Source organism: Acomys minous (genome assembly GCF_964271855.1).
Source record: "Acomys minous genome assembly, chromosome: 6".
In the NCBI taxonomy this organism is placed as follows: domain Eukaryota; kingdom Metazoa; phylum Chordata; class Mammalia; order Rodentia; family Muridae; genus Acomys; species Acomys minous.
Window position 1 is genome coordinate 13,806,283 of NC_140487.1, and position 144,179 is coordinate 13,950,461.

The 144,179-nt window shown below is 39.3% G+C and overlaps 2 protein-coding genes and 1 long non-coding RNA gene across 5 annotated transcripts; 2 read left to right on the forward strand and 1 right to left on the reverse strand.

Annotated features, from left to right (window-relative positions):
• Positions 1-4,750: 4,750 nt before the first annotated feature.
• Positions 4,751-56,446, reverse strand: LOC311600059. Of its 2 annotated transcripts, XR_014780122.1 has the most exons (5): positions 56,289-56,446; positions 44,106-44,173; positions 43,636-43,686; positions 25,600-25,760; positions 18,188-20,277 (listed from the first exon to the last, which is right to left on the reverse strand). It is a non-coding gene; the product is annotated as an uncharacterized lncRNA (long non-coding RNA). The 2 variants fall into 2 exon arrangements; XR_014780121.1 differs by lacking the exons at positions 18,188-20,277; positions 25,600-25,760 and adding an exon at positions 4,751-5,814.
• A 2-nt stretch (positions 56,447-56,448) lies between these two features.
• SMIM30 (small integral membrane protein 30) lies at positions 56,449-60,348 on the forward strand. The gene is made up of 3 exons (XM_084786315.1): positions 56,449-56,533; positions 56,865-56,958; positions 57,396-60,348. Exon 3 carries the CDS (start codon positions 57,425-57,427, stop codon positions 57,602-57,604), a length of 180 nt encoding a protein of 59 aa, XP_084642441.1. The 5' UTR covers positions 56,449-56,533; positions 56,865-56,958; positions 57,396-57,424; the 3' UTR covers positions 57,605-60,348.
• A 25,867-nt stretch (positions 60,349-86,215) lies between these two features.
• Positions 86,216-92,475, forward strand: GPR85 (G protein-coupled receptor 85). 2 transcript variants are annotated; one of them, XM_084785770.1, is made up of 4 exons: positions 86,216-86,499; positions 86,961-87,570; positions 87,969-88,092; positions 89,038-92,475. In XM_084785770.1, exon 4 carries the CDS (start codon positions 89,208-89,210, stop codon positions 90,318-90,320), a length of 1,113 nt encoding a protein of 370 aa, XP_084641896.1. In that variant the 5' UTR covers positions 86,216-86,499; positions 86,961-87,570; positions 87,969-88,092; positions 89,038-89,207; the 3' UTR covers positions 90,321-92,475. The 2 variants fall into 2 exon arrangements, with proteins under 2 accessions (XP_084641896.1, XP_084641897.1); XM_084785771.1 differs by lacking the exon at positions 87,969-88,092.
• Positions 92,476-144,179: the final 51,704 nt, after the last annotated feature.

The following is a 144,179-nucleotide window of genomic DNA, read 5'->3' on the forward strand; positions in this document are numbered from 1 at the left end:
GGCTAGAAGGCCAAAGATGAGACTCCAACAATATAGAGAGTGTTCAGTGACTGTTCAGGCAGTAAACTGTCTCAGTCATTTTTTCATTTTGGAAGCTCCTAACCTACACTACCGGTTCACTCAGGCATTTAAATTTTATTCCTTCTCAAGTCTCTGAGAAAGGTTGAAGACCAGATAGTTTAGTTTTCAAACAAGTTTAGTTTGTTAGGGGATAAGATCTTTTTAGAACAAGATAAAGGATCTAAGTTAATAGAGATCAGATATGATAGATATTGAATTTCATTCAGAAATTTGTACCCAATAAGATATGAAAGATGTTTATGTCAAATTTGACAAATACAAATATCCAAATCACTATGAATGTAACATTTATATAACTCATGATTGTCTCATGGTTCTCCCTTCTGTACGTAATTTGTTTATTCATGTGTAATAAAATAAATATATATGTTTAAAAATAATAAATAAATAAATAAATAAGAAAACTTGGATATATCTGAAACACTTGTGACTTAAAAGTCAGATAAAGAAAAAAACTATAATGAATACTCCCAAGAAAAGGTTATCAAGGAAGATGGGAAAAATACAATGTCAGAAAAATTAAGAACAATGAGTACTGTAAGGACATGGTAAATTATTTGATATTAACGAACAAAGCAAAAAGTAGAAAAATTAAACAATGTGGAAATTGGTACTGAGCTGGAATAATAGTTGCACTGATCTCATAAAATGGACTTTGTTATGTAGCAAAATAAAGCCAAAGTGCTACTTTACCTTTCTCAGTAGTATGTACCTTTGATGGCTCCTTGACTTAAACTATTTTTGTCAGTTTTTGTCAGCTTGAAACTATAAAACTCATTTCATAGGTTTATAATTTGTTTCATAAGGTGTACAAAGCATCAACCTTGTCTTAGTTAGGAAGAGGTGAACTAGCTGGTCTTGGAGGATTTTATTTTTAAGGATATAAAATGGGGTGGGGAGGGAAAGGTGAAGGAGGGATGTCAGTCAAAGCACATTGTATGAACTCTCAGAGAACTAATAAAAACTCGCATATGCACAGAATCTTTTTTTTTTTTTTAGAAAAATAAGCTAGCCAGCTGATTGTGTGTCCTCATTTATACTTGGAAAACCTGAGGATATGAATGAGTTGGCAGACACTCCATTAGAGTAGGAGACTGAGAGTGAGGACAGAGGCATGCACAGTCTCCACAAATGCATGTTACTTTGAATTTTCAAAATGTTTTAGTCATCCTCTGCTGTGTAATTAGCTCTAAAAAGCGCTTTCTCCAAGTTTGTGTTTTGCAGGTCAAATTGACAAGATGGAAAGTCTGAAGCTCAAGTCAGAACTAGCCGTGCTCCAGACTGAACATCCCAAGACCGATCCAACACATGCATGTAAACCCTCAGTCCTAAGCTTTGTGCTTTGGGACCTCTAGCTCCGTGAGCTCCTGTCACTCGGGCACATGAAAATCTGTTGCTCTCTTCCTGTGTGGTCATAAGGCTTCTTTCAACATGGTCCGCACAGACTGACACCATTTCCACATATCTCCTTAGTGTACCACAAAATAGATTGCTCCAGTAAACTTGTAGAAAAAAAGTGAAATTATCTTGAAGGCTGTCATCTCCCTGAGTGAAAAGATGAACTTCCAAACACCAGGTGAAGGTCAATCACAAAAGGCAATAAATGAGTAATGAACGTCCCATTAATTTAGCACTGTGGCCAGAGCCTATTTCTAGGAATAAATATATACACATAGTGAACATGCTTTCTGAAATCCTCATTATGTTTCCTTGCATCAGCTATAGGTGCTTTCCTATATGCACTGAACAATACTCATTGTTCTCGACAAATCTCTATATAGAAATCTAACTGAAATGTAGTTGTCCTTTGAACCTGAACATTTAGATCTTAAATTTTTTTCTGTTACTTACATTGTAGATTTACACTTTTCAGTCCTAGCAAATGTATTTCATACTTGGTTCTCTTTAAGCTATATTTCATTTCTAACAAAATGCATGAATAAGAAAGCAAGCCGTAGAAATTAGAAGATTGACATCAGCATCTTCTGATTGTGTGTTTTGAACTACACTTACAAGCTTATTTATTTATTTGTTTGTTTATTTATTTATTTATTTATTCAGTTTACATCCCAACTGTGACTCCTTCCCTCCACTCCTCCTGGCACTACCCTCCCTACCTCTTCCCCCATCTCCCCTCCCCTACTCCTCCAGAAAGGGGAGGCACCTGCCCCCCACCAACCCACCCCATCACATCAAGCTGAATCAAAGCTGAGCATATCCTCTTCTGTGGTGACCTGGTAAGGCAGTCACACCAGGGGCAAGTGATCAAAAAGCATGCAAGAAAGTTCTTGTCAGAGACAGCCCCTGTTCCACTTACTAGGTCTCATCTGGACAGCCTGCATCCTCCTTCCTCTGTGTTTCCACAGGGCATCTCTGCCAACACGCAGTGATGAAATGGTAGGCACCAGAGTTTGTGTCAGAGGCAGTCCCCCGCTTTCTCCTACCCCTTCCCCATATGAGAATGAGCTGTCCATTGGCTACATCTGAACAGGGGGTCTAGGTCCTCTGCTTGCAATGTCCTTGGTTGGTGTATCAGCTTATGCAGGGCCCCTGGATCCAGGTCCACGAGCTTTGATAGGCTCCTTGTGGAGCTCCTGTCAACACCACCCCCCCCCTGGCCTTCCATCCCCCAACTCTTCCATACAACTGGCTTCGCCTAGAGTCCAGCTTCAAAGCCCAGTATCTGTCCCAATCCCACGCCAGGTGGAGTCTCTCAGAGGACATTCTTCAGATGATGGACATCTAAGTTTTTTCCAGATTCTGGCTTTTAAGAATAAAGCTGCTATGAATATAGTTGAGCAAATGTCCTTTTGGTATGGTTGAACATCTTTTGAGTATTTTCCCAGATGTGGTATAGCTGGCCTTGAGGTAGAACTATTTCCAGTTTTCTGAGAAAGAACCAGATTGATTTTCAAAGTGGTTGTACAAGTTTACATTCCCACCAGTGTTCCGCTTTTTCCACATTCTCACCAGCATGTGCTGTCACTTGAATTTTTGATCTTAGCCACTCTGATTGGTATAAGGTGGACTCTCAGAATCCCTTTGATTTGCATTTGCAAATGATTTTGATTTGCATTTCTCTGATGGCTAATGAGTTTGAGCATGTTTTATGTGCTTCATTTTTTGAGAATTCTCAGTTTAACCTTGTAACCTGTTTTTTTAATTGGATATTTGGTTTGCTAGTGTTTAATTCCTTGAGTTCTTTATGTATGTTGGATATTAGCCCTCGGTCAGATATAGGGTTGGTGAAGATCTTTTCCCAGTTTGTAGGCTGCTGTTTTGTTCTGTTGTTCTTTGCCTTACAGAAACCTTTCAGTTTCTTGAGGTCCTATTTATTAATGGTTAATCTTAGAGCCTGAGCTGTTAGTATTGTGTTCAAGAAGTTAGCTCCTGTAACAATGAGTTCAAGGCTGATTCCCAATTTCTCTTCTAATAAATTTAGTGTTTCCAGTTTTATGTTGAGGTCCTTGATTCACTTGGACTTGAGTTTTGTTCAGAGGGATAAATATGGATCTATTTGCATTTTTTCTATATGTAGATATTCAGTTAGACCACCACCATTTGTTGAAGATGCTATCCTTTTTCCATTGTATGGTTTTGGCTTCTGTGTCAGAATTAAGTGTCCATAGATGTGTGGGTTTATTTCTGGGTTTTTTATTCAATTCCATTGATCAACAAGTCTGTTTCTATTCCAGTGCCATGCAGTTTTTATTGTTTTTGCTCTATAGTACAGCCTGAAGTCATGGATGGAGATACCTCCAGAAGTCTTTTCATTGTACAGGATTGTTTTAGCTATTCTGTTTTTCTTTTCTTTTTTTTTTTTTTCTTTTTCCATATCAAGTTGAGAATCATTCTTTCAAGGTCTATAAAGAATTGTTTTGGTATTTTGATGGGGATTTCATTGAGTCTATAGATTGCTTTTGGTAAGAAGGCCACTTTTACCATGTTATTCCTACTGATCCATGAGCATAAGAGATTTTCCCATCTTCTGATCTCTTCTTCAATTTCATTCTTCAAAGACTTGAAGTGTTTGTCATACATGTCTTGCACTTCCTTGGTTATACTTGTTTAGAGTTACACCAAGATACTTTATATGATTTGTGGCTATTGTGTTGTTCCCCTAATTTCTTTCTCAGCCCATTTGTCATTTGTATATAGGAAGGCTTTTTAGTTTTTGAGTTAATTTTGTATCCAGCCATTTTGCTGAAGGTGTTTATCAGCTGCAGGAGTTCTATGGTAGAATTTTTGGTGTCATTTATTTATGCTATTATGTCATCTGCAAATAGGGGTATTTTGAATTCCTCCTTTCCAATTTGCATCCCCTTGGTCTCCTTTAGTTAAATTATCACTGTAGCTAGAACTTCAAGTACTATATTGAAGCGCTATGGAGAGAGTAGGCAGCCTTGTCTAGTCCTTGACTTTAGTGAAATTTTTTTAGTTTCTCTTCATTTAACTGGATTTTGGCTATTGGCTTACTGTACATTGCCTTTATTATTATATCCCTGGCCTCTCTAAGACTTTTATCATGAAAAAGTGTTGGATTTTGTCAAAGTTTTTCTGCATCTAATAAGATGATCATATGATTTGTTTTCTTTCAGTTTGTTTCTATAATGTATTACATTGCTAGATTTTTATGTGTTGAACTATCCCTACATCTCTGGGATAAAGCCTACTTGATCATGGTGGATGATGTATTTGGTGTGTTTGGGAATTGTGTTTGTAAGAAACATACTAACATAATAGATTTGAAAGTAGGATCTATCCTTCTGTTACATACAAGAAACACACATTAACATCAAGGGTAGACAGTGCTTCAGAGTAAAAGGATGGAGAAAGATATCTCAAGCAAATAAACCTGAGAATCAAGCTGACTGAGATAGTTTAATATCTGACAAAACTTCAATCCAAAACCAATCAGAACAGATAAGAGAGAACACTACATACTCATCAAAGAAAAATACACCAAATGGAGATTGAAATTCTAAATACCTATGCACCAAACATTCAAGTCAATAAAAAGAAACATTATTACAGCTAAAATCACATATTGAACTCCTCCACAGTGACTGTGTGTGACTTCAAAAGCCCATTCTCACCAATAGACAGGTCATCCAGACAAAAACTAAACCATCCAGAAATGCTGAAGTAAACTGATGTTATAAACCAAAGAATCCTAACAGATATTTACAGAATATCCACCCAAACCCAAAAGAATAAACCTTCTTCTCAGAACTTTGTGGAATTTTCTTTAAAACTGATCATGTACTTCTAAGCAAAGTTAGTCTCAAAAGATACATGAACAATGAAATAACACCCCACATCCTATCTGACTACCATGGATTTATGTTGGATATCAATAATGACCAAAAGAACAGAAGGTTTTCAAAATCATGGAAAATGAACAACTTTTTTCTGAATGAAAAAACAGTAATAAATCAAGACAGAAATTAGAAAAAAACTTCCTAGTATTGAATGAAAATGAAAACACGAGTTACACAAATGTATGAGATCAAATAAAGATGGTTCTAAAAGACAAGCCCATAGCATGAAGTGCTGACATTAAAAAAAAGCTGGAGAGATATCATAATTAGCAACTTAATAACATGCTTGAAAGCTTTAGAATAAAAAGAAGAAATAACACTCAAAAACAGTAGATAGCTCTTTGATGCTCATCATCTTCTTTGTGGTATGCTGGGTGTTGCCAGGAGTTACCCAATCTCATTGTCAATGAATCTTTAAAGAAATAAAAACTTTTTAAAATGCCATATTCTGCATTTCTCTGGGGTATCTGAAGACATTGTCTTTCTATAGAGTCATATGTATCTAAGATGTATATTCTTGTGATAAAAGTAGGCTAGCAATTGACATGACCATGATTTAATCTACTAACATTTAATTTGTATAACTTATTTCTCTTAAACAGCTTGCTATAGCACTTTCAAAGAATTGGAAGTAAACCTTGTATAATTGAGTTACAATAATACACACACACACACACACACAATGGGCACAATAACTCATATTAGAATATACATATATATTATATATAATGTGTGTGAAGAATAATCTTACATTTGAATTCTATGCCACTGTATCTAGAACTTATTTTTCATCTATATACAAAATTCTATGGAGATGGTTTCAAATGTGGCAAACTATCCACTGGGCAAAAGGTCCTCATTTCTACCACAGACAGAATTCTGCCTTTAAAAAGGGCAAGCTGGATGCAGGCAGAGTCGACAGGCAAACTCTGCCAAGACAAGGTAAGCTAGTCCTCAATAATTCCTGTCTCACAAATATGTCTGTCAGATATATTGGACCAGAAGGCTGAAGAAGATGCTCCAACATTATAGAGAGTTTCGGGTGACTATTCAGGCAGAAAACTGTCTCTGTCATGTTTTCATTTGGAAAGCTACTAACCTGTACTCCCAGCACATTCAGATAATCAAGTTTACTCTTTCTCACGTCTCTGAGGGAGTTGAAGACCAGGTAGCTTAGTTTTACAATGAAGCTTAATTGTTTAGGGGTTAAGATGCTTTTAGTTCTAGATAGGTGTTCTAAGTTGATAATGACAGTTTGTGATGGAGATTGATTTACATTTAGAAATTTAGATGCACCAAGATAGGAAAGATGTCTTCTTCGAAGCTGTCAAATACAAATAGCAAAAACGCTAAAAATGTAACATTTATATAATTCCTGATTGTGTCATAGTTCTTCTTGCCAGAGGTAATCTATTGTATATATGTGTAATAATATAAATTAATATATACAAAAATAAAATAATTTTTAAAAAGAAAAGAAAAATAAGAGTAGATAGCAAGAAATAATCACGAGGACTAAAATCAATATAATAGAAATACATAACAATAAAAATACAAAGAATCAATGAAATGACAAATTAGCTCTTTCAGAAAACCAGTAAGATTGAAAAGCCCTCATCCAAATTAAATAAAAAGTAGAGAGAGATAATCCAAATTAACACAGAAACAAAAAGGAGAAGAGAACAACAAATACAGAGGAATTCCAGAGACATACATTAGAAACATGTGTTCAAATTATAAAATGTACACAAAACAGATAAAGTTCTCAATATATACCACTATCAAAGTTAAATCAAGACTGTACAAGCAATTTCAGAAACAGAGGAAAACTGCCCAGTTCTTTTTATGGGGCCACAGTTACCAAGATATCCCAACCACATAAAGACCCAACAAAGAAAGAGAATTAAAAGCCTATTTCTCTTTGAAGCACAGATGCAAAAATTCTATTTACAAACCAACTTGTAAACTGAATCCAAAAACACATCAAAAACATTATTCACCATTATCCAGTAAGTTTCATCCCAGAGAAGCAGAAGTGGTTCAACATCCGTAACTCAATAAATGTAATCTACCATATAAGTATACTGAATGACAAAACCACATGATCATCTCATTAGATAAATAAGATGCTTGTAACAATATCCCAAACCTCTTCATGTTAAAAGTCCTGAAAAGACGACAGATACACAGGGGATACCTTGACATATTAAAGGCAGTTTACATCAAGTCCATTGCAACATCAACTCAAAGCATTTCCATTAAAATTGGGAACAAGACAAGGTTGTCTTCTCTCCCCATACATATCTATTTCATTATTTCTTAGCTAGAGCAGTAAGACAATAGATGGAGATCAAGGAGACACACATTGAAAGATGCAGATATTATGATAGTATACATAAGTGACCTTAGAATTCCACTGGTAAACTCCTATGGTAATAAATATCTTCAGTAAAGTAGCAGGATACAAAATTAACTCAAAAGAAAAAAATCAGTAACTCTCCTACATACAGAAGACAAGTAGATTGAGAAAGCAATTGGGGAAACAACATCTTTCACAACAGCCTCAAAAATATAATCTATCTTGTGGGTAACCCTAAACAAGAAAGTGAAGGGCTTGTATTATAAAAATAAGACATTAAAGAATTTTTTTTCTTGCTCAGGACTCTTGGAGATCATCTTTATTTTATTTTTTAATATATTTTATTAATTTATTCATATTACATCTCAATTGTCATCCCATCCCTAAAGAAAGAATTTTAAAGATATATTGAAAAATGGAAGGCTCTCTCATGTCCATGGATGTATAGGATTAATATAGTAAAATTGGCTATCCTGCTTAAAGCAATGCCAATCAAATTTCAACACAATTCTTCAGAGACCTTGAAAGGGCAGTTTTCAGCTTCATATTGAACAAACAAAAAACAGGATAGCTAAAACATTCTTGAATGTTAAGGAATTCAAATTGTATTTATGAGCTATAGAAATAAAAACACATGGTAAAGTAGAGAGTAGAGGACTGGGGTTGGAGGGAGGAATCTCTCTAGGATGGGGAAATAGAAATGAAAGGTATAGGTAGATGTGCAGGGGACTTGAACAGTAGTATCATTAAGAGTTGGAAAGAGAAGAGGGGATGAGGGAGGGAATAATAGGAGGGACAAATAAAATTAAGGGCCATTTGAGAGATTGTATAGAAACCTAATACAACAGAAGCTTCCTATAATATGACATATATGAAGGTGACCTAAATAAAATACTCAAAGAATGGGGCAGGCAGAGATGCAATTGGACATCTCTCATGACCAAAGGAAGTATCTAGTCCTAGGAATAGGTTATTTAGAATAGAGTTATTGGCCAAATGGGTCTCATGGGTACCCCCAAAACAATTCAAGCTATTGCCAAGGCTTGTGGTGACTCTCTACAAATTGTAGAGAAGTCCCTATGACTGAAGACAACAGTCATTCAACTTATTGAACATGGGCAAGTCAAGCTGGTGCCTACCTGGGCCCTTCACACTGAGAACTAATATTCATGGAACAACACTGTATTCTGCACGATACCAAAGGAGACAAGTAAATACCATCTGTGCTACAAACCCTTCATTCCACAATGGTGACTTGTCTGTATAATATGCTGGGGCAATAGTAGCTCGAAGCTCGTGGAAGTAACCAACAAATATCTGAATTGAATTAAGGTCAATGGGCCAGGGGCCTAGGGTAAAACCAAATACTGCTGTTCCACTAAAAGAACTAGCAATAAAATGACTCCTAATGATGTTCTTCTATATTCATAGATCAATGAGCTCAGCCATCGTCACAGAAGCATGAGGACAAATACAGAAGCATACAGCCAGACGAGATGCAGAGGCTTAGAACATCCGGCCCTAAATGACATTTCTCTGACAAATCCCTTCCCTCGGGACTCAAGGAACACTGCAGAACAGAAGGTAAGATGGGTGTCAGAGCCAGAGGAGATGGAGGACAGCAAGGAGCCAAGCTCTTCTAGACACAGCAGGGCAGGCACACCTAAACCCGCGTATTGTGGCAGCATGCACAGGCCTGCATAAGCCTGGGCCTGATGGGGTCTCAGAGCTGACCATGAAAGTAGAAATAGGTCCACATCCCTAACCCAGAAGGTATATCCAACTGACAAACTGCTCACAAAGGCAAAATTAGTTTTCTCCAAGGTTCTTTCACTATGTAAATGAACCACTCATAAGGCCAGGCACCATGCCCAGTAGTCGCTAGCCAACACAAAACAAGCCCAGCGGCATCTTTGGAGGTTCTTTGTCTCATCATGTTAATTCAGAGCATTTGTTATGATCCAGCTTTTTTGGTGTTATTTTGTTTTGTTTTCTGACATAACAGGTCTGCATATATTTTGGCTTCTGGATTTGGGGTTTTTATGGGGGTCCTGAGTATGTAAATGTATATCTGCCTCTGCATCTATATGTGGTTTTTGTGCTTTTTCTTTGGTTCTTTTCCTTGACTGGTTGTTTTTCATATAATAATTTGTTTGTTTTCAATTTATTTTATTTTATCGTTATTATTTTGATGCCTGTTTAGTTTCTCCTGAGAGACAGAAAGGGCCCGGATCCAGACAGAAAGGAAGCGAGGAGAAAGTGAAAAGAGTAGGAAGGAAAACCATAATTAGAATATATTGTATGAAAAATGTATTTTAAATAAAAGAAAATTTCATTTAATATAATCTTCCATTTAAATTGTGTTTAAAATTTTTTCAGTAAGTATCAGCTTTTTGAGAATAAAGGGAGAATATTGTCTGTGTCTTTCATCCTTATAGTAGTGATGTCACTAAAAAGACAAATATGATTCATATATATAAATGGGAATATGGGGGGGGAAAGTGGGGGGAGAATGACTTATGTGGCGTTATAAGAAATAAAATAGCTAAGGCAGAGTACATATAGGATTTCTGTGGGGATAAAAGTTACTATTTTACATAGGATGGTAGTAAGAGGGCTCTTTGAAGCCGACAGAAGAACAAAGACATAAAAGAAACAGAGAGTGATCCATGTGTAGATTAGGGGAGAGCTTCGCAGGCAAAGGCAACACAGAATCCATGACATCTTAGCAGAAGGGGCTTTGCTTAATTGAGGAACAGCGATAAGCATCGGTGTTTGGATGTGCTCAATACACCCTTGATAAATGAAGTAATTAATGTGTTCTCACAGGCAGAGCTCTTGAGAAGCAAAATAAAATCATTTTAATTTACCTCCTCTTCCTTATGTTAAAAATGCCAATGAAGAGGAAAAGATGGAAAATAGGAGAAGGAGACGGGGGGGGGGGGGTCTAGAGAATAGATAATTAAGTAAGGACTGATTGCATGATTAGCTCTTTTGCGTTTTCACAGTTGCTTATAAGCCGTAAGTTTGAGGTAGTCAGACGCTATGCAGAATAGCATGCAGATCTATTTAAAATTAGTGTATGCACCATTTGCCAAAGCCCAACCATATTGTTAGGCTGTCATGTTCACTTCTGAAAGATTCACTTCACTGTATGAAAATCTAAATTTTATTTAATTGGAGTTATGTATTACTAATTGATCCTTCCCACTCTTCACATTTCTTATCATTTAAAACACACTAGTTACCATGGAAACAAAGTCATTGAGTGAGGGCAAATCTTAGTGACATCCACAAGTGAAATATTAAATCACTTACTATAATGGCTGTGCAATTTATAGTAGTTACTTAGAAAAGGTTTCACGGATAGAGTGAAGGGGAAGGGGAAAGTATGTTCAGCCATCAAGTGTTTCCTGCCCCCCCCCCATCAGTGATGATTTCCATCAGCCAATACCTTCATAAATCTTCTCCCATTTTAGACACATTTTGCCATAGAAATGATCTTAGAAATTATAGTTTCAGTTGCCCTGAGGCAAAATGACAGATACAGACCTACAGCCTATACCCTACATACTGCCTTCTATTCAAAACCCTTGCTTCTTTCTAGCTGCCTCTTCACATATAGGCATTGCTTTCTCAGCCCAGATACTCCTTTGTATCAGAGGAGCCTGTCTTGGTTCAAGAAAATCCCCAGACAGACAGCTGCTCAAGCCGTGAGGTTTCAGGCAATGAAGCAATTGTGCATATGAAGCCATGACTTTTCACCCGTCGTGGCTCATGCATGAATTCTACCACTTATTTCTGTTTGTTGAGCATTGTCTTCTCTAGACTCTCTCTCCTAAACTCATTACACAACTTGCAGAATTTAAAGTATGAACACTATTCAGAAGTTTCATCATGAGAAGATGAAACCTCTCCATGAGGAAGCTGCTTTCAGTGGTCAAGTATAAAGAAATCAGAGAAGTCCTACCATTAAGCTCACAGCAATAGCATTGGAGCGTTGAGATCCTGAAACAGACATAGGAAGCCAAGTAAGAAGTGGATGCAGGTAATAAGTTTTGGATGTCAGGAAAGGATAAAAAGCCAGGGGTAGTGAAAGACAAAACCAGGAAGTCCAATATGAGAATACTTTGTGAATGACTGAAGAGAAGACTACACATAGGGAAAAAAAGAAGCCACCATTAATATTTGCAACAATCTATGTAAGCTCTCCATTGCAATGCTGAGTGGAAGAAATTAAGCCTCAAGTGACATGTGTAGTATAAAGCTATTTATGCTAAGTCTAAGAGCAGACTGAGTACAAATGGATGTTCTGAGGTGCTCAAAATCTCCTATATTTTGATCTTGGTGGTCGCCACATAGGTATAAGCATATACAAATTTATATATATATATAATTGGTGAACTTTTTGCAATGTATGTTTCAATTTTCTAAAATTTTTTTAAAGAATGCTTTAGGAAGATGAGAAGCACAACAGACAACAGATGCTAGATTCTGTCAGGATCTTCAAGGAATTATTTAGAATGAATCTCAACACTGCTTATCTGGAACATTAGCTCTCTTCCTGGCATGGAAATGACAAGGGCATCCCCAGGGATCCACGCCATGAATCCAGAGATGCTCTGAGTCAGAGAGCAAACGATGCCCAGTTCACACTGAAGGCACAGGCTGTGTCAGCACAGCGATGGCCAGTTCAGAACTAACATCTTGGACTGTGGCTGGAATCAGAAGCAGGGGAGAAAATGAGAAGCAAAATTCGCATGTCTAACTCATATGGACCCTCCTTCCAGTCCAAGACCACTGTACATTACATGACATGGATGTCCACCTCAAGTCCTAGTTGCTATGACCAGGGTAACCTTAGTGAGCAACGGGGAAAATAAAATAAAGGCAATAAGTATGCCTCAGATAAAATAGGAAGCATTTGTGATCGCCATTGACTCTGGAAGAAGAAAGCTGTTAGGTTATGGGAAATGGCTATGGAGGTGTATACTGGTGGTTCTCATTGTCAACCTGACCACATATAGAATTACCCAGACACACCCCTGTGTGTATGTGACGTCATTTCTGGTGAGGTTTGTCTAAGGAGGGAAGACGGATCCTGAATGTAGGTTGCACTAGTCCACAGTCTCACTAGCAGAGCACGAGCAATCAGCTCTCTGCTTCCTGATGGATACAATGTGGACACATGCCTCATGCTCCCATCGTATGCAAGATGCCTTCCCTACTTTGACAAACTATGTCGTGAAGTATAATGCATTCCTGCATTCCTGGGTGCCCTCCTGCTTCTACTGAGACACTGGCGGGGTTATAAGCAGAGGATCAAGATCCTTATTCATGGACACAAGCTGACCAGTACCAAGATGCCTTCGGTGACAGAGTTAGAAAGCTAGGAAAGTTGGGGAATATTTAACTTTCTGTGCATGCTCTGCACAGAATCCACTTCAGTGCAGGCTGGGAAGACTCACTGACTACTTAAGAAACTTCTTTCCTACAAATAACTTTGAGCACTTTGTAACCATTTTTAGAGAAGGGGCGGGGCTGAGAATGGTTCTCCTTAGATTCAAATTAAGCACATTCATATACATTAGTGTCTCTATGTGACCCCAGTTATATCACAGACTTGACTCTGTCAGGGTACAGCTGCTGTAACAGCACTTAACATTCTTTATGGAGAACTTCCAATAGGCAGAGAGAGTTAATAAAACCTATTAATCATACAAATCCCTGTTACAGGTATGGTTGTTGCCTGGATACAACCTACCTACTTTCACTCTCTGTTTTCTGTAGCCTTTACAGAAAACACCAGAGCCCAAGATGTCACTCTGTGGATTTAAACCAAACAGGACATTCTGCTTGTTAGCTTCTATTATTTCATATCCTAATACCAAGGTGAACATACATCTTTTCTTATTTCTTGGGAAGTGTAAAACTAGGAATTGTGGGTCCCCTTGCACTCATAGTCTGAAACGGAGCCAAACTCATAGAAGAAAGCAGAATGAGGCCAGTGTGTGTTGAAGCATTCTCAAGTGCACAGCACGCTGGGGCTTCCAAATGAGAGCCCAAACTTTCCGTATTATTTAAGACACATTGAGCTGACTTATTAGTCAACTGCTAATTATTTTATTGTGATTTATCCTGCCTTATGCTTACTTTTCACTTAAGTCTGTGGAGCATACCCTGGGGTCTATGCTTTCCATTGAGGACATTTTCCACAGTCACTTTCCACAATCATTATATAACGTATTTCAAATTAGTTAGAATAAAATATATTTCTTCACCTCATCAAAGCCAAAGTATCAAGTGTAAATTAAAACATACTTGTTAATCTCTTCATATTCTTTGTGACTATTGTGAGGAAATCCAGATTTAATCAGAAACTCCAGAGCTACCCAAATTAATCTGAGACAGCTGAGAGGTTCTAGAGTGCAGAAGTATCTTTGCAAGAATTTAATCTACGGTGAGAGTAGAAAAGCAAGGTGACTTGCATTCTGTCTCTGCAAGAAAAAAAAAATCTGAAGCCAGAGAACTGGCTTGGCTGGTAAAGTGCTGGCTGCGCAAACATAAGGACCTGAGTTCAGATTCCTATAAAAAGCCAGGCATGGTTCACACTTGTAACTCCTGTGCTGCATGGGTACAAGGAGCGGGCACAGCAGGGCTAGGTAGATGATTGAAATTCACTGGCCAGCCATCCTAGATCTATCATAGAGCTGTGAGCTCAGTACATGATCCTATCGAAAAGAAGAAGAAGAAGAAGAAGAAGAAGAAGAAGAAGAAGAAGAAGAAGAAGAAGAAGAAGAAGAAGAAGAAGAAGAAGAAAGAAGAAGAAGAAAGAAAGAAGAAAAGAAAAAGAGAAAATGGACAGAAGGACACCCAGACTCTGCCTATGACTTGCAGTTGCACGTGCTCGCACTTGCTCATCCACCTTCACACACTGTGGTGATTTAAATAGCAATTTTCCCTCATAGGTTCTTACACTTGAATGTTGTCATTAGGATGTGGCCCTACTTGAGACGGAATAGAAGGTGTGGCTTATTGGAGCACATGTGGCCTTTTTGGGGAAAAAAAATGTGTCGCTGTCGGGTAGGCTTTGGAGTTTGAGAAGCCTAAGCCACGCCCAGTGACTCTCTTTCTCCTCCTGTTGCCTGTAGATCATCCAGTCATCCCAGCATCCAGGATCTCGGCTCTTTCTCCAGCGCCATGTCTGCCCGTGTGGTGCCATGCCTCCTCCCATGCTGAGAATGGACTAAACCTCTGAACCTACAAGCCAGCCCCAATTAAGTGCTTCCCTTTATAAGAGCTGCCACGGTCATGATGTCTCTTCACAGCAATCAAACACCGACTCAGATACACACAAGCACACAGCAAATAATCAGAGCAACTGAACACACAAAAATATCACTTAGATGCTGAGGTTTAACGTAAAAGATAACACTTCCTTTACAATCCTTCTACTCATTAACTTTAAAATAAAGTGGGGATGGAGAGATGGCTCAGCCATTAAAGGCTAGGCTCACAACCGAAAATATAAAGTAAAGTGAAGGAGTAAAATAAAAAGCCTCTGATTAGTAAATTGTGTTACAACATTTATATTTAGCCTTTTATATTTTTGGTTGTGAGCCTAGCCTTTAATGGCTGAGCCATCTCTCCAGCCCTATGTTTAGCCTTTTATGTATCAATACCACTATATACTAAATTGGTATTAGTGTCATTAATTATCATTATTTAATTATACTTAAATATTATTAATTATCCTTAAAGTTATGAAGCCAACAGACTTCACAGATGTTTATCATGAATCTAAATCTGTTCTTCTGCCTTTTTCCACCATGTGCTCAGATGTCTGGCCATGGCCTCATGTTTGAGTCGAAAGTAATTCTACTTAATGTCTCTGGGAGGCCACAAGTCTACCTTTCATATCTCTGAATTATGACTTTATTTGGCTCCATTTTAAATTAGGAGGGGAATATTCTGAATTATGTTGTTAGCAATAAAGATTCTCTTTGCTGATGGAATGTTTTTACTTTGCTTTAAAAATAAATACCCAACCAAACGTATCTAGTATTCATATTTCAAGAAAATTACTTTGTACTGTTAATATTGTGAGTTGTTTAGGCTTGTATGAGGTGGGTGGGGGGAGTTAGGATTGACATTTTGCTCATTTCTTGTTTTCAACCAATTATATAGAACTGGTGAATGTTATTGGTAAGCTAGATTACTTCAAAATAAATAATAATTTCACTTGGTCACTCAGAAAACAATCAAGGCTGACTTTTCCTTCATTCTTCAAATCATCTGGTTCTGATCTGGCCATAGACTGGTCCTTTTCCACAATACTGTTCAGACTGTTACTAATCACTCTGGGAAATGGAAAACTAGCATGTCAAATCATCTATTGGCTTTATACATTTGGATTTTGTTCACACTTACACACTGAAGCAAATCTCATGGCCATGCCTGAAGGCAAAGAAATGTAACCCAATGTGCCCTAAAGGAACAAACAAAAATAAGTAATAAACAGAGCTAATGAATACTAAGCCATCAGCCAATAAATTGTGCTCTGTTCTAGTCCTCCAACTTCCTACCTTGTCATCCCCATCTACAGCAGTGGGAGAAGAGATATCTTAGGAACAGCCCTTCCCTCTGCTCCGGCCATCCAGGGATGCAGCTACGTGTTTTCTTGGCTGTTCTCGTCATCTACTCCTAGTGTTCTCCTGCCCTTGTTTGTCACAATCATGTTAGCTTCTCCCACTCCGGACGTGTCTCACTTTGTCCTTACCATTGCTATTTCTTCTTAGATGTTCCCTCTTGCTGCTCTTCCTCACAGCTGTATGTTTGAGAATGAATTTACATGGCCCCAGAACTGCCTCCTTCACTCCCATCCATGGCTCAACTCACTGACCTGGTGATACCTTAACTGCTTTCACTGAAGTCACCAATGACTACGCTGTCAAGTCCAGAGCACACAGGTGTAAACTCACGCACTTAACTCTGGGAGGATTTGGCTACTTATTCCTCTTTGAACTCTTCACTCTGGTTGTTTCTCCAGCAACGTTTTCTGGGTTATCTTTCTACTTCTTCAAAAGCTTCTGCCCCCACTGTATGAATGGATCTAACTTGATACTTGCTCTTTAATAATCTTATTCTCATGTTCCTCCTTAAGTGTCAAGTTACCAATGTGCTGATGATACTCAAATCTATCTGCAAAGAGCCGGTGCAATTTCAGGTATACTACACAGGGCACTATCCTCTACTCCCTTGTGTGTCTTCATGTAGAAACAATAACTTAAATTCAAGATACTTGACTTCATAGCAGAAGAAAGCTTTCTTTAACTAAAACTAAAAGGAAAAAATAAAACATCATTTTACTAGCACTTCGCTAAACTTCAACAAGCCAAACTCTAATATGTCTATTTATTTGCTTAATATCTCTTATTTCTGTAATTGCACAGTGGATTTTTAATGAACAGTTATAAACTATCATTGCAGTATTACTAAGTAGCTTTTATCTGAATATCTTCGCTTTCAGGCACTGGTTCTTGGCAGTTCTGGTTTACCCAGTTAAATGGAATTGCCAAGGCGTGCAGAATCTTCTAGTGATATCCTGACTTTTGAAGCAGTTAAAGACTGGACAGTTGCACTAACAAGCAGTCCGGAAACATCAGTACTTCATAAAATAAATAAATATTAAATAAACAACGAGCAAATAGACAAACAAATAAACAGAAACAGGCTCACTTTTCACGCACCATGCATGGCTTAGGCTTACTGGAAACTAGTGGGCAGCAAGAATTTTAATCACTCTATGAAGTCTCTTGATATGAGCTTTGCCACTAGGTAGGTGGCTAGCATGGCAGTCCTACAACCATCAAGAACAGGGGTACCATCATGTTAAAAATGCATAGCACATTCAAAACACAGAAATTAGCTTTCAGTTGGGGGTGACGTTCAAGGAGACAATAGTATATGACAGGAAGTTGCTCATGAGACTGAGGGGAGGTAAACTTGTCCACTTGCAGAGGTGGGACAGTCAGGAGACTAACTACACTTTCATGGGAGCTAAGTGTCTGGTAATTCATTGTGATGATCACCCATGGCTGTGGTGAGCAACTGAATTTACAAAAAGGGGGTGTGTCCAGGCCGCACCATCTGATTGGTTCTCTGCCAGGTGACTACCCCTTTATGCAGGACTATGCTACCTCCACCACACACTCTGGCATTTTGCATAAATACTTTGGTAAGATTTTTTTTTCTGGAGCCAAGCAGAACCAGACTGGATCCAGTTTCTATTGTGTATGCAGTTTTTTTTTTAATGTATTCAAAAGTACTCTGAGGTCAATAAAGCACAGCCAAGGGGGAAAGACAAAACACAAATAAAACAAAAACCCACTGTTGGAGGCCATGCTTGCATCATGTGTTTATTTAGACAGAGTTTTTGTTGTTTTGATATTTTATTTCATTCATTTTATTTTGTTTTTGAGACAGAGCTTTAATAAAGCACTAAATGTTAAATGAGTTCTTAAGGAGAGGCTCTTAGTCCAAGAGTACCAGTGTGCTTATTAAAAAGTGTAAAGACACAAGAGTGCTTGCAGATAGAGAATACCATAAGACAAACTAGAAGATAGCCATTAGCAAATCAGGAACTAAAACTACGGAAAAGTTAGTTGACAGTGGATAGTTGCTTGGGCAGGAAAGTAACTCTGTTTGTAGGTATGTGGCCACAGGTAGATTTCCCATGTGCCAATGGGATGGCCCCACACTCATGCATATTTGGGCAGTAGGTTTTCAATAACAACAACAAAGGGATAAGCATCACGTTGGGAGGGATAAATATGATCATATTTCATTGTATAGATTTATGAGTTCTCAAAGGTTTTTTATTGTTGTTGTTTTGTTTTGTTTGTTTGTTTGTTTGTTTGTTTCTGAGATAGGGTTTGTCTGTATAATAGCCCTTGATGTCTTGGACTTGCTTTGTAGACCAAACTGGCCTTGAACTCACAGAGATCCACCTGCCTCTGCTACCCGAGTGCTGGGATTAAAAGCGTGAGCCACCACACCAGTATACACACACACACACACACACACACACACACACACACACACATGTCAATTCATTTAATTTGTTTTCTCTTTCTACTTCTCCTTTCCACTCTGTACATCAGGCTGGCCTTGAACACAGAGATCCTCCTGCCTCTGCCTCCTGAGTGCTGGGATTAAAGTCTTGAGCCACCATGCCTAGCCCAATTCTCAGAAATTTTAAAGCTGGAGGTATCTTGATTTGAGACTTCCCATTTATTGCAATAGGAGAAAATAAATTTCTGCATTGTGAACCATGAAATCAAGGAGTAAGACAAAACAAAGAACTCACTAGGCCCAATAATCTTATTCATCTGGACACTGTCTCCTGGGACATTCAAAGGATCCTATTCAAGTATCTACCACAACCACTGGAAATATATTCAAAGCATAAAAGATACCTCATTGTCCAGAACAGACCCAACAACACCTTTGAAAAGCCACCCCATTAAAACTATTCTTTTCCAGGGTGGAGTTCACACATTCTGAATGAGCAACTCAACAGGAGAAGAATGGGCTGGTGACAGGATGTGGGTGGAGCTTAAGGGAGATGCTAGCAACCATGGAGAAGCCTGCCACTCTGCCACTGTTAGTCCTGAAACACAGCATTTCCTCAGCAATACATAACAGAAGGCTTTGTTTGGTCTTTGTGGCAGCCTATATGCTTTTTTTTTTTTTCAAGGAGTGGTCACCTAGGAAAATGTCCTCAGATGCATCACTGATCTTTTCCAGATCTATATTAATGTGGTATGTTTTCTATGCTAGATTTCACAGGACCAAAAATTTTTTTTAAGTTTTGCATCATTTAAAAGACAATACTGCAAAGTTCTATAGATTTAGTTATTGCATCTATACCAAATCACAACAACAACTTGGTATTTTTTGTGTTTAATACAAGGCAGACATGGTTCTAATTAAGATACAAAACAAGCAACACTCTGGGCACACTGGCCTCAGTAAGGGTCTCTACAGTGAGGCATAAGGATGAACGTTAGGTGCCAACGACTTTATTAGCATTAACAATAACCAAATTGAAACCTGCAACTAACATTCTGTCCTTGGCATTCTTCTTTACCACAGATCAGTGTCTCCCTTGGCCATCAACAGAACAGTTCCCTGCTGGGGTGGCTGTAAACTAATACAGAGATCCATGACTGGACAATGTGCAGAGACTGAGAGACAGTGGAGCACTCCATCCTAATGGAGTGTCTTCATCAGACCCTTCCCCTAAGGGCTCAGGGAACTAGGTGGAACACAAAAAGGAAGGATTTTAGGAGACAAAGACGGTAAAAGATACCAAGGAAGCAGTGTCTTCCAGACACAGCAGGACCAATGCTTATACAAACTCACTCACGCTCTAGCAGCATGCACAGAGCCTGTGCTGAATCAAGCAGGATGAGGTTCCAGTGCTGGGGAGGAAACTGGATACAAGCTCTCATCCTGAATCCGGAAGCTATCTCCAATTGACAACTGCCCCCAAAGGAAAAATGAGTTTTCTCCAATGGAGTCTCAATGGGTATACAACCCACACATGAGGGAGGCCCCATGCCCAGTAGCAGATGGCCAACACACAATAACTCAATGGGTTTTTAGGAGACGCTTTGTCCCATAATGTTTTGTTTGGGCATGCTTTACCTTACTTTTCTTTTGCACATCTATTATGGGGACTGATTTTCTGTTTTTATGGTGTGTGTGTGTGTGTGTGTGTGTGTGTGTGTGTGTGTGTGTGTATGTGTGTGTTTCTATTTATATTGCCTTTGTGTTTCTTTTTATCCTCTATTTGTTTTGTTTTATATTGGTTTGTTAATTTTATTATTGGCTTGTTTGTTTTCTAAAGAGAGAAAGAAGTCATAGAATTGGACGGATAAGGAGGTAGGGAGGATCTGGGACGTGAGGGAAGGGAAACACTGGTCATACATATGGTATTTAAAAATATTTTCAATAAAAAATTCTGTCCTTTGGGTAGATAGAAAGAGATCCACGCTAAATTCTGCTTACATGGAACTGAAACATAAGAAATGTGGCCTACAGACGTTATCATGGAATACTTTTTTGAAACAGTTCCCACACTGTCCTGGTGAAGTGAGTTGTTACAGAGAAAGTGCTCTCTGCCTCCCAGAACAGTCTCCGGAATCTTCCGAACCAAAGAAGTCACGATGTTAGCTAGAACAATGGCTAGGAGGCAGCTTACCAGGGGGAAGCACCAAGCTGCCCCAGAGCAATAGAGAAGTTATCATCAGACTGTTGTTGGCACATCTCTGGCCTCTGGGAAGCCATCCCAGAATGGCATCCTGGACCAGCAGCTGCTGCCTCTCCCATTCTTCTGGCTTTGTATTTGCCTTTCCATTTGGGCCACACTACTGGGCATTCCATGCTTCATCTCATTTCCTAGCCTTTTTATGGACTTTCTTTTCCAGAGGACATAACAGTGTCTTCTGCATCTCACAAATACTCAGCACCCAACCCTTCACGGTGACTCTAGCTGCCGAGAAGTCGTGGTCAATGCCATTATCTAGCCACCCCATCATGGTGCCTCAGGTGGCAGTTGTTCACCCCCAAGGCCTATCCCTCCTACTGGGCAATTTTTAAGAGTGAGATTTGGATTATGATTTGAACATTAAAGATGCTCAACAGCTCATTCCTTGTCTTCAGAGAATGAGCCTCTTAGGACAGAGGCTCTCCATTTTCTTAATGCTGTCATCCTCTAATAATATTAAATAACAGCATTCCTCATGTTGTGCTGACCTACCCCAACCATAAAATTATTTTTATTGTTTTGTAATTTTGCTACTGTCATATCTTAATGTCAATACCTTATATGCAAGATACCTGATATGAGACCCCTGTGAAAATGTCATTCAACCCCCAAAGGGGTCCTCTGGCACTGCTCTTAGGAAGTGCAAAAACCTAAGTGCCTAGAATCAGTTTGCAGGAAGTATTTCCTTGGGAGGACTCCTCAAAGCATCACCACCCTGACTCTTTTCTTCTCTTCTTTTGCTTCCTGGCTGCCGTGAAGTGTGCACGGTGAACAGGTCCAGGGGCAACCAGACCAAGCAATGACTAAGGCCCACAATAAACCTTTCGTCTCTCAAGTCGATTTCACTCGGGCACTTTGTTTCTGTGACACAAAGCTAACTGAAACCATCTACATATTTTAGTTTCTATCCATTGCTCTGTCCAATTAAAGAGTGGTGTAAGATATTTTTATCATAAGCAGCGAAACATGAGACACCACTCCCACCAGCAGAGCTAATACCAGACAACATCTTCCAGAAATCTACTAGCCTTCTGCCAAAATGCTCAGCCACTTCTGACCAGGGCTAAAAGGATCACATTTTCTTTTGAACACTGCTGACCACTACACATCAGCCAGGGGCTGCACTGCCACCCTGGGCAACTGTGCCAAGGCCATATTTGATGTCATCTCCAAGACTTACAGCCACTTAACATCGACCTCTGGAAAGAGGCTGTGTTCACCTAGTCTCCTTATCAAGAATTCACTGATCATCTTGTGAAAAACCACACCAGAGTCCCTGCTCAGAGGACCCAGGCTTCAGCTGTGGCTACCACATAGGGGTTTCTATACAAGAAAGGTAAAGTGAATTAAATCTGGAAGAAGGAGGAGGAGGAGGAGGAGGAAGAGGAGGAGAAGGAGGAGAAGGAGGAGGAGGAGGAGGAGGAGGAGGAGAAGAAGAAGAAGAAGAAGAAGAAGAAGAAGAAGAAGAAGAAGAAGAAGAAGAAGAAGAAGAAGAAGAAGAGAGTGATTTAATGGTGGCTGACATGTCACGTTCAGGTGTTCTGTGCATCCACCTCATGAATTCAGGAATGGTAGTGAAATTGAGGGTTTTTTTTTAAAATAAATAATGAAGAATTTACTGGATTTTAACTTTGCTATGTGGAAATAAGCTTTCCAAACACTTCCTGCTGCATCTATAAAGCTTTTCCTCTCAGACATGTATAATAACTGTGCTTATTAATCACTCTTGGTGAAAATAGAATGTTTTGAAAAAGTTTCTGATCTCTCTCTCTCTCTCTCTCTCTCTCTCTCTCTCTCTCTCTCTCTCTCTCTCTCTCTCTCCCCTTCTCCCACCCCCCACGCCCCCCACCCCGCCTTCTTCCCACTTATGATCCTCGTCCTTTGTCTCTGGGATTCCCACCCCCCTTTCCTTATCTCCCCATGCTCACATACTAAACCTCTCCATATCATTAAAAAAAAGTTTCTCTGATCAAAAATATGGGAAAAAAAGTAGTACGTAAGATTTCTGCACATGTGTTATCATTTTTGCAGCAACAAGAACAACAACAAATGAGATGCGATTTCCACACTGTGGTTCTTCCAATAAATCATGCTGACATGCAACAAACAGACAGTGTAATTTTGATAAAGAATAAAAGGAGAAGGTAAGGGTTAATTGGCTGTTAGGCTGACTAAAAATTGTCTGTAGAGTTCATTATGAACACTAAAATCTCTATCTGACTTTCACTTCTCATCTCGCATATCCATTTGTCTTTTAATGAAATAGTGTCATCTGACGGACCAAAAAGTCTCTCAGTCTTTAACAACATTTGAAACTTTACATGCCACACCTCTACCCTATAGGATGAAGGATTTGCAATCCTCAAAATTTCTTATTAAAATTAAATTGCCACATGATACCTAGATATACTTGTGGATAGCAAGACAAAACAGATGACTTAACTGAACCCTTATTTCATTTGCTACTTGACAGAAGAAGCCTTGGTAAAGCACAATTGAATTTCCTTTGATGAAGAAAAATTTTTAAGTCTAAAGCACAAGAAACTACCAAAGGATAGCCAAGAACGATGAGCAGTCAGGAGAAAGACAACACAGCTGCAAAGTGCAGGAGCAGATGTCTGATGCCTGAAACACAAGAAAATGATGTAGGAAGAAGTAAATAGAAGAAAGCCTGCCTCATTCTTGCTGAACAGCTTCACCTAATCCAACTGAAAGGAAACATCTAGAATGGATAATAAAAACTGTAACTGATATAAAGGATAAAAATGCCCATCACAACATGCTGAGCATACTTCTGTTATAGAACACAGGTCTTTTTCTGTTGAGACATCTTGGGAGTTGTCTCAGCCTTTGTTTCGATGACGAGTCTCATAGGCCAAATGACTCTGTTTTTATTTCATTTCTGCAAGACCAGAGCCCAATGCCTATCTTGAACTGAAGTTCAGGTCATGCTTTGATGTTAGCGTTGTTGTTGTTTTAAAGTTTTGAATGTGTTGATTAAACAAAACATCTAATGGATGCTGGGCAACGACCCTGTCACTGAAGAGTAACCCCAGTTTTCTATTTATTTTGACAGTTAAATAAGCAAAATCAATTTCTTTCCTTTTCTATATTCTCTGCTTGAAATCTTACTGTAGAAAACTGAACATATGTCATACACCATGGGAATTTGTTTGTGGTAAAGATTTTTGAAACGTGCAAGACTTGCGAAGTTTAGTATGTCATTTCTAGGGCATGGGCTCCCAAATCCAACCAAGAAGCTGTAAGCAATTGGTAGCAGCTGGCGAAAAGAAACTAACTTTCCTCCACTGAGGTCTCACTGGGTATATTAACCACACTCCAGAGCAAGCTCTGTGTCTGGGAGTAGCTGGCCCACACAAAAAGAGCTTAATTATATTTTTGTAGACTTATTGCCTCATTTTGTTTTGTTTGGGTACTTTCTGTCTTATTGATCGTTTGCTTGTTTATTCCTATCTCACTTTTTTGTGCATTTTATGGTGTGATTCTGTGTATGTCTCTGTTTCTTGTGGGTTTTGTTTTGTTTTGTTTTGTTTGCTTTATTCTTGTTTTTGTTTTTGTTTGTCTTAAAAAGACAAAACATAAAGCTGAATCAGTAGGGAGGCTGGGGAAGATCTGAGGGATCTGGAGGAGGGTAAAACACCATCGAAGTTTATTTTATAAAAATTATTTTCAATAAAAATAAACAAGCAAAACAATCAAAAAGAAATGCCAATACTTTCACTCAGAACTGTGGCAAACATGTCCAACATCACAACGCTATTGAAGTAGGTGCCTTACTTATTGTCAGGACAACACACATGCTTAGGAATGCTTAGTCATACCTACTATTTTGTTACATCTATCTATTAAGTATATGTATGTTTTATGCAGGAAGGTGAATGCTGTATGGAGGTCAGAGAATAATTGCAGGAGTTGCCTCTCTCCTGCTACCATGCGAGTCTCAGGGATCACGCTGAGATCAGCTGGCTCAGCACCAAGCAGCATCACGGGCTGAGCCATCTCACTGGCCTCTGCGCACTGTATTTTATAGAAATCATTTGAATCAACCTCAAGCTAGATTTCCACCACATTATACTTCAATATATGCAGGAAGGATATCGGTGAGATACACTTAATGACTCAAAAACAGTTCCTCTAGGTATCTTATATAGCTTAAGCTTAATTTAATTTCCTGATTATGTAATGTATAAATGTATGAAATTTTCCCCCAAACATCTCTCTTTGCACATTATCAAAGTATTCATACTGAATTATTTTTAAAAGATGGCATTTAGTATTCAATCAAATAATGAGAATGTGTTCCTTCCCAGTGGTTTAATAATAATTCTTGCATCACTAACTCTGAATATTCATGTTATGGAAATGTGCCCTACTTCTATAGATTTCATCAGTGTCAGCAGGTGCCATAGCAGAACATGGGACAGTTAGTCAGTCTTCACACCTTCAGGATTCCAGCAATTACCAAGATGTCTTCCTTGACATACCATCCATAATTCCAACTTCTGAGTAATGCTGAGACACAGGAGACTAGTCAGTAAACATTCTGTTATCCTTTGGAAAACAGCCACCGAACTGCATAGGTTGTGATGTCACTGACAGAAGTCTTGTTTCAGGTCTATCTCTGTGACATGAAGACTGATTTATTCTGTGGGAGAAACAAATCAGTCAAACCAGGTTTTATTTCTGTGCTAAATCCACTCATGAAATATTTATTCTGCCCTCCCTTTGCTATTACAACACACTTGTCAGTGGTCTAATCATCACTTTTCTTCTTGAAGCACATACTAGTCTTTAACTTCTGTTCAATCAGTGGTGTGACCTTTGCACAGGCCCTTAATTGATCTAGGATTCATTTTATTCATTTGCAACATGAGTTAGTGGATGAGATACGGGAAATAAACTTTTCCTGTAAGATGGTGAGCATTGGGATTTGTGGGATATTTGCTCTCTGTGATGCCTGTGTAGGCCTTCATTGTAGTGGAAAGCAGCCATAGAGGATGTGAGACATGTGAGTGTCTCTGTGGTTCAACAGCGTGCTGTTCTCTAAACAGCCAGACGGTGAGATGGATCTGTCTGTGTGCAGTAGCTCACTGACTTCTCTCGAGTCTTTGTGTGAACAGGCACCTAACACCACAAGAGGTAAAATGAGCCTGTCAAGTCCCTGTTGCTTGTAGCTGAAGTTCACAGAAGTCCCTCATTACAGAATGACTCCTTTAGAACATCTCTGATGAATTCTAAGGAACCCAGCTCATCTCAGAATTATGAGGGTCACTCTAGCTCGGCACGTGGTATACATTTTACTGGTGGTCCCAGCATCACTAGATGCCTCAAGACCCAGGCCGAGTTTCTTGTTTCTGCATGAGGGATGAATATGCATATTTGCTTACAAGAACGATGGGTTTCAATCTGGGTTTTGTGGCTTGTAAGTGGCTTAAAAAACTAATCTGCATTTTAAAATGATGAATGGGAGAAGCATTCTTTGTCTTTATATGCAGCACCTAGTGCATGGAGGAGATCAGATGGTAAAAGACCCAAAAGTAAAAGTTGTGGGTTAAGCCTTGTGAAGGCCTACAGAGTCCGATGGTCTTGTCCTGCTTTTGCAATGCTGAACTGCATATCCACAGACACATACAGGGGACCACAGATAGAACAGATACTCTCTGGAGACTGCATGCAGGCTTAAAGATGACCCTGTTACAATCAAAGCAAGTATCAGGGTGGCACACAACCATCTATGACTCCACATCCAAAAGATGCTATGTCCATCTCTAGCCTCTGAGGACATCTCCACACTTGGCATATACACAGAGAGAGACATCTACACATAAATTTTAAAAAATTTTTAAATTAAAATAAATCTTTACAAGAAAGTGAGAACATTGATAGGACTCTTAAAACTCCCCCACAACTTGGCCACTGTAGTGGAGGATGCCTGAGAGTATGATGAAGGACTATCTGATTTCACTTGGCTTCCTTTGGCCAGATAATTACTTGCTAAGAGGGCCTCCCACGCACCACAGAATATTTACTAGCATCCTGAACTCCACCCACTCGATGAAGCAACCTAATCACAGCTCCCTCATTCCTTATTTATGGCAAGCAAAGGTGTCTCTGGACATTGCCACTGGTCTTTAGAAGAGGGAAAGGTCCAAGCATACCACACCTAGCAAAGGACATCAAAAGTATAAAAATGGAAGATATTTAATTGGCCATGAATCGTGATCAATGCCTCAGAATCAGGGGATATTCCATATATAATCAAATTCTTACAAATATTTCACTACAGTGTCTTCCCAGGTCTATCACAATTAATTCCAACTCATGATTCAAATGGTGAGAAGTAAAGAAGAGCAATTTCTAACTCATGCCCAACAATAATAAAATGACTTCTGAATTTTACATACACGAAAGTCAGGCTTAACTCGCTGTGTGTCCCAATGAACTCACAAGTTACTGTACATTATTGTTCATCCCAGCTACTGATGACCCATACAGCCTTACCCCAAGAACTGAGTTACTTGTCCTGAACTTTTAGGTACCTAATCTCAAGTTATTGTGCCAGGACCACATCTGTTTTCATTCTAACTTTACACACAGGAATTATCTTGACAGTTGCTATAATCTTTTCCAAATCCCCCTATATGTTCCCACTGAATGCTACACAACTCCCAAAGGACCAAGTCTAGCTGGTGAGATTTCACTGGGCTATACCCTGCCATTACCTTTTGGCTCCTTACGTGCAGAATATCTTGCGTACTAATTATGTCTATTCTCTGGGGTATTGCTGTTGAATTTTTGTTCTAAAATTTGTTGTAAAATCAATCATTTACCTATTCATTAAAAAATGAGAGTGAGCATATGCTGCTATAGGGTGATGTCAAAGGCATCCCTCCTTGAGAGCATCATAGTCTAACATGACAACTACAATGGACAGCTCATTCTCCACGGTTGTGGGGAGAGTGGGGACTGCCTCTGACATGAACTCTGGTGCTCGAATTCGATCACTTCCTCTTGGTGGGGAGGCCTGGAAGCATACAGAAGAAAGGGACGCCAGCTATCAGGATGAGACCTGGTAAGCTGTGGTCATATGATGGGGGAGAGGGACCTCTTCTGTCAGAGGCCTAGGGGAGGGTCAAAGAGGGAGGGAGAGTGGGAATGGGAAGATACAAGTGAAGGGATAACAATCAGGAAGTAATCTGAATAAATTACAATTTAATAAAAGAAAAAAGAAATAGCATCCCTCTTAAATATATTGTTATGTCATATGTCATACTGCTGTGCATTTTCTCTAAATTGTCACATACTTAGGGAAATTTGGTTTATGTATGAGAGTAACTAGGAACTTTTCTCTGAAATTCAATAGTGAGGTGAAGTTTGAAAGAAAGTCTGTTTGCCTTGTACTCCACTCAGTGAGCACCAGTGAAAACTACATGAACATATACACCTCAAGTCTTGCTGCTTTAGCTCTGCGCCATGTGGGAACTGCAGAGGGAAGAGCATAAGTCTTCCAGGCGTGACCTGGAGAGCCTGTGTTGTGGAGAAAGAGAAGAATCTCTCCTGGACAAAGAAGAGTCCACGAGAAGTTGGCTGGCCTGCAAATCACAAAATAAAGTTACCGATGCCCACTCTCGAGGTGAGGCTGCTTCTACTAGGATGCATATGGGAGGAAACAGCCAGCATCAGGAAGGAGCAGCGACAATGCCATGGTTCCAACACGGTCGCTCTGTTTAGAAGCACATCCCTAACCAACAGCTCAAAGAGTAAAGGAAGAAACAGGGGTGAGGTTGGAAAATTCTAGAATCATTGTCTGGTGCCAGTCATATATTTTAGATCATGTCTAATCTAAATGAGAATATAATGAAAAAAATCAAGAAAGAGAATCACTGTAGGTTGTCAGTTTCTGAAATCTACTCACTAGAAATAAGTTTGAAAATTCCCAAGCCTCACTTATCAATTCATTCATTTACTTATCCAAGCCTTTTTGCAATAAATGAACACTACTCACTCATTAGCACAATGAAATTTGCTCCTGGCCTCATAGATTTGATGAAAACAATGAACATGCTCTCCCAGCTCCTATGAAGTGCTCTGTTGGAACTACTTTATGATGAAATAGTATTTAAGTGTTTAGGTCAAAAGGCTTGGTCAGAATAAAGTTTAAAAACACTGCCAGCACTACAAGGCTCAGCAGTCTGCTCCTCTGAAAAGTGCTAAGACTCACAGGCATCCACACTGATATCAAGGAAAGCCAATGAATGTAGATTCTATCCACATGCATAATGAGAAATATGGTTCTACACACTACATGTAATTACTAAATACACAGAGACCATCCAATAATGATGACGACTGCAAGTGGGAAAGTTTCTATAATTGTCTCAGAATCCAGAAAAAAATGACAAAATAAGAATGAATAAATACAAATACATTAATGTAAAAGTTTTTAATTTGAAAAAAATTTTTTAATTTGGTAAAATTCATTAATTAGGAATTGAAAAGACAAATGAGAACACTAAAGCATCTCAGAGATAATAAGAAGGCAATGATAACATGGCTAGGGTTGAGGGAGTAGAGAGTTTATTAACGGTAGCCTAGAGCAAAACCCCGTACAGACCAACTGGCTTCGGAGGGGAGCTGATAAGCGGCTGGGGCTGGGTTCCTGGGCTATCGGAGGGGCTAGAGTCTGTGTCTGCAGCCTCTACAGAAGAGACGCCAGCGCGCGTGCTGACTCTGCCCATGTTAGGGAAGTGATCAAACTGGACTGCAAAGTAAGTATTAAAATAAATTACCACAGGGAAAGAAAAGGGGGGTGGGGGCTTCATTACAGCCAGCCTCATCAGAAACAACAGTGGGACAGACAAAAGCCAAGTAGTATCAAAGGCAGAAGCAACACCAAAACATAAGGAGCCTGTTCAGTTCCCTTCACCATACTCTCTGTCCCCCTGGCTCCTGTGACTGAATAACCTACTTTTAACCTACTGACTAAGCAGAAGCCTACTTTGCAGATGTCCAACTTCAGTATCAAAAAAAAACAAAACAAAATACAGCCAACTCGACTGCTGCAGAAAGATCATAGTTTAATGTTCAGTACGGTAACCTATGGCAACACCTTCATTTCTGAAACAATAAAATAAAGACAACAGTGCCTACCACAATGAAGTGTTTTGAGAATCAGACAAAATTTGCATAAAGCACCTTCTTTATTGCTTGAAGAATAAAACACAATTATTTAACAACATTTAGTGATTTCTCCTGATTCATCCTTTTGAGTACATCTGCCACACCTACTGCCTTCCTTAAACAACTGTATTAAAGATCTCTGAGTGCACCCTAACCTACAAGACTCTGTCTTAATAGGAAAAGGTCATTTATAAAGCTTCAGATAACACAGAGTTCTTCGAGGTTGGGGGCCATATTTGAAACTTATATTTCATTTGTATATGTCATAATAACATATGGAAAAAATATTACCTAGATCTCTTTGCACTTGAAATTTCACCTCAATATGTAGGGTCTCCCGGTTCATGAAGACATTCAAGGGCCTGCATAATTGCTCCGGGAGGAAAGGTATTTTCTTCCAAGCCTGACAAGCTGGGTTTGATCCCCACAACCCACATGATTAAAGAAGAGAACTGCCACCCACATTTGTCCTCTGACCTCCACATACATGTGATAACATACTAATCCCATAGGCAGTGGAGATCCAAGATGGCGGCGAGCAGTGTGGACCGTGTTTGAAAGCTCCAGTGAACAATTCAGGGAATTGCACAGATTTCTGAGCCAGGAACACCAAGGTCCCCACACCAAGGCAGCAGAAGTGCTCCACGGTTCGGAGGGACCAGGGTGCGGAGGACCTGCTTGGCCCTGCACACGGGAGGAGTGTGGACTTTCTTGGATCAGAGCAGCATCGGCAGAGACAGCAGTGCCACCAGCAGCACCAGCAGCACCAGCGGCTCCAGCGGCACCAGCGGTGGTGGCTGAGGTTTGCAGCTCAGAGCCTTCCAGTGGAGGTGATTGGTGTGGTGGACTGTGGGAGAGGGGACTCTGGACAGGATTTGGGTCACGTGGTGCCTTGAGACCCAAACTGGACTCAGCAGACAGTTCAGCCCCAGAGTCCTATGTTTGCTCAGTGAGCTGTGCCATGGAGAAGCTGGCTCAGCTCAGCAAGCAATTTTGCCCGAGGCACAGCTCCCCTGCTGTGACACGGAGCACTCACTTCCACCATAGGTGCTTGCTCAGCGCAGTTGCAGTTCTCTTGCTGTGACGCAAGCTGGGCGGAGCGCTCACTTCCACCAGGTGCTTGCTCAGCGCAGTCGCAGTTTCCCTGCTGTGACACAAGCTGGGCAGAGCGCTCACTTCCACCCTAGGTGCTTGGTCAGCGCAGACGCAGTTCTCCTGCTGTGACGCAAGCTGGGCGGAGCGTTCAGTTCCACCCTAGGCGCTTGCTAAGCACAGTCGCAGTTTCCCTGCTGTGACGCAGGCTGGGTGGAGCACTCACTTCGACCCTAGGCGCTTGCTCAGTGCAGTAGCACTTCTGCTGTGACGCAGGCTGAGTGGAACGCTCACTTCCACCCTAGGCGCTTGCTCAGTGCAGTCGCAGTTCTCCTGCTGTGGCAGACAGTTCAGGCCCTGAGAAACTAGCTGAGCTCGACGCGTGGTTCGGGCCCAGTATCCCTGGCTGGACTTGGCAGGGAACCCAAAAGGCTGTGGATACCTTGGCCTGATCCAACGCTCATTCAGAGACCCAGAACAATTGCAGGACCCACAGCAAAGGGGAGCTGAGGATCACTGGCTGTGACAGCACAAAAAGACAGGGCTAACCTGACATCCACACCAGTGAAGTATCAGGGCTTCCAGCCTATGGAAATCGTGAGAAAACAAGTGAATCTATCATCAGACTCCCTCCACCCAACTCTGGAAGTTACCCAACAAAAACAGAGACGGCAAGATGTCTAAAGGACAGTATAAAAGCATACGCAAAAAAAAAAACCAAAACAACATGGCGTCTCCAGTTCCCAGCTATCCCAAAGAAAACAACCCAGAGAACTCAAATACAATGGAAACACAAGAAAATGACCTCAAATCCTTGGTAATGAGGATGATAACGGAGGAAACAAATAAAATTCGAAATCAGATGCAGGAAGACGCAGCCAAGCAGGTGCGAGACATAAAAGAAGCACATAGAGTGGAACTGGAAAATTTTCAGGAAAATGTAAACAACCAGATGAAAGAAATAAAAAAAATCTGTTCAAGATATGAAGATGAAAATGGATTCAATGATAAACACACAGACAGAAGAAAAACGAGAACGTGAGGCCTCAGAGAAGAAGGCGAATGACACAGTGCTGAGCTTTTCTAACAGAATCCAAGAGATGGAAGAATGAATCTCAAGTCTAGAAGATACAATCACAGATCTTGAAGCAACCATTAAAGAAAATGCCAAATCTGGAAAACTCCTGACACAAAACATCCAAGAAATTAAGGACACCATGAAAAGAAGAAATCTGAGGATAATAGGCATTGAAGAAAGAGAAGATATCAGACTCCAAGGCCCAGAAACTCTTCTCAACAAAATCATAGAAGAAAATTTCCCCAATCTAAAGAAAGAGATGCCTATAAACATACAAGAGGCATACAGAACACCAAATAGAATTGACCAGAAAAGAAAAACTGCCCGTCACATAATAATCAAAACACAAAACATATAGAACAAAGAAAAAATATTAAAAGCTGCAAGGGAAAAGGGCCAAATAACATTTAATGGCAAACCTATCAGAATTACACCCGACTTCTCAGCAGAGACCATCAAAGCCAGAAGGGCCTGGACAGAGATCCTGCAAACCCTAAGAGACCACAGATGCCAGGCCAGACTACTTTACCCAGCAAAACTATCAATAACCATTGATGGAGAAAACAAAATATTCCATGACAAAACCAAATTCAAACAGTACCTAGCCACAAATCCAGCTTTACAGAAGGTACTAGAAGGAAAACTCCATCCCAAAGGGTCAAGCTACAACCAAAACTACTCAGGAAATAGATAACTATACCATGGCAAAAACACAACTACACAAATGCTCGACTGGAACCAACATCAAAATTAAGACTCTCAACAGTCACTGGTCATTAATATCTCTCAACATCAATGGTCTCAATTCTCCAATAAAAAGACACAGACTAACTGAATGGGTGCATAAACAGGATCCAACATTCTTCTGCATTCAAGAAACACATCTCACCCATAATGATAGGCATTACCTCAGGATAAAAGGTTGGAAAAAAATATTCCAAGCAAATGGTCACAAGAAGCAAGCAGGCGTAGCCATTTTAATATCGAACAAGATAGACTTTCAACCAAGATTAATCAAAAGGGATGAGGATGGACACTTCATACTCATCAAAGGTAAAGTCAACCAAGATGACATCACAATTCTGAACATCTATGCTCCCAATACAAGGCCACCCACATTTGTAAAAGATCTGCTAAAAAGGCTTAAACCACACATCGATCCCCACACAATAATAGTGGGAGACTTCAACACCCCACTCTCTCTGAAGGACAAGTCATTGAAACAGAAACTAAGCCGAGAAATAACTAACCCCATAGACCCATGCATTTGTGCATATGAAAACACACACACACACACACTTTAAAAATATGGTTTTCTAAATACATAAGTTATTCTGGCAATATTTAAAACTTGGTCCAATATCCTTCAACCTAAAATACAGTGGAATATGAAACTGCATGCTGTGTCTAAAAATCTGAGCACAGAAGCTCAGCACCACTTTTTTCATGCCTGCAATCCCACAGCTATGGTGGCTGAACGCTGCGCTAAATAGCATGGATCTTACTACTAGGAAGAGTGATTAAAAGTAGAGGCATATCAAGCTCCACAGAGAGCATCTTAGAGACAAGAGCTGTTCTGCACAGTCTAGTTGCTACTCAGATGCTATGATAAAACACTGGCCAGAACCAACCTGTGGGCAGTAGTTTATTTCTTCTTACAGGATAAATAAGGTTCATCATCAACAGAAGCCAAGAACTCAAGGCAGCAACCTGAAGGTAGAAACTGAAACAGAGGCCACAGCGGAACGCTGCTTAGTGGCTTCTTCTGCGAACCTGCTTCCTTCCTTCCTTCCTTCCTTTCTTATATCTGTGTTGAAAATACTTATACAAGATATTTTGGTATGGCTTCCTCTCCTTGATCTCCTCTGAGACCCTTCCTATCTCCCCACCCATCAAACTCTTCCACATCTTTTATTTCTCTTTAGGAACACACAGGCAATTTTTTAAAAGACAGGAAGGAAGGAGGGAAGGAAGGAAAGAAGGAAGGAAGTGAGTGAGTGAGTGGGGGAAAGTGCAAGAAGCACTCCCACAAACACAAAACCCATAAAAACACAAAATCAGAAATATAACATACAGGCAAAAGACCAGTAAGGTTAAAAAATAAAATAAAATAATGAGGAATTATAAGACAAAAAAGCTCAAAAATATTACTAAGTTTGCTTTGTGTTATCTATTTACCACTGGGCATGGGGTCTGCCAATAAATGCAGCTTATATACCAGTGAAACTCCACTGAAAACTAAGTTTTCCTTTACATGCAATTGCTACTTGGAGATAACACTGGGTTAGGGATGGGAGCTCATCTCCACTTCCCCTCTCAGTCCTTGGACACTATCTGGCTTGGACCAGTGCAGTCCCTGTGCATCCGACCTTCTCCCTTGTACAACCTAATAAATTTATTCTATCAGTCTGTTCCTTTGAGAACGCTGATTAATACAGACCATTTAAAAAACAGCTCTTATAAAAAATGGAAATCTTAATCTTGCTCGATGCTATGATTTCCTATTATTCTACTCCTTTCTTAACCCAGTCCAGCCCTTATTGTACACTGATTATAAGACTTTGTGACATTGGAGAGATGATTTGGTAATTAAGAGCGCTTGCTGCGCTTCTGGATGATGTTGGTTCTTGGAACCCAGATCAAATGGTTCGTAACCACTGTAACTCCAGTTCTGGGGAATCGAACGCCCTCTTCCTCTAGTTTCCACATGTGCTCACACACACCTGTGGGCATATGTACACAGAGGCACATGCATACACATAAACAAAGTAAATCTTTTTTAAAGGCCTTGAGAAAATTTAACTTCTACACCTCTGAAGCCCTTGGTCAATGACCTACTAACATTATCCTCTAAGTTTGCTATAGAGTGTAAACTCAGAATTGGTTTCATGGGGATTTTGCTGTTTAAAGTGGATAGTTTCAGTTTCACAGGATGAGAAAGTGCCAAGACTCTGCAACAATGTGAACGTCGAAAGGACTCATGACTACTGAACTGAGTCAAAGCCGTTAGGATAAATCTTTTGTTTTTTGTGTTTCTGTCTAAATAAAAAACAATATTTTGTTTCAAGAGTGAAAGTCACCACGGACATGCATATGCATAAACTTACAAAACATATGCATTGCTTATCACAACGGCTGACACATCATAAGCCTGCAAACATCTATGGAGTTCTGTCTTTGCCACATCTGAGTTTTGCAACAATTTTCTCACTTCAGCTTCACCTATGAGAATTTCTAGTTTCTCTTCCTCAGAACACAGTGGGGACTTAATCACATTCTGTCCAGTTCTGCTCCTTAATGGTTTCATGTGGGGTTGCTTTATTTTGCCAAGTAGATTGTCAGTTCCTGTTGAGAAGGAGCCAAATATTATATTCCTTTTATGTTCCCCTTCATGCTCAGTGCAATTTTGTCATTATCTGTTGGCCTGGCCAAGATTCTACAACAAATGAGATGGATCCACCCAAAGCCAGGGCATTCCTGTTACCACTGCACTGCCCACTACCAACCAACATTTGTATATTCATCTGTTGCTTTATATACAAGTCTCTATTTGGAAAGTAAGCAATGATGGGAAAGATAAAATGAAATAAAAAAGATAAATAATACATGATTATTCTCAAAATGCATATGATTGTACATACAAGGCAGGCATTTGATGTATAAGGAACTATAAGGAAAAATGGCATTACATCCCATGTGTCTTACAGGCAAAATAGGATTTTAGAAATCCATAGGTAATATAGCAAAACTTCAACAAGAGATTAGCTTTGGAAAAACAGAAGCACTATCAAATATTTTCTTTAGAGTGACATGTTTTTTCACAGGAAAAACTGTACTTGTTTATTAACATTTAAGTTTGATATAATATTATTATATAGTTGTCAAGATAATAATAACCATATTTCAGGCACTGCAATCAATGGTAGATCCTAGGTGAAAGGGAAATTATTTCTATTTATTGGTACATAAACAGCCTCAGAGAAATTACTCACCTGTGAATAAGAAATTAGCAAACACTCAATCTGAACATACTGTGTGGTCATAGATCCTTCCCACTGTACAAGTCACTGATTCATCAGACATGTGCTGAATATCTACTATGAGCAAGGATGGTAGAGGAGATATAAAACATCCGTCTTCTGCCTAGGGTTCTTATTCCCATGAGGGGGCAGCTCCACACAAAGACGAAGTCTACAAAAGCCAGTCCAGGATAGCCAAGGCTACACAGACAAACCCTGTCTCAAGTACCCCACCATCAAAACACAATAACAACAACAACAACAACAACAAAATACAGTAAATCTAAGAATCAAGTCTGCAATACATATAATGGATCATACAATAAAGAAACTTTACTTACCTGAAAATTTGTGGCATCGTAAAGAACGAAATAATTGATAGCATCTTCCACATGCATACTTTCTAGGCATCTCTGCTGTCCCTACTCCTGCTTTACAGATGAGAACACAGAGGGCACACTTAAAGTTTGTAAGTGGGAGAGCTCAGCTATGAGCACGTTCTCCCTCCCTGGTATGTTGCATATGTGTAAAAGTTCATCATATAAAAATAGACTAAAAAAAAGACAATTTTGCCATTGGAAACTTTATAACAGAGTACAGGATGAAAAATTACAGTGACTCTGTATAAGTGCAAGTGTAATGTGCAAGCCAAGCATTTCTGGAGCTGGAAATGATGGATAATAAAATGGGACAATTGGGAACCATATTATTAAAAATCCATGTCATGCTAAGGACCTTGAAATTTTCCCTTCATAGATGAGGGAGGAGCATTTTTTTATTCACATGCTGACAGATTTATGCCAGCTATCTGGAGGGAAAGGGACGTCATCAGAAGAACTGTGGCGAACTTCACAGAGAGCTATGGGAAGGTTGGAAATAGCACGTGTCTAGATGAAAAAGCAGCAGAACTTGGTGATAAATTGGATGTGACTACCTCTGCCCATCAAGATTTCCCATTTCAAATAACTTGTTCAGGAAAAGCAAAAGCATAAATATGATAAATATGTGAACTTGTCATTTTGGAAGTGACTAGGCATAGTGCCAGGCAGAGGAGCATTAGCGATAAATAAATCAGGGGCGGGAAAGATGGCTGAGCGGTTAAAAGCACTTGTCGATCTTTCAGAGGATGGAAGTTCATTTCCCAGTACCCACGCTGAGTGGCTCACTAACACCTGCTACTCCATCTTCAAGAGACCCACTGCCCTCTTCTGTTCTCAGACACCCACACATGCATTTCCATGAATACACAGACCCATGCATAAATGATAAAATTAAAAAGTGAAGTTAAAACCTTTTTAGAAAATAAATTTTAAAAGGTAAGGGGGTGTGGTTCAGTTAATAGAGTGCCTGCCTGAGCATGCACAAAGACCTGAGTTTAATACCTAACACCATAGAAACCAGGCATGGTAGCACCTACCTGTAACCTCCAGCACTAGGAAGGTGAAAGCATGAGGATCAGAAATTCAAGCCCCGCCTGGAATACATAAGACCCTGTGCTGGCTGCCTTACACTGTAAACTTGACACAGCCTGGTCCTCTGAAAGGGAAATCTCAATTAAGGGACTGTACAAATTATAACGGCCCTATGGGCATGTGTGTTGAGAGTGTCTTCATCCTTCATTGGTGTGGCAGGGGCCACGCCCACTGTGGGTTGTGTCATTCCCTGGGAAGATAATGATGGGCTACATAAGCAAGCAAGCCAGAGTCTGCAAGCAGCAGTCCTCTGTAGTTCCTGCTTGAGCCCCTGCCCTGCCCCTCCTCAGTCCTGAACTCTAACCTGTAAGACAAAATAAACCGTTATCTTCCTCTTACGTTGTTTCTGGTCATGGGGTCTGTCACAGCCACAGAGAATGACATGAAGACAGCCCATCTCCAAAATGCAAAACAAAACCTCAGCTCCTCTCCTAGGAGCTTCTGCTGTATGAAGTGACCTGGGCAAATCTAACAAGGGATTGTGTGACTACAAAAGATGCAGATACACAGGCACCAGAAACGAAAGCAAGGACAGTTTTCCCTAACTGGGGGGGCCAGACATGAGTTTAGAAAGAAGATTTTCTGGACTGAATGTGAAGAAAAGAAGCAGGCCATCTCCCGTGGATCCCACACGACTTGGTCTGAGTGCTTCGCCAGCGCGGACTGGCAGGAGTAGAGCGGAACAGATAGCTTTGATGTGTTATGCAGAGGAGGAGGATCAAAAAGTATACAGCGAATCTGTTAGATGCTAGCTTCCCTACGAAAGTCCCTAGTAAATGAGGAAAATTTAGGTCACAGAAAATGAGAGGCAAGATAGTGATCTGCAGTCAAACGGCCAACAAAGCTGCAGCTTGACAGGGCTGCCTGGCCCTGCCATCACACGCCACCTACCCCAACTCAGGGTGCAGAGGTGGTGGTCAGGATGCCTGCAGAAGTGCACAAGTCTGTTTGCTCTCTACCCTAGGTTCCAGATTATATATGAAAATTGTAGGATGTCATCTTAAGACTCACAGTGAGGGGTCTGGGCATTTAGCAGTTTCTACTGCCTTGCTAGGAAATTGTAAATGACCTTACAATACTTTAGGCTTAAAGGAGGCCTCCCTGCATCAGTCACAAATATTGATCTTTGGGAATAAAAGTGCCCTTTACAACAAATATGTTTATGCAGATATTTTTTCTAAATGCAAAACCAATGCCAAAAGGGCAATATTGTTTAAGTATGAAGCCTCCTTCCTAATAAAAAGAACCCCTTTGTTTAGCCATTTTTTTTAATTTCTTGAGAATTTACTACATGAACATCAACTATATTTACATAATTTTCATGCTTGCCTTTCTTCCCCCAGCTTTCCCTGTGCCCTTCCCATTCCCTTTCAGAGTTATGACTATTTCTCCAGCTCACAATTGGCTGTAGTCTTGGTGGAAGATCAAGGCCTGGTGGGCTTGTCCCACAGCCAGATGGGCTTCTCTGCTAGGTCACGCTGTGCAGGTCATGTTTAGGCAGTGAGCATGATAGAGACTTTATTAACGTAAGCTTATAAAACAATGTCACTCTATAACTTTATGAGCATTCTTAGTGTTATTTATCCCCCATTTTTCACTCTCTCTGTATTAACCTCCCTCATTCTCTCCCAGATAAAGCCCCACCCTTTTTTTCCTATTTCCCCCTTCATAGCACCTGTGTCCAACTATTCTGCTCTCCAGAGCGCCTTCACCACACCATAGGTCCTTTGTACTTTTCTGACCTCTGCAATTTCTTCACATTCTATACTCAAACCCAAGAATTTAGAATTCGGGTCTACAAATAAGAGGAACATGCAGAACTTGTCTTTCTGGTCTGGGCTACCTCAGACATACAAAAATTTCCAGTTCCATTCGTTCATCTGTGAAAAACATGATTTCACTTTCTCTTTATAGCTAAACAGAATGCCACTGTGTAAATGTACCACCTTTGTATTATCTGTTCATTAGTTGAAGGTTATCTGGGTTGTTTCCACTTCTTACTATAAAAATATCTGCAATGAATATGGCTGAACAAATGTTGAAAGAAAGAGATAAAGTCCTTACAATATACCCAGGAATGGTATACCTGGTCAAATGGGAGACCTACTTACAATTTCCAAACCTCTGGCATCAACCTATAAATGGTTCTTTTGTCTTTAAACTCAAAATCATACCATTTTCTCAAACAATCAAATAAGAAAAAGGGAAAATCTGTCATAGAAATAGATAACAAACCTACTAGACTGTTGGGTGATTGATTGTATCATCCATAACACACCAATACAAAGCATGCCACCAGGTATTTTATTTTGGATAATTTCAATATTGTTTGTGAAATGACTTAAAAGTATTTTCTACTATGTATTCAAATTCCCAAATAAAGTAAGATTAAGTAATGCTTCAGAAAAGAATAAAATAATTTATTTCGAGGGAAAATATTTAATGAAATAATTTTCCCAAGTCGTACTGTTTTAATGTGCTGAGAAGGAACTGCCTACTAATAGACACCCTGAAGTCTGATCTGGGTTGACAAAGTCAATCTGAACCACGTTTTCATTCTCATCATGGATCACTGCCTGGACACCTGCAGGGACCCCTTCAACACCCATGACACATGCCTGGCCTCAGCAGCTTTCCTTAGCATTGGATGCTTGACTCTAAAGCCAGAACCACCTGGCTGAAGCTGCCAAAATTCTGCTGCTTGCTAGCCTGGGATTTGGTCCCCTCCTTTATTTGCATTTTCATCAGCTTTCTATTGCTGATGGTTTCCTTCACTGCTAAACTTCTAATTCCTTTTCACAAGTTGGAACCTTAACTGGGTGGGGTCTTTCCCTGAGGTGAACTTTTTATCTCCTTGAGCACTGGATTTAGCCCCATTACACTTTCTGGTGCTCCTTTTCTCCTCAAACTATACATTTTGGTTTGTTTGTTTGTTTGTTGTGTTTTTTTTGTCCAGCTTTCTCCTTTCCATTACAGATCTTTAAAAAAAAGAGTGGTACAAATAACCACATGACAGAGTCAATACTAGGCTGTCTTGAAATCTCCTCTGTCATCATCATTAATCAAGAACTCTTCAATTTAGCCTCAGATAGGTTTTCAGGATAACAGCAAAAAGAAGCCATGTTCTCTGCCAAAATATATCAAGAATGGTCTCTAGATCACTTATCTAGATCCCTCTGAAAGGTCTTATCCTGGTCTCCCATTTGTCCATATCACCCTCGGTACCACTGCCCTTGCTCCTACTAGCATAGCCCATTAAACCCCACTTAGGGCAATTCTATCACTTTTCTAGTTTAAAGTCTACTTTCTACCAATAATCAGTATGGTCAGGCCTGGTACAGCAATAACCCAGTCCTGGTACCTATTTTTGTCATGGTCACTATTTTATTACTGTGAAGGGACACCATGGCCAAGACCATTCTTTTTCTTTTTTTTAATTAATTAATTTATTTATTGACTTTACATCCTGATCGTAGCCCCTTCCCTCCTCTCCTCCCAATCCTACCTTCCCTCTTTTGCCTATCCTCCCTCCCCTCTTACTCAGAAAAGGAGAGCCTCCTCCCACCAACCCACCCCAGCACCGGATAGAAACAGATGCTGAGACTCACATCCGAATATTGGGTGAAGCACAGGGAGTCTTGTGGTAAAGTTGGGGGAAGAGCAGAAGGACCAGGAGGGGACAGGAGCTCCACAAAGAGATCAACAGAGCCAACTATCCAGGGCCCAGAGGAGTGGAGCTCTCAGAGATGGAAGCACCAGCCAAAGGCCATGCATGGACTAGACCTGGGCCCCCTACACAGATGTAGCAGATAGGAAGCTCAGGCATCATGTGGATTCCCTGGCAAGGGGATCTAGGACGCGGGGGGAGGGGCTGTCTCTAGCAAGACAATTCTTATTTTTAAAAAAGCATATAATTGGGGCTTCTTTACAGATCCAGAAGCAAGTCCAGTTTCATCATGGTGGGAAGCATGGTACCAAGCAGGTAGGCTTGGGGTGTAGCCTTGGTGCTGGAGAAGTAGCTGAAAGCTACATCCTGATCCACAGGAATCAGGAAGGGAGAAACACTAAGCTTAGTGTTATCTTTTTGAGACCTCTAAGCCCATCTCTGTACTAGGCACAAATTTCTTTGTGCTATCAGATAACATTAGGGGAACCAGGAATGCTAAACACAACACATCCAAGGAAGGGATGCCTAACCTGTTATACACCCAGATGTCTGGGAGGGGAGGTGACCTTTTTGCTATCAGTGTGTCCAAGAACATACCAGATCCTCCCCCAGGCACACATCATAAGTCTGTTTTCTGGTCAGTCTATCTTTATGGAAGGTAGTCACTGCCAATCTTTGTTTAGTTTATTGTGTGCTTTATTGTGCACAGAGCATTGAGTTAATTATCACCAGAAAAGTGATCACCAAATTGTGGTGTGATTACATAAGACAAAAATAAATCACTTGGCATCAGATTCCCAAAGCTACAAAGATATATTGAACAGAATCATTACTCTGCTGGCTGTGGTGGTCACAAATACCTACTCACCCCCTACTCTGCACACACTTCTGCCAGCAAGGTCACACCTTCCAATCCTAATCCTTCTCAAGCAGAGCCACTCTCTGCTGACTACGCATTCAAGTAAGTGACAGCATGGAGTCCGTTCTTATTCCAACAAGCCCAGCCTCACACTGTGAATCTTCTTTTTCTTCTAGACAAACTACTTTTGTTCATTTCCTCAAATATCAACGATAGAGAGCTCTTCTCAAAAAGAAAAAAAAAATTCTTCTTACAAAACTCTTCATCTCAGAGTTTTATTTCTAATCTAAAGCCCAGCTCAATAACTGTGGGAATTATTATAGTGGTTTTGCTGACTTCCTCAGTTCTAATCCGGTATAGCTTTCAGTCTTCCATCAGAGACATGAAGCTATTTAGTGAGGATGACAAAGCATAATCCATCTCTAACTGGCTCCCGTGCCACTTAATTGTAGGAAACTTTAGGAAATAATACATTAGAATTAAGTTGTATTTAATTTCTACAATTTATTCTGATCAACTCTGAGTGCTTAGCCAAAAGAAAAAAAAATTGTTAGATGATTTTAATCACCCATTATGAGAGAAGTAATTAGAATTTCTAGATGAAATTCTATTTCAAAGAGCATAAAAGTAAAAGGATAATAAAAGCAATTTGTCTACAATAGATCACCATGACTCAGAGATATGGAAAATGTATTTTGTTTAACTGGTAAAGATCTAGTATGTCCTTTTCTGGTCAAAGAATAAAGCATGATTACACTAGCATTTCTGTTTCATGTTCTTAATCTCTTCAAAGCTCCTCTGAAGGTTACAGAAAGGTTACCATGGAATCAATCACTTATCCAGTCTCCTCAGTGCAGAGTGTGAACTGATCCCAACTTGGTTAATTTTTTTTTCTTTTTGTGGTTATGTGTTTGTTTTGCCTAATGTTTTTATATTTTGCCTATTCTATTTATATTATAAAATTTTGAGTAGATTTACCCACCTGACTGAGGCTCAACCTATCTTAGTTGATACATTCCTAAGTTTTCTTTCTAGAACAGATAAAGAAAACACAAATAAAATTCACAAATAAATCAACACAAAACAGGAAAAATATAGATATGAGAATATAACTTCTATATAGAGTTAAAAATAGAAAATAAAAGATGTTTACCAGTAAAAATGAGTCTTCTTTCCTTTAAGTCAAAATTTCTCTTAAGTACCCCTGTGGAGGAAACGGAAATATTCAAATGCATTGCTGACTCTTGTTTGTTTGTTTCCAGACTGTAGTGCTTAGTCAAAACTTATCTCTCCAAGAGATGAATCTGAACTGTGGCTTCATCTGGGTTTGCTGCTTTAGGTCAACCAGAGATGGTGCAGCTATGAAAAGACCATCTGTCTCCATACCACCGTAATTATACTCTACTGATTTTTAAATTTTCTGTACATGTCAATCTTCCCTATCTACTGTTAATAGATGTTTCTATTACAAAATGCCAAGTATTTTATAAAATTCAATATCTATCACATAACATTTCAGCTTTGTGCTCCTTCAGATTTTGACTCCTTAAGTATCTAAGCAAGCACTGGAAAGCAGGAAAAGCACTACAAATATTTCTGATACTCATATATTCAAAAACCTACCATGTTTTGGAGTACAAGGAATTTCAATCATTCAGAAGCTAAATCAAAGCACCGACTTCCTAGAGAAACTTAGAAAACAGAAAAATATAAAAATCTACAATCTACAATGGTTTAAAATATTCACAAGTCTGACCTAATCATTTTTCTTTTTTTTTATTTGTTGCATACAACGTTTTGTGGGTACTCATAAGAAATCCAACTTTAAGGCCTGGAGATATGGCTCAACACTTAAAAAGAATTTGTTACTCTTGTAGAAACCTTGGGTTAGATCCTCAGCACCCACGACAGCTCACAACCATTTGTAACTCCAGTTCCAGGGGATGAGAAGCCCTATTCTGCATTCTGAGAGCTCATATAGGCAAGTGGTACATATATATGCACTCAGGAACATATACACATAAAATGAATAAATATTTACCAAAGTCAAATTTTAGGACTTTCTATATTCCAGAGTATAATCAAGCTTATGTTTTGTTCCTAAAATTATAAAATTTTCAGCAGTCTAAACGTAATACACAGGATTTATTTATTCATCTATTCACCTTAGTCTCCATGGTAATATATGGAAGAAACATAATGATACAGGCTTCAAATGAAACATGAACAGTATTAACAATATACATTTTCATACATAAAAATTAACAAGAATTCTTCTTCAAAGGTAGAAGAAAAAATCCAATTTTCCTCATATTTTGAAATAAAGAAAGATCAGGCTAAAGGTAGTTCAGTGGTATAGCTAAAGGGTAGAGCGAGGAGGGTAAAACTGTGTGTTCAAGGCCTTGGGTTCCATCTCAACATTAGAGAAAAAAATTCTCCTGTATTAGCCTCTACAGTTTAGGAATTATAAACATGTGCCACCTCACCAAATGGAAATAAATCTTTGTAATAAGCATCACACAACCAGCTCGGGACTTGAGGATGGTTGAGAGGAAGTGACAAGACAATCAGGGAGCATCACAGTCAAAGGAATCAACAAGAACATCTGCTTCAAAAATCTTTCTAACGTCTGAATCTTTCACATCTTAGCCACATCAATCAAACTTCTGACTGATCAATTCATTGTGGCCCAATGAGACAGCCAATTCTGTCTTAGACTGTTAGAATTATATCTTGCGTGGAATTAAAACACAAATACTATATATGCCAGTGAGTAAATGTCATCTAGAACAAATCCAGTTCTTCTCCCTCGAGGCCACTATTCCTATGGATGGAGATGCAGATGACATCAGAGTTTTCTTATTTCTTCCTGGTAGTATTTACAATTATGCCTGAACTAAGGCTTTGAGTTTCATCACATTCCTATTTCTTATCTAGTTTTCAATGTTTGTCTGAACATGGGGACACTTAAAAGCACCATGCTGTTGAGTATCGTCCAATCTGTGAAGAACAACCCAAACATTCTTGCCCTGTTCTAGGAACACACATCTATTTCTAAATCCACACATACACTCCCTGCTTTTAAGGCTAGCTCATCCATGTTGATTCAAATTGAGCTTCATAGTGATTAAAACATTAATGTCTTAGAAGTTAAAATTATTCAGCAACTATTTAGTAAGCATGTATGGGACCAGCCATTACCTTATGTGCCACTAGCTGTGTGACAAGAGCACTTGTTAGAGCTACTTGATTTTCATAATAGGATAACTATCTTGCTACTTGCTGATCTCAGTTCCAAAGCATATGGATGGGCCCTCAGCCAGTAGTTTAGGATGCCAACACTCCAGGTGATCCAGCTCCTTCCAAAATCCTACTGAGAGGGAAGTATTTCCTGAAGCTAGGCCCAAAGCCTCCTATATTCAGGCTTCGGTTAACACTCTCACAAGAAAGGTATCTATTTGGATACCACAACATGACACCTCTCCATTACCTTTACTGGGTTGCACTCAACATACGTTAATCTGCTAAGAGGTTGTTATAAGAAATAATCACACATATTTTAAAACAGTATTGTTACTTCATTTTTATCTTTTATTTCTGTAAGGCAAGGTCTTGCTATGTTGCCCAGACTGATCTCAGTTTCCTGAGTGCTAGGGTTATAGGCATGAGCTGCCACACCCAGGCGACCACTGTTACTTCTGACAGATGAAGATGTTGCCCATTTGCTTAGAGTCTACTTCAGTGCTAAGGTTAGGGGTTTCCTGAAGAGTCAAGTGTTTCTACATCTTTAATAATGGACAACATAAGAATGGCTTCAGACATAGAAAGCAAGCATTACAGAGAAAGATGTAAGAATGAAAATAACATGAAAATGCCATTTGAAAGCTTTATAAGTAGTATGAAACCCTTGTATTTGCTACTTCATCAACTGGTAAGGTGCTCCTCAAAGTAAGATGGTTAAAATCCACCTGGACCTTAACAAAAACTTATAGTTAACTAAGCTAATCAACATCATTCAGTTGTTCCTAGATACCCACTTCCTAAATAATCTCCCTGGTACGTTGATTTCCCTCAATGACAAAAGTTCAAATAGCAAATGAATGTAAAATTCCTTGGAGAATTCATTATTAAATTCTACATCTAAATAATTTTTTTAATCTTCCTTTATAAGTAGGATGCAAATGAACTGATAACATAGCAACTGTGGATACCTTGGATAGAGTCTGTCATCCTTCTCTGCGGCCCATGCTGTCTTTATACATTTATTTAATTCCTGGTGAAGAAGGAGAGATATACTATTCTACCAAGGGTTTTAGTGAGCAAAAGAAAAAAACTTTGTCCCTGTTCTTACCTAACACGCGCTCGGAGAATATTTTTGTAAGATGTTTCTGTGTCCTTCCTTACCTGTCTAAGGCATTTTCTGATTTGTTAAATAGGAGCTGAACAGCCAATAGCTAGGCAGCAGGAGATAAGGGGACTTCCTGGAAGAGAGAGAAATTCTGGGAAGGAGAGAAGCAGAGATTTTGCCAGGGAGGCAGAGAGGAGGTAGAGCTTCCAGGGACTGAGGAGAGGAAATGAGCCATGCAGGAGAAGGCAGATGGGGGTAAACAGGTTAATTTGAGTTGTAGAAGATAGTTGAGCATCAGAATAAAGGAAGGCTTTGAACATTGATAATTAATAAGAGGTCTCAGGGTCGTTATTGGGAGTTGATGCTTCAGTGTCAATACAGCAATAGGCATGCACATTCTCTTTACACACCCTAGTGTCAATGGGTAGCATCACAAAGGAAGACTGTCAGATGAAAGGCACCTACTTATTGTGACTCTCCTGAGAAGTAAGAGATTAACATGCATTCAAACTAGTCCAAACCACAAAAGACACCAAACAGTGACACAGGACTGCCTTCTCATGGGGATCAGCTGCCAAAATTTTTATAGACATCACCTAGTCCACCTTTAAAATACAGAAATTTATTTCAACAGAAAATCTGACAACTTCCTTGAGTAAAAAGTCGTACTTCCTGTTTTCTCGGAAAGTAACACTTTTTACTCGTAACTGGTACTACTCATGAACATGTTAAATTTACATAACATGGCCTGAGCACATCTACAGTTTAAGTACATTATTATAATGCATTCCATCACATCTAAACTGGGTCCAAGTAAACACCTAATAAGTAAGTAACATGAGATAACCAAAGTGAAGATAAACAATGCGGTGTCTCAAAACGGAGTAATTTTATCCACAAAATGGCCAGTCATAAATTTCACAAGTCTTTAGAGTTAAGGAAGCCAAGCTAAGATGATTTGCTCTCCTATGTATTTTCTATCTTGTATATTTTTAATTTTATAAATTTCATGCTGTCTGTCTCCATGGTAACCAGCTTTTAACCATGATGATCACCTGGCCTATACTGAAGAATTAATATTTCCTTATGAACTACATACACTCAATTACTCACAACCTCCCTGGTTTTGCAGCCATTATAGCTCCAGCCCTCCAGCAAAGCTTTCCAAAGAGTCTACATGATTTTATGAATTCTGTATAACACATAATGTGCCAATTTTTATGATAGTTAAGAATTAGAAACATCACAATTTTTAACAATTTTAAAATGATACATTTTTTATATACCAATGTCCAATTGAGACATACTTAGTTTTTCAAGCATTTTATACATATGCATTAAATTTTACTTAAAATAAATTAATAAATTAGGTGAATACTAACATTGACTCACTCACCAAACTAGATGATACTTCAGTGAGTCATTCCCTATAACTTAGCTTCCTAGGAAAACTTAAAGCATTTTATTTCCAAGAAAATTAAAATTTTGTTTGATTCTACGAACATTTTTCAAGTAGTAGCATGTAGACAGTGTATAAAGAAGGGAACATGAGGAAAGGCAAGTAAAATTAAGGGCCACTTGAGCTGTTGTATGGAAATCTGCTAAAGTAGAAGTTTCTTTTAAAATTATATATACATATAGATGATAGATAGATAGATAGATAGATAGATAGATAGATAGATATGAAAATATACCTAAATGAATCACCAAATAGTGGGAGAAGAAAAACCTAACTAGTCATCTCTTGCCACCAAATGAAACCTCCAGGATAAATTATATTTATCTAATTGAGTTTTTAGCCAATGAGACCCCACATTAGCCCCCAAACAACCAGGCTATTGTTAAGATTAGTGGTAGTTTCCCATAAACTGACAGTAAGGCTTTATTGCTGAAGAAAACCTACATAGCTCATCGGACATAGAGAGGTTGAGCTGGTACCTTCCTAGAGCCTTCACCACTACTGACTAGTAATCATGGTACTCTGCACATTCCCAGAAGAGAAAGTTACAAACCCTTCAGTCTACAATGATGACCTGTCTATATAATACATTAGTGCAATAATGGTACAAACACTGGGGTAGTAGCCAATTACTACCTGATTGGGTTTAAAGCCCACTCCATGATATGGAACCCATGCCTGACACTGCTCAGTGATGATCAGAATCTAATAATAGATAGGCCAGGGAAACCAAATACTACTGTTATGCTAAAGGATCATAGCAATAAAATGACTCCTAATGGTATTTTGCTATACTCATAGATCAGTGTCTTGCTCACCTATCACCACACATGCTTCCTCTGATAGTAGACGGGAACAAACACAGAGACCCACGATTGGACAATGTGCAGAGACTGAGAGACTTCAAAAAACTCAGTCCTAAGTAGTATGTCTCTATCAAATCTCTCCCCCTCAGTGTTCAGGGAACTTTGTGGAAGACAAGGCAGAAAAATTTAAGAGCCAGTGAGGATGGATGACTCCAGGGAAACAGGGATTATCTAGACACAACAGGGCTGACAAACATATCAACTCACAGAGACTGTGGCAGCATACACAGGGCCTGCACAGGTCTAAGTCAGACAGGGCCCCAGTGTTGGTGGGAGAAGTGAGTGCATGCCCCCATTCTTAACTCAGAAGCTATTTCCAGTTAACAGCTGCTCACAAAGGAGAAATTAGTTATCCTCAATAGTCTCTTTGGGTACACAAACCACTCTTAAGGATAGGCCTCATATCCAGCAGTACATGGCCAACACAAAATGAACTGAATAGTAATCTTGGAGGGGTTGATGTCTCAAAATATCTTGTCTAGGAATTTGTCTACTTTACAGGTCTTTTACTTATATATTATAGTTTCCAATTTGTTTTTATTGAATTTCTGTCTATGTAAATGTGTTTCTGTGTGTGTGTGTGTGTGTGTGTGTGTGTGTGTGTGTGTGTGTGTTTTATCTTTGTCTTTTTTTTTCCTGTTAAGTTTTTTGTTTTGTCCTATTCTAGTTTGTTTCTATTTTATATGCTATTGTTGTTGTTATTGTTGTTGCCTGTTTGTTTTCTAATGAAAGAGAGTAAGATAGGGTGTGAATTTGCATGAGTGAGAAGGTAAGGAGGGTCTGGGAGGAATCAAGAAAAAGGAAATTATGATCGAAATATGGTCTATGAAAAATATCTATTTCCAATTTTAAAAAGAAAAAATAAAATAAAATAAAATATGTATAGATCAGGCCATCTAGCTCAGTTGGTTGAGTTCTTGCTCATCATTTGCCAAGCCCAGAGTTTAATAGAAAAGAAATTAAAGCTTTCCTGGAATTCAATGAAAATGAAGGGACAGCATACCCAAGCATAAAGATAACAATGAAAGTGGCGCAAAGAAGAACTGTCAACTACATCTGAGCAGAGGGTCTAGGTCCTCACCATGCATGGTCCTTAGTTAGTGCAGCAGTCTCTAAGTGCATCAGTCTCATAGCACTAAGCGCCTTCATAAAGAAATTGGAGAGATCCCATACTAGAAACTTAACAGCACACCAAAAGCTCTAGAACAAAAAGAACAAACACACCAAAAAGGAGTAGACAACAGGAAATCATCAAACTCAGGACTAAAATCAATAAATTAAAAACAAAGAAAACAATTCAAAGAATCAACAAAACTAAGAGCTGGTTCTTTGTGAAATCAGCAAGAAAGACAAAGCTGTAGCCAAACTAAATAAAAAGCAGAAGAAATCAACAAAATCAGAAATAAAAAGGGAGACATAATGACAAACACTGAGGAAATCCAAAGAATCAATTGGTCTTACTTCAAAAGCCTATATGCCACAAAATTTGAAAAGCTAAATGAAATGGACAATTCTCTTGAGAGATAACACTTACCACCAAAACTGAAACAAACTAAATAGTCCTATATCTCGTAAGGAAATAGAAGCAGTCATCAAAAGTCCCCCAAACAAAAAAAGTTCACGGCCAGATGGATTCAGCCCAGAATTCTACGAGACCTTCAAAGAGCTAATACCAATTCTCTTCAAACTATTCCACAAAATAGAAACAGAAAGAAAACTATCAAATTCATTCTATGAGGCCACACTCACCTTGATAACTAAACCACACAAAGACATAACAAAGAAAGAGAACTTCAGACCAACTTTCCTTATGAACATTGATGCAAAAATACTCAATAAGATACTTAAAATCGAATCCAAGAACACATCAAAAATATCATCCAGCATGACCAAGAAGGCTTCATCCAAGACATTTATGGGGAGTTCAATATATGGAAATCCATCAATATAATCCACCATATAAACAAACTGAAAGGAAAAAACACATGATTGTGTCTTAGATGCTGAAAAATCATTTGCCAAAATCCAACACCCATTCGTGTTAAAAGTCTTGGAGAGATTGGGGATACAAGGTGGGAGTGAAAACTTGTACAAAACTCTGGAAATCAATCTTGTGCTTTCTCATAAAATTGGGAACATTTTTACCTCAAGACCCAGCTATACCACTCCTAGGCATAATCCCTAAAGATGCTCCACCATACAACATGTACCTTTGCTCAGATTTATTCATAAGAGCCTTAATCTAGAAACAACCTAGATGTCCCACAACCAAAGAATGGATAAAGAAACTGTGGTACAGTTAGACAATGAAATATCACTCAGCTAATAAAAACAGGAAATCTTGAAATTTTCAGGCAAATGGATGGAACTAAAAATGATCATCCTGAATGAGGTAACCCAGACACAGAAAGACATGCATGGTATATACTCATTTATAAATGGATATTAGCCACATAATACAGGATAGACATACTACAATAAACAGACTTAAAGAAGCTAAATAACAAGGAGGACCCTAGGGAAAATGCTTAATTCTCATTCCGAAGGACAAATACAATAGACTCCAGAAGCAGTTGAAGAGAAGGAACAGGAAGGGAGCTTACCATAAAGGTCCTCTGAAGGACTCCACCCAGCAGGGGGATCAAAGCAGATGCTGAGACTCAAACTTTGGGTGGGGGCGGGGGGGGGGGGGACACGGGGAACACAGGGAGTCTTAAGGTAGACTTAGGCGATAGAAGGACCTGGATGCAACAGGAGTTCACAAAGAGACCAATGGAGCCAACAGATCTGGGGGAGGGGGCAGTTACTTCAGGGACTTATGTACCAACCGTGCACGGTGAGGACCTAGACCCTCTGTTCAGATGTAGTAGATAGGCAGTACAGTTTCCTTGTGGGTCCTACAATATGGCAAAGACAGGCTACCTCTGACATGGACTCTGGCCGCCACACATTGACCACTTCCCTCTGATGGGGCAGCCTTGCCAGGCAACAGAAGAAAAGGATGCAGGCAGTCCAGAAGAGATTTGATAGGCTGAAGTCAGATGATAATGGAGGAGAGTCCCTCTTTCTGAGGACTAGAGGAGGAAAGAGGGAGAATGAGGGTAGAAGGGGGAGGCCAGGAGGAGATGAGGGAGGGGGCTACAATCAGAATGTAAAGTAAACAAATTAAAACTTTAAAAACATAAAAATTTTTTAAAGTTTAAAAGATGCATCTGAACCAAAAAATGTGTTACTGTTTAAATTAATTAAATTATAATTCAATTTTCACATATTAGAGGTTTATATTTTTACTTTTAATAATTACTATAATTATCTAATTAATATATAGGAATATTATGTATCAATTACATTATTTAAACCATTTAAAACTATAATAAGAAGCTGTATAATTTGTATTTCTAGATAAGGGACAAAGGTGAATTTTGTGACAAGTGGCTATGATCTCCAAAATCTATCAGTCCATTATTGTAGATAAAATACTATATAATATCTCACCTCAAGAAACTATCACTTTGTCTCATATAGGTGTTCTCAATTAGGAGCACATGAAATTGAATAAAACTTAAGTCTGCCGTACTTACTAGTAGAGATGCCCTCTCTTCCTTGACAACACTCCTGGCTTCACTTCCTGTTGCTGCAATTTGGGATCAAAGGGGTTTATTTCAGCTACAGTTCCAGGTAACAGTCCATCATTACAGGGAAATCAAGCTGATAAGTACTTAAAGCAGCTAATCAAATTCACAGTGAAGAACAGAGAGTGAATGAACTAATGAATGCTTGCCAGTTACCGGGTTGTGTTTTTATTCGGTCCAGGCCCCAGATCCTGAATGGTGCTGCATACAGTTAGAGTGAGTATCCATATCTCTAATCCAGAGCCATGTCCACAGACGACCTAATCTGGACCATTCCTCATTGAGAACCCCTTCCCAGGTGAACGTTTATTGCATGATGCTGACAACTTGATTCCCACATTACTATAGTTCACTGATGAGACAGGTCCACATCTGCCATGAATCTAGATGATTCCTGGTTCTACACACAAAATAACTCTTTAGCCTACACATCCTCTGTAAACTAATACTACAATAGGAATTTAGAGTCAGCAGGTACTGGAATTTGTTCCTTGTATTTGGTTTGGTTTGTTTGTTTTGTTCTGTTTTGTTTTAACCAGCTACATAACTCTAGAAAATGTATATCCTATCTGGTTACTGTAATGATTGGCTATCCTAAGACAATGTTTTCAGTGACAAATATCCATTACTGATGGGAAATACTGACTAACTCTGAGTTAGTCCTTTTTAATTGTGAAATCTCACTAGCACGCTTCTACTCAGTTGGTTTGGCTCAATTACTAATGAGAAAGTCTGGACTTTATGAATTCCCTGACACCCACGATTCACTGCAAGATCCTCATGTAGGCATATTCTGCCTCCTCTGCTGAATTCCCAGAGCAGCCTTCCCTGCAGGGCCTATCAGTGTGACTCATTTCTAATGGTTATAAAACAGGCAAAAACCACCTCTCGTTTCTTCTTCAATATTGTTTCTTAGTACTGACTGATTGGGAAATTTATTTTCCACTGCTGAGATAAGTGGCTTCTGCAGTGGTCTTTGTCCGTATCACTGCCTACCATTGATCTCTATTTTAGTGGAAATGGCATTGGCTTAGATTTCTTGAATTGCAAGACTAAATTCTGGATTCTGTCACTCTAAATATTTAATGAGGCAATTTAGGTTGCCTCAATGAATATATTTTAGGAATCTGAGCAGAGAAAACAAGTATAGAATATTATATACAGAATCTTGTTTCGGATTTTATTGCTTCTCATACCCTCAAATACATCTTGTTATTAATAAAGCTACATAGAAAATATATATGATAACTAACTCTGGATAAAGATTCAAAATAACATCAGGCTAGGCACTTTCATAGATTAGTCCCAAAGCAAACTTCTTACTTGTAAGATACTTTCTACTATGACCAGAAAAGGTGACTATATAGCAATAGTGCTTTGGTATTGTACTATCCTTATTCATTCACTCACAAGATTCCCACTAAGTGTCTACCACACAGGTTACTATCCTAATAGCAGAAAACTCACTCCTGGACAAAATGAAAACACTTCTACCTTTCATAGAATTTTCACGTGCGTGTATTTTTGTTTACCTACATAATATAATGGTGGAGTTTGTTTGGTTTCGTGATTTGTTTTAAGTAAGATAATCAGAGATGAATGCGAAGCTTGAACAAAGCTCTGAGCCCTGACTGATGTTAAGAATAACTGTGACCGGGCGTGGTGGCGCACGCCTTTAGTCCCAGCCCTCGGGAGGCAGAGGCGGACGGATCGCTGTGAGTTCGAGGCCAGCCTGGTCTACAAAGTGAGTCCAGGACAGCCAAGGCTATACAGAGAAACTCTGTCTCGAAAAACCAAAAAAAAAAAAAAAAAAAAAAAAAAAAGAATAACTGTGACAAATGTGTTGGGAAGTATTGCTGGCAGAGAAAAGAGCACGGGCAAAGTGTTGATAGGAAAGAGCAAATCTGTCTGTTTACAAACCAGTGGGACATTAAATGTGAACAAAATGGAAAGAGCACATGAGGGGTGGAACCGCATCGAAGGCAAATGCAGTAGGACTGAGATTTGTAACTTGAGCTTTTGTCTGATATGGTGGAACTGGAGTTTCTAAGCAAAAGAGTAAATTGACATTAAGAGAAAAACAGACTGGTTAGAGCGGAAAGAAGAAAAAACAGAATTAGAATGGTATCTAACCTGAAAGCATGGCTGTAACTAGCAGATATGGGTGGCATGGAATTAGCAAAATTTAAGCTGCTTCAGCTTACAACTATATTTGAGCTCAAAACATCCCTACACAAATTTGCGCTATTCTTTTAGAGACAGCCCAAGTCATTTGTTAAGTTGTGTCTACAATAACTTAAAAGCTGGGCATCTTCACCATGCATGGATTCTTCAAACTTCAAACTCAATCATGAAATATTGGCTAACCCAGAAACAAAACAAGTGGTACCAGCACTAACTAACTTCAGTCTGCAGATTTCCTCTAGATGAAATAAACACATAAGGAAAAATAAAATTTCTCAAATGGAAACGTTGAATGTTGGAGGGTATTTTGGAGGCAATAAAAAAAAAAATAGGTTCTACTTCAAAACTAATTGGTAGGAAAGATACAGAGCCAAAGGCAACACAAGACAACAGCAATTAGAATGAATTTGTTAAAATAATCAACTTTAGAGAAACAGCACTGTCAACCTGTCAGACACCTTGCTTTAGGGTGTTTGCCACCTTTGTGTCTCCTGTAAAATCTTGACACATTCATTTAATTAAATGATTGTTATTAACAAATGTTACTAAAGTACCTTCTAGATGTGTTTTAGGAACCAGAAGCTTTGAGTCTATAGAGAGCTATGATCGCGTTTGAACGGGGAACCAACAACACAAGAATACTTGCTGATTATCAACACTGAATTGAATGTACCCACATTATCCACATGGTTTTATCAGGACAAGCTCAGTTACCTCTACCTCTGCATTGTGAGTAACCTACAACAGGAGGATGACCAATTGCCAGAACCTATGAAGCACTCACGCCAGAGGACTAGGACCATTTAGTATGGATCACGCGTAACAGCCTTCAAGAACCTTTCAGTGTTAATACTTACAGACGCAAATGAATAATTCTTGTGATGGTTTAAAGCACTAATTCGACATCTTATAATATTGGGATGCTGTGGAGAATGCGCATTCTGAGGAAGACAAGAACTTGAATCGGAAAAGATCTGGCTCTAGCGCTGAAACCATATTTTCTAAACTTGTTTTGCACCACAAGTGATTCAATATTTTACAAACTCTCTGACTAAATGTGCTTATTTCCCCATTGCTTTCAAAAAAATTTTAGCAAATATCATTAGGCACATTTGGAATATGCTGTCAGGGATTTGTTTTTTTGTTTTCCTGCTGCAAAAATGTTGGAAGGCCGCTGGTTTGAAAGCATCCCAGAGGGCTCTAGACAGCTACCCTCTTCCACAGTAACCTCTCCATTTCAGAGTGCTATAAGGACATATTTATGAGTCTAGAAATCCTGTAAAAGGCAGAAAACACGTGTTGTTTCGTTAGTCTTACCACGAACTCCTTAAACCTTTCCTTGGAAAACACTTAACCTCTCATTAACAGTGAAACAGGACGGCAATGTAGGGCAGCTCGCACGTGGCGCAACCTTTCCACTCCTGCAGCTTGTAGATCTTGTTCCTCAGCCAGCATTCGCAGAGCGCGCCGTGCATGACGGGAATAAGAAGCGGGGATTGTGGGAAATGTAGTCTGGCGACTCCGCCCTGCTCGCCATTCCTATAATGGCTGCTTTCCGTCAGGTAAGGTACAAACTCCGCTCCCCGGGATTCTCTGATTAATTACCCGAATGTAGATAGTTGTAAAACGCCAAATTTGCACCCTCCAAGGGCAAGGGAACAATTCTTTTCCAGATCTTTATGTCAGATCTTGGGACGAATTTGCTTCTCGGTTTGGTTTCGTTTAGCTGTCTGTGTGTGAGAACTAACTTTAGATCTACTAGTCTCTGTTTGAACGAACTGTTAGGGAGTGTTTTCTGTACTCATTTCCCATTTCTTTCCTTGCACGTCGTTTCTCACTGACTTTAGCTTCCTCTCTAAAATAATGATTAAATTCTTTTCCCCACCCTAATAGGCTGTGTCACGGGTAACCTCTTAGCCTCAGCATCCGGAGCTCGGGAGAGGGAATATCTCATTTTGGATAGAACTTTGCATATACCATTGTTTTGGTAAGTCTTTTTAATTCCTTGCAACTTCACAGAGTTACATAGTGTGTTGTTTGACATTTGCCAGATTTGCCTACATTTTCTCGATAGGAAACATGCTAAGAAAATGTGATTTTTACTTATTAAGGTATTTTAAGTTTTCAAATGCCTTGTGCATTTTTTTTTCCTCTTGCCTTAATGATGTACAGCCGTCCAGTTTCGGTTTGGTGGCTGCATATCCTGTTGGAATTACTGTTGGAACTTCCCTGGCTAGGGTGTTGTCACGAGGTTAACCTCGAATGACTGTCTTTAAGTACACTTCCTTAGTTTTGTCATGTGTGAAATGACAAAGCTGAAATGATTCTCAAACTCCAGTTTAAAAGACTGTTGCGTATTTATATTGTCGTTCAAGAAAGTAAGCCTTTTTAACAGTTTCTTTTGTTTTCACGTTTAATTTCTAGAAAAGTTCAGCCCTCAAGATTGAAACATCATGAATTCAGTGTCAACACAGTTGATCTTAGTCCTGACTTCCCTGCTTTTGGTTCTGCCTGCTGTTGAAGCAGTGGAAGCTGGGGATGCAATTGCTCTGTTACTCGGTGTGGTTCTCAGCATTACGGGCATCTGTGCATGCCTGGGGATCTATGCAAGGAAGCGAAATGGACAGATATGACTCTGAAGGGCTCTTCTGAATTAGACTTCACCCTGACCGCACTGAAAACCATTGTGCTCTTGAGGCCAAACCCAATGTTTCGTTTGGTCTCTTCTGTTCCCAGCAAGAGAATTACCATTCAGAGAGTGGTTTCTTGTTCTTAGTTGTTTTCTATAAGATGGGAGCAGATGGAGGTGAAGAGGGGCTCTTAACAACAGAACGCACAAACAATGTGGTCTATAATTTGTATTTGCTGCTTGGGAAGGGGACAAAATAAGAGGGCTTAAGTTTGCATAAGTATTATTTCATGCTTTCAGATTGTCAAAGCACATGAAATTGGAAGAAGGAAGTGTTTGCTAGTGAATCAATACTGCTATTACAATCACTGCCTCTTGAATTCTGGGAATCTTTTCTCCATTTCTCTCTTGTTTATTTTGTTTTGACTTTTTTTTTTTAATGTTTCTGCTTTATCTCTCCCTAAGTGATATTGTACTTAGATATTAAATAGCCAAAAATTGAAATTTTTATGTCTGAGAAAAAATTTAATAAAAATTTACTGAACATATCTAATACTAAAATGGAAAAAATGTTTGTTAAAAGAAATAGCTTTATATTAATTGAGCAACATCTCCTTTGTGAGAAGTACTGTATCAAATACATATCCATTATATCATCAATTGGTCTATTTTTTTCTGTCTGCTTGTATCTATCATGGACTAATTATTTGTAAGCTATGTGAAGAGGAACTAATTACCTTACCTAAAGGATCACGATAGGTGAGAAATGGGCATCTTTGAAATAGAAGAGGCCTCTGGTAGGAAATCACAAATACAAAAGCAAACGTATTGGCCTGCATTGATCTGAACACCAACTAAATGGATGTACCTTCTTTGCCCTAGTAATTCAAAGAGCCTAAAAACCAACAGATTACAGGGGTTTCAAATTAACATTGTTCGGTCTGGACAAATATTTGTGTTAGAATCTGTGTTTTGAATGTCATAGATTCAAGAAAAACTACTCAAACCTGTTGGTACTCAGTCACTTCAAGTCCTTATGTAAGACCCAACTTTAATTCCTAAGTCTCAGTTTGTATTACATAGCAATAGGGAGAGTGGAGCATGAAGCACTACGCTTGGCAATAGTCTTCAGCCCTTTATTTGATTAAGAGCCTTTGGCCAGAAGGAAATAGTCTCGTAAATCAAACTAATCTATGTTTTCAATGAAGGTAGATAATCAAGTTGTTCCCAAAATGCATTGTCCAATCTCTTGCTCTCCAGATAACCTTAAGAGCCTTAACTTCTGCAGGAAAGAGGCTGCAGCAAGTAAAATCTTGTACATAGAACCTTTCCTCAAATGAATTGATGTGGCTTGCCAGGCGTTTTGGTTAATATAAAAAGTAGTGCGGAATGTTTACATTACAAAGACATGGAAACAAACTACGTTGACTGCTTTGGAAGGTATTTTATCTTTTCACCAGAAAAGATACCAATAAACTTTATTTGGATAAACTGGCATTTAATAAAACTTGTTTGTGCATGCTTAGGAAAAAGGGAACATCTTTTGTATACCAGCTTATTAAAGCTGACTTAGCTTTCTTGCAAGTCTCAACTTTTGCAGGATGGGAAAAATCAAATGTAAAGCATATTTAAGTCACAGTCATTTAGTCAACTCCAGAAACTATTTTTAGAATATTGAAAATAAGAATACAGGAAAGCAGTGTTTACCAGCAGTGTATTTCCAAAAATACTCAAAAGAAAAAAAAGTTTTCAAAAACTGCCATTTCCTATTTTATTCTTAAAAGCAGAGGTAGGGAGATATGCTTTCTAAAAATAGCCTCACTAGGCCAAGGAGGTGACTCAGTGGGTAAAGATGCTTACATTCACTGATGGCCTGAGCTTGATCCTCGGTGTCTACAGAGTGGAAAAGAGAATCAATTCCCACAACGCTATGACATCCACACCTTTCCATGATACCTGGGCATGCTCCCAGCCTCTGACATACACTAAGTTATTAACTGTTTAATATAATTTTAAAGTGGAGGTGGTGGTCATTTTTTAGTTAAACTATATGATTTTTCCTAAAAACAGAAACCTGGGCTGAAAAGTGGCTCAGTTGATAATAGTGCCTTCCATTCCAAGTATAATAAACTATCAACCAACCTGGTAAAGCAGCACATGCCTAAAATCCCCACCCTAGGGCTACAGAGGCAGGTGTAACCCTAGGGCTTGCTGCCTAGCCACTAGCCAATTCATTATTGAGTTCCAGGTTCAGTGAGAGGCCCTGCTCCCAAAAATAAACTAAAGTGAAGAAAGCCTCAGTGTTCTGCCCTCCATGTGTACACACTCATGCATACCACACACAAAATAACAAAAAAAGGAAAGTCTTATAGCTGATCTTAATCATCAGCATCTCTGAGAACCTGATAAATACTTTTGATTTTTTTCTTCCAACTAAATAACTATACACATTAATGTTTTCAGATATGTTTCACAAAAATTTGCAGAGCTAAAGCCAATCTTGGAATCAACAGTTACAATTTTCTGCTTGGTTTGTTCATTTGCTCTCAAGCTCAGATATTTTCCAATTGTGCAATTCATTACATTGCTTACAGAGAGAATGCTGCGGTTAGTGAAGCAGGATTGACAGGTGTCCCTTGAGTGCCTGGCACAACGTCTGATGTCTGATAAATGTTCTGTTAGTTAGAAAGGCTGTGTTCAGTTAAAAAGCAGAAACAATAAATAAAGAATGTAAAGTCCTTGCCAGTGCTTTTGATTTCTGTCTCACTGCTTTCAGGACCTTAGTTTTACTCTGCAGAAGGTGGGATATAATGTATCTTGGTGTGGGGGTCTTAGTTTATTATAGATGGGGATTTCTGAGTTATGAAATTTAGAAATTTCTGGGGAGGTTTCTCCAAAACTTAGGAAAAATTTCTCAACTATTTCTTCTGATATTTCTCAGCCTGACCACTTCTTTCATTTTTGGACTCCATTGACCCAATAGTAAAAGATTTTCTGTAGACATAACAAGTTTTTAGCCTGTTTTCTGTATTCATATTGGGTAATTTCTAGTACTCTGGCCTCAAATTCACTAACTCTACAATTGTATTCATCTCAATTAAAAATTTGTCATTTACTTTTTCTTTGTATCTTTTGTTCAATTGCTAAGAATTTTTACTTTTTCCTTTGTTTCAGCATTGTAAAAATACCTTTTATTCACCAGCAAATGCAGAGTGTATAAAAGTTCTTAGACCTTTAACAGCTTGATCAGTACCCATGGATTCAAACTACTGCTGATATTGATCCTATTGACTATGTAAAATTGGGCATCAATGGCCAATAATCCTAGATATCAAAATGTCCATTGTTTTGGCTGTGTGAGACAAGGTCATTTGAAAAAGGATTGTAGACAAGGCATTCCTAGAGACTGCTCTAGAAGACCTCAGCCTTCGAGGATTTCTAGAAGGTGTGGTGAAGGGTAGACATTGGATTGCACTAATGAATGCAGATCATCAAGAGATATTTCAGGTAAAGTCTTATCAACCGGAAACTCCTTAAGGGGGTTACCTTGTACCCCATACCCTAACAACAAGAAACATGAGTCAGGCATTTCCTGTCAGTAACTTCCAAAACAACTAGAGAAAACTAAGCTAAATATTGAGGACACTGTTTACTGATATCTTCTGTAAAACAGCTTGTTCTTTTTATGCTTATATGTGTGAGAAGGCCAGCTTGCTGGATTGGAGCTAGATATGGAATTGGAATACCTAAGTGACTAGTTTATGTGTGGATTCATAAAGATCTAATTCTATGTTCATAAACAGAAATGGAGAATAAAATTAGCCAAAAGACACTGGATTGTAGAAAGGAAACAAAAAACAAAACTGCTGAATTATATCAATGTGTATACTCTAAAGATGTTTTAACATCAAAATGTAAGTCAGGAAATGTGTGACCTTGGGGAAGAGGTTTTGCCTGTATTTCCACAGGTGATGAAAGACTATGGGGTTCCATCAAAATTGATAAAGATCAGATCTGAATAAGAGAAGCTTCCACATGAAAGGCATGACTCAAGGATGGAAGAGACACAGAAAGACAACAACACAGATGATACAAAAAGCTGGTGCCTCCTTCATAGGGACAGTCAACAAACTGGCTGAGAAGGACAAATCAGACTGGCAGATTGGACAACTGCTGAAAATAGGCATTTGCTGAAGGACAGATGATCAGGACTGCAGTTATAAATAAGCATTGTATCAATGGATCTTCATAAGGACATTTGGACTCCTAAGTTTATGGGATTGATAATTGTTTCTATTGTAATAGATAAACTGTACAAGTTCTAGCTTAAACAGAAAGGAGGAAGATGTAGAGAAAATTTAATCCAGCAACATGGCTATCTAGGTTCCATTCCCGGCACCCATCTGAAACTCTGGCAAGGGATCACATTCAAAGACAACCTCGGCCTATGTGATCTGGCTGAAATGACATACCTTTACTTCCTCTGCCTGGAATACAGACACACCCTTAATGAACCTTTAATCCCAGATGGAAGCAGCCATGTTCAAAAGTGACATCTAATTGAGGGACAAAGTGATAAATCAGAGAAAGATTTGACAGAATGAGTCAGAGACAGGAAATGCCCAACTCTCATAAGAACAGGCAGGAAAGAAAGGTAATAAGAGAGCAGCACAGAGAGAGGTAGAGTTGAATCAATTCATTCAGTTCCAGCAGTTGACTTGATCTCAGTAAGTTGGGAGTCAGTCAGTTCACAGTGGAGTTTAGTGAATTTGAGTCCAGTCAGTCTAGAGTCCAGCCAGTGGGGAGTCACTTGAGAGGCAGTGCAGTGTGTAAGACAGTTCAGTTCATTAAGCTTAGAAACAATTTTATCGACAGTTGTACATAGACCAGTTGCAGAGAGAGAACAAACTAGATGCAGGTAAACAGAATGAACCAGAGAATAAGAAGGAGCTGGGAAATTAGCACATACTGTCAAAAGTTTGTATGAGGCCAGTCAGAAGCTGAGAGAAGCCAGATTGAATCAGGCAGCTTGAAGAGGAGTGTGAGCCACAACAATTGAATTGAACCAGCCGGAGTTCAGAAAGAACAAGAAAGCGTGAGATTATTCAGCAGTAAGCCTCTAAGATGACAATTACACCCTATGAATACAAGATACTTTTTACAAAGCATGTCTTTGAGTACATACTGAAGTACCTTCTTAGTGATGGCGTCACTATCCATGTCACATGATGCTAACATTTGTGTGCTAACATTGAAGTGCCAAGTATTTAATGTGCTCAACAGTAGCATAATGAATGCTTTGCAGTAACTGCTTGGACCATTTAAGAAGAGACATGAAATTTTGTTTTGCCTGTTCACCTGAAAAGATACTTCATTCTTAACTCACTGAAAGCCATAAAGATATAAGCAAACTGGGGCTAAAGAAAGAGTTCACCAGTTAAGAGCACTTGCTTTTCTTCAGAGAATCTAGGTTCAATTCCTGGCACCCATATTATGAGTCACAGCCATGTATAACTCCAGTTCCAGGGGATCGGTGCCCTCTTTCAGCCTCTAAGATATTGTGTATTCATGAGGTTTACAGGCAAAATACTTCATGTGCAGGCAAAACACCTGTTCACATAAAATAAAATATTTTTAAAGAAATATATAAGCAAATTAAAAGTTAATGTATGATTCCCATGATTATAGAAAAGGAGCTCTTAGTTTGATTGACTAGCCTTAACATGATTTTCTAATTGTATGAAAACAGAATCAAGCCTACAAACATTTGCAGAACAGCACATTTAGGTTTTCTAAATTTTAGTAACATCAGTTATCTAAATATTTTCTGCAAAAAATATGATTGCTATTAAATGTGCTACAAAAATGTTGCTTCATTTCTCACTGGCAAAGTATAAGGTACAATGCTCATTTCTGGTGAATATTATTTATGAATGATTAAAAATTGAAAATATTAGTTGATGTTTTTTTATAATCTGGAATGATATTGTGAAATGGTATAGACAGGAAGGTTAAGTATTTGTAAAGAACAAATCATGAAGCACTTTGTTAAATACTAGAATTATAAATACCCTATTTCACAATATTAGTCAAGATAATTATGCTCTAGTTAAATGTGCATAAATCACTGTGCAAAAGAATATAGAAGGCAAGTTCACCAAGAATGGAAACTATGTCACGTTTTATCTTACACGATTTGTAAGAATAACTTTCTCTCAGAGCATTGGACATCACTGTAAAACAATTTTATTAGTCTTAGTATGTTATGTGCTAGCTTGCACTTCTTTGTGTAAGGCTTTGTCAGACAACTGTTGGCTCTGTTTCTTAACAATTAAACTTTATTACACAACCCAACTATCTTACTCAAGAGGGAAAAAAGGTTAAAGGGAAACAAGAGTGAACCTTCCGCTATCTGTTCCACAGAAAGGGTCCCTAGGTGTCTCTGGCCTGTGGGCTGGTCAGGCCTGTTCACTGATCCTTTTCCTGATCCACGTGCGCTGGAGCTCAGTCCGAACCTGCTGCCCCTCTCGTCTTCTCCACCTGTCTGTCTCTCACGTGTAAAGGCCAGTCTCCTCCTCCCATCGAGGGTCAAATAGAAACACAATAATCCAGGTGGAGTCGCCCGGTCCACTTCCTGAATTCCAGGTCCAGGATGGCTCCTCCCAGTCTATCTCAAGGTTAATCTCAGGGAGTATCCATGGTGTGTCCAAGGGCAGAGCCCACCAAGACTGCTTTCACCTGTGACAAAGCTTGCAATCCTTCCCACAGACAACACCTTCCAAGTCTCTACAGTTGGGGTGTTTGTGTGCTTGTTTGTTGCCTAAATTATGTCAGAAGTCTCTACAAGGCTTCCTTGTAATAGGATTTTGTGGCCTCATGAAGTTGTGTTCCTTATTCCCAAAAGTAGTAAGGATTACTAATGGGTTGATAGTATTCCAATTACCCATTTTTAGTCAGAAGCAATGAGAAGCTGTTTCTGTCTTCCAACTCCTCATTGGCAGTTTAGTACTTTGGTTGATTTTTTTTTATTCAGTTCAGTTGTGTGGAGGCAGCTCATTTTCTGATCTGAATGGAAATGATTAGGGATTATCTCAAGAAGCAAGAATGAAAGGAAGCCATTGCTCTGCCACTCCAACTGAAAGCCAACAGCCCACAAGGTGACTAATATAGGTCTAACAACATTCACGAATGAGGAGCCTTGCAGTTTTCAGTCTCATGGAACTGCAAGTGAGACTTGACTAACACAGCTTCCCAGTGACTAGGGCAGACAGTTTTTTCTCCCTCGATCCAAACTCGACCCATTGCTAAATCCTATGTGTTCACTTTCATATTTTCCCTAGTATCCACCCATTTCCATCCTCATGGTTTTATCCAGTTCAGTTCAGAGTGTGGTAATGATGGAGATAAGATCAGCCATACCTCCTAGCTGGTCTTCTGACTTCCCATCTTATTCCTCTGCAATGTTTTCCAAGCCCAACTGTAATGGCCCCATAAGAAATGGAATTTCTGGTTTGGAAAGAGGACAGGGATCACTGAAAATGAAGAGAGAATAATGGGGGTGTGTTTGCCACTCTCGTTGGCACTGTGAACCTGGGAGAATGGAGCCTAAAAAGTCTCATAAAATAGCAAACTTCATTCAGAGCATCAGACCATTTATACTCTGAGGGTTAAGAAGTCTTTCATAAGTAAAGTATACAATCACAAGGGAAAGCTGCATGTGGCAAAACCATGTTTTTCCATAGAGATATTAATTAATACTATTAGCCAGTTGTAATGAGTAAAGCAAACTCATTCTTATCTATTACACTGATGAGAGGCACAAAAGCACGTTCCAAGAATAATTCTCTGTTTTTGAAAAAACTGAGGTCACCAGACTCTTGTTTTCTCACAAGTATTCAGAATTCCTCTCTCACAACTCCATTCTTGGACCATCTTTTAACAGAGGTATGTGAAAATGATCAAAATACATTGTGTGTGTGTGTGTGTGTGTGTGTGTGTGTGTGCGTGTGCGTGTGCGTGTGTGTGTGTGTGTGTGTGTGTGTGTGAAATATATTTGCATGAAAATACCAATAAGAAATCCCATTATGTAGAATATAAACATTTTTTAAAAAGAAAGAATTTTACTCCGTTGCCTAGACTAGCTTTGAACTCTTGGCCTCAAGTCTTCCTCCTACTTAGGCTTTTTGGACAGCAAAGTCTACAGGAACATTCCACCACTGGTTGTCGTGAACAACCACAAACACAAATCTGATCCTATTGTTAGACATGCCAGTACCAAATCCTTTATCGGCTTTCTTGTTTTTATGAGTTCCTTAGAATCCTAAATCTTAGAAGAAAGCACTTTCTCACCACTCTTTATTTTTCCAGTCTCACTAACATTCACAGCCTCTAGCCTTACTTCCTAGAAACATCCACATGCATTCTCTTCTGTTTCCTCCTTGTCTCATACTTGGCATCCACATGTGTTGCTGTTTTTTTTAATCTGTTTTATTGGGGTTTCTTGTATGTCTATCTCCATTTACCCCAATCCCTTCCAACACCTCAACACCAGGTCAGAAAGAAAGGAAGCTAGTTGTGAGATCTTTTTAGACTACTTCCTCCTGTTTAGGTTCATCAGTTTCCTTGGGATGAGTCCAATCTTTGTCGTCAGAATACCTCCATTTCTTTATCTTATCAAACAGCAATAACAGCAAACACAACCCCGGCCAAACCCGCAGAGGTGGTACACAATAGCAGGGAGAACAGCAACCACCCTCTTCCTCCAGCACCTCTCTTTTTCTCTGGGCTCTGCCATTTATTCCCTCTCTGAGTCCCCACAAATAAACTATCTGCAGCTGCCAAAGATCACATCCTTTTCAGAGCCCACATGAGGCAGCCCCATATCCCACACCTCAGATTGAAACAAAAACATATTTACATAATATAACTGAGTTTTAAAAGAAACCAAAACTCCTACTACACATATGTTCACCTGCTTCTTGCTCTGCCTAGGGTAGTTTACTCCAGTGTACCTGGCTTATTCTCATAGATTCAGGCTTGAACTGCATGTATTTAGGACTCTTACCCCATCTCTTTTTTTGCTTACAGGGTTTTTTTGTTTTGTTTTGTTTTGTTTTGTTTTTTATCTACCAGGAACAGACCACACTGAGCTGGAATCTATGTCTACTTGTCTTCATTCCAAATACCCTCACCCCCATTTCAGGATGATATGTCTTCTGTCTGTGGCAGAAAGAACTATATCTCAAATGTACACACTTACGTTTTTTCAGCATAAAATCTAGTGCATCCTTACTGATCTGTTCTCTCTTACTATCTCAGTGTAGTTCTGCTACCCATTGAGGTATTGGGTAGGACAGTCTAAGATTCATTTATTTTTTTTATTACATTCTTTATCATTTATATTTTACTAGCATGCCTTTAACAAATTTCTATACATGGTCTACTGGACTTGACTAATTATGTTAGTTATTAAAATTTTTGTTATATTTTCTGAATTATTTAATGCTCTGAGTACTGTTTTACTACATTTTAAAAGGTAAACCATTGGTCAATCTCTTCTGCACTGCTCCTGTTTCCCTACTCATACTGTTCATCAGCAAAAACAACTTGCCAGACATACCAAAGGCACATGCTTTCTCAGGCCTCCAAACTCAACTTTAGTATACTTTGTCAGTTCTCTTTCCCTCCCAAAACTTTTCCTAAAGGGCGTCAATGATAGCTGCCCTTTGGAATCCATAATGCATTGGTTTGTCTGGTATATTGCATCAAACCCTTACAGTTATTTATCAACATTTTTTTTACTACCAGTTTATTTTTTTTTTAATTACAAATATTATTTGTAGGCCCGGCTAGTCATCAATCAAGACACAGACACTTGTTATATTTTAAGATAGCCTTAGTTAACCTCTAACTTGCCTCCCATAGTGGGGCAGGCATGGGATCCCTGTCTCACTCAACCCATGCCTTCTACTTCTAATAACTTCTATCAAGTTACCTCCCATCCATAATCCCAAATACTTGCTCATGTTCTTCATGTGGGCTGGATTCTCCATCCATGCTGAGGGCCATGTGCTTCTCCTCCAGCTAACCCATGGCAGCCTGCCTCTCTTCCCTTCAGATCTCCTTCTCCTGGTGGTGGTCCTTCTTCTTCCCAGAATTCGTTTGTCTCTCTTAGTCCCACCTGTCTCCTTTGTCCTGCCCAGGTGGGATGGCTTTTTATTAAGCAAAAGGTGGGTCACAGACAGAAAGCAGGATTAACATCAAAATACATCAGACCATCCCCCAACACCAGTCCCGCTGCGCCCATTCCTTCCAATCTACCATCAAATCTATCACTTACACTCTAAACATCTTGAAATGAAGATTGTCTTTTTCTCACTGCAAGCACTTACAAACCTAACTTGCCCTTAAGAAAGTTCAGTCTGTATTTCCTTCTGTTTTTAATTTAGTTCCTCAAAAATCATAAAGAAACATAGCGGCCTTGGCTAATGGGTCTTTAGGGTTAACAGAGTATAAAATTAAGGATGACGTCACTACTGTTGTGTAGCATTCCTCATTGGGAGCTTTCTCTTTCCAGACAGATGTGTGACCTCCTTTCCTGAGACCAATTGTGAATTGGTATTTTCTCTTTCTCTGTTAGGTAATCACAAGGCAATGGACAACACATAGTAGCATTTAAATGACATTACCACAAGGGAAGCCACATTTCACACCATGCAAGTGACAAGGCTGTGTCAAACAAAAGCAAAGAGATGCTACCATGGGCCAAAGTCCTATATTTCTAAAAGTGTCTCAGATAAATGTAGATAGTATTCCACTGCTTACCTGCAGTCACGATGAATGCATTACCAAAGAGTTACTTGTTTGGCCCATCTTACTCTTGTACTGGGCTTTTACCCAGGTACTATGACTTCCTGAACCAATGTCTGGGCATAATTAAGATACTTTATAAAAAAAACACCAAAAGCCACCTTCAAAACATCATCTCGTTTATGAACATATGTGGGCCACTCCCTAACAGTCCCCATAAGGAAATAAGAATTTTCTTGATACTGCCAGCATCCAAATCATGCTTAGTATTTATATGCAAGCCATGGTGTGCTCCTTCAAGCAACGTCCAATGAAGGGAAGATGTGTTTGAGGATTTAGCTTTAAGAAGGAGCCAGAAATAATTCAAAGCTGAGTCCTGTGAGGCAGGTGATCAGAAACAGAAGCAACATCACCCGTGAGTTATTTGCAAATTGAGTAAGAGCACAAAGCTCACTCCTTATCAACAGATGAAGATACTTAGCATTGGATACATTAAGCTTCTTAGGGCAGCACACTTACACAGAATGGTAAAACAAATGGCAGTCGCAGTAATGCAATCAGCATTTTTCTCTAATTTATGAATCATTCTAGCTGATTAGTACATATATTTGTTATGGTATGACACACACACATATATATGTCATTGCTGTGACAACACACCTTAACAATGGCAACTTCCAGGAGGAAAGGTCTGGTTTGAGTTCATGGTTGAGGACACAAGCTGTCATGGCTAGGGCAACACTTAGAGGAGTGTGAGGTGCATCGTCATGGTTAGTCTCTAGTCAAGAAACATAAAGATGAATGCTGGTGCCCAGGTGCTGTCTCCTTTTTTCCTTTTCTTTCAGTCCAAGATGGCAGACCATGAGACATGAGCGAACACAATCAGAGTGTGTCTTTCTTCCACAATGAAACCTCTCTATAAACATGCCTCACAAACCTGCCTATTTGTGTGTCCCCTAAATTCCATCTCTGATCAACAATGAAGATTAGTCACAACACTATACTGTGTAATGCACTATTTTACAACTAATAAAATTATGCCAACAATAATTTTTTAAATATTTATTTATTTATTGTGTATACAGTGTTCTGACAGCATGTAATGCCTGCATGCCAGAAGAGAGCACCAGCTTTTCATTACAGATACTTGTAAGCCACTATGTGGGTGCTGGGAATTGAACTCAGGACCTTTGTAAGAGCAAACAATGCTCTTAACCTCTCTGAGCCATCTCTCCAGCCCCATATACCAGCAATATTACACAATGATGTGGTACAACAAAATGATCGAGGCATGGAGATGCACACACACTATCTCAGAACTTAGGAGACCTAGGCAGAAGGACCACAAATTCAAACTCAAGCTGGCTACTAGGTTACAAAGTAAATCCCAAGTCATAATAGGCTAACAAGGTGACTTGTCTTTTAAAAACAAACAAAAGAAACCTGTATCCTATCTGAATCCCCCAAGAAACAATCATTTTGAACACCACATTTTATATGCATAAAGTTAATTAAACCACATTAGAACATACACATTAGCTTATCTGGTTTGTTTGTTTGTTTGTTTACATGTGTCAGGGTAGTTTAACTGAAGCACTATTTCAGGCTGTACATTTCCATTTCCTGTTGCTTCTTCAAAAGCTATTTCTTTAACATGTTAGTGATGTCTACCATCCTGCCATTATTGACAACACTTTAATAAGAAAAACAGACAATTCTCACTAAATGTCAAAAGGGGGGGCAAGAATATGCCTTGAGCCTTTAGTTCTAACCTGGAAATTGTCTTTTAAATGTTACTTTTTAGGTTATATTTCAATAGATGCAAATGTGTGCATAAGTGTATGTATAAACTGTCAGTCCTCATTTTTGCCCAACAGGGAAGGCAACTGGAGGTACTACACAACACTGAATCAGAAATGTTAGCAGTTTGGATTTACAAGAGTGCAGTATAAATTCTAGATGTAGAAAGAGAGGTTTTTATCCACACAGGGATAAAGATAAATCTCTTATTCGAAGAAAAGACCAAAATCACTGTGTGCTTTTATAATAGGCAGTTAATAAGAGGGGTCAAAAAAAAAAAAATACCCAACACAGAAGTGAAGTAGGAATCAGCACATACTCTTGAGATGTCACTCTTAAGATTGATCTTATTGTTTTCATAATTGAAATAAGCATTGGTTGTCCAGTGATCTCTAATCTTTTCTTGTGAGAGGTCAACAGTAATGACAGCTGTCAGGAAATACTATTAATATGGTTATTGTTACAGTAATATACCCCGTGCCACAGAGTGAGGAGTTTCTTTCCCAGGTGCTGTTGCTAAGGCACAGGAGTTCATGGTTAAGGAAGGAAGGGTGTATCATGTGTTGAAAAGAGCACTAGAGGAGAGGAGTCAAGGAGTTAACATTTTAAAAAATTACAACATACGTTTCTATGTCTTTGTGTTGGTGTTTACTTTTCTGATTCTGACTACACTGCATATAGGCTGTAAGCCAATGGGCAACCTACAAGTTACCATAAACCTCATTTTACTCAAGGAAACTATAAATAAATAAAATGCTCTAGCCAAAAATATTCTTCTATCAGACTCAGAGCACAAAAGATCACTCTTTAAAAGAGCAAGTACAAAGTGAAGAAAGCCTCAGCAAACAGCTGACTTTGAAATGAAGAGGAAAATAAATCCTACAGAAGTAGTTACTTGAGAGATGGTGCGATTTAAAAAGAACTATTAGGAATCACCACAAGTCAAGTATCTCCATGTTGTCTACCCATTAGTGTGGTTCCCACAGTTCCACCATTAATTGTGCCCCTTCTGGGACTAGCATACTTCAGATTGTCTTGGCTTCTACATTGTGAATGCTATTTTGACTTTGGGGACTATGCCCATAAACTAAAAACAATAACTTCAAGTGGAACCCCCAATTGGGATTATGTTGCTAAGGTTGGAACTACAGAGGAGGAGGAAGCATAATAATTGGGATAAAAGAATTGTGTGTGGTTATTGCACTAGAATCACAAACTTGTATTATGAAGGATGGCTCTGCTTAAAAGAAGTGTAGGGATAAAGATGGTGCAGAGATTGAGGGAATGGCCAACTGATATCTTGCCCAGCTTGAGACCCACCCCATGGGAGAGAGCCAACTCCTGACACTATTAATAATACTCTGCTCAGCTTGTAGATAAGAGCCTAGCATAACTGTCTTCTGAGAGGTTTCACTCAGCAGAACACAGAAACAGATGCAGAGATCCAGAGTCAACAATAGGCCAAGTTCGGCAAGTTTGTGGAAGAAGAGTGAGAAGGGCAGAGGGAGTCAGAGGGGTCAAGGACACCACAGGAAGACCAACAGAGTAAGCTAATCTAGGCCCTTAGAGGCTCTGGGAGATTAAGCCACCAAGCAAAGCACATGCATGGGGTGAACCTAGACTCCCTACACATATGTAGCAGATGTGCAGCTGGTTCTTCACTTGGGTCCCCTAATAATTGAAGCAGCAACTGTCTTGGACTCTGGTGCCTGCCTTTGGATCCCTTTCCCATAGCAGGGCTGCCTTGTCTGGCCACAGTGGGAGATGATGTGCTTAGTGTAGCTGTGACTTGAAGTGCCAGACCCATGGCACAGAAGAGAAAAGAAGGGGAGAAGGCAGGAGGGGGTGTGAGGGTAGGATTGGAAGGAGAGAAGAGAGGAGGCTTTGGTCAGGTTGTAGAGTGAATAAATAAATCAATGAAAAAAGGTTAAATTTTTATTTTATTGTCCATCAAATCAATTGTGTCAGCCTGGGAGCAACGAACAGGGTTCTCATGCTGCTGATCTGTGGACAGTCTTATGAAGCCCAGACTGCTCCCTAATTTCCTCTGAGCCTAGCCTTGAACTCTGTTGCTCTCTGCATCCACCTTGGGTTAGCAATAGCTTTGAAGGCAGAGCTGTCTACTTTCCTTTTTTGCAGAAAAAAAATTGAGAAAACTTTATTCTCTTTACTGCCCACATTGGAAGTACTTATTGATTATTTGATAACTAAATTTGCTACCTTGTTAATCACATTTTTTAATTCCACTTAATATTTTTCTATTTTATTTTTAATGTTTTCATTAGAATAGACTTCCATCCCTTTCCTCCTCCCTTTCTTTCCTTCAGAACTTCATAGCTACTCTCCCTCAAGCCCTGCCATTACTCCATTTCTTCCTCTATTATTATTGCATATGAGTATGTGTATGTGTTTGTGTGTGCACATATATATGTATATATGTACAATATGTTGAATATATTTTTGTTGGTGATATGTACGTGACTTCAAGGCTGACATATTTACATAGGACAACCAATAAAGGGGCCATCCTATCCATATCTTGCCAAGCATCCTTGTGGTCCCACCCACCACAGCAGTCTGAGCACTTTTCATATCTTTGGTGCTTGCCCTGGACAGTTTTCTCCTGAAGTGATAAATTTCAGGATGTGATGAGGCCATGAAGGTTTAGCTCTCATGAATTTAATTAGTGACCTTATGAGAAAAGGAAATATAGTGTTGCTTTCACATCTATCCACTTCCTCTCTATTATATTTTCTTCTCTCCTTCACCTACCTCACCACTACTTTTCTCTCTGCCATATAAGAATACACACAAGAAGGCCTCTCCACACCAGGAAGCAGGCTCTCAGCAGACAATAGACTGCCCGCATTTGGTTGGTTTCTACACTAGAGAACTATAAGAAATGTACTTCAGTTGTTTAAGCCATCCGGTCCGTACTACTCCGTTATAGCAACTCAAACTGAATAATACATCCTTATCTTATAGCACTCAGGAGTCTGACCCATCCAGCTGCTTTTGCTGCACTCTACCAACACACATATTCCCACATGAACACATGCATACTTTTTCTACTTCTGTGATAACTACACCTAACATTGATTGAGCACTTAACATGTGCAATATTGTGTTGAATGTTTTATAAATATAATTATCTCTTGCAATTTCAACACAAGATCATCAGTTAGTTAAGAACTTACCTCCATGATAACTACACAAAACTCAAAAAGAAGATCTAATTTTCCCAATATTACATAGCTAGTAAGCACCAGAGAAAGATTCAAAGCCAGACTGCTTCCACACCCCATGACTATTTCTCACAGGATTCATCCTAGAGAGGGGGAAGCGAATCTGTACTGCTCCTACCATCTAATTGAACCATTTTCCAAAATTCTTTGTTGGTCTGGTCTAGACCCTCTGTTAGTGCACTTAGTGCTCAGTTCTCTCTTCTAGCATTCATCCATTCCGGTTTATTAATTCAGCTGGTAAAGAACTAATGACAGAGATACTGTGATTTGAACCCAAGATTTCCAGGTACTTACTGCGTGGAGGTTGGCAATGACAGCCATATCTTGTACAAAGCATGATACATTTAATGCTACAAAAAGTACATAAACTCATCTGGGGAAGTACTGATAAACAGGTGGTTAACAATGAATAAAGTCAGTTTCACCATTACTCTGTCACAAGGAACAAGTAGCCTAAGTGTCATTCCGACTGCTTTTCATAATTTATTTCTTTATAAACTTTCTCATGTAGTTTACTCTGTTGATAACCTTCCTGGAACATTATATTCTTTTTTCTTTTTGAAAACTACATTCTCTTCTTTATTTATATAGTGAGTATCTACTAAGAAACTATGTAATTCCAGAAAGCCACACACCTGAGCAAGACTGATGTTATTAAGTAAGCACACATTAATTGATAGTACTGATGTGTTAATAAAACATCCTAACTAACAGAAAGGGATTGGTGACCAGTGATGATGTTTTACAGGGAGAGGTCAGGGAGGGTATCTAATTAGGGGATACATAAGACATCTAAAGAAAGAAAATATCTGAGTTATGTGGTCTACTGAAAGATGGCCACACACAAGAACCTTAATCTCCTCTTCTTGCATTGTCTTCCTTGTGGATTCCTCAATATTGCCTCTCTGTTATCACGGTCCTAGGGATCCACTCTAAGGAGATAATATGTAGCCAACTCTGGCTCTCCAAGTTCAAGTTTTATACAAGCTGCTGCTATAGATGGCTCCACGTAATGGGATGATTGTTAATTCACGCTCAATTGCTAAAATTAAACTCATCTGTCAACACTGATGTGTTGTCTGATTTCCCTGTGTGGGTGTGTGTTCTCATCAATCTCCTAGCTAACCAAGCTTGAACTCATTCTAATCCCACACCTAGGCTGCTGAGCCTGACCTGTGTTAGTCCTTTCTTCTTTCCATTGGTTGTTTGTCCTAGCATTGTGGTGGTGCTCACGTCTGGACAGTTGTTCCTAAGTACAAACATTTTAAATCTACAAAAGGCTCTGGCACTCATCTAGCGGGGGTGGGGGATGGAGGAGGTGAAGGGGCTGGGAGGAGGGGAAAGGGGGGCGACGTTGGGCCACGGATACTGTCAGTGCATCACAACTGTATTGATCAACACCTAGGTTCTACCGGATGCCTTGTGAGCATCTAGATCAAACAGAAGAAGAAGAGCAACAGAGAGCGCTGTCAACCCCCAGCTCCAACCCCACTTCCCTAACAGCAGCTCTACTCCCACTTGTTTTATATTGGATTTCTAAATATACTCAGTGCAAGTAACAAACGTGCCACCACCTAAAAACAACAATTCAAAAACATGACAGTGAAGCGGCTGCTCAGGTCTTTCTACCGTTAAAACCCTGCAGACTAGAGAAATATAATTAGGAAAATAGTACTAGAGAAAATTACTAGTTTAGGCTTCTACTTATATACACCTTTGGTAGATCCTGGCTCTAGCTACCTGAAGGTTTGGAGTGAATTTGCATAATAATGCAAGAGCTCTTTCTGGTTTCCCAGAAGGCAATAGAATTCTGTAGGGGCCCAGGGCATCTGGAAGGAAGTTAAAAACTGTCTCTAAAACAACACTTCCTGAAGTTATAGGACCTCAGCATTTCCCCCAAGCGAAGCTTTCCACAGCCCTTCTATATTTAAACAGAGAATCTATGAAAAGTGGGAGTCTCTGGGCTCATGCATCCCATGAGATTTGATTTTTTTTTTAACTTTATGTTTTATCCTACTTTTGAAAAGTAAATAAGTAAATAGTGTTTAACATGCATTTCTGTGGAGTGTGAAGGCAGCCAGGGTGGGGTTGGTGGTAGAAAAGGCACACTACAGCAGGACAAGCTGTGGTCACTAAGGTCTATAGATGAGCTGCTGAGAGTGTGACATTGAAGTTCTGGGAGCCAACAGGCTGCCTGGAACCTCACCTATGGCTCAGGTCTTGACAACTGTTTTTTTCTTAAACTTTGTTCACCTGCTTGACTTTGATGCACCTAATTAACTGTGAAACAATAGAAATTTGCTTCTAGAAGCCCCATAATTCTCATACATGCACTTGATGGTGTAGAGCTGGCTCCAACACTGGGAATATTGAAATGATCCTCACGACGTAACTACTGACAACAGGTAGCAAGGCAACGAACAGTTTTTAAGTTTTCTAATTAATGGCCAGACCAATAGCAGCCTCTGAAAACTCTCCTGGTGTCCAAGATCAGAGGTATTGAGTTTTAAAAGGCAAAAATCACAAAGGCCATCATTTATATCAAAGTTTAATGAGCTCAGAGTAACCTTAGAATGTTCTCTCTTGGTAGATTATAGTGGTTATTTTAGGCATTGCATGTCAATAATTTTTTACTTGTATCTTTTCTAGTTACTTTAATTATTTTAGTTAATAAATCTGTATCATAGTCAAGGGCATGAAAACCTCAAATGTGCTTCCAAGGTAGACGTGGCCACCATTGCAGGGAGAGAGATGGAAGACTAAGAACAGTCTAAGCAACATAAAATGGGACCACACAGAATTGAGATGAATATAAAATGTTGTAAAAATCCATGCTAAATTTTGAATACTGAATGAGAAAAATAACTCCGTTTGCATTAATTATATGTTGACATAACACTTTGAATATACTTGTTTAAATAAAGTATATTCCTAAAATTGGTTTTACCTGTTTCTTTTAACATTTTTTTTTTTACTTCAGCTGTTAGATGAGTTTAAATTAGACATATGCTTCATGTTGTGTGTCTGTGGACATTACTGGTTCACTTTAGATTCATTTTTCTCTACTTAAAGTATATAAATTTTAGTGAAGAAAAAAACTTGAATCAAGTTTCTAGTTCTTATGACTTCTTTAGGGAAGTAATTTAGCACAATGGAAAATGTCTACTGTCCTCAGCAACTTCTGTGTACATCTGTTAAAGTAGAGTTCCTCATAATAAAATGGGACTATGGAATCAACTTTACAAGGTGTGTGGAAATCAAGTACTTAATAGCTGAGAAGAACAGAACCTGTTACGTTATAAGCAGTGTATAACTGTGGATGCTCCTGAATGCTAATACGCCAGTGTAATGTGAAATATTGGAAGTACAAATTTGCATACAGCTGACATAGCAGTAGCAGCACAGTACATTGTTGACTGTTGGTTCTTTCCTCCTATGCTCCAACAACAGTCTGAAACTGCATCTCACTGGTGCTGGCCAGTGTGTCAAGAGAAATACCCAGGAAAAAAGAGCCAATTCAAAGGATAATTTCTAGTGAATACACAGCACTGTCACACCATGGGCAAAAGAATTACCAGCCAAACATTTTAAGTCAGAGGTTCTTACGTGCTAACTACTTACCTTTCTCAACCTGCTCTTTATTCTAATGAATGGAGAAAGAGAGTTGTAAGATAAAGCTAGAACACGATGGAATAATGCATTTAAAATTAATTTATGTCACAAAGGTAGGCAAATATTAGCAAATGTCAATAACAATGCTCACGACCTGCCAGAATAAACCTGAGTTCAATTTTCCCACCTCTTAATCTTGAACATGATTGGGCATGTCTGTTCATACATGTTTCTTCTCCTTCCATTATATACTCTGCTCAAAGTGGAAGTTTAAAAAAAAAATGCCAAAGCACCTTATGCCACCTCAGCCTCCAACCCATATCTGTTAATATTTTTATTATGTTTCTTTTTTAACATACGCATCTGTATAATTACACATAAATAAAATGACCTACATACAGCAGGAAGAACCACAAAACAATCAGGAATTATATAAATATAAATTCATAGTGATTTGGCTATATGTATCTGGGAAACTTGAAGTAAACATCTTTCCTTATCTTTTTGAGTCTAAAATTCTGAATGAAAATTAATATCTATCATATCTCATTTCTGTTAACATCAAACATCTATCTAGATCCAAAATCATCTTAACCCCTAACCAACTAAGCTTAATTGTAAGACTAAACTATCTGGTCTTCAACCTCATCAGAGACTTGAAAAGGAATAAAATTTAATTACCTGAGTGGGGATTCTTAACAAGTTGGACACTGCATAGTTCTCAGGTCAACTTAGTACATTCTACAATGCACTTTAGAAATATTTGGACATACTACAAGAAAAAGAACTGAGCCATAATATCTGGTGCAAGTAGTGAGGAAAGATAGGCCATTTTTTTTTATTTAAAGGTTGATTTTATTTTAAAATGGCCTAAGATTGACAATGGGAAATGGAAGGAAAAGAATGTCATTTAATTCTTAAGTTTACTGAATTTTTAAAAGTGGAAGCTGTGATTCATTTGTGGCACTAATTGGTTTTTAATCCATATCTCCCATATGGCAGGCACTATTCTAGGCACCAAGGAAATAAAGAAAATCAACTAAAGGATCTTACTCTTGGGAACTATGCATATCAACATTTTTCAAAAAGCAACTTAAATACCCAAGATCTACATACATACATCTGAGGTTGACCTTGGGATACATCCTTCCAGGTTGATTTTCCATAAAGCATCATTTTGAATATACCTTTGTAATAAAATACATAAGCCATCTACTTAGCAAATGTCAATTTAGGCATGTTCTTCTGCAGTACAGTAACAAGACTCCTCAGGAAACCCCAGAAGGCACCTCTCACCTATGTGGTGCCAGATGGCACGAAAACCAAACCATTTATAGAGTGGATTATAAGCATGCTACATACAAAAGTGCTGTCTCTGCAGGAGGCCTGGTCTCTCAACCAAGTGCCAAGGATTTCTGTCTTTAATTCCCATTAGAATTTACAGGAATTAAGAGTACATGAATGAGATCGAACACATCTTCAACTGGAAAGTAAAGTCCTGTGCTCCAAGACTTTTATATACATTTTACAGATATTTTTCATAAGAGTACTTTACAATAAAATCTTAGAATTGTTTAAATTGCAAGCATGGAACAGATTAAGCAATTTGGTATCTTGGTTTAGGGGCAACTAAGTACTCCATAAAAGCTTAACCAACAAATGCTTCCTGGGCTAAGTTGATAGGAACTCAGTCCCTAAACCAAGAACTAACCAGTATTTTAGTGCAAAAGATGTCAATGTGTGCAAGTGGCTTTATGTAATGCTAAGCAACACACACACACTTTCACCTGATGCAGGAGCTACTTGAACTAGTGAATGCTTAATTGAGCGGGAATTTTATATGTTGAAATTGTTTTTAGCTCAACAAGACCCATTGCTTCCTATAAGAAATGCCAGAGCCCAATTCTCCGTCAAAAGTAATATGCTAGGAGTAACTTGGTACTTACAAAGACCTGAGTGTGTAGACCAGTGGAACAAGATGACAGTGGCTCTGGATCTGTACTGTGCAATCCCATATGTACTGGAGAAAATACCACACTAACTAGAATGTCTACATTCAGAATTCTCACCAGAGTACAAACCACTACCAGGATGATTTACATTGACCTAGTCTTTCAGCTGTCCCAGATAACTGTTGGCATGTCTAAGCATAAACTAGTTCTGAAATTGAGCCAAGCAGAGCTCTGATTTATTGTCTGAATTGACACTGAAGTATATGACATCAATAATAAAAAAAAATATATTAGTGCTCTTGACATTGAACCATTCACACCTCTATTTTCTTCTTCTATTTCTCCCCTTTTACCAAAATTAGATTCTTCCTTCTCACACAACATATCCTGATTACAGTTTTCTTTCCCTCTTCTCTCAATTCTTCCCCATTGTCCCTCCCATCCCCTTTGTGTCTCTCATTAGAAAAGAGCAGCCTTCTAAGAAATAACAGCCAACTATAGCAAAATAAAATGTAATAAGATAGAACAAAAACACATCAAAGTTGGACAAAGAAAACCAACAAAAGGAAAAGAGCCCCCAAAGAAGAAGCTAGAGTGAGAGACACACTTATTCACACCCTCAGGAATCTCCTAAACAGTACTCAACTGAAAGCTCTAATGTATGTGCGATGGCCCACATGCCTCCTTCTCCTAAGCCTGGCACAGTGACCAACTCCTCTTCAGCATCCGCATCAGAAACAATAACTACCTCATAGAAGTACAGACTTTAGAGTTCATGAACATAACACATTTTGTATTTTGAATCTCTACACACAAGGCATTTTTTTTCATAATTTCATGTACTCAGCAAGGTTCATTAAACACCACAGGCATGTTTAACCTTTAGCTATAGCCATGCCAGAAAGCAGCCGTGAGCGGCCCATACAAGATGTGGGATTCTAGATCTGATAAAGGAAAAAGGCGACCCTAAACAATATTATGCAGTGAAATTTGTGCACCCACTTTTAGTCATCGGGGCTTCTTCAAAGTGACCTGCTGCCCTGTTTTCAGTTGGGAACACTATTCTGTGCTCTGTTGTTGCAAAGATCATAAACTCTATCATCGGCTCTGGCCTCTGTTCAAACTAAGATGACTTCAAGAGTGATTTGGCCGGCAGTTTTTAATACTATATTTAATTAATAAAATGAATCAGCACTATTTTATATAAGAGTTTTGCTCTAATTTATGACTAGTAAAGAAAGAAGAATGCTTTCCAAAGGGAAAACAAAGCACTACAAAATATTATCCCGCTATCCTGAGTTATATCATCCTTATAAAATCTTTATTCAAGTACCTAAATAAGCAATTTCTGTTTTAACCTCTTTTGATAATTATGAGCAAGTGACAAACAAAATCAAAACAGAAATTAATATTAGAAAAATGTCATTACAAAGCTAAGTTTGCAAAGTTTGTCTACACAGAGAAAAAGCAAATCATGAACTGGGCAGTGCTCAGAACCAGGGATGTTTTGCTGAACCCTACACTAGGTGTGTTATATTTATTTGTAGACATACAAAAAAGAAGTGTTCTGAGCAAACGTGTTTATTGGCTGTAGCTCATGCACTTGCGTGTTATGATGAGTTATTTACCTGTTCAAATGTGGTCTGAGCAGTTGGCAGCCTGTGACCAGCTGAAGCTCAGCTTCTGACATTGGTTGAAAATTAGCATCTGGCTACAATAACATAGGCTTTGGCTTAGGTTTGTTTACATATTAAGTCAGGTTGCAGTTCATTATAACACAAAGACAGCATTAGGTCACATATAGTTAAACAGCGACAATCATTTAAAATTTTATATTATTGAGCTTTTCATTTCTGTGCTGTTGAATAGAGTGGGTTTCTGTTTGTTTCCTGCTTTTTTTGATTCACTGTCATCAAAAGATTAATGATCCTGTATATATATAGGAAGACTAAGACTATAAATATATTTTCCTGGATTCAAACACCAGTTTAGTAATAAAGAAACAACGTCTCTGCTCTTGTTTTATAAGCTACACAAGAGACATTAGAAGTTGGTATGAAAATTGCTGAGTATTAATGTAAATAAGAGATCATGTAGATGTTTATGTAATAACGTTAAAAAGCAAACTGAACTCCAATCCAGAGTGAATTGTTGGCCAAGATAACTTTCTATCCAAAATACACATACATACCCCATTTTTACTCCATTAAGAAAAACTTGGAGCCTCCTGGGAGCTTCTGCCACTTCCTCTTTCCTTCTTTGATACCCTTACCTGCAGGGCCCAAAGAGAACTTTTTGTGTAATAGGTTCAATGACTGGGCCAGGTTATTTTGGGCATCAGAGAAGAAAAATGCCAATACATTAGCATTTACATTCTAGTAAAGGCTTGGATATTTTTGTTTGTTTGTTTGTTTTGTTTTTCGAGACAGGGTTGGATATTTTTTTGAACATAAAAATCATGAGTCCAGAGACTTTGTCTCAATAAAGTTAGTTCTGTGCAAAATTAAAGTAGATAAGAGCACATTTCCTTTTTAACAAATATTAAATTAAAATAGAATACATATTTATAATATTTACAAATGGTATTCATACATTTTCAACCCCAAAGACAAAACTGTCCTTGTGTTATGAAGTTATAATTCTGTAAAGCCAAAATATAAAGTTTAAAAGCTGAAGAGAAATGTAAAAGAAAGGCTAAGCACAGAGGCTGGAAGTAGGTCTAGGCAGTCAGTAGGCGTTATGAGATCTGAAAGTACTGGTTTTTTACTTTCTGCATGTTTTAATTATGCCCATTTGTCAAAAAGCTAAACACCACAGAAGCTTAGGTAATCAGAATCTGCTTACATTATCAGAGCTCCAGTACTCAGAGTAGCATCTTTAATGCACTGCAAGATTGAAGTAACCTCTGAATAATCAAACAAAAAAGTCCTTATGTGTCTAGAGATCTTAAAACTACATTGCACTTTCATTCTTTGAGAATTTATTATCCATGTAAGATATGTATGACTCTTCATTAACTCTACTATTAAATTAGCTTCGCATTCCTTAGTCATTTTACCAACATGTGGGTTCCCCTTCCTACCATTTCTGTAGATACAAATTCTCTCTCTCTCTCTCTCTCTCTCTCTCTCTCTCTCTCTCTCTCTCTCTCTCTCTGTCTCTCTCTCTGTCTCTCTCTGTCTCTCCCTCCCTCCCTCCCTCCCTGTCTCTCTCTCCCTCCCTCCCTCTCTCTCTCTCTCTCCCTTCCTCCCTCCCTACCTACCTCTCTCTCTCTGTCTCTCTGTCTCTCCCTGTCTCTCTCTCCCTCCCTCCCTCCCTCCCTCTCTCTCCCTCCCTCCCTCCTTCTCTCTCTCCCTCCCTCCCTCCCTCCTTCTCTCTCTCCCTCCCTCCCTCCCTTCCCTTCCTCCCTCCCTCCCTCTCTCTCTCTCTCTCTCTCTCTCTCTCTCTCTCTCTCTCTCTGTCTCTCTCGTTTTTCATAGCTAAGGTTAACTGCCTCTAAAAAGTCGTGGTGGGGGGGGCTGGAGTAATGGCTCAGAGTTTAAGAGAACCATTCTGCTCTCCCGAAGGTCCTGAGTTCAATTCCCAGCAACTATATGGTGGCTTACAATCACCTGTAATGAGATCTGGTGTCTTCTTGTGGTGGGCAGGCACATGTGTGGGCAGAATACTGTATAAATAATAAATAAATCTTTTGAAAAAAGTGATGAGGGGTGGAAAAATACAAACCAATGAGACAATTTGAGTAAAATAATAGACCAAGGGCTTTTTCTTTAAGCTCTAAAATTGTACCAGGAGTTACTAGGAATTTTAATTTGCTCACCTCATTCACAGCACATAACTTAAATAATCTACAATTTAAACAAATTTCAAGACTTCCTGAAGAAGAAAGAATGCTGTATTTGTTTAAATAACTGCCACTTTGTTCATAAGGTACAATCAAATTCATTAAAACCTCTATCACTGAAATGGAGACCGTTCTGTGATTAACAGTGCAATAGTTGCTTAGAAACCTTTAAGACTGTGTCCTTGCTTGTTAATCCAAACATACTTGTCTCTCCAAAGTTGCTAACCTTTAAACAGGCAAATCTGGGCCCACAGGTCCTGCTCAAACTATGACACCAGCCAAGGACAATACGTGCAGTAAACTTCGAACCCCTACCCAGGTACCCCAACTTACCTAGCAAATGGACAGGACATTCTCCACAGTTGAGTGGAGAGTGGGCACTGACTTTCACATGAACTCTGGTGCCTCATATTTGACCACATCCCCTGGATGGGGAGACCTAGTGGCACTCAGAGGAAGGATAGCAGGCTACCAAGAAAATATGCTATGAGCACATACAGGGGGAGGAAGTCGCCCTCAGTCACAGACATAGGGGAGGGGAGAAGGGGGAAAGTGGGAGGGAGTGAGGAATGGGAGGATACAAGGGATGGGATAACAATTGAGACATAATATGAATAAATTAATAAAATATTTTTTTTAAGTTGCTAACCTTTCCACCAGACCCAAGGGTATCTTCTCATTCAGCATCGGTCTAAAGTTCTGAGTCACCATTTGCATGGATGATAAACACTCCTCCTGGAAAGTCTTCTCCCAAGGTACCATGATATTAAAGTTAGTCTTGTCTTTCCATTTCTCCAGCACGTGTAAATGTCCCACCCACCCCCCACCCCCGCAAAAAAAAAAACTAAGTGGAATGGGAATGAGAGACTCTCCTGACGGTTTCTCAACTGGCAATGCCATCCATCAGTTTAGATTGCCTTACTGTGGCCCGTTGGTACCTCCTGAACTAGCCTTTCACTTTTGACTGCACAGAAGGCATCAGCCTTTGAAATACCCACCAGCATTTCACATTCTCTATGTTTAAAAGAACTCATTATTCTCAGTATTGAAACAGTTTCTTCTTTCCATTTTTATTTGTGCCGCCCTTAGTTACTAGTTTCCCTGTCTCACGGTCATTCAACATGAGAGTTAACGCTGGTTCCTCAGATCCGGCTTACCCACCCCTGGGCTCTGTTCACGGATTTCTGCTGTATTTCCTTGGACCGGTGCCTGTAACCCAGTCCCACCACCTGATCATCCATTTCATTCAAGATTTACCCATCTACCTGTGTGCCTCACAGACAATTGGCCTGACAAATGTTCGTTATACGAATTAGATAAGGGGAAAAGTCTAAAAGTTTTCCAGAGAAGGAAAATTTCTACATAAAGGTCACAGAAAGTAAACTGCTGAGCTTTCAAAAGCCTGTGTCTTAAACCAAGAAGGAAGATGCTAGCTCTAAAATTAAAAGTGAATTACAGTAGCACTTTGGACCATGTTGTGTGGCAAAAAAGAAAGAAAAGAATCTGACAAATGAACCTCTTAGTGATTTGGAAAGAAATATGCCAGATTCTTAATCTTTTTAAAAACCCATTAAAATTCTTAAGAAATCTCATTCATTGTTCAAAATGTTCACATTCTAAACTCCAAAGGCACAATTTTGAAGTCAGATGGTCATTTTTTTTATAAGCCTGGAGTCCAGCATTATACTCTTCAAGTCTGTAAGTTTAATACCCTAGGAATTTTGAACTACTTATATTACTGGGAAAATGTTTACTGTATCCACTAAGTTTTGAAAAACATTAGTAAAATATAAATATATAATCTTTCTAGTAAGTACTTACATCAAGTTAGTTCTTATTTCTCAACAACATATCAGAAAATGTTTCCATGCAAAGGGGTCCAAGTGAGAACCTCACCCATCAATAAAGCTTTCACAAGTCATTAATTAAGAACCCCAAATTTACATTGTTTTAAAAAAGTTTTAAAGGCAAGCTATAAGCAGGAAAAGTGATATTTTACCCCGGTCTCCCCTAAACACAAACTTGGCTGGGAACCCTTTAAGATCCTTCACACACAAAGATGTGAGTGTAAAGTACACTTTGTTGCATTTGCTTGGTACCTTCATTTTTAACTTGAAAAATCAGTTTTTCTAGGTTTAGTGAAACAAGGAATCAAAAGAGAAGTTCGTTGAGATCAAGTAACTGTACAACGTGAACATAAATCTATAATCATTGCTGTGTTTATGAGAACTTGTTGATAATATGAAACTTTGTCCAGCTATTAAGCATACTTTTAAAAGATGCAAAATCCATGTTTTCTCCTGTAGCATTAATGAACTAAATTGAAAACTATCTCATTAGTTTTTGAGCCTCTTGCACAGCAAGGAAATAATATTTTCATCTAACAGCTGGAGGAAAAAAAAAACTGAAGTGAGTGTAATTGTACTCAGTTGCAAAGAAAAACATACAGCTCAAATATACCTGAAAGTTAGTTTAAAGATGATTTCATATGCATATCTTTTTCTACTGTCATTAAGAAAGCAATACATGCTTTCTAAAGCATAAGACTAGTTCAACCTTTGGAGACAGGGGTTCTCTGTGTAGCCTTGACTGTCCCAAACTCACTTTGTAGACCAGTCTGGCTTCAAACTCAGAGAGATACGCCTGCCTCTGCCTCTCAAAGTGCTGGGATTACAAGCATGTGCCACCACACCTAGTTTGAATCATCTTTTCTATATGGGTTTTTTTTTTATGAATCTTAAAAGTTCAGTAAACTATCATTCTTTGAAAAATGCATTGAGATGTAATTTAAGAAATATAAAACTAATCTGTAATTTTGTAGAAACAAATTTGAGATTTTGCTTAAAAGTTGGAGTTCTTCTGAGTCTTGTTTTACAAAACAAGATTTTTTTTTTCCTACGTGGGTGGAAATATCTTTAAGATACTTTTAGTATTGTTACAGGGTTGACTCTCCAAAGTAAAGAAAATGCCTATAGCAAGGGCCTTATAGATATCCAAAAGTACACACATGCGCGCGTGCGCGCGCGCGCACACACACACACACACACACACACACACACACACACACACCACAGTTAATAATTACCTATTTTTTAATTGGCTAAAAAAATCTCCAATCAAATTTGGCCAGTTTAACATTGTTTCAGAATTACTAACATTGGTCTTTGTGTAACGACTGTGACATCATGACAGTCAAGTATTCATTTTTAAGCTTTAAACATTTTACCTCTAGGTGTCCAATAGAAATACAATATGTAAATTAACCTATATTATCTGTATGCTGATTGGCTCGACTTCCCCTGAATGTCACAATCTCACCACCCAGCGATGAGGTATTTTACTGCTGTCTCGAGATCAAATTATTACTGTAGAAAGATTTTTTTTTGTTTCATTAACAGATTATTATAAAGCAATAAGCTTGCAGGAAGACAAGCAGATGTTTTACCTTGGGAATTGATGAACGCGTTGCCTGCTAGCTTTTTTAAGGGGTGGAGAGTGGGTAGTTGTTTAAAATATTACCCCACCCTCACCAAAACAAAAAACAAAAACTCATTGGAAATGGGAGAATCGGAACGTGGATGATTCTAGAGGCGCTCTTAATCACCAGGTGTCAGACTGTGAGGTGTTGTGGACTGGAGTAAGTTTCCGGTGTTCTCATATTCCTGTTTGGTTTGGTTTGGTTTGGTTTTTTCCTATGTCTAATAACAAAGGAGAGGAAGGGGGAAACCTCATACACACCACCGCTTAGACATCAGCAACCTATTGGTCAGCCCAGCTTGTAAGAGAACGGGGAGTCTTGTTGCCTGGTGGGGTGGGATTGAGGAACAGCCATGTAAAATCTCTGCACTCCTGATCCGTTAGTCACGGTCGAGAAGGTAGAATGAGTGTAGATGGTTTTTGCACTTGTCGTCTGAACTTAGCTTCTCCTTCCTTAAACGCAGATTTGCGTGCCTTCGAGAACAGATGACGAGTGACAAAGACAGGGCTGCCCCAAGCCGCTTCCCTTCTTCCCCCATTGGCAAAAAAGAAATAATTTTTTTTTTACTGTGCTTAAATTTTTTTCTTTCTTTTTTCATTCTTTCTTTTCTCTCTCCTCAGCTAACGTGCCAAATCAAATATCAGCAGGGAAAATCAGTTGAGAAGAATTCTACAAGGCGCATCCAATGCTTAGCAGGACCACCCTGACAGAGAAAGGAAGACGATGTTTCGGGAAGGCGAGGGTTCGGGGCAGCTGGGGCGGAGGTGGCCGTCCGCGCCACGGTGGCTTCTTGCGCTGCCCTAGGGGAAGAGGATGGGCCTGAGGTCCGGGAAGAGCCTTCCCGAGCCCCCCACTTCCAATGCGGGGAGGGAAAAGTTCCGAAGCAGCCTCGAGGGAACAAAAGCTTGATTTGGGGCCGCCTGAACTGGACAGGACATTGAAGCAAGCCAGACTGCTCGGAAGACAGGCAGGGGCTCCTGCTGGCTCGGCGGAGGCCGGAGCAACCCTTGCCGCCGCCCTCGCCACCGCGCCGCCGCCGCGGCCCCTACGTTACTGGGGGAGACGGTGCGGCTGCGACAGGGGAGGACGCGGCTGGAGCTGAAGGAGGCTCCAACGCGCAGGCGCCGCCGAGCCCTGCCTGGATGCTCAGTCAAGGCACTCAGGAAAAAAAAAATCAGCAATTTATAGAAAGAAGAAGCTATAGTCTGTCGGGATATCCAACACCAACAGGTAGGAGGATATACTCTCGGTTAAGTTTGGGGGAGGGGGCTGCACCGTGTTAATGAAACTGCAGGCTCACCAGGATACAGCCCTCCCTGAGGGTTTTTTTTTTTTTTTTGACAATAAACTGCATAATGGAAGTACATTCAAACAATGCATCTTCTGTAAGGCTTATTGAGAGTTCGGTTTCTGGAAAGCTTTGCAAAACTGAGAAATATCATACTGCGAATCACCAGGAACCCTTCCCTTGCAGCACAGAAGCAATCTCTTCCCGTCTTCGAGTATGTAATGCATCTCTCTCTCTCTCTCTCTCTCTCTCTCTCTCTCTCTCTCTCTCTCTCTCTCTCTCTCTCTCTCTCTCTCTCTCTCTCTCTCCTCCCCCTCCCCCATCTCCGTTATAAATCCAGGGGTGGTGGATTTCAGGTTTCGTAATGTTGCATGATGCGTTCGGTATTTACCCGGGGATGTACCGGTTGGGAAATTAACATCATCGAATGCAGTTCTGCCTGCGTTTCCATCAGCATATTCCAGGCAAGTGAGAAGTGGCAAAGGAAACACGCTTCGTGGGAATAACAGAGGAAACTGATTTCCCTGGTGTGGCTCGCAGGCACCTAGGAGACAATGTGCATTTTGTTTGAAAATAAAGCCACTTGTGATTTGCAACAGAGATTATCAGTGTAAATGAGGAAGGCTTTAATTGCCTAAGAAATACTGGTTCGTGATATATTCATTCAAATCCAGGCAGCCAAGGTTTACAAATGGAAGTGCATTATCCCTCTGGGTGTGTTTCCCTGGCCAATATTTACATTAACGATTTTTAATAATCATGTAGCTTTAAAAAGAGATGGGATTTGCCCCGAAAGTGGGGGGTGGGGGGGATGGGGTGGGGTAGGGAGAGAAAGACAAAAGATTAAATCACATTGAATCTTGGGACAGGTTTCTGTTCATTTTGAAGTCTGATGTTGAAATCATGCTTCGAGATGAATCAACAAATCCTCTTATGCAGCACGAACAGGGCACCGGACTTAAAGACATACATTTTGCAGAGGTTCTCAGCATGCATACGAGCTGAGAAGCTCCCTTTAAAACAGTGCTGGTGCCAAAGAAGCCTCCTCTCTGTCTCTTCTCGGCAATCTTGCAGATTCCATTGCAAGGCTAGTGATGAATTCTTGGGCTGGCATATTTCACAACTGTGGAACAATGTATTTCCTTCCCTCCTGAAGGTGCCCAAACCTAACTAGCTGGTGTCTCGAATAAGGACATTGTTAAGCTCACCCAGCTTATAATACCAAACCAGCCAGCACTCCGACATCTGAAACTGCTGCTGAAGCACAGGGTAGTGTTTAACATTGAAACTTTGCTTGCTCCCCCATAAAGGAACAGCTTTATGATAGCACTGACATCATTGCTTGTTAACTTAAGAATTGATGGTTCTCTTTTCTTCTTCTTTTTCTTCTTCTTCTCCTCCTCCTTCAGGTATTCTGATGGCAAATCAAACGGAAGGAAAGAGGAAGCATGACCACAGACTGGATCAGATCTCTTTGTGGATTACATTTTCAGAAAAATGTATGGAGCTATCTCTCCCTTGTTCTTATATCTAGACCATGAGACTTGACTGAGGCTGTTTCTATATCCTCCATCCATCTATGGCGAACTATAGCCATGCAGCTGACAACATTTTGCAAAATCTCTCGCCTCTAACAGCCTTTCTGAAACTGACTTCCTTGGGTTTCATAATAGGAGTCAGCGTGGTGGGCAACCTTCTGATCTCCATTTTGCTAGTGAAAGATAAGACCTTGCACAGAGCTCCTTACTACTTCCTGCTGGATCTGTGCTGTTCAGACATCCTCAGGTCTGCTATTTGTTTTCCATTTGTATTCAACTCTGTCAAAAATGGCTCTACCTGGACTTATGGCACTCTGACTTGCAAAGTGATTGCCTTCCTGGGGGTTTTGTCCTGTTTCCACACTGCGTTCATGCTCTTCTGCATCAGCGTCACCAGATACTTAGCTATCGCCCATCACCGCTTCTATACAAAGAGGCTGACCTTTTGGACGTGCCTGGCTGTGATCTGCATGGTGTGGACTCTGTCCGTAGCCATGGCATTCCCCCCAGTTTTAGACGTGGGTACCTACTCATTCATTAGGGAGGAGGATCAGTGCACTTTCCAACACCGCTCCTTCAGGGCTAACGATTCCCTAGGATTTATGCTGCTCCTCGCTCTCATCCTCCTAGCCACACAGCTTGTCTACCTCAAGCTGATATTTTTTGTCCACGATCGAAGGAAAATGAAGCCAGTCCAGTTTGTAGCAGCAGTCAGCCAGAACTGGACCTTCCATGGCCCCGGAGCCAGTGGCCAGGCAGCTGCCAATTGGCTAGCAGGATTTGGAAGGGGTCCCACACCGCCCACCTTGCTGGGCATCAGGCAAAATGCAAATACCACAGGCAGAAGACGGCTGTTGGTCTTAGATGAGTTCAAAATGGAGAAAAGAATCAGCAGAATGTTCTATATAATGACTTTTCTCTTCCTAACCTTGTGGGGTCCCTACCTGGTGGCCTGCTACTGGAGAGTTTTTGCAAGAGGGCCTGTGGTACCAGGGGGATTTCTAACAGCTGCTGTCTGGATGAGTTTCGCCCAAGCAGGAATCAATCCCTTTGTCTGCATTTTCTCCAACAGGGAGCTGAGGCGCTGTTTCAGCACAACCCTTCTTTACTGCAGAAAATCCAGGTTACCAAGGGAACCTTACTGTGTTATATGAGGGAGCATCTGTAAATCTTTAGCCTTGTGAAACACTAACCGTCTCTGCTAAAGCAATTGCGGCCCTGTAGCCATGTCTTGAGAAGAAAAGCAAGGATGGGCTCAGCAGTTATAAGGATCTGGGCAACCTTCCGCAGTCTTTGCAATAGCTCACCTATAATCCTCTTTTAAATCTCAGAGTGATCCTGCTGACGGCCGCCGAAGGTTTGTAATTAAGAAAGGACAGAACCACTGCCCTACGTTCCTTTCTGTGGTTGAACACTGGATAATGAGCGTAGCAGGTGCTAAGTATCAGTGCTAAATGCTGTGTATATCATTACCTATGAACAAAACTTAAAAAAACAACTAGCATTGGACATTTTAATAAATTAAGTTGACATGAGGTAAATGTGTTGATAAAAGCTAATTTTAGAAGTTTGAAGACTTTAAAACATTTCATACTATTTTTGTTTTGCAAAGACTACACTACTGGGGGACTTAACAGTACTGTAATCCTCTAAAGATGTGCCATGAATTACTGGGGTACAACACTTTAAACACACCTTGTAAGTTTGGGGGAGCATTCCAAAGCAGTATACTGGTTCCAATTAGAGTTTACCTTTTTTGTATTAATATATTGCTATTTCTAAATGCCACTTTCCTTCCCCACCAGTGAAATTGCTAGCACTGAACTGTATTATGTGTTCTTCTTTTGTTGATTCAGTAAAAAAAAAAAAAGTTTGCAGTTTGTTTCTATTTTACAAATGCTAGATATTTGTCTGGGAGGCAACATGAATGGTACCAACTGATCACAGATGAGCAGTTCTAATAATGCAGAATAAACACATGTTGCCTTAAAGGGTTATCTAGTATCTTTCTTATTCTTTAGCAGTGGAGGGAATAGTCGAGGGGCATTGAGTCAGTGGCCAGCCCTGGCTGTTCATCCGGAAGTGCATGGAAGAGCACTGAATACCTTCCCCTCTTTCCTCACATGGTTTGGAAACTTAGGTGCACATCATTGGCTTTTCTTCTGAGGTGTGCTGCCCACTCTAGTGTGTCCTAAGAAGCAGATAGTTGACATGTGCTTATATTGTAAGTCAGCTGTCAGGGGAGCCCACAGCCTTAGTATGACATCTGGCACAATTTGTGAAGCATTTATTGTATGGAAGGCACAGTCTTCTTTATACTTTCTGCATATTCAGTGTATTGGTCATTTAACTTATTTCAGTTTTAACTTGTGAAAGCTTATAATATTATTTCTGGTATTTTAGAAATACATTAGATCCTGTGAGTCTCATTCTTTAAGATACAGATGTGTGAACTTCAATATAAAGTTGCATTTGCCAAAATTTATCTGTGTAGCCTGTTAATTTTCGTGGAATAAATTTTACATTTTTGGCATATATTTTTCTTTAATCTACCAAACAAGCACAAACTAGAAAAATTGGCTTTATTGTGATTTTTTTTATATTTGTAGTTACTGTATTCTGAAATGGGAAATATATGAATGACAGCATAAAGCTGACTTGATATTTATAAAGCATTATTAGGTAGCTTTTCAAACCCACCCCTTTATTTATTCTGATATGCCAGTAGTATCTACAAATGAATACATGCCTAATGGTTTGGTTTGGAATTTTAATATAATTATTACATTTTAGTGTATAGAAGAAATTGTGAGTTTTAAATCCATTACTTGTAAGAATGGCTTGCAGGAGCAGTGTGACAAAGCCAGAGAAAGTTGCTATTAGTTTTGTTGGCTTTCCATAGTTTTGTTTGTTTCTAGAGGGATGTTTGTTTGTTTGTTTGTTTTGCTTTTGTATTTGAAAAATAAGAATAAGACCCTAGTGAAACAGAATTTTCTCATTGGTATAGTACTTCTATAAACATAATCTTAATATAAATAGAAAAAAACACAAGTAAGTGAAATTTTCAATGGTCTATGCAGCTCTTCAGTTTTGCTCAAGCCGTGGTTAGTGAGCATTCTGACCTCATTTCTACACCAAAGCTGGTTTGATCTGAGACCAAGTTTAATGCACAGCACTGAAGTGCACCTAGCAATAAAAGTTCCTTGTTGGTACTAAAACCATTACCAAAACACAATAAAGACGATGTTACCAAAATATGCTCTGCTAACATGCTTCCATCTCGAAATTCACAGGAAAGACATATGACATTGATTCTTTTCATGGAAAACTTTGCTTAAAGTTTTGAATATCAATCAGAAAGTTCAGTCATGATCTTGAGGCCAGTGAACATAGTTTTGACCAACTCATATTTCCATTATTTAGATAAGTAAATGGATATGGATTTTGTGTGGTGCGTGAGGGGATGTTAGGGAGGAAGAGAAAGGCAACTGAATTTGCTTGATTCCACCTAGCTACTTGGACTACAGCTCAGTTTGTATAAGTAACTGGTCCCAATGGGCTAGTGACTACAGCTAACTCTAGTGATGGTCACTCTTGGACAACTTGGAATTTGCAGGTGAAGCTTGAAACAATGGATCATATGCAGCCTTACTTATCAATCAAGTTTGTAAGTCAACAGGTAATAGTCGTAATCATAAAATATAAGAGTCGTCCCCAGTGTCTTTATGATCAAAACACATTAGCTATTTTGGCAACCATTTCAATAGTCAATAAACACAGCTGGTAATTAATTCAACTGGAAAAGGTTACTAATCTTCAATTCATCAAAATACATTCTCATTGGGGAGTCCAACTTCCTGTTGAGAAAGACTCATCATCAATAAATAATGGCTTCATCTTGGACTAATTACACTACAGAGCTGAACAGTCTTTACATTGTTTTCCATCATACTGGTAATGTCTTTCAGTGGATAAGTCTGTACACTGCCATATGTTTCATTTTGTACACAGTAGATTTATTTGTTTGTGACTAAGGCAGATGGAGGTGAATAGTTTGTGTGGCTTTCTACATAGGTTTGATTTAAGCAAAAAAAAAATTAATTATAGTTGGAAAACAGTAGTTGTAAATAGGAAAATCAATTGACTATCTTCTTCATGTGTTAGCTAATTGAATCTCCACACCATCATTCTCTATAGAATTAACTGGTTCACTATTGTTAACACTTTTATATGCCAATTTTTCAATTGTATACATTTCTACGGATGCTTATCTGAGTAGTTTGTTCATTTATTCATTTGTTTAGTAAATGTGTCCTAGGTTCTGGGCTTCATGCTGTGAGTACCTTAGGAAACATGACAGAACGCTCTTTCACTGAGCTTAGACACCTGGGGAAGAACGAAAAGATACAGAGTAAGAGTGAATTGTGGGTGCTAAGATAATAAATACTCCTAAGATGGGGCTAGAATTAATGACTACAAATTAAGTGTTTCCACTTTCTCTCTGATGCCTTATCTCCTGGTTTGCCTTGGAATCTCTTATATGTCATACTTCCTCAACCCCAGGGAAGTGTTGGCTACATTCTGAGGAATGTAGGACCCTTTCATCATGCCGAGATGAATCACTGATGCTGTGTCTTACAAATAGCTCCCATGCTGTTCTCAGTTTGTATAAAGCCACAGAGAAACCTATACATAAAGTTTCTCACCGTGTCACTGTGCCCTAACTGTTTACTTCCACAAGATGTAATTCAATTCCTTCAAGAGACTTGGAGATGAGTCTTTTTTGCTGTGGCATATGGTCATACGTGTCTTAAATTACCATGAAGATGTCTGAGTAAAGTGCAGTCAAATGACAGACCTGCCCTTTGCATCTTAGTCATTACTATAGGGAGGTCTTTCCTGGTGCCAACCAAAGACAGAAATAATATGTGAACTGAGGTGTGTTTTCATGATTCAAGTGTGCTTCCCCTGTAAGAGTTCTACTGCTTTTTTATAGGGTTGAAAATACAACTTCTGAGTGCCCTATAGCTAAAAAGTTGGTTTGGACTCCAACAGTTATTTCCGTTACAAGCACAATGAATTATATGCCAATTATGCAGACGTACACCTTTCAGCCAAGTCATTTAACTACTGCTGACTAACAGGCTGCACCTCTGGTTACTGCTGGGAAGTTAACCCATACTCTTCACTTCTCTATGTTCACCGTTAAACAAACTGGGATTTTCATTCTATCTTATTCCATGTGTAGAATAGAGTATAACATGTTTACACACAAAATCCCACCTTATATCAATGCCATGCTAAGAAGAAAAAAGAACTAATATAATAACTCATTTTTTAAATACTGGCTGGTGATACTAAAAATCAAGATAATGTGTGGGAGTCTGAGGTACTTATAATTTCCAAGTCTTGTGAACTTGTTTTTCCATGAAAAAAAAATACATTACTTTTGTGTTTGGTAACAGAACTTTATGAATATTTTGAATGAAAATTACAGGATTTATTATCTGTTCATTAATGAAAATTCTATTATCCTTCTCAGTTATGGACATGCCGTTGATTTTGTACCTTTCCTAGCCCTTCAGAAACTTTATGATAGAATTGCTCAGAATTGAGGTGTCACTCCAAAGTTTTCACAGTGCGTAGATTGAAGAAACTAACTTATTAAATGGCCAGTTGGTTTTTACCACAAGTCAAAATAGTCAAGTAAGTTAAAAGTTACTAAAAAAAAAAAAAAAACAAAAACACAAAAAAGGAGCAACATAGGGGCATTTGGCTTGAACCAGATTGACAAGTATTTTGCCTTATAATGCAATGTGACAGACAGATTCCAAAAATAAGTAGTAAAACCAAAGGCCTCTAACTTTAAAAAAAAGTTACATAAATAAGGCCTTGTTTTTAAATATAGGAAGGAGCTTTATACAGCATCTCTTTTTGACAAAAGGATGTTGTCTGTTAGCTGCTCAAACCCTTTGGGTTAAAAGGCTTTTAAAGCCAGTTTCCTCTCCTCAAGTCAGGAAGTCCATCAAGCAGCAGACCCTGTAGGGCTCCAAGAGGAATCTAGGAGAATGTGGTTCCCTAAAAGTGGCTGTACAAGCAGACCTCCAGGGAGTCTCAGGTCAGTTGGAGGTTGGAAGTTCACACCTGACCCTCATAGTCAGCTCCCAGCTCCTTCTGATGCCTCAGGACACATCATCCTCTGAGTATAGACACAGGCCATAAAACTGATATTGTAATTCAGGACATGTTTTATGAGGTTTTGATAGATAGTAAGATACTGAAGCATTTAACTGATATGGGGACTCACGATCAATCATAAGATGAAGAAGAAAGCTATTTGTTAAATCATGGGTAAGAAATTGTAATTTTTAAAAAAACACACATTAAAGCTGGATTGAAAATTGAACTTGAAGAAGCCAAAGCTAATCAATGGCTTCCTCTTATAGACTCAAGAAAGAGAAAAAACAATTAAATAGATGAAGAAATTTTTTCAATTTTCTTTCACTAAAAACTGTTGGATTTAATGTTGACTTTTATCCATGAAAATGAATTTCCTATTCTTTTTACTAAGCATTTTTTTCATTGAGACCTAACTATAATGTGATAATCATTCATTATGTCCCCGTTTTTGCCAAGTGACTTTGCCTTTCTGGCTTATCAATAGACATGGCATTACAATAGAGTATGAATTCTAGAGCTGTTGAGAAGATTAGGTGAGAGCATCCTTGGGAGGCCCTGGCAGAGTCTATCATTTTAAATAAACTTTACTTTATGCTTCAAAGAAGTTCATCATCTCACACTGAAGACATCAACAGAGACTGAGACAATGTGATAAGTGTTGTAAGGGAGATTAGTGAGGTAAGTGCTAAAACAACACAGACAAGCAATTAACTCTGTGAAGGTGGAAGAAGGAAGGTGAGAGAGGAAAAAGTGGCAACTGAACAGGCTGTGCGGGGTGATTTTAATTTCACCAGCTTGACAAAGTTAATAAAGCCGGTCAAATAGAGGAGTAACAAGACAGGCAAAAGAAAAGACATGTGAAAATCCCTGATGTGTTCAACAGAAAACTAATAAAAAAAAAAGTTTATGTGGTTTAGCTGGAGCTGAGGGTGAGCCAGCGTGGTTGAGTGGCTAAAAAGCAAAACATTTGATGGTTTAAGCCCCTTATTCTATCGCTCGCTAGCTCGACAGTCCTAAACATGTTAGTCAATTTTTTTTTTGAGTTTCAGTATGCTTATCTGTAAATTGGGAAAGAAAAGAGCAACTACTAGCTTTAAATTGTGCTTTGAAAATTATACGATATAATAATTTGTCACTTTACAACATGCCCAGGAATATTCTAACCATGTTTCTGATATTAACTCAATTAACTATCCAAAGTAGATGCTATTCATATTTATAATTCATAAATTTAGAACCTTCAACTGAGAGTTAAGTAACCCTGCATGAGTTAGTAAAGAAAAGGGTGTCTGTCAAGCGTCCTTACTCAGCTCAGCTAAACATTCATTCGTGCAATATCCAGCCTCACTGGGTGTTCATTAACGGTGGCTGTGGCTGTTGTTTCTACTGCCGCTGCTGTGCATGTTAAGAAAATCATTGTTGAAGGTCAGAAACCACAGGGAGCACCAGGAGCACAGCAGCGTCAGTGCTCCAGGCCTTTGGAATTCAGCTCCACCCTGCTTGCCTGCCTGCCTGCCTTTCCCACAGAGACTCTGAAAGAAACAAGAGTACTAGGTTACTAAAACCTGTCTCTGCTTTCATGTAGGATCCTGCTCCTGCACAGAGGAGAATCCATTAGGAAGTTCTTTCAGATGACTTTTCAGAAGGACACTGCTCAGATTTTAAAAGTGGGTTACACAGCTCACACCAGGTGGACAGCGTTACCTAGATCTGGCTATTTTTCTGTACTATATAAGTTTCGTCACATTCTCAAAAGGGAAGGTATTAATATAGTGAACTGTTGTAGGCCGCATAAAATCTTTTCATTCAGTCTACCCAGTCTCTCGTAAAGGTCTACCTTCTAAGTGTCATCATTCCTGGTCCCTGTGCCAACGAAGGACATTTATTTTCCTGCCCTCAAACCTTTTACAGCATTCACACCAGTTTATATCCATATTTAGTAAGGGGATTGTTCATAGACAGTATGGTACCTCGTAAATATTGTTTATATGTTATCCATGGAGTCAGGTAATTGGCATACAATTTTCTTTACTGACCTATGGACAGTTGCTTTCACATCTAGCCATGTGCCGCTGCCTCTTTTAATCTGTTGATTTACACATTTTCCCTGTTCCCCTGACAGTGTGCTTCACTCTTTCCATTGGATCTCTTCCGCAGTAATTGTCAAGGTGAGTCCATCTTCTAAAGCGGTGGGTGCGGTTTTCTCGCTCCCACACAGTGGCCTCTGTGGTCTTGGGAAACATTGCTGTTATGTCATCATCTCGTGTACTTGATGAGAAGGGTCAGAACTGAGTATTAGGAGCTGGTTCACTGTTCAGCTATGAGCTATGATCAATTCTCTTTGACCTCTTAGTTCTCTCTCTGTATAATGAAATTCCTCTGGCTTGGAAAAATCTATAGTTGATCTATCTGGGTCATGGATGTTTCCAGGACATTAATGTCACAGTTATTCCTGTCCAACAGAGCTTCCCACAACTGGCAGTAGTCCATTGAGAGCTACTTCCTTTGTACAATATTTGAACTAGCTAGGTCCCTACCTAAGCACCTGAAGGCCCAAGCTGATCGCAGCTTATTGATATCAACACTAACTAATATCTATATATAGCACATTAAAATACTCACTAGGCTTTTGCTTTATTCATGTGCTAACTTCATCACAGAACTTTTAGTTTTAAGCAGACAGATCTGATGCTCTGCTTCCATTGCAAATGACCAAATTATGAATATCTGTACCCTGTTATTCCTTTTTATGGTCCATCCTCAATTATAAATAATTCATGGATTTCTTTTATAGGGAACCAAACCTGCTTCAATTTCTATTCCAGTACATGAGGCATAAAATGTAGGAAGATATTTTGATACTTCCACAGTTTGTGATTTCAGAACCACCCACCTTTGAGCAGAGACTTCATCAGCACCTACCGTGTACTGAAAGTTGTACAAAGTGCTTAATAAATCCTTTCAATAAATCTGGTATTGGCTTGGGTTTTGATCTTCAGATTTGTAAAAAATGAACATAGAGCAACTTGTCTTTTGTATCTGTATTTGCTGTGTTCAGTTTGCATGAAGATCTTGCTTTTCAAATGCAACTCAGTTCAAAAGTGTTTTACAATGACTTTTCACCACATTCAAGGATTTGATCAAATGCCTAGAAGTTTAATGGTGATTTTTATAAACTTATGTTTATTACTTGGAGCAAAAAAAATGATTTAACTATGTTCCTGAGTCTTGTGAAATTTTGAATTTTAATAGGATAACATAGAAATGGTTCATAGTTGTATCCTAGTAGTGATTTTAGGTACTGGCACAAATTTGGTAGATTGAATGAGAAAATGTTCATGCACCCAAGGTTTCATAATTCAAGAGTATAAATGTTCCTATTTTTACATGGTATTCATACAGTTCAGTGCCTTGGATATTCTGCACAATTACTGCACCAATGCCTCCAGACATGATGCAACTCTGGTTCTTGATGCAGAAAGAAGCTGTGTTCTTCTCTGTGTTGCTGTTATTTGTTATGCCTGGAAGGTCTTGAGCATTTTCTGCAGTGGCTGAGTTTGAGTGCTTTGTATTTACATTGTGAGCATGAAAATCTGTCATTTTCAGAAAGTACAAAAAATGGGATTGTTTATATTGTATTGAGTCTTGCAAAGGAAATTTTGCTCTGTTTTATCATTATTTTAGGAACTGGGGAGGTGGCTCAGTGAGTAAGGCTGCTGGTTCTGCAAGCATATGGACCAAGTTCAGATCCCAGCAACCACATAAGCAGTTGGGCATGGTTGTACTGGGACTTGTAATCCTAGCACTGTTTGAGGGAGACAGAGGGTGATCACTGGGCCTTCCAAAGTGCTTGACTCATTCCAAGCTTAATGAGAGACCCTGACTCAAAGGAATATAGTGGAAAGTGATAGATGAAGTCACTAACATCCTCCTGTGTCATCTACATATGCATGCACACACATGTGCACATATACCAGACACACATACACACATACACTACACATACACACACACACACACACACACACCACCACCACCACCACCACCACCACCACTACCAGAAGAACAAAAAAAACCTTAAAAGATCAGTTTAAATTATATTTACATTACAAATCACATTCTCAAATTGTCAACCAAGAATTATTCTATTTTGAACCAAGAAAAAATTGTATTTTCATTGATAATAATGGTCAATTATAGTGTGTATCCATGACAGAAAATAGGAAAAAATATTCACTATGTAGAAGGGTTGTTCCAGTGATTAGACCTAGTGATGTCATGAGAAAAATAAAAACATTCACCGACAGGGAAGTTTGAAACATGTTCATGAGTGGCTTAGAATTCAACTTTCCTCTTTAAAGGGATCTCCTCCTGTTTCTTTCTCTATGTGGGATCAAATTCAAAGCCCATTACTAAGAGCTTTTGTGAGAAAGGTGTCCTCACGTCTCTCTAGACTGTTTGCTCATTTGTTATTTTTCCATCCTGTATCACACCCCTGCCTTCTTGCAACATCCGGCCACACACTCTCCCCCTGAGCTCCCCAGCTCAGTCCAGGGACTCGCTGTGATTTTAGCTGTCATCATTCTGACCCACATATATTTCTCAGTTTTCTGAACACCTAGGCTATATGTCATCTGTGTTACATAACTTGATGGTGTTCAACTCAATCAGATTTCCATAGAAGTCAAATGTAGATTCATTTCTAGAAGATGAAAATTTAGAAAAACCTGTAAGCTCATTTGCCTTATCTTGAACTTAAGTAGTATCCCACCAAACCCGTAGTTTAGTACTAGGCAATAAAAGAAGGAGAAATGTTGTTTACATATTAGGACAGAAAAACGAAAGCAGTGCTCTCTCAAAGACACACTTTAGTTTTAATTGTGTGTATGAGTGTGTGTGTGCCAGATCTGTGCAGATGAATCCAGGTGGCTACCAGGGCTAGAAATTAGCCCAAGAGCACGCGGAGCTGGAACTACAGATGTTTATGAGCCACTTAACATGCTGCAAAGCAAGCTTGAGTCCTCTGGAAAAGCAGCTTGTGCTCTTAACCACTGAACCAGCTCTTCAGCACCTCCGACTGTGCTCTGAAAAATTAGCACTAACTTTCTCAACATTGAGACGGTAAGTCAAAAATTATCTGACAAACAGGCAGGCCATGTATGCAGGTGTGTGTGTGTGTGTGTGTGTGTGTGTGTGTTGTCAGGTCCCAGCCCATGGGAAAAATTGAATCAGGGTTCACCTGAAAGAGGGAGTGGGGATTGAAAGTAGGATACAGAGACACGAGAAATAACAAATCAAGTCAGGAAATTTCTGAGCAAGATTCACTATCAGGAACATAGATAGGGCAAGGTCAATAGGATCTATCCTTATCTCACTCACCCTAGCCCCCAGGAAAGAGTACCATAGCCTAAATCGCTCCCTGTAGAACTTCCTAGTTCTCTGAGTAGTTCCTTGTAAGAACTTCCTAGATCCTCTGGGTGGTTCCAAGTTGAGACTTCTCTACTTCTTTCAAAGGTAAATAGTGCAAGGATAGCCTAGAACACAAGACTCGTGGTGAGGTAAAGGTCAGCAACTCGAAGGTCACAGCATGCAGCCTAAGCACAGGATTTCTGACATGGCATGGGTCCCCACAGTGTGTGTCTTAGGAATATGTGTAAACATATGCAGGTATACTCATCTAGATGGGTTGACATGAACGCCAAAGATGTCTTCTTTTCTCTCTCTCCAGCACATATTGAGACCTGAGTTTGCCATTTGGGGACTAAGCTGGTTGGCCAGTGAGTCCTCACGGTCCCCTCTACCTCCACGCCAGCACTGGGCCACAGAGGCACACTGCCATGCCCAGCCTTGACCATGAGTTCTCGGGATCCAATGCAGGCTTGCAGACTCTCACTACAAGCTCCCTCACCCACTGAGTCATCGCCTCCATCTTCAGCTGAAAGTTGAAGGGTCAAGTTTGAACTCCTCTCATCTTAATTTTCTTCTTTTTGGTTCTGGGCTAAAGGCCTGAGTGGTAAGAAGGATTGTGTGATGATTTATAACAGCCATACTTCACATATAATGGTGTAAACAGTATTTCAGTATATTTTGTTTTAGTATATTCACATGGGACGACAGTCACATATGGGAATGCCATATTAATCAAGGACAGCTTTTTATCTACGCTTTAGTAAGGACCTATATTATTTTAATCAGTTTCTCATCATGTGTTCAAAAATATGAAACCAGCTACACTATAGCCAATTTTGAAAATTCACAGTGTCATCTATTAGATTCTTGAGAACAAAACCAAAATATGAGTTGAACTTACTAAGCAAAAACAAATGATGCCTTTGTATCAGTAAATTTTCCCACAATGGCTAAAGTGTTATAAATTTGTGCCCACCAATGGCCAGACATTACACAGAGAGTAAGAAACCTTGCACGATTCAGCCCTAAATGGTATGTCTCCATCAGATTGCTCCCCTCCAATCTCCCGGAGAAGAGGATGCTCTTCAGGTGAGAACTAGAGTGGACAGAGAGCGTACAGGTCTACATCTGGTCCTCTGTGCATAGATCCTGGCTTCTAGCTTTGTGTTTTTATGGGATTCCTAGGTGAAAAAATGACTGGGTCTCTGATTGTTTTGCCTTCCCTTGGGCTCTTTGTTTTGCCCAACTTTGATGAGTGGCACTGGGTTTATCAAGTACCCCAGGACAAGCTTCGTGATTAGGAGTAATTGATCAAAACATATAGCATATGAACTCCACCGTGCGCGCGCGCGTGCGTGCATGCGTGGGTGCGTGGGTGCGTGCGTCCGTGTGTGTGTGTGTGTGTGTGTGTGTGTGTGTGTTCGCATGCGCGCGTATGTGTGTGTGTTTATTTGGTTACACTTTGGTGGGATTTGTTGTTTTGCTTTTCTTTTTTTTGGATGTGGTTTTATTTTGTTTTCTTGATTTTGAGATCTTGTGTTGGGTTCATTTTTTAGAAAGAATATAAACTTGAGTGGGTATGAAGCAGGAGAGGGTGTGGAGGGACGTGGGAAGGGAAAATATGATCAAAATGTATTTGAATTTGAACATTTTTAAATCATAAAAATATACTAATTTTTAAAAGAAAAAGAAATAACACTGGGTCATGGGTATAGTTATTATAAATCTAATTAATGGAGGCAATTGGAGCATATACTGAATAGGCAAGAGAAAGACTTATAAATTCAGTTTTACAGAAAAATGAACAACTTTATTGTTAATAAATATAACTGGATGGTGGGATTTCTTATTTTTTGTTGTTACTGTTTTCTTTTTGAGACAGCGTTTTTTTGTGTGTGTAGCCTTGGCTATCCTGAACTTGCTTTGCAGACCAGGCTGGCATTGAACTCAGAAATCTGCATGCCTCTGCCTCCTCAAGTGCTGGGATTACATGTGTATACCACTGCACCCCTGATGGGATTTCTTAATTTTATAATTATTTTTTTAAATGGAAAATTTAGAATTGTAGACATGTAAGCCTAATATTACAGCTGAAATTTATTTTTATACAAAACCCAGCCAGCCAAGGGATCTCTTGAGACTTAAATAATTTTACATAGCAGGAACAAATTATTAATTTTTATTTTATTAATATTGAAAAATTGTCTTTCTTTATTCAACTAGCTGAGGTTTGTTTCTGACAGAGACCAAACATTTTTTAAAATATATTTGTGAGTGTGTGTGTGTGTGTGTGTGTGTGTGTGTGTGTGTGTGTGTGTGCCAGTCTGTCTGTGGATGAGTGTGTGCACAAAAATGTAGGTGTCAGAAGAGGCCAGCAGAGAGCTTTGGATGCTCTGGAGATGGAGTTGCGAATGGCTGTGCACTGTCTGACATGGAAGCTGAGGAGTGGACACAGGTCCTCTGCAAGAACAGTACAACTTCTTATAATTTCTCCAGCCCCAAGGAGATTGTTTAATGTAAGTCTCTTTTTATGGATAAATTTAAGTAAAACCTACCTGTATACATTAGATACTAATGTTTCACTATGTTTAGCCACAAATGAAAGTGGCTAAAACACAACATTTGACTCATAAAGAGCTTTTTTTCATAAATATGGGAGTGTTTTGTTACATAGTTTATTAAACTGGAATGTTGAATATCTAACTCCAAAAAGGAACTTTATCATTTAAAAAGCACTGCTCTTTAAAGATTTTCGCCCTTACCTTTAGATTTTAGTCATCAAGAATTCGTGAGGAAATCATCCTAGAGGTTCATACCGGAAACAGTTGCTTTTCAAAGCAAGAAAGCAAATGCTCCACCCTATGAAAATGAATTTTGACATCTTAACTTCAGTAGATCAGGTGGGTCCTGAAACTTCATTTCCCAAATCACAAGCATTTCTAGGGGGTTGTGACCAAGGCTCAGTCATAAGCTTGCAGCCAACAGTCTCTGGCAGGACAAATATGGAGCTTTCTGCAGTGATTCAGTGAAGATGCTGTCCTGGATAGCTCCCCAAATGTGCTCATGAGAGTCAAGTTGGAACAACATATTCCTATGTTAGAGCTGCATGACTTGGCATAGTCTCTATAAGTAGGAAGTAGTTAAATTGCTGTTGACTTGGTTGACAGTGGCTTTTAAATTGTAGTGAAAAGTGCCTAAAACTGAAGCCTGGAATGGGTCTCCTTTTAAACTTAGAAATATTTACACTAAAGGCCCCTTTTCCATGGATATGGGCAGTGTTGGGCAAGCATGAGAGAGGGACAGATGTGCAACTGGAGTGGATTGTTGGGCAAGTTCCCGAACACCATTTCATTGCATCACATTATGGGTTTTGAAAAGCTGGAAGAGACCTCATGGTGTTGCTCCTTGTCAATCTCCAAGTTACCTTTAGTTTTCGAAACATTAACTAACCAAGACTTTCGTGGCAGTGAAATAAAACAGAAGCTATGTGCAAACACCTGTTTTCTATGCTAAGCCTAAGATCTCCATCCTGCAATTTACTCGCTATTCATAAAATGGCTAAAGGCTGTTTAGTCTGGCCCCATCTGGCCAATGCTAAACATATCAACAATACTGCAACTTTCTTTTAGATCAGGAGATAAAATATTTTGAACAACCGTGGCAAATCCAACCATTCTAAACTACTTTTGTTTCCAAAATGCTCCTATCTTGCCAAAATTTTATATTGTTTACACTTTGAACTTCTACTCTTGCCTTTGAATTTTTGCTGCACACCCAGTTTTAGAATTCAATCATATTCACTTTCAAAGGAGACAGAAGAAAGTGCAGCTTCCTTCTCTCCTTTCCTCCTCATCACAGAGACTTGAATCTGCTAGGTACCTTTTACTTGTAAGGAACATATGTTGTAAAATCGCATTTTCAAGACTAAGGTTTTCAACAGGGCCTTGTTCTGCAACCCCGTCTGTTCTGATAATCACTGCATAGCTGTGACTGGTCTTGAACTTGCGGCACTCCCCTTGCTTCATCCTCCTGGTGGTTGGACTACAGGCATACCCACCACAGAAATATGCTATCTCCATGTAAGGAGTTTAGCTGGATCCACACCAAAGCTAGCCACTCCCACTGCCCCAGGAGCTCCGGAGCAAAGTCTCACAGGAACCAAAGTAATGGGAGAGAAATTAAGGCAGAGAACACGATCCCTGTGGATAAAATGAATGGATGAATAAAGCAAGCAGCTGCTTAAAGTCTATGCGACTAAAAATGCCTTTCTAGGGGACACAGCCATAGCAGGGATGAGTTCAGAGGAGAGAGCAGTGTGAAAGGCTCTGAAGAGAATAGACTTGATCGTGTCTAAGCTTGGGTCTGATGAATATTCCTACGCAATAATATCAGAACAGATTGAATTCTTATGATAGCGCATGGCATTGTTTCAGGGAAATAAAGGAACTGCAAAGTCATTGGCTATAGTGAAACTTCCGAGGAGCAAGAGAGATTGTTGGCCAATCTGAAAGACTCCTCTGGAAATGTTTGTGTCTCGACTCCTCAGACGTTACCAATGGATGTAAGTCACTTCAGTTTGCTTAGAGGACACCTCAAGAAGAATTTAGTCGGGTAATAGGCATTGTAAGACCCAGCACATGTTTGTATTTTATGTTTTCACTTTTAAACAGAGTAGAACTATATACTTTGAAAACATGTCTGTCGACATCTCACAGAATTTTAACTGTGCTGCTGCTGACCTTAAGTGAACCAGCAAATGTCACCTAGAGTTTATGTGCCTCAGTTTTAACATTAAAGCAAAGTTTCAAATCACTTAATAATACTGATACACATTTCAATGAAAGCTTTCTTGCTTTCTTCTTCCTTCCTTTCATTTTTTTTTCTTTCTTTTTCAGGATCTAGCTGTAGTTCAGACTGGCCATGAGCACACAATCCTCCTGCCTCAGCTTTCTAAGTGCTTGTACTGTATTTGCATGTGACACCACATAGCTTCAGTTCGCATTTTTAATCTATCAAAGTGAAAGTGTCACTTCTATTTATGGCTATTTTTTTTTTTTTACCTGTACTTAGGAAAGATAAACTCATGATCAAAATACTTTCTGCTTTCATGTGTGGTACCCAAATGGTCTGAAAGAAGTGATAGAGATTTTAAATACACATAAGGAATCCACCTTCCATAGCATGTCCTCAATTCCTGGAAAGGAACTGGGAACAAACTTTAAACACACAGAGAGACATATGCATTTGTCCCAAAAATATACATCCTGTGAAATGACAGGAAAGTACATTTTGGATGTAGAAAGAAAGATTGTGAATCATATCATTTTGCCATCCTTGAGAAGACAGTTACAGAGTGACCGAAGAAGCACATTAGAGTTCATAAAACAATGATGTGTCTGGATTTCATTCTTGTGGGATCATGGGAAAAAGGAGCCACTTATTATTTTACTTATGGTCATAAGAACAAAAAAAAAATGGTAGACACCAATAATGTACAGCGAAATATCTAGAAAATTCTACAAAAGACTTAAAGCATATAATCCCACATCTATGTTAAAGCATAGTACTTTCAGTGTACAGTCCAGCCCATGAGACAACACCATCACTATGAAAGAGGCAGCTTGAGAGAGACAAGAGTTAGTGATGGCTCTGTTTACAAAGAGCAGATGACCACTTACGACTAAATGCTAGAAGGGCCACTAGATTCTTCCCGCATATATTTTGTCTCCTCTTTTTAAAATTACTAATTAATTTATTTATTTATTCATTCATTTTAATGTCCCAGTTGTAGTGCCTCCCTTCTCTCCTCCCAGCCCCACCCACCTCTCTCTTCCTCCATACCCTTCTCTATTCCCGAGAAAAGGGGAGACCCCCTACCCACCCATCGCAGCTCATCAGATCATATCAGGATTGAGCACATCTTCTTCCCCTGTGGTCTTGCAAGGCAGGCCCACCAGGGGGAAGTGATCAAAAAGCGAGCAACAGAGTCCATGTCAGAGACAGCACCTCCCTCCCACCCCCACCCCACTCCCCTTACTAGAGAACCCACATGAAGCCTGCGCTACCCAGCGACTGCCTCTGCGTAGAGGACTTGATCCAGTCTATGCCTGGTCCTTGGTTGGTGCTTCAGTTTCCACTGGACCCTAGTTAGTTGGCTCTGTTTTTCTTCTTCTGGAGCTCTTGCCACCTCTAGGTCCTTTTATCCTTCCCCTCACTGTTCCACAAGACTCTCTCCGCTATGCCCAATGGTTAGATGTGAGTCTCAGTATCTGTTTCAAACCACTTCTGGAAATGTCCAACATCCTTAGCCATCAGGGAAATGCAAATGAAAACAACTCTGAGATTCCATCTTACACCCATCAGAATGGCTAAGATCAAAAACTCAAGGGACAGCACATGCTGGCGAGGATGTAGAGGAAGGGCAACACTCCTCCATTGCTGGAGGAAGTACAAACTTGTACAACTACTTTGGAAACCAATCTGGAGCTTTCTCAGAAAATTGAGAATAGCTCTATTTGAAAGCCCAGTCATACCACTCCTAGGCATATACTCAAAAGATGCCTCATCATATAACAAGGACATTTGCCAATTATGTTCATAGCAGCTTTATTCATAATAGCCAGAAACTGGAAACAACCCACATGTCCTTCAACTGAAGAATGGATAAAGAAATTGTGGTACATTTACACAATGGAACACTACTCAGCTATTAAAAACAAGGAAAACATGAAATTTGCCAGCAAATGGATGGAACTAGAGAAGATCCTTGTGAGTGAGGTAACCCAGACCCAGAAAGACACACATGGTATGTACTCACTTATAACTGGATTGTAGCCATCTAGTACAGGATAAACATACTACAATGCACAGAACCAAAGAAGATAAGTAACAAAGAAGGCCAAAGGTAGGATACTTAAATATCATTCAGAAGGTGAAACAGAACAGATGGAGGAAGTGGTTGAAGAGAGGGAGCAAGGTAGGAGAAGGAGAGCAGAGAGAAATAAAAGTGGAAATTGTATCTCTTCTTAATGAGGCTGAAATTTCTGCTCTACTAGAGGTGTCACCATTAGAAGATGCAGTTAAATTGTGAGTTTGTCATATTAGAAATTTAATGCTGATAAAAGTGGTTTCAGATGTATGAAGAGTTTAGGGGCCTCCCCTTCTCTAAGAAGAAGGAGAGGGGAAAGGGAAGAAGGTATCATGAGTGTGGGATTGGAGGAGAGGAGAGTGGGGCCTGTGGCATCAGGCTGTAAAGCTATTAAATCAAAATTTACAAGTAAAGAATATCTTAATATGTATATGAAGAGTTGTTTCAGATTTCTTTCCTACTCAATGCTTTTGTTTGGAACTCCAAAATTTTCCTAGAACTAAAAAACATAAATCTACTATCCTTTCTACAATAAGAATTTTAGGACAGGTTACAAACAATGGTAATGCTAACATATCAAAAACTTTTCTCTCTTCTGTAAACTTAAAAATTTCTTATAAGCCTCAGGAAATCAGCTTGAATCCACTTGTCACAGGTCTAAGAGAGGGTCACCCGACACTCTGAATTTGCTCACCTGTCCATTCCTGAGGGTGGGATTTCTCCCCCTTTCCCTGGTTTTGGGACCCTCCTTCCCCATCTACCAAGACCATGGGCCTAAACATTTCCAATGTACTCCAAGATAAACATTCCCCCTCAACTCCTTCACTTTACCCTCTGTCCCTGCAGACTTCAAATCAAATACAGACTGCTCCAGCAACTTGAAAAGCCCAGAGAGCCCCTTGGAATCTGTATCCTAGACAGCTCCAAAGTGGCTAGCCTCAGACAGTCCAGCCGCACTAACTACTCTGATGCTCCCTACACGTCTCTCACCAGATGGTCCTGCAGAGCCTGGACATTGGCCGCCACAGCCTGCTATTCCAGGCCTTGGCCAACATTCCAGCTTCCTTGGATCCCTAACAGTGACACTCAAGAATCAGCAGGATGCAGCCAGAGAGAACGACTACCACTTACCCAGCACCCAGTGACCCACAGTAAAAAAAAAAAAAAAAAAAGTGGAAATGAAGGGCTCTCTAGCTGTCTCAAGCACTGCAAACAGGGTTGGTTTGTTGTTGTTGTTGTTGTTTGGTTTTTCTTGTTTGTTTGTTTTGTTTTGTTTTGGTTTCGGGGTTTTTTTTTTTTTCTTTTTCTTTTTTGTTGTTGTTTTTGCCCTTTCCCTTCCCTCTTCCTGACTAAACTGTTATTCCTAAAACCAGCCCCAAAGTCTCTTCCCTTATTTGGCCACTGACTCATTGCTGAGAGTAAACACCAAGGTCCAGCAATAAAAACTCACTATTTAGCTGCACTGGCTAAACTGCCCAATCAGCACTTACCAACTCACCCTAGCACAGATTTCCCTTTTCCTCCTGCTTGCTGTAGGCCTTTGTCAGATCCAGAGAAGATGAATCTGGGTAATAAATATCCTTGCTGCTGAGAAAACAGAAAGAAAGAAAGGAAGAAAGGAAGGAGCTAGAGGGAGGGAGGGAAGAAAGGCGGGCAGGGGAGGGGGGGTTAAAGCTGAAATCCCATGTCCCAATTAGCCTTCTCCCAAACTTCAGAAAGACATTTTTATCTATTTTCCTCAACCTATTCCAGGAACTTGATATCTTTCTCCTGCCCTTTTTTGTTTTTTTCCTTTAGTCAACATTTAAAGATGCTCATGGCTTTCTGGCTTCAGATAAAGTGAAAAAAGTTTGAGTCTTTGTCTCTGCATAGCTCTCATGCCACCTCCCCCTCCTCACAGGGAAGCAGTTTCTCTCCTCGCCTCCATCCATTGTGACTCTGTCCTCCCTCCCTCCCTTTTCATGTGTTTACCCTAGTAAACACTACTAAAGACATTTCTTCCTTCCTTCCTTCCTCCCTCCCTCTTTCCTTCCTTCCTCCCTCCCTCCTTCCTTCCTTCCTTCCTCCCTCCCTCCTTCCTTCCTTCCTTCCTTTCTTAACTTCTTACAGATAATTGTCTGATAAATATGGATGTGTCTACAACATCTGTGATGTTCATTATGTCAAAGATGTGAACCTTTTGCGTGCTGCCCACTCACACAACTAATACAAAACCACCAAATATGCAACCTAATTCCAAATGTAACAATAGCCAACACTTTCTTAGGATTTTATTTCTAAGCACTTTATGTATGCATTAGCTCATCTCATCTTTAAGGCATCCCTACAAACATAGGAACTATTACCACCTTCACACAGGTGACAAAACTGAGGTACGTGAAGGTTAAATAATTTGTCCAGGATGAGGATGAGGCTCAGTTCGCACAGTGATCGCCTACCACACACAAAGCCCTGTGTCTGATCCCCAGCACTTGTACAAAACACATCATGGCAGCATATACTTGTAAAACAAGCACGGTCAAGTCAAGGAAAACAGATGCTCAATGTCTTCCTGGCCTACATAAGACCACTGTGATAGGGAAAAAAAACAAACACTATAAAATGCCTCCCATGTTTAAGAAAACAATTTGTAAAATAATAAGAGCCCATAAGCATGGGAGTCAGTCTTTGAACCTAGGCAATCTCCGTTCCCAGTAGGAGTACGGTCACAATGTGCTACTATTCACTGAAGAGCTCTTGCCTGACATCTCTTAGGATAATACTGTTGGTCTTTACACTGTGGATTTATCACATCTTCCTAAGCTTGCTTATCTTCCCAAGTTCTCTGGATACTGGTTTATAACACCTTTCCATTCTCATCTCTGATCCTAGCTTCCGGGTCGCAGTCATGAGTCACGATGAGGAAGGGCATTTTCCGCTCAATGGAAGCCCTGTGACCTGAGACCATTTTTGTTTTTCTGTTGCTCCTTATTCCATACTGTGAAGAGTTTTGAGTGCGCATGCACACACACACTTTGACTAAGAGATTCGCCTCTGAGTTTGCCCTTCATCCATTTTGCCTTTCAGCTGACCTCTCTATGTCTACCAAGTTCCTGTCCAGAAATACCTTAGTACATTCTGAGCATTACTGTCAAACAGTCAGACTCTCCCACTAGGCACTAAAACAAGTCTTTTCTGTTTATAATTTAAGCTCCAAGTCATATCACAATGCCTGGAATGGCATCAGTATGTATTTATTGCACAAATTCATGCTGGATTCATGAAAATCACTGCCGATTTCCTCCATGTTTCTGGCTCGAGCCATCTCATTGTTTGCCCAAATCATCACAAAAACCCTTCTAACTAGATGGACTGTGTCCAATATTGCCTTCCTTCCATATCCCTGAGTGTGCTTCTGCCAAAATCAGCCTTATAAAGCCAAACTTGACAATGTCTCTGCCCTGTTTAAAACCCTTGACTGGCTCCCTAATGGTCTTTGGATCAAATCCCTTCCCTGTTATAGCTTATAAAGCCACTTGTAGGCCAGGCTCCATTCAACCTAACACCTGATAAATGTTCAGTGGATGTTTACTCTTCAGCCACACACAATGTTGCCTCCTACCATGACCAAATTATGACCCCTCTCATCAGAGTGTTTGCACTTTCTTTGCACTGGAACACTGACTTTTCATTGATGTCTTTCTCTCGGATAGGGCACTGTTCCTTCCAGGAAGCCATATGTGAACTGGTTAGGTGTGAGTCAGGTACACAGCCTGAATTTTTCCTCTGTCATATAAATTACCACCACATGGCCTTTTAATTGTCCATTTACTTTACTCTCTCCTATTCTAGACCTCTAGGTTATGCAGACATGGATTGCTTCCGCTGATTCACTGATGACATCCATGAAGCCTAACACAGTGTCTAGTCCCTAGTAAGTCCTTGTAATATACAGGTAGCAAGAATGCCCTTCTCTAACCTTTTCATATCTTTTTGGAATAGTTTACCAAAGTAGTTCATTTTTTTTTATGTTCAACAGCACAAGAAGCTGGGCCTAAAACAAGGAAAATATAATTTTAGGGGACCTTTAGAGGAAAAGCAAAATGTTCAGGGCTGAAATTAGAATGGACTGAGGATGACAAGTTTAGGGGAGTCAGTGACCACGAGACATGAGCCCAGTAGCCACAGCTGGACACAGGATGGGAGCTGTTGAGCAGCATTCTGCAGAGGCAGGCCTGCCTGCCTGTCTGTTCTGAGAGGAAGTCCAGTGCACAGAGGTCAGAGAAAGAGCTCACGTAGCTATTAATAGAGATTTGTGGCACGCATGAATAAATAAGTGGGTGGATGAATGAGTGTAGACTTCTTCCAGTTCTCTGGATAATGCACTCAGTCTCCCGGACGTTCATGAGCTGCTCACAGTCTCCTGGAGGAGAGCAAACACAGCACTAAAGAATCAGAAGGAGAAATACAACATAGTGTGGACTCGCTTCTTGCTTCATTTTTCTGGATTATGACCTAGAGTGACAAATGATCTACTATTTTACTAAGTCCTCTGCAAAATAGGTACAATTGCGGATGAGAAAGGTTAATCTCTGAAGGAAAATGGCTCGCCAATGATGACACCAACAGGATCCAAACAGCAGTCTTCCCGCTTCCCAAGCTTTTGCTCCTAGACACCCAGCCTCCCAAGGTAATGTACACCATGAAGGAGAGATCATGCTCTCTGGCAGATTCTCAGCAAGAATTATCTACCTAGGCCTCCCTAGTACTCAGAAATAGAATCATTAGAAAGAAAAAATATTTTGTCTAGTGTCAAATAAAAAGTAAGAATTGAAGCCAATTTCCAAACATGGATCTTCTTAATTCCAAAAATCCTTGCCCTCTGTTGCTTATCCTGCCTTGTAAAACCTATCTTCATAAGAAGCGAGGTCTAGGAATACAGCCATGTGACCAAAAGGTGTAAGTTGACACAGTCCCCCACGCACTGAGCTAGAAGAGATGAGGTCTTTCTTTGTGGCCTGCCGATGCCGCTCTCGTCCAGCAGGAAAGACACCAACACCGGGAACTCTTCTTGCAGCAGTTTTTATTCAGGATCCTGGAGTGACCCCGGGAAAAGCTCCCACAGAACCTTTTATAGTGTGCCTGTCCTATCAGAAACTGCCACGTCGTCGCCACTCCTGGTTGGTGCATTCGGATCACACCACCTCACGCCATGCCTTGTCAGATCACACCACCTGACGCTATGACTTGTTTGAATCACGCCACCTCACGCCATGCCTTCAGGCATGCGCATAAAGGCCTTGCTCATTGCGCACGCGCATAAGGATTACTCACTGCGCATGCGCAAAAAGGGGCGCACTGTGCACGCGCAAGGTTTAGTCACTGCGCATGCGCAAAAGGGGGCGCATTGCGCTGGGGAAGCAGCAGGGGGCGCTGTTATCTGTGGCTCTCCACAGTGGCCATCATCTTATTAGAGGCTCATGGTGCTGGGATGAGGGATAGAAAGGTGGAAAGGGAGGACAGGTGTGAGCAAACTGGACTGAACCTGTCCAGAAATACACATGAGTCCAGTGATGCATAACTGATTTTTTAAAAGCAAGTTAAAATAACAAACTGAGAATGAGGGACTCCTGATAGAAAGAATGAGAAAGAAAGAAGTAGAAGGATGCTGGAGAATATCAGCTTAACTACTCATGTCAATCAACTTTCAACGGGTATAAAAAGAAAAACCCCTGAGCTAAACAGCTTGTAGAAGGGAATAATTGTCTTGACTCACAGCTTCAGAGACTGGCATCCACAATGTATTGGCTCTGTGTTTTCTGGGACTTTGTGAGGCCGACTATCACGTACGGGAGCCCTGGCAGAACAAATTTGCACACCCTCTGGCAGTCTGGAAGCAGAGAGAAAAGAACCAGGCACGTGAGAGATTACATTCCCCAAAGGCACAGCCCATAGACCCACTTTCTGGAGACAGGGGGACTTAGGCTCAAAATTCAGCTTCGGTTTTTATTTCCTGATATCAGGAAAAACATTTTTCTTCCCAAGTTTAAATTTTCTACTTCTCAATTTCTATCACTGCCAATAACCAACGAAGTTAGGGACTCATCAGTGGGTTAATCCATTGATGATGGAAGACCTCATGACCTAATTACATCTTCAATGCTCCATCTAAGAACATTGCTACATTAGGGACTGGCCCTTTAACACAGGAGCCACAGAGGAACATTGACACCCCGGAGCATAACATGACTTAGTTGTTCAGCAAAACCTCTAGCTATGAACAAGATACATCTCCCTGCCCCCATGTACTTTCTCTCTGTCTACCTTACATCCTGTGACTTGGTCTTTCTTCTATTCTGTGATGAGGCAGGATTTCACTGCTGTGATATTTGACAGACTTTCTTTTCATTTAAAATGGACACAGCCATAAGCCACACGACTAGGTGATAGGAAGATTAAGAAAATGTTCTTTTTTTGACTACAGGAAAATACAGAATGCTGTAGAAGAGGTTACTGTGTTGTCGTTGTGACAAGTTCTTTCTCAGCATGCTTTAATTGTTTTCTCCAATGTTTATAATGCAATCAGATTATATTAAAATAATAATGACTGCTAATTAGAAGATTTAATTTAGGCTGAAAATATTTTTCATTTCTGATATGCTAACTGCCAAGGGGAAAAAAATCTACCTAGAAATGCAAGTAGAGCATTTTCTTATGTTCAATCTCAATTCAAAAGTGCCAAAAGCTGGACAATGAGGAGCCTCATTGAGAAAGGCATTTGTTGACTTGAGTTGAATCTCCAGAAACCATAAGAGAAGGAAAGAACCAACTCCCCAAAGTTATTCTTTGATGTTTACACATGTCTGTTAAAGTATGCTCCTGCATATGCACATGCATACACACATACATACACAACACACATGTATGCAACACAGTAATAATAATAATAATAATAATAATAATAATAATAATAATAATAATAGTCTTTGGAAAAAAGTACCAGCAGACACTGACAGACATTGAATTGCTTTACTTGCTTCACAAGTACATATTGTGAAAGAAAAGTAAGTCAACAAGGTATTTGGATTCGTTTGTTTATTTGTTTATTTGTTTTTAGGAGAGAATGAGTTTATTTCAGCACATAATTTCAGAGTATACAGTCTCTTAGTCTGGGGTAGTCAAAGCAACAATAATTTGAAACATTTAGTCATATCATATATACAGTCAAGAGCAGAAGGAAATAAATGCAGGCATTCATAGTACTCAGCTCATTTTCTACTATTACACAGTCCAAAATGTCTGACTAGGGAATGTTACTGCCCACAGAGGGCTGAATCTTCCCATTTTCAGTTAATGTAATTTTTAAAAAATCTCCCACAGCTCTACCCACAGGCCAATCTGGTCCATATAATTTTTTACTCAGATTCTCTTCCCAGGTGATGTTATATCTTGTCAAGTTGACAAATAAAAGTAACCATCATGATCTGAATAGGTGCTTCTTTCTTCTTGTTGTTTGAGAAATTCTTACACGCTTGTAGTGCATTTGTATCAAATCCAGCCTGCTTTTCCTCCATTCTAATTCTTCTCCTATCACCCTCACCACTCCCCCGCCCCCGCTGCAGCTTTATATATTTTCTTTTTTATTAACTCACTGAGTCCATTTAGTGTGCCAAGATAGGACAGTCTTATTGTCCTTTTTATTAACATTTTAACAACACAGTGCAATGATGACAATGACAGAGAGATGGATTCAAAGTCAAAAATAAAGAGTAAGATTTGTACTTGGGCTGTGCTCTAGATGGCACTGCACAGGTAACCACAGAATTCAAAGGGTAGAAGCAAAAAGATCAGAAGTTCAAGATCATTCTCAGGTATATACTGAGATGGAGGCCAGCCAGGACTACATAAGACCCTGTATCAAGTAACAAATAACAAAAGTAAATTATATATATAAATAATTACAAATAGCCATGTGATTAGTAGTAGCTCTCTCTACATGTGAAAATATAATATTAGGACAAAGGAGTGCTAATATCTCCTTAAGTTCTGAGACTCAGTGACGCTAACTGAATTAATTCCAATAGATCTAATACATGAAGCATCAGAGTAGAATTGAAATCTTGATTTTTTTAACCTTGTCAAACCTCAGTTACAGTGGTAATTTTTATCTTAGGAATTCTCAATGCAGAAATGCTTCTCACTTCCCCCTTCCATCACTAGTCCCTATTTATTTCAAAACAGAGGCTAAACGCGAGAGTGGAAATGTACGTCAAAAATCCCTGCAACACCCGACACTATTTGTGTAGCACCTGCTTCTCTATTCTGTTCATTAAAATAAAAAGCAACATCTCCCATGTCCATCTGGCAACACTCAAAGGTTGCCAACCTGGCATCATTCACGGGTACTAAATTCACCGAGTCTTATCTAAAACAAATTTTATACTTTCTGGTCATAAGCTCAGCATGAATAAAGTCAGCAGATTTTGCTGTAACTAGCTAATGGCACTTTATTCCAACAAGCAAACTTCAAGTTCTGTATAGATCATTTTTAATATGCTCTAAAATAAGTAACAAAGACAGCAATTGAAATTTTTGAACAAAGGTAAAATAATCCTATGAATATTTAAAGTTTATTTTTGAGTGACATAATTTGAAACATAATGGTAAATGATTATCAGAAAATAAAACTTCAAAAACGAAACAAAAATTTGGTATCCAATTGGATGCATAAAAATTAATTATGGATTACCAAATATGTAAGATAATAGCCAATTACCCTTTTAAAAATATATATAAAAACTGAATGGAGCTAGGTACATAGCTTTGAAAAGTTTCATAATTATAGAGACAATCAGGAAATGGAAACACTACATTTCATTCCAATAAAAATAGTTCAAATGAGCATAATAATATCAACCTAATGAGCTGGTGACATTTTCTAGAACTATTATAACACAAAAATGAAAATCTCTGCTCATTATTAAAACATTATCAAATTCCCATTTTGATTCTTTCACATAATATTTTTCTGAAAACTTACTGGGAAAAAAACTCTCCCTAAAATCTCTTGATGTGTCATAAAAACCTAAACAGTTGGCCAACTGGTCAAAATTAATTCTTATCCTTTGCTGTTTTCTTTTCTGGTCTATGTACGATTTCATTTAAGGATTCATAGTTATTCAAATATAAAGTTGGGCCATATTTCTTGGATGAGAACATGATATTTTAGTGGCAAATTTATATTGATCTTTCTTAATTTTGTAAACAAATGCCAAAGACACCATCATCAAGATATTTATCTCATCAGTCTGTTGGTCCAAAAGCTCATTTTGCTGTGTATGAATTCTTGAAGCACATCATGCAATCGAACTGGTGGTGATAAGAAGAAAGTATGAACAATTTGTAATTCTAGGAAAGCAGTAGAGATTTGGAGAAGAGAAAGCAGGTGGTATGAAACACCTGATCAGATAGCCTTGGGACACTAATCATGGGATTTGGACTCTGGCCTCGTCGTAATTTCAACTCTAGAAGAGTCAAACCTATGAAGACATCAGTACTCCTGACCCTTTGCAGGGATGAATCTGGCACCCAACAATTCACCTCCTCAGGTGTAATGCTCTCTTCCAGGCCTCTCACCCACAGCCTTCCCTCACCTTCACTTCTGACGCTACCTCAAGTGTGCTTCTTTTCATTCCAGCTAGAACAGTCTTTCTCACCACCGGCTGCATGATTAATTAAACCCAAAGGGGAGGCAGCTGGAAAGATAGCTCAGTCCTTAAATGTACGTGGTACTTTTTTGGAGGGCCTGGCTCCAGCTCCCAGCATCCTGATGCAAGGGCTCACAATAACCTGTTACTTCAGTTTCATTGGATCTGTCGCCCTCTTCTGGTGTCCACAGTCATGTGCGGGCAGTCAGGCATAGTACACACACACACACACACACACACACACACACACACACACACACACACACGAGAGAGAGAGAGAGAGAGAGAGAGAGAGAGAGAGAGAGAGAGAGAGAGAGAGGGAGGGAGGGAGGGAGGGAGGGAGGGAGGGAGGGAGGGAGGAAGAGAGAGGAGAGATTTGTTGTTGCAACATCATTTAACATTTTTTTATTCATTGTAATTTATTCGCATTACATCCCAATTGTTATCCCCTCCCTCTTATCTTCCTGTTCCCGCCCTCCCTTCCTATTTCCCTCCCCTAGACCTCTGACAGGGGGCCCTCCTCCCTCACCATCTGACCTCAACCTATCAGGTCTCATCAGGATAGCCTGCTTCCCTTTCCTCTGTGTGCACACAAGGCCGCCTCGCCAAGGGGGCAGTGATCAAGTCACGCCCCAGAGGTCATGTCAGAGGCAGATTCCACTCTCCTCCCCCATGCAAACGTCAATGAGCTGTCCATCGGCTACGTCTGGTCTGAACAGGGGGTCTAGATTCTCCGCCTGCAATGTCCTTGGTTGGTGTGTCAGTTTGGACAGACGCCCTGGGTCCAGATCCGCCAGCCTTGATAGTCTCATGGTGGAGTTCCTGACCCCTCCAATTCCTTCCATCCCCCAACTCTCCCATGCAACACTCAACACTTTGTCCAGTGTCTGTTCTGATCTCTGGCTTGGTGGAGTCTCTCAGAGGACATCTATGCTGGGCTAATATCAAATTATAAGTGAATATATACCATGCTCACATATGGATTTTAAGAATATAAAATGATTCTTTAAAACACCAAACGTGAGGTGAAAATTGATAACTTATAACTTCATATATAGATTCTAGCTTTTATACAGGTAGCTTTTATTTTAACTATAAATTTCTAACTCGATCACAAGTTTGTTGTCAGTAACTGGGTTTCTGATGTTTACTAAAGGTTTTGCTCATATCACTTGCAGTGCCTAGTTGCAGACCTTAACCTGCTTTGGCAATAAAGGTAAGCAAATTCACAAACAAATGACCTGTAGACTACTGTGAAATCCATGAAATAAAGAAACGAAGAGAGAAACAGCAGGCACAAGAGAAGAGAAAAATAAAGGAAGTAGGCTTGTGGGAATATAGGAAGGCGTTTTGCAAGTACCTGTGAAATAGATTCATAGAGGCTATGGAGATGAAGCAGCAAGGCCTAGCAGGTGTGGAGATGAAATGGAATGAAGTTAAATTCTATGGGAAAGAGAGGGAAGAGATACTGTTTGCCACAGACCGGAGGAATATTGCTCCCAGTGAGGAACTAGGCTGTTGGGAGCTGTTTCTTAATAAGTGTTTGTAGACTTAATTAATCCTAGTGGGCCAACTGAGGCACTGAAACGTGGCCACAGCAGAGGACCGTAAACAGTCTACTAAGCAGTATGGTCTCTCAGTTCTTGTATTGTGGTTCTAGTGTGTTAACTCCCCCTGAAGCCTGCAGGGAGCTGGTCCCATGCCTTGGCCTGGTTTTGAGGACTTACAGGCATTGCTGGTATGCCTCGGTCTGTAAACACATTGCTTCATCTTTGCCTTCATCTTCATAGGGTGCTTCTGGGGGAGTGGGTGTCCATGTGGCTGTCTCTCTGTATGTGTATGTTTGTGTGTGTGTATATCTGTGTGTGTGTGCTCTTTCACACTCTCATTTTTACACCATTCACAGTCACTGGATATATTTCCTCAAATAAGGCTGCATTTTGAAGCACTGAAGCTAGAACTTTGACATATAAACTGAGGAGGGGCCAGGACAAAATGCAACCCATAACAGTTGGTTCATCAAAACATGGTGGAAATAGAGTTGAGTGGGGCCAGTGTCCCTAGGCAGTAAGTTTGGTCTTGTCCTCTCAGTTTCATGCATAGGCGGGAAGCAGATGAGGGTAAACATCTGTATGCGCAACCTCATTGTATCAAACTGTTTGCGTCTATCAATTTTGTCTGGAGGCTTAGCCATCCAAAGTCATGAGTATGCTATACATAATATATATGAATATACAGTATATGTATATATATATATATGTACATAAATATAGCGGTATGCCCATCATTCACACACAGAATAAGAAATAGGAAACATACAAACGGTGGCAACTTTGCCGTAACAATAATGCGCACAACAAGCACCGCCATTCTGTTCTATCCTTGTGATACTTCATTGTGCAATGCTGAAGAAAAGTCAGCCTTAGAAAACAATCAATATCAGGTTATGAACCACAATTAAGACATGTCAAGATCAAAAAATTACTGTTGACAAATGGTCCCTCATTAAAGATGTTTCTCAAAGATAGAACACGTGGTAGTCCCGGGAGACCAGAACTCAGTTCTAGAGAAACTTTAGTCTAATAATGGCTTATAAAGCTGGTGTTAAAAATGCCAGCACTGTTAGGAAAGTACTGACTTTTATACTTTCGATTTGTTATGGGATTTCAAAAAAATCTCAGAGGTTAAGAGCACTGGCTGCTCTTCCTGAAGGTCTTGAGTTCAATTCCCAGCAACCACATGGTCGTCTATAATGAGATCTGATGCCCTCTTCTGGCAGGTATATATACAGATAGAGCACTCATATACATAACAAATAAATAAATATTTTTCAAAACTTAATGATAAAGAAAAATGCTCTATTTAGCATTCCAAAAACAAAAAAAACAAAACAAAATAAAACAAAAAAAACCCAAAAGACTAACATGAAAAATCATATATAAAATGCCATAACCTTTGTACCTTTTGTTCTTAGGATGTAAAATATGGCATGTTACTTTGAGTTTTTGTTTTCATTTTGCAAATGACTACTCTTTTCTTATCTCTGCAGTAATTTAAAAGATGCCTATAAAAGAGAGACTCTAAATGGTCTTCTTCTCTCTCCTCACCTGGCTAGCAAACTGTAACAGCATGTTCTGCTGCTTTGTGTTTGATTGTTAACTATGCTGCTCCCTGAGATCTGTTTGCTGTCTTTTACAAGTGTACTTGGAGAACACTCACGTATGCACAAGTATTGCTGTGTAACCTTGCCTCCCTGTTTGGCTGGATAAAAGGCCTATACCTGGGCAAGGCAGAAGTGAGGGGCAGAGCTACAGTTCCTGGGCTTTGGGGACAGAAGGATCATGGGAGAGAACAGGTGGAGGAGAGAAGGAAGAAGAAAGAGAGCTGCCATAAGGTAGCCTGGAGAGAAGCACATGGCCAGACAGGCACGGATGGAGGCAAACAGCCTGGATGAGGAACTTGTGCAAGTATTTGTGGATGGGAAGTAGCCCAGATAGGAATGATTAGAGCAGTTGGCACAGGATGTGGGACTGGAGACAAGGGTTAGTTTAGGAGGTTAGTATCTGCCCAGCCCGAGGCAAAATAAGGAGGATTCCAAAATCTATCGCGTGTCTGTGTCTTTGACTGATGTGATAGTGGATTAAATAATACCACTGTAATAATTATAGGCTTTTAATAATGATCTTTATTAGCTATTTTTATTTACTATAACACGAGCACAGACTCACTTTCACATTTCAGCTGAATTCTACAAACACCTTGGCCATCAATGAAAGGAAGTTTCATTTCACTTTTCCTTCTAAGAACTGGCATTTGGATTTCCACTTTCACACTGGATCCAAAACATCTCCCAAGCAAGAAAGTGTCTTTTACATTTACTACTGTATCCTCTATTCAAATGAGTAAGCCATAAATGTTGTTGAATACACAAATAAAAACTTCAAGACAGAAAGACTAAATATTAAAGAATGTTTACTTTGAGTTGTTTGACTAATATTAATGCCACAGGAAGGGCAGTAGTAAATATGCTGTTTTTCTAATGACCTACATTTTCCCATTTTCCATCACTCCCAGGCCTTACATTCTTTGAGGAAACGGAGAGTCCAGAGTAAGCCTACAGAAGTTCCTTAGGCGTCCCACCAGGCCTCAAGATGAGCTGAGAATTTCATACCAGCAGTAATGGCAGACTTTCCTCACACAACACCCAAAACACTGTGATCTTCCAGGAATAGAGAAAAACAGAGAGTAAATATCTAGATGTTGAAGCCTAATGGGTTGCAGATAGGCTGCCCACTAAAGCTAGAGAGAACTCAGACAATGTTTACCAACAGCTAAACTAATGGGAAACAGCTTTTGTTCCACTATTTAGAAATACAAACTAGAAAAATCTCTAAACAGATTCATGTCATTTTTGTCTGGATAGGTTTGGACAGAAATGCAATGCTATTTGCTATAACTGAAATGAATCCTTTATTTACCGTAGAAGCATCCTCACTTCAAAATTAAATCACAGTACAGTCAAAGGATTAATAGTGTATAAATGCACAGATTAAAAATTATTTGTAACATGTATCCTCTCTCTCTTACACACACACACACACACACATACACACACACACAGACTTTTTTTTCTTATGCAATAAAATGTAGAAACTGAAGAAAAGAATGTTTTGATTTGGGTTTTTGGTTTGTTTGTTTGTGTGTTTGTTTTTAATTTCCCATATATACATGCAGAACTGTTTTCCCCAGTGGTTTGTTCCTGGGAAAAACCCCAAATGATTAACAAAAATAATTTTTGTATACAGAGCAGTATGCATTCAATGAAGATGAGACTTTTGTAGTCCAAGCAAATTAATCTGTTGATGATACTATGTGTTCATATGTATGAAGGCATGTATGCCAGGGAAATAACCTAACATATAAAACTGAGGAGTACTAATAGCCCATAAAAATACATTTGTACAATGAGCACATGCTCGCTAAAATTATACATCACATTGATAAAGACTTAATAGGAAATGACAAAAGTATCATTCATAATGTATATTCTTCTTAATTGTCAAATGATGTAAGACAGCTTGTACTAAACATAGATTAAAATCTCACAGATCATTAAGTATGAAAACAGATCATCAACCATGAAAAGAAAATATATTTGCAAAACTGAAGTTAAAAATAAGGTAAGTGCTTAAAACAGACTACAATTTGGGGACGTTTATGAACATTCTAAAAATGGAGATGTAATTGGTTGTTTAGCCCTCCTTGTTTAAAAAGAAAATGTCAGTTACATTGGAGAGAATTTTCTTTCTTTTGAGTGGCTTTTATGAGACATTTCTCCATGACTTCTTATACATAGGGAATATCAATAATAACAAAATGGTCTTTTTCCAAAGTGGTTTTACAAAATGCAAGCATAACTTTTATTGATTTTTTTTCAGATTTTATCTCATATAAATTAAAATTTTAAGTGTAATTCACTTAAGGCATTTCTAAGAACAGATAATCCAAAGCAGTCCAAATACTTTTCAATGATCTAAGTTACTACAAGGGACAGAGCTAGAAGAACATGGAAAATTGACGTTCAAATTGCTTTCCATCGAAGGAGAAAATGTTTGAATGTACTCAGAACTAGGAATGGAAAATGCTGAAACACAACCACATTGAATGAAGAAGGACCTGAAAATGCTCAAGGTCCTACTTGCCAGTTTCATCCTTTGGGAGGCATGGAGGTCCTTGTGCTCACAGAGAAGCACAAGGCGAAATACGAGTGTTAAACACATAGGACTGTCCATTCAAAGGGAGGGATGTATGACCTGTTTTCAGCCCAGAAGGATGAGGAGGGATATGGCTCATAGCCTGGTGACCTTTGCACTCTCTGTGTGTCTGAGACCTCACAGGATCCCTCTGTGGAGCTTTATTGTGAGCTTGTCAATCTACAGTACCTATCTTTTTGGAAGGTGTCATATGCAGTCAATCTAGAGGACCCATTTTCACGGAAGATGTCACATTTGCTTTACGAAGAGTTTCAATATAGTCATGCCTTAAGCTATTTTACACACAGGATTAAGTTATTTATCACCATGGAAAATTTATCACCAAATTGTTCTGTGTTTAGATATGCTTGAAGTAAACTACTCAGGGACTGACCCTGAGTTTGAACCAATGCCTGCTACTTAGTGGTGCTGAACCAAACTACCTTGTCACCTCTCACAAATAGTCTGCTGGCTCTGATGGCTGCAAAGGCACATTCGCCCCCCACACTCTGTGCAGGAGCGTACACTCTCTGTGTTTCACCCCATCGACCCCAACCTCCTTGCCTCCAACGGTAGGGTAGACCTCCAAAATCACTGCCCTGGGTATTTTGGTTAAATTATTCTGTGGCCACATCTTTTTTGAAAAGTTCATATCAGCTATCCTTAAGCAAAGTCTGAATACGACGTTGTCATTTTATCGTAAGATCCTCGGCGAAGAGGTTTATGTGCACAAGAGTGCAAGCTCTCTTGCATGGGAGGGAGGGAGGAAACAGGGCTTTCGCTGCTTAAAAGTTGTTTTGAAATGTATGGGGTATGTTTTTGGGGAGTCCTCCTAGAGGAACAAAATCAAAGTAGGGTCCTTGTTAGAGATCTGAGTCTGAGCTCAAATTTCTTTTTGTTCTACTCTTCAAAAAATAGAAATTACGCTTTTTCTACTTCTATAACATATTTTTAATTATTCTTAATTTTTAGAAAATTCAGAGAACAGAAAGAAAACTTGAAAGTGACTTGTAAGTTCAATTCTCAAAAGAAAAACGACAGGTAATTACATTTTCTCTTGTTTGCAATATGCATGTATAAATACAGTTTCCAAGAGCACATTTGCTCGGAATCTGTCATTTTATATGTTATATTATGAAAAATTTTCATATTTATGAAGTACTTTGCCAGAGTGTCATTTACACGATTTCATTTACATGGCCTTAAGGTAACTGAATGGTTGAAACAATTCATCAATATCTAACAGATGACCAATATATTATCTGTTTAGCTCTTGCCTCATCAGCATTTCTGCTAATGAACATTACTAGAGGTACATTTTTATTCTTTTTGTGGCTATCTTTATACAAATGAAATCTCCAAGTGAAGTTACAAGCTATATTTAAGCCTGTTGGTGCCCATAACAATATTCTCTTTAGAAGTATAGAAATTATGAATAGCAGATCTGATTCTCCCCCTAAGCAGAAAACTCAGAATGCAGGGGTTAACATATAGACTATCCGAGGGCTGCTCGTGGGACTAGCTTGTATGGGAGAAAGAACTGGGCAGCAGCAGTGAATCTCCTGCATGACCCAGAAGCGATGGTTAGTGTAATCAGCAGGGGCTCAGAGGCTGGAGTCACTCTTAGTGTGCTGATGTGACTGGGTCCTTTTACCTCCACAGTGGCCAATCATTAGGGATGGGCCACACAAGGACCACGTGTGTGCTTGGATAAGGGCTTTCTTCTGCTCTATTCACTTAGGAAGCTCTGTAAATGGGATAGCCCCAGCACCTGGATTATTAGATGTCCATTAGAGGCGAGCATAGAGGACATATCACAATGTCCCCCACACTAATGTCATAGGTACTCTATCAATATTTCTAAGCTTCCCTTACTTTGACATTTCTTTGTGTCATTAGCTGTTTCGTTTTTGCAATTTAAAAAGTGAACAATGTGTCTTCTTTTTTGGCAATTCACAGTTTTAAATAATTTGCCTATTCATGATATTGACCTATTTTCTTATTACAGTGATATGCCAGGGGAAATGTTGGTCTAGCTATTTTTTTTTAAGAGCTATTTAAAGAGTAAGATAAAAGACTCCTTGTAAACCGTGCAAATGTTCTTAGTCTGAACTATTTTCTTTCACATTCTTTATGACGTGTGGCAGCAGAAATTTTTACTTCATATGCTCAAAACTTTTCATCTTTTTCTTTATGGTTTCTGGCTCGAGAAGCAGAGGAAACATGCTTAGCACAATCTACTTCACCCACCAGGGATGTGTCAATACTGATCTGCAGTTTCCTAGTAACTGCATGTACAAAGTTTAATTTATTGGTAAATTTGAATTATAGCTAAGGTAGAGTGATAACTTCTCCCCAAATAATCAATTTTCCAATACTGTTTATTGAACCCTATATTTTTTCTTATAAGTTAGAGTTCATAAATTCTTATTTTACTAGTTCCCAATGGAATTTAATTAATTTTAGGGTACCCTTTGGGAAATAACTCATGAACAATTTTTTCTGGCTATCGCACTGCATATACAAAGAGTATATTCTGTATAAATATTTTAGGCAATTTCCTGTTCTTTCTGGAAAAGTATGGTTTGACACAAAATAATTAAATTAAATATTAAATATGGACATAATTTCCGGTTTTGAATGATGAGTTTTAATTATTCCAGGGACTGCTTTACCTATAGAATGCTAATATTTCTTTAGAACTCTTCTACACCACTTAGGCACAGTCTGTTGAAATAGCTAAAATGATTCTCTCTATTACTCGAAACCCAGGGGATTTAATCCTATTAAAAGCAATTCACATTAGCATCATTAAGAGGATAATCCTATTTGGCCTACATACAGTCATTTCTCTCTCTCTCTCTCTCTCTCTCTCTCTCTCTCTCTCTCTCTCTCTCTCTCACCCACATGCACATGTGCACACATGCACATGCGCGCGTGCGCACGCGCACACACACACACACACATGTACGCAGGCACACATGCACACACTGCAGCTTAGCTGTGTACTTCCTTTGACTAAAGAGAAATAAACAGGAAGTCAGAGGATAGTTTGGACAATGCTGTCTGCATTCTCCCAAGCATTCTGAAATGGATTTTCATGGGCTCAATAAAGCAGAGATTTCACACTCAGTAAAATAGTAGCTACTCAAATTCCACTTGGTGAAGAAGGCACAGACTGTCTACCACATAAATAAGGATGCTCGTTCCTCTTCTGTGTTTGGATGCTTCAACTGGGAAAGAGATGAGTTTGGTTTAACTTCAGGCCTAAGAAAAAGTGGACATTTCTGGAAGGTGATACCAGTCTTTCAAATGTTTCATGGTTTCTCAGTAAAACAGAAATCATGGTGGCCTACTTTACTAAGACACAATTTCCTAGAGAATTCAATACTAGTGCTCTTGCTTGCGAATATAATTTCTTTTCAATATCACAATGTTTCAAAGTGCCATAGAGATGCTCCAGCTACGCCTGCTTACAGCATTTCTTTCTGAGCACATGCAGAATACCCATATTTGTATTCTTCTGCTTCTTATGCCAACTTTGACTGTCCTCACATATTAACACCATGAAACTAAAGCCAGGTTTAAAAAGTCTGGGAAATGATACATGGTTATTATCTTGAGTTGGCCGGCTAAAGAGTAGAAATTTCAATTAATTGTTTCGAAGTAACGTGTTTTTAATTACCATCATAAAAGTATAGCATAGACAACATCAACAAAACTAACAACAAACAAAAAGAAGATGAAGCGATGAGCTTTGAACACAGACATCTTCTCTTTCTCTAGTCCATTCTACTCACACTTTTTCTCATTGTTTTTGTCTCAAAAGGAAGATGTTTTCTCCTACAGAAACCTGCCCTGTATCCCGTGGTCCCAGAATACTTCAACATGGCTTTGATCAGTAGCTTCTGTTCCTGCCTTCCCATGCCTAGGTCCCTATGTAATTGGTATATAATACCCACACCTTACACTAATAACTTCTCTTGCTTACCACACACTGGTTTTCCTTAACCTTCTAGAAAGAGTTACCTGTATCCCAACTTTACTTCCTGACTAACTAACTCCTAAGATCACCAATACTGCCTCATCGTTGGCATACCAGTGACACTATATGGTTAAAGACCTGATATCCACTTAGGATACATTATTTTCAGCCCTCTCATTGCCCCAAATTTCCATCAAACATTTTTCAATGTTGACTCTGCTAGCCAGATTGATCCCACTCAATTCTTTTACTTCATTGACAACTCAAACATCTCAAAGGACTCTACACAAATTTCTCGTTTTATTAAATTTTATTAAATTATAGTTTCATTCATTTTTAAATTTTTATTTGAAATTTGCATATATGTATATAATTTATCTTGAAAATTTCCACTCCAAACCCTAACCTCTTCCCAGAGCCAAAAGACACATATATCTCCCAAATTCACGCCACCTTTCAAAGTTGTATTTATTTAATTTTAGCCCACGGATTCCCATTAGTACTATATACACAACAGTGTAGGGCTCATCTACTGGGTCTTGGGAAGCATATCAGTCGTTACCATCTTCAAATGTGTTTCTATTTGCAAGTAGCCTTCAACTATCAGTAGCTCCTCAGCTAAGGGTGGGGCCTCAATAGCCCCTCCTGCATCCATAGGCTCCACTTTTCTCTCCACACATTCCCAGAACTTCTTCTATGTGTCCCATGTCATCAAGAAGCTTTAAGACAAATCTCAAAGTCCAGTGTGCTTCCCAAATCTATCTCCAGGTCTTAGATTACATACCTATTTGAGACTATGTTCATAAACATTCCCGTCTCATTCTTCAAATGCAGTTTATTAACCTTAAACTGACAACGTCTACGTTTTCTTCCGATTAATGTATTTCTCCAATAACTGCCTTTAATTTCAGTTCCTAGAACCAGACAGTGGTGTAGATAAGTAAAGAAATGTTATCAAGGGCCTCACAGATTGAACCATCAACCAAAGAGCAGGCATGGACTGGACCTAGGCCCCCTACACATATGTAACAGATGTGCAGCTTCTTCTTCATGCGGGTCCCCTAACAATTGAAATGGGGGTTGTCTGTGACTCTGTTGAGTGCCTTTGGATCATTTTCCCATAGCTGGGTTCCCTTCTCTGGCCTCAGTGGGAGAGGATGTGCTCAGTCCTTATGCAATTTGATGCACCATAGTGGGTTGGTGCCCATGGGGAAGGGGGAGGGGGAATGGGAAGAGGGAGATGTGAAAGTAGAACTGGGACAGGAGAAGGAAGGGGGATACAATCAGGATGTAAATTGATTAAACAAATTAATGAAAAAGGGGAAAAAGAAATGTTATCACATGAATCTATAATCTGATTCTAAAGTAGATTTTTACATAATATTCTTTCTTTTTGAGAGTATATCATTCTCCCTTTCCTTTCCTCCGTCCAAACCTTCTCATATACCCCTCAATGCTTGCTATCAAATTCATGGCTTTTTCATTAATTGTTGTTACATATGTGTAAGTGTATACATGTATTTGTGGATATAGTATGTGTTTGTATGCATAGATGTAATAGTTATAGTTAAATAACCAAAAGCAGTGAATTTGAGGTCATAAGGGGCTCAGAAAGAATTAGAGGGAAGAGAGGGAATATAATGTAAATGTAGTACTTACATATGAAATTCTAAAGGTAAATTTTTAAAAATAAAGGAAATTAGATGAGAGGACATAGTCTTAGAGAGCAAGTAAGGTGAAGCCTGAAACAAGAGTTTATGACATGCATCACTTCACCCTAAACGTTACTTGATTCACATACATACTGGATTCCAAGAGTATTATACACATAAAGATAAGGATAGGGTTAGCCATAGCTTTGGCTATCCAACATTTCTTTTACTTTCTTTTTTAAAAAGTAGTCCATTTATCCTCTGCTGTTAGACTTCCATCTCTGACAAAATAAAATTATCTTGGCGAAGGATTCAGAGAGTTAAGTCCATGTTTCCTTGCTCCATGGTACTATGCAGGAAAATGAGGCAGCAAATCATGGGGGAGGGGGGCAAAAAATGCTAACCTCATAGTGCAGGGAAAGGGAGAGACAGAGAGAGGACAAGTTAGAGTCTCCAAGGTCTACCTCCATGCAACTACTTTCTTCAATTAGATCCCACTCCTGAAGTGTCCATCACCTCTCAATAACCAATCAAGTTATGAGCTCATCAGTGGACTGGTCTTCTTTATCCAGTCACTTTCCCAGCATTGCTGAATTAGGGACTAAGCTTTTCAACGATGAGCTTTGAAAAATCCTTTCTGATGCTAATCTAAACTATCACAGTTTCCATTGGGAACTGGCCTTCTTGCTCCCAGTTCCTGACATGATCCCAGTTCCTGACATGACAGATAATACAAGAGGCAGCTGCCATATTTTCATACAGCCTCTTATTACACACACACACACACACACACACACACACACACACACACACACACACACACACGGGTCGAGGGAGAGAGAGGTACTTGACTAAAGTGAGCCAAATGGTGCCCCAGTACCACCTTAGAACAAGCCACAGTAACTTCCCTCTCTGGCCTGGACAATTTCAACACCCTATAAATCATTCTGTTTGCATCCTTCTGCCTTTACAACACATTTTCTATAGAATAGCCGGAGTATCTGGGCAAACTCTAACTAAATAATGCACTTCCTGCTCAAAGCCCTCCCTTAGACTGAACTATAAAGGCCTTCAAATGGCTCTGTACAATCTATGTCCTTCCCAAACCCCACTAATGCCATTTCCCAGGTTTTGCTACCTCCCACTCACTTCCTATATCCGTATGTTCCAGCATTTCTAGAAAGATTTCTAAATATAGGTAAATTGATCTATCTTCCTGTAAATCATTTCAAACCAAGGATTAAATTTCCGCTGGTTGATTATCAATTCTGTGACTGTCATGATGACCTATTCATTCTTCTTCCCCAAATCCTTTTTTTATAGAAATGGATATAGCACCACATTCCCGGGCTTTCACTCTTTGCCTGATAACCACTGCCTACCCATCCCTGCCTAGGTCGTCTTCACTTCTCTCAAGTCTGCGTTGATGCCATATCCATCATTATACCATCCCCAGAATCTTCCCTGAACCTATTCCCATAAAATAAAGCACATAACACACACTGTGTTCTCTAGCTCTCTTTAGCCTACTTTAATTTTTTTTTTATTAAAAAATATGTTTATGTGTGTATGTATGTGTTTACATCTATGCATGTGTTCTGAGTGCATTCAGGGGCCCAAAGAGATCAGAAAAGGAGCCAGTTTGAACTAGAGTTACAGATGGTTGTGAGTTACCATGTCGATGCTAAAAACTGAACCCAAATCCTTGACAATAAAAGTTAGCACTCTTAGTCGTGGCACTATCTCTACAATGACTATTTTTATTTTGTAAAACTAGTTTTGTAAATCAATGCATTTTTAATTTATGTGTATGAGTCTTTGTTTGAATACAGTAAGTATACCATGTGTGTACAATTACTGAAAGGACAGAAGAGGGTCTCAGATGCCCTGGAGCCAGGGTTACTGTTGCTTGTGAGCTGTAAATGCTATTAACTATTAAACTATCCTCCAACCCCTTCTGGAATTTCCTTGAAAGCATGTTTCATCATCTATTCTATATGTGCTTAATAGTGTCACTTGTTTGTTTGTGATCTACATTCATATTTTAGTTTTTACTGTAGCCCATAATTTACAATTATAAAAGCCAATGAGAGCTTGGTTAAGTATTATTTGTTTAATAAATTAAAGAACACATTTTTCTCTGTGTTCAAACTGCAGGCAGCAGAGTTCATGTCGGAGGCAGTGGCCCGCTTTCTGCTCCCCTTTTCCATGTGCAGAACGAGCTGTCTATTTGCTACATCTGAACAGGGGGGGTCTAGGTTCTCTGCTTGCAATGCCTTTGGTTGGTGCATCAGTTTGTGTAGGGCCCTCTGAGTCTAGATCTGTCAGTCTTGATAGTCTCCTTGGTAATGTAAATAAATTATAATAAAAACTATGTACAAAAAAGAAAGTTTCTCATTTAAGATAAACTCACTTTGAAAAATAATTCTAAAAAGAGTTACTTCTGAAGTGCTAAATGGATCTGAATGTTGTGGTGGATTTAATGAGATGTCCCCAATAGTCTCATACCCAGTTGATGGTACTGTTTGGGGCAGTTTAGGAGGTATGGCCTTGCTGAAGGAAGTTTGCCATTAGGGTTGGGAAAGGCAGCCTTTGAGATGTCAAAGGCTCGAGTCATTCCATGTTGCCCTCTCTGCTTCCTGCTTGCCGTTTGAGGTGGTGAGCTCTCAGCACTTCCTGTTGCTGCCCCTACCATGCTTCCCTGCCTTGATGGTAATGGAGTCTTATCCCTCTCAGACTATACCCCAAATAACCCCTTCCTTCTGGGGGCTGCTTTGGTTATGTGTGCTGTTCTAGCACAGTGAAAGAAAATAAATAACAGAAAGAAAAGCCACGTTTTGCCTATCTAACACACTGTACATCTGGAGAATGCAAGCCCTCGGGTTAGCATGATGCCTATTGGTTCAAGCTCACAGAATAAGCTGAAGATGTAACAAAAATCAACAGAAGTATAGATAACTGCAGACCTCCAAGTAATTATAGAGCAGTGTATAAATACATGTTTTAATCATCTGCAATAGTGAAATTATACACTCACCTTTCAAAAATCTCTCCTCTCTTTGTATGTGTGAAGAGATTAGGGACAATAAACCCAAACAGAAGAATATCTGATAGATTAGGATACTCAGGAAGGTTCGATGGATCTGAAATTATTGGCTCAAAAATAAAATGATCACACTAACACCAGCTTAATTTCTTACCATCAAGTCCACCCTGTGCTTTATATGAATAAGCTATAAGAGTGCACATGGTTATACATAACAGACTCGTTTTAATGAAGCTTTTCCCACAGTTAAGGTGTATTTTTCCTACAAAGAGTAAATGACATTTAATCATCTCCAAGATTATTTGCAAGTTTTTAATGTTTGAGATGCTATTTTATATTAGAAATATCTTTTTTTAACTAAAAGATGAAAACCGGAGACCTCTCTTTCCATGAAGAACATTTCATTGGTTAAAACAATATATGTTCCCTAGATGCCTTCTCCAGCAGAAAAATCTATAACGTTCAAATTCAATCATATAGCAAAAAGCAGTTTTATTAGATTGCTAAAATGAGATAATGTTTTTTTCAAAAATGTGCTTTCTGGGAAATGCTTAAAGTCTTGTAATATCCAAAATAAATATGTTAGAAATTAGCAAATATGTTTACTGGCATATATTACATTTTTGAAGCCTTATATTTTCTATCCACACATGGTATGTAATATTCAAATGTACTAAATATGAATTAGGCATTGCGAAATTCTGAAAAGGACTAACAGGGTCAGGAATTTTATGGTAGTTGTAATATATAAAAGAAAACATGAGAAAGAAAATATTCCATATTCATCTAAAATGGAGCAGATGGCTGCTAGTTGTAACTATATGTGATTCATAGGTACAGTGTTTTCTGACCGCTATAATTGTATACAAAGCTGCTTTTTGCAATGTGAATCCATTGTGAAGCTAGTCACTTCTTGCCAGCAATGGCGTAGAGAAAAAAAATCAAGTCCAAATCAAATGAAACGGATTTTATGCTTTCCCTTCAGGGATATTGGAATTTGCTTACCTATCCCTTTGTCCTAACGCAATCTGTGCTGTACACGGTGCAGCTGAGCTGAGAAGCATTCCCAATTTGATCTGCTCTCAAACCTACATGGGACAGTACAGAAGGCTTTGAAGTGAGGATCTAGACCGAGCTCTTCAGTCAGTTATGTGCCTCTCTCTGTGCCTTTATGTAGAAAGCATACAGTGTGGCCCGCAGGCCCTCTAACGGTACTTCCGAGGCAGTGTTGCTGGTGGTGGTGTTTCGCTTTTGTTTTGGTTTTAAATGAATACAGATAATGCTCAGGATCCAATGAGGCCTGCTTTGCAGTTTTGTTCTGCAGATGCCAAAAGCTAGATATACTCAATTTCCATATATAAGTGGCACTGTGTTTGCACATTGCCTGTGCGTGTGTTCCTGTATGCCTACAGTTCCCCCAGACATAATGGTAAAAATGCTGGTTTTCTGCATTTTTAAAGAATAAAAAGGAAAGAAAGTATCTGCACATATTTTAGGAGAGGGAAAATTGTTTTGGTCTGCGGTTTGTTGGATCCATGGATGTAGAAGATACAAGACACAAGAGTTGACCCTGACTCAGATGCTCAAGAAGAGGCAGTCTGCTTTTTCAACAATGACCTACTCCCACATTTTCCTGTCACCATGAAAAATTAATTTAATACTAATGTGATCTAGAGATAATTAAAGTGGAATCCTGACTGATCCTGTTGCCTGCCCTGTTTCCAAAATTTTCTATTTTATGAAATTTGATCATACTATACTCTTTTCTCTAGTTGAAATGTTCAGCTTTTGGAGAAGCCAAGGAAGAGTAATCACAAGGTCAAAGCCAACCAGGCTTCATGGTGAGACCTTATCTCAAAAGAGAACAAAACAAAAAGAAATAAAGAAAGAACAGAAGAACGAAGGAAAGGAAGAAAAAGAGAAAGGTTGGTAAAAATAAAAAGGAAGGAAGGAAGGAGAAGAGGGGAAGGAGGAGGAGAAAGGAGAGGACAGATCTCATTATCAACTGCTGAGTCAGATTCCATCAGTACATAATATAATCTTGACCAGAAAGTGTCAATAATGCTGATACTTTATAAGAGGTCCTGTTCAAAGACCGAAGACTGAGGCATCAGTGGTCAGAAACATGTTCTTAGGTTATTGTTTTATGGTATGATTCCAAAGATGATAAATGCTTGATATAGAGGGTACAGTTTTATGCCGCCCAAGGATAAATAAGAGATTTTCTTAGTAGGCTTCAGAAATGCTTCATTTTTATAAGGAAGCATGTAAGAAATTACAGGAGCCTTAGAAAATTTCAAAAGTCGGGTGTGGTGTTTGTAGCTATAGACTCACCACCAAGGAGTCCGAGGAGTGAAGATTTTAACAAGTTCAAGGCACTTTGGCCTGCACAGTGAATTCTAGGCCAGTCTGAAGTAAGAATGAGACTTTGTCTGAAAGAAAAACGAAGAGGAAGGAAGAGAGAGAGAGAGGGATAGGGAGGGAGCGAAGGAGAGAAGGGAAGAGAAGATAGTGGGAAAGTTGAAAGCTTTTCCTATGTTTCTTGAAAAGATGCATTAATATATACATATTTTGGGGAAAAAAACTCACTGATTCCATGACAAAAAAGCTGTATCCTAAATGCATTATTATCTTTTTCATTTATCAGAAAATAACAGAGGAATTCATGAAATTTTCTGCTTCTTACAGATTTATCTTTCATAAACCACAGCTACTCCATCCTAGAATGCTAAAGGGCAAGGAAACACTTGAAAATTATAATAAAAAATTGTAATTATAAAATGCTTCAGACTTACCATGTACTCAGTGGTGTAATGTTGATTATGAGTTTATAACAGTCACAACTTATCTTTCAACATACCTTGAAAAAATACAATAAAAATATACATATATTATATGTATTTTTAAGTTACTAAAATAAGTATTTGCTTACATATTCATTTGTCTAGCAATAACATTGAGGACAATGACTGTAAGCCTGCTAACATTCATCATGTAGCTACAAGATATAAAATACATACTCAGAACAGATTTCTGTATTATTATCACTAAAGTCAAATGAGACGACAGATTGGCTCCTAATCAGAAATAGATTAAAACTGGTTGCATGCATCTATGTTACTTGAAGCAAAAGTATTTCTGCTTCCAAACTAAATTAGGGTGAAGTGTACATAGGAGTCTGATTAATTCATCCTTCCTTAGAAACGGAATAGAGGATGTGCAGCAGTAAATCTTGTTTCCAGGCTCTGTGTTCTTACAATGAGAATTCTAGTACAGACCCTTTGATTAGCATCAGAGTAGACTGGAAGCCACATGTGAGGGATTTCAGCTCTTAGTCACTAGTAGAATTAGTGCAACATGTGGGGACACTGAAGACATACACTACTGAAGACACCACATACCTTGAATAGAAATGCAAAGTTGTACCTGATTTAGGATGACACTAAGATGTATAAAAATGTCATGTACATCTCACAAGAAAATGATTTAAAGTGTGTTTGTGTGTTTGTGTGTGTGTGTGTGTGTGTGTGTGTGTGTGTGTGTGTGTGTGTACGCTTAAAGTCTTTATCAGCTTCCTGTCACATCTATAATAATAAAACTCATTTTGTTCTCGCAAAAGACTCCACACAACTCAGCCTCCCTTGCCTTTGTTTTATGCTTCATGCACTCTATGCAAATCAGTCACACTGATGTACATAGTTGGATATTACAAGATTTTTAAGGGTCACGATTAAACATGGCAGTAAAAGTAGACTTTTATTTGTCAAATGAGAAACACATTTCATTTTTTACAGATGAATGATTTTGTAATAACAAAAAATGGCTTCCGCTGACATCTACGTCTCTTCAATGAGGTGTCTTCTCCAGGTCGCCCTTAATTATTAGTTCAAATGGCTCAGTGTTGCTAGTGTACATAAAATGATTTGCTTCTCCCCGACATCCATTCATTGAGCATCATTATTGCACAACTGCTATCTGTTGCACCATTCCCAGAACACTATACTGTGAGAATATGATACAACCAGGAAGTGCAAGATCTTTACATTCGTTGAGCTTCTTTTTTCTTTTTCTTTCTTTCTTTCTTTTTCTTTTTTTTAAGGAAAGGAGACAAAAAGCAAACAAAGAAATAAAAACTATGACATTTCAGGTAGTGGTATATGCCATGAACACTAGAAAAGGCCATCCAGTAAGTCACTGCAACAGGAAGGAAAATGGTAGAGTGTTGTTTAACCAGAGAAGTAAAAACAAAACAAAAACATTGCACATAGTGGTAGATGGCGTGAGTACTATAAATGTCTATCCAGTAAGTGACCGCAACGGGAGGGAAAACAGGGTGTGATTTAACCTGAAACCTGGAAGGACAGGAAAAAGCCAGCAGTGGAAAGATGTGAGCAGAGATGGCTAGCACAAGCATATAGATTATAAAGAATGAGAGCTTCCTTGGATCACTCAATGTACGTCAATATGGCTGACATGCATAAAGTGCACTAAGAGTAAGCAAAATCAGGGAGGTGCTGAGTGCAGGTTGTGAGAATGACGCGAGTGTTCATTTTATTATAAATGTGATGGGGAGCTGATAAAGAGGTTAAGCATACATAAACACATATTGTTAATCACTTACTGCTGTATGTGTAAGTACCCCAACATATATGTAGAGATCAGAAAACAAGGCGAGGGAATTGGCTCTCCTCCTACCATGTGGGCCTTGGAGTAGATTATAGGTCTTCCGGCTCCATGGCAAGCAACATCAACTGCTGAGCCATCTTGTCAGTCACTAACATGTGCTTTAAAAAACTATTTAGTCTGTTGAGGCCTTAATAAAATAGTCAGAAGAGAACACAGAAAACTTTCATTCAGAGCTAATGTGTGTAAATTTATACTGAGAACACTCAACAAAAAAGGCTATCCCAAACAATATACTGTCTTTCTTTTTTAAAATTTTTATACTGTCTTTCTTAATGTAAGTTTTTTTCTTTTAGATCGGGTTTCTCCATGTGGCCTTGGCTGTCCTGGACTCTTATTGTAAACTAAGCTGTCCTCAAACTCACAGAGATCCACCTGCCTCTGCCTCCCAGAATGCTTGGATTAAAGGACTGTGCCACCACACCTAGCAATATATACTTTCTGAAGATTTATTGCTCACAGTTTTTTTCTATAATGTGAAACTTCTGAAAGCTTTGATTCTGTCATCACCTTCAGATTCTATATTTGTCCTCATTCCATGCACCAGGACTCATGAGCTTCTCCATAGCTAGTATTCCTCTAGCCAAGAACTGTTCAAACTGTCTGAGGTAGAGAACCATATTTTTTGCCTTTTTCTCAATTAATTTTTAATGAAAATGTTCATACAACACAATTACAAATAGAAAAATACTTTTCAACAAAATATATTTTTTAAATTTTTTTATAAGTTTCAAAATGAATTATATTAAAATAAAAATACATTAAAATACTTATAATTAAAAGAAGCATAATCAGAGAAGGGAGGTATTATAATGAATTATAAAACACTACAAGCAGTTGCTAAGTGTGTGTGACACAGGCATTTACTAAATATTTGTATGTTGTGCCACTCTGTAATTTTAGATAAAGAGTATGAAGAAAAAATAGTAATTTGCTATATTGACTGTATGTTCACCTTGTTTGATATTCTTGCTGGTTGAGATAGGTCTCCCTGTATATAGATCTCCGGCCTAGAACTCTGTATGTAGACCAAGCTAGCTCAGAATACATGACAAGCCTCTTTCCTCTTCCTGGATGTTGGGAATAGAGATGTGCATCACCATTTCCATTCAAGTCAAATGCATGGCTACCCACATACTTTTAAAAGACATAGATATACTGATATTTAAAAATTTTTAGTACAACAAATTAACTTGTTTCTTGGTTATTAAATGATCTAATCAAGGTAAGGCTTGCTAACAATGCTACATGTAGAAATTATGTGCTTCTCAATGGTTTCTGCTTTATTTTACAATATTCTAGATAGATCCGTTATGGGAACAATTTTAAAACAATTTTGGCAATTTCAGGTCATTAGCTTTTACCTACTATATGAAAAGCAGCCAGTTTCATTTTTAAGATTCACTGTTACTCCTATCATAACCATACCTAATAATTAAGCCTAGAATAGTTTTGCTAAAACAAATTGATCTTGTTTGCTCATTGATTATATGGTGCAAGTATAGGTCCATGAAAGGAATCTGCTGATCATGACCTAGGATGCTGTCTTAGTTACTTTTCTACTGGATAACACCATGATCTAAGCAATTTATAAAAGAAAGTATTTGGGGCTAGAGAGATGGCTCAGAGGCTAAGATCACTGGCTGTCTTTTCTGGCTCACATGCAGACATTATACTGTATAAATTAATTAATTAATTAATATATTTAATCTGGGGATTATGATTCCTGAGGGTTATAGTCTGTGACCATCACAACATGACAGGGAGCATGGAAGCAAGCAGACAGGCATGGCTGAGAGCTTAGATTCTATTCACAAACACAAGAAAGAGAGCTAACTGGGAATTGCGTGGGCTTTTGAAATCTCAAAGCTCACTCACAGTGACACATGACCTCCAACAAGAGCACACCTCTCAATCCTTCTCAAACAGCTCTACCAACTGCCGACAAGCAATCAAACACATGAACCTAAAGGATCCATTCTTCTCCAAACCACCACATATGTTAATAGCAATGCTGAATAGGAGAAAATGCTTGAAAACACATATTTCATTTTGACTCCTGTCTCATCACAGAACAACAACTACAGATTATTAGATCTGCACCAATATATGAAATACAAGGTTTGCTTTCTACTTACCTTTATATAGTCTCCCTTATCAGCATCATAAGGACAAGTTTTCTGGCTCTGCTCTGGCTTGGCCACACAATGTCGCCATAGGCAGAGGGCAGGGCAGCTCTCCTGCTGTCCCGCTCTCGTGCCCTGGGGGTGGCGCACTCTCCCAGGTACTGAGGTCTGCAAGGGGCTGGGCCAGCTCTCCTGCTCTCACACCCTCAGGGCTGGCTCACTCATGCCTTCCTCATCAGGACCAGCTCCACGGCTAACACTGAGGTTTTCCACTGTGAATATTATTTGTAAGTACTATCTTAGTCATACCTCCCAAGCAAAAAGATGCATTAAAGTAATTTTATTCATAACAATTTACTATAATAGTTTTAAAAAAACTTATTTGAAACCATCCCATCATTTCACCTATTATTACATCAAATGGCTGCTGATACAGGGAATTAAAACCAGTGGTAGGCTGGAGCTGGTTTCTACTGGTCTGACAGGATTAATCATGTTTATCTCTGCCGACTTTCCATTTAGTGATAAGAGGTAAGTGGTTAAAATAAGTTTTGGTAGCAATATTAATGCCATGAAAATCAGAAAGAATTACTAGCCATAGAAAGTGTTGTAAATATTTATTAGTATATCACCACTTGTAATTATTTATAATTTAAAAAATTTTTAGAAGACAAATGAAAAGGCTATTAAATATAAAATTATTTCAGGTATTTTTTATTGAACCTTAGTCATGGTCTTTTGTCTCTATGCTAAAAACAAGAAAACATCTTCATGGATTATATGAAATAATGAATTCAGTATGACTGTATATTATTTTTTCTATGTTTATACATAGAAACATATGTATGTATATCATTTATACATATATATAATAACATAACAAATCATAAATAGTAATAGTAGAGCATAATAGATATAAAGTAATAATATTCATGTCTATTTATGTATGTAAAAATCCTTTCAAATGTGATTTTAATGATTATCTTTATATTTGCCAGAATGCATTGTCAAAAATCTACTTATTCTGCCCCTAGGGGTGTTTCAGGTGTGGCTGCTGTGTCACAAGTCAATAGGTGGCAGAGAAGACACTCAGTGCTCTGACCTATGTACATCTAAATTTTTCCCTGGAAAAAAGTGAGCCTGAGACGACCACCAGTCCGGCGCCCAGGGAGCCAGACAGAGAGCTAGCCTGAGATGCTCACCAGCCAGTCTGGCACTGCGGAGACCCAAATGGGCCCCCAGGACCAGGAGCAAGCTGGAGGTGAGAAGAGCTCTGCCTGAGGCTGCGGGGGAGGGGGGCAGTGAAAGTGAGTCCAAGATAGACTACTTTCACATGGGTCCATTTGGGCAGGCCCGGTGAGAATCAAGCCACGGATGACCACCAGTTCTAGGAGGTGGGGGCGGAGAGGGGGAAGGCCATGTCTGAGATGAGCCCTACCCAGAGCCATAAAGCACAAGTGAGGCACAGCACTCCTGAGACCACTCCTGAGATGACCCCAGACTCTCAGAGACCCCAGACACCACAAAGAGGAACAAATAAGTTATGGTGAAATGGAAGAGAAAGAAAAACAGAAGGATGTGGGCACAATGAATAGAGGCAGAACGAGCAGCCGGTGATGCCACCTGGACTTTGGTGTGGTCCTAGGCTGTGAGGTCCTAGCCTATGCGGCCACTGGGGGTGACGTCTGGGTCTGTGGCCCTGCAGCACCAACGGCCAGGCAGATGGCCCTGGTCTGGGCTGCCTCCCAGGGACATACTAAGGTCTGAAGGCTGTGCAGAACTGGTCCCACCCCTCACCTGGGCATCACGGGATCTCATGCCCTAGGGTTATGACAGCAGGAGAGCTGACCTCGCCCCTAGCCAGCTGCAGTAGTCAGGAAAACAGGCCCCACACACAAGAGTTGCCTGTGATCTGCCCTGAGGATATGAGGATGGGAGAGCTGGCCCTACCGCTTATCTCCCTGGTGGTACCTTGGATGAGGGAGAGATACCTTCCTCCCCCTCCCACTCGTCTGTGACAGGCATGAGACTAGGCCCTGGGAGAGTAGGAGAGCTGTTCCTGCCCCTCTCCTGCTGCAGCGCTCAAGGGAGCAGGCCCTGCAACAACAATGCTCTTGAGAGGAGTCGCAGTGAAGTTCTTTTATAGCAAAAACGTTATGGCATTAACCTCTTCCTGGTTTGCATCATTATACATTCAAAAGAAATTACAAAGATTTCTGTATTTTTCCATGAATTGTCTTTTTAAATAATATTTGAATTTGACCTGGTAAAATATGAAGTTTTAAAGAGAGATAATGATGTTGCTAACCCTGAGTTGCTAAATAATAAGATTGGATTAGGCATGGCTTGTCTCTATTATCAAACAGCCAACTATATTAAAAGAGAACTTAATCCATCACTAAGGAATCATATCACACGATGGTCCATTTCAATTCTCAGCTGGATGAGCTCTCGAATCACCTTGGGGATGGAACTCTGGGCTTGCCTGTAGAGAGTTATCCTGGCTAGATTGGGTCAGAAAGACCTCCCCACTGGCACCATGCCCCTGGTTAGGTCCCTAGACCACACACACACACACACACACACACACACACACACACACACACACACACACACACAGTGTGATCAGCTGCCTCAAGTTCTTCCTTACCATGATGCACTGTAACCTCAAACTAGGTGCTAGGATGAACCTTTTCTACCTCCGTTGCTTGTCTTGCGACAGACAGTATTTTTTATTAATTATTTGGGAACTTCATGCAGTTTACAGCATATTTGGATCATATTCACCCACACATCTTCCACAAACATCTCCATGATCTACTCCACACCCAGCAACCCCATCTCCTAACTTCATATCCCTTTGGGTTTTTTTTTGTTGTTTTTTTTAAATAATCCACGAAGTCCAACCATGGGAGAATGTCAACCTACCAGTGGCCACGCCTTTAAAGAAAACTGAATCTCCATTTCCCAGAATACGTCAACTATGCATGGCTCCTCAGTTAGGAGTTGGGGGATCATGAACCTCTCCCCACTCCACAGTGGAATTGTTCTGACTTGTTCTTTTCCAGGGCTGTGCAGACAACCACAGTTACTGTGAAGTAACAGATGGGATAGTCCTATCATCTGGAAGACACTGTTACAACCCAGTCCTGCCTGATGTCTACCTTGTATCCTTCCTACCCCCTTGGACTCCCTCAGCAGTGTCTTGGGGAAGAAATGTGGTGTAAATGTGTCATTTAGGGCTGAGCACTTTACAGATACTTGTTCTTTGTACTGTAATCATCTGTGGGTTTCTGATAACCATCATCCATTCCACAAAATACCTTCTCTGATGATGTCTAAAAGTTGTACTAATCTATGAGTACAGAGATAGGAATTTCAAATGAATTGTTCTATATCAATTTAGCAAACTAATGCTAACATTCACCCTTGGAACCTAAGAGTTCCCCAGCCATCAGGTCTTGGCCAGATTTACCATACCAGGCATGTAGAGCAGGCATTAAGTCAAAACAGAAAGTGGTTGGTTACCCTGCTAACATTCATGTCACTATTGCCCTGTCCTCATGTCTTGCCAGATCAGAGGCTATTGTAGCTTATGGGGTTCACAGGTGCATACAAGAGTTGATGATTTTTCTCATGCAGCACCCAATATAGCACTTTCTAGTACCATAAAGGCTATACACCATAAAAAGAAGCTTCCCAATCCCTCCCAACTTTATTTTTTCCAGGATCAAAAAAAGTAATGTCATCAAGCAATAGATTCTTACCACCAGGTTGTGTTGGGCAACTAAGAGCAGTGACAGTTACCTACGTTGTTTTGGGCTCTCTAGGACACACCTGTCTAATGTAGAGGGAAGGGATTCCAAACCTGGCAGTACATTTTATATTTGCCAGCCTATCACTTCTGAGACAAGCAATATCTTATATGTTGGGTAATTCTAATTAAACTAAAAATATATGTATATATACATTATATTTGAATAAAATGGTTTTGAATAAAATTATATGAAGGGATAACCTCTCCATTCTCATGGTTTTTTCTTTTTTCCTTATTAAGAAGGGAGGGAGGCTACATCAGGATGGTCCTCCCTAGCTTCCTGTTGTTATTCTTAAGCAAGCTGTTAGTAACCTGACACCTGCATCCGTTAACCATTGTCAGACATAACTTAACAAGCAAAGGTTCCTATTTGCTGTAAATATCGCTCTTATACTTTTTTTTTAATTTTCCAAGTTAAATAGAACTCATTTAATCAATATAAACTACCTCTGTAGTTATTTGATATCAAGATATATTTCTTTTTAATGTGAATAAGCTTCAATTTATTTATTTATTATGGTGTTCGTTTGTTTGTTTTTCAAGACAGGGTTTCTCTGTGTAGCCCTGGCTGTCCCGTACTTGCTTTGTAGACCAGGCTGGCCTTGAACTCAAAGAGATCAGCCTGCCTCTGCCTTTTGAGTGCTGGGATTAAAAGTGTGCACCAACGTGTCCAGAAAGATATATTTCTTAAAAATAAAATATAAAAGCATGGTATTTTTTAGATCAAGATAAAGAAGTTAAGTTATTAGAGTTGAGATAGGATAGAGATTGAATTTCACTCAGAAATTAGATCCAACAAGATAGGAAAGACATTTACTTCAAACTGGACAAATACAAATAGCCAAACCACTATGAATATAACATTTATAGAACTCATGATTGTTGCATTGTTCTTTCTGTTGTATGTAGTTTGTTTTATATGTGTGTAATAATAAATATATTTTTTAAAAAGCATGGTATAATTCCTATCAATGTAAAAACAGAAAAGATGGCATGGTTTCCTCCCTGTTTACTTGGTATACCCATAATTGCTTCACAATTAATGACACACATGGTAGTGTTGTTGAACTCTCTTGAAAAGCAGCATAATTATAGTCAGTAGAACCATAACCTCTTCAATGTTGGAACATGTTTGTCTCATCACAAGATTAGAAGATGCTTGCAACTAAGCAATAATAGTAATTAAGAAGAAACTGTAATAAACATTCTTGGTGTTCAAAAGCTACCTTCCTGAGCATAGTTATATTTTCCTAAGTGATAAGCCTAACTTTGTCTATCTCTTTTCATTTGGAGTGATAACAAAAGAAGTCTCGGCAGACTTAGAAAGCCAGGGCTGCATCATTCTTGCATGGTCATTTACACTCCCCGTATGAAGAGTGAAGCATTGCTCTTCCCATTTTCCTGGATGAGGCAATAGACGTGGAAAACAATGGAAATCAAACAGCGATTGTCCCTTGCCAATGAGCTGCACATCATAAGGATTTCAAGCCAAACATGGCTCAGAAAACCATGCGTGTCACTCCAGTATACCCAGCATCCATTAGAAAGCTGTTAAGGAGTTTTGAAAGTTTTTTATTTGATGCTGTAAAATCTCACATGAAAATGTCAGAGCTCCTACAAAGAATGAAAATTTGCATTTGTGTTATCATTTATAAAGCTTTCTTCTACACACTTTCTTTCAAACATAATTATGTGAAATTCTGAATTTCCAATCTGAATTTTAATGTTTAAACTTCCTTGAAAGTAACATGCCTAGAAAAATGCTTATATACAGAAGGCCAGGCCTTCTCTCTGGAAACTTATGCATC

Excerpts from the sequence above, each read along its gene's own strand:
- GPR85 (XM_084785770.1), top strand. The coding sequence starts at position 89,208 with ATGGCGAACTATAGCCATGCAGCTGACAACATTTTGCAAAATCTCTCG.
- SMIM30 (XM_084786315.1), top strand. The coding sequence starts at position 57,425 with ATGAATTCAGTGTCAACACAGTTGATCTTAGTCCTGACTTCCCTGCTT.